The 144179-nt window shown below is 37.6% G+C and overlaps 2 protein-coding genes and 1 long non-coding RNA gene across 19 annotated transcripts in view; all 3 read right to left on the bottom strand.

Moving 5' to 3' along the window:
- Positions 1-2686, bottom strand: part of LOC310638048 — a 19115-nt gene extending 16429 nt beyond the window's left edge. Inside the window, exons 1-3 of the long non-coding RNA XR_014492018.1 lie at positions 1288-2686; positions 983-1071; positions 222-862 (exon numbers count right to left, since the gene is read on the bottom strand). This is a non-coding gene — a long non-coding RNA (uncharacterized lncRNA). The remainder of the gene's footprint in view (positions 1-221; positions 863-982; positions 1072-1287) is intronic.
- A 9562-nt stretch (positions 2687-12248) lies between these two features.
- On the bottom strand, positions 12249-21098 carry ZBTB14 (zinc finger and BTB domain containing 14). Of its 3 annotated transcripts, XM_083360515.1 has the most exons (4): positions 20717-20768; positions 18146-18328; positions 17705-17780; positions 12249-16706 (listed from the first exon to the last, which is right to left on the bottom strand). In XM_083360515.1, exons 2-4 carry the CDS (start codon positions 18283-18285, stop codon positions 15363-15365), a joined length of 1560 nt encoding a protein of 519 aa, XP_083216641.1. In that variant the 5' UTR covers positions 18286-18328; positions 20717-20768; the 3' UTR covers positions 12249-15362. The 3 variants fall into 3 exon arrangements, with proteins under 3 accessions (XP_083216641.1, XP_083216643.1, XP_083216642.1); XM_083360517.1 differs by lacking the exons at positions 18146-18328; positions 20717-20768 and adding an exon at positions 20981-21098; XM_083360516.1 differs by lacking the exon at positions 18146-18328 and having other exon boundaries at positions 20717-20833.
- Positions 21099-33832: 12734 nt separating this feature from the next.
- On the bottom strand, positions 33833-129451 carry EPB41L3 (erythrocyte membrane protein band 4.1 like 3). Of its 15 annotated transcripts, none has more exons than XM_083358737.1 (24): positions 129235-129451; positions 96507-96703; positions 94194-94391; positions 83394-83498; positions 82022-82064; positions 78938-79013; positions 77510-77728; positions 77108-77195; positions 74721-74873; positions 73053-73150; positions 70191-70366; positions 65205-65422; positions 48331-48384; positions 47831-47866; positions 46673-46864; positions 46510-46584; positions 44156-44866; positions 43549-43671; positions 42620-42973; positions 41383-41511; positions 40776-40874; positions 39959-40039; positions 39608-39724; positions 33833-38264 (listed from the first exon to the last, which is right to left on the bottom strand). In XM_083358737.1, the coding sequence occupies exons 2-23, from the start codon at positions 96690-96692 to the stop codon at positions 39614-39616; spliced, it is 3525 nt and encodes a 1174-aa protein (XP_083214863.1). In that variant the 5' UTR covers positions 96693-96703; positions 129235-129451; the 3' UTR covers positions 33833-38264; positions 39608-39613. The 15 variants fall into 15 exon arrangements, with proteins under 15 accessions (XP_083214863.1, XP_083214867.1, XP_083214865.1 ...); XM_083358741.1 differs by lacking the exon at positions 129235-129451 and adding an exon at positions 128854-128881; XM_083358739.1 differs by lacking the exon at positions 129235-129451 and adding an exon at positions 128632-128701.
- Positions 129452-144179: the final 14728 nt, after the last annotated feature.

Below are 144179 nucleotides of genomic sequence, written 5' to 3'. Positions count from 1 at the left end.
TTCTAGAGACATACATAAGATAATTTAGTAATACTGAACTTTCTCTAGATTCTGTTCAATGCTCATTGACATTTTTAAATACAGATTAGCCATGTAGAATTTAAACAAATAACCAAGAAAAAGGCTAAAACTGTGACCTGAACTATATTTAAGCCTACTTCATTTATATAAGGGTCTTTCATAGATTTGTCCCATTTTATTGCAACTCTTCTGTATCTTACCTTCCTTTCTTAAGCCTATGCATAGTTCTGCACTTCAGGGACACAACTTCAAACATACTCTTCAATGTGTCGATATAATAGATTCTTGAGAAACTGGAACCAAACAGATGTCTTCCAGTTGAGTATATACTGATGACATAGACAGAGATACAGTTTAAGGACATCCTGAACACAGGACTTTCATTTAGGATGGTTTTGTTTTTGACACTACTACAGCTGCCATTGCGTTGTTGAGTAATGAATGTTAGAGACACGGCATCAGTGTTAACTATGTTATTTAGTGCTCTTAAAACCCTATTTCTCAGGAAGGACTACTGCAACTGCTTATTTCTATCACTATTGGCTGATTATACTTTTTGTTGCTTGTCTGTGGTGCGGACAACACAACCTGATTCTAAGAAGCTGGAAGGGCTGCCAATTGGATGATCCAAAAGCAACAATGGTAGCTTTTTACTTCTTCTTGTGCTTCTTAGTTAATTGTCCTCTTTCAAACTGCAGACTCACATTGTTGTCTGTGCCTTTTTCCTTTGGGTGGATCTCCTGGGAAAATTGCTGGAGTGCCTGCTGAATGGCTATATGCACAATCAATTTGCTGGCATTCTGCAGTTTTGTTTCTTCCTGTCTGGTTCCAGATTTATCCCCTGTAAGAAAAAAATATTACTTTTAACTGGAAATTATATATAAACACATCAATATCTATTACTTGAAATTATCAGTGCCACTGAGTACCACTCTAAAGTCTTCATTGGCTGGAAACTCACAGACATAGTCATTGATTATTGGTCCAGCTGTCTAGCATTCACCAAGAATAATGCTTTCCTTCTCATTCCTGCTGTTTGTGATCTTTTATCTGGAAATGCAATTGCATGTCTTGGTTATCGATAGTACTGAATTTTCTTAGTCCATCATCACTGTCAGGCTATAGAGCTTTTATTAGAGTACCATGGTGTTTCTCAATCAGTTTAGTCTACTGGTTAAAGCACCAGACTAGAAAGCAAGAGAACATAATCCCTCCTTAGCCATGAAAGCCACCTTGGGCCAGTCCCTCTCTCTCAGCCCAACTCACCTCATAAGATTGTTGTGGGTTAAATAGGAGGAGCAAAGGGTATTGGATACGTCCACAGTTTTGAGTTATTTGTAAAAATAATAAGAGCAGGAAATAATAAAAAAATATCTTTGCTGACTTGGGAATTCTGAGATTTGAAGTCTACACATCTTAGTTTTCGAGGTTGAGACACGTTGCTTTAGAGTAGACCGTGAAGGCCTGTGATGTGGCTCTTGCAGTACAAGTCCTGGCCTACCGCAAGAAAAGATATATTAAATATGGACCCCTATACTCTTAACACATAGGCTGTAAGGCTGTATTGTATGTGCACAAAAATAATAAACTTTACCAAAATGTGTAATTTTTTTTCTCCCCTTGGTTCCAGATAAAGATAATTAAAAAAATCTTCTTGCTTTCCTTTGAAAGACAGAAGGGTAATCAACACATATTAATAAAAAAACCATTTTGCTAATTTGACTTCAACATAATGAAACATTCTTTCTGGAAACATAAACAAAAAAGCTTAATTCAGTCTGTATCTTCTTATGAATAACAGGGTATTCGCAAATATACATATACATAAAACAAAATACTGACTTTATCAATATTCCCACATTTGTGGTCTTCTCAGGACACAGCAAATCAAACATGGATCAATTTTGTTTGCTTTCCACACTAATAGCATTCTGCTGTTTCAGGAACATGATCGGCCTTTGTTGATCCAAAGCTAATCAAAAATGCTCTTGTCTGTCTTTAAATTGGCTGTCCTGAGACAATCATGCTCTAGGCATTTCTAACTATACAGACTTGCCTGAGTTCCTAAAGAGTTTTGGTTTCCTTTTTTTAAATCTTTTCAGAAAAACCTAGGAAGGCTATAATCCTAGAGAAAAGTCACACACGGTTGTAGAAGCATTTTGGCTTAATGAGACACCAAAGGAAAATATTACACATCTTTTCTTATAGGCATTTATAAATCTAAAATGAATTTCTCAAATGCTATAGTGTAAGAACACATGAAAAAGTATCTTTGATTTGTGCCATATTTATTCCATTTTTAATACTCTTTTGTGTTGTTTGGTGGCTCAGAGCATGTCTTACCACTCAGCCCACCATTCACTGTCTACATCAATCCAACTTTAAAACAGATGCCCTTCATCTTCTCTTGTCTTTCAGGAGAAGTCTGTTTTCAGGTTTGAGCTGCCCACTTTTTCATTCTAGTCTCCTTGAACTGGAAGCGGGTCTCCATTTCTTGTCCTTTACTTTATACAGAGAGGACCAAGACAGAAAGAAGCCATAGTGGTGCAGTGGTTGGAATGTGGTATTGCAGGCTAACTCTGCCGACTGCCCGGAGTTCGATCCTGATCAGGTCAAGGTTGATTCAGCTTCCATACTTTACAGGTTGGTAAAATTAAGATCCAGATTGTTGGGGGAAAGATGCTGACTATGTAAACCTCTTAAACAGGGCTGTAAAGCACCATGAAGAGTATATAAGCCTAAGTGCTAAATGCTAAGGAAGTATAACCTTGTATTGATGTTTTAGTACAACTATTTAGAATCTCTTATTTCATGGGTTTTTAATATTACTCCCCTCACAAATTCAATATTCTTTTGACAGCAAAGCTTTATGTAACAAGAGTACTTGAGCTATGGTTATTCTTTATGACTGCCGCCTTTCTATTTCTTTGACCTTGCTGCTGTTCCCAAGAAATCCTGTTTAAGAAAAGGAGATGATTCTTCAGACTCTTTGTCTTCAGACTCTTTCTTTCTTGTTGCCTTTTAGGGCTACATCATTTTTTCAACCTCTTTTAACCACTGTTTGACTATCTTTTTTCCATATTGTTCTCCATTATTAATTGGCTCAGAGAGACTAAAGTAATTGACAGCCTGAGGTAGCATTGAAATGTGCCAATCAAATTCTAACTAAAAGACTTGCTATCTGCACTTTGTATTTTGAATGCATTGGTTAATTATCCCATTTCAATTGTATTTTGCAATTTCCCCAAGAAGCATTGGAATATTTTGTCCTTGGCTGTTTTGGGGGACTGCCTTTAGGTGATCCAGCAGCCCAACTTCATTCCACTTCCAGATTGTACTGACAAAATGTAATGAACAAGTGGTGAATTTTGGTAGCAAGACTTTAGGGCTTATTCAGAGCACTGAATTGTTTTAGGGTAGAAGTGAGAGCAATGTCTCTTTGTCTTTCATTCCTACCCCAACATCTCCAAACCTGGAGGAAAAGTGGGCTTAAAGAATACTTATCTGGTGATGTCAGTATCAGTTGACAGATTCCAGAATCTATCTAGATTAGAAGGCTCAGTTGCTTAATGAATTGGGAACAGTGATAGCCTTTGAGCACTCAATGAACATATATTTAGGACTGGACATTAATGCAGACATTTTTCTTTCAAAGAGTTCTCTATTTTAAAGAGTTCTTATATTTTAAATATAAGCCACATTGGGAAAATCTGATTTTGAAGGGGGAGAGGTATATATATATATATTTCTAAAGTAACAGATTAATATAGACCCTTGAGAAGTAAAGCAAAATGTTTTTAGCAGATTTATTGTATATTTTTCTATTTTGATTCTCCATTTCTAAATGCTTAAAAAAGGAAAATTGTGGAAATGTATTTATTGTATATTATAATGTGTGCAAAGGGCCTGCAAAGAAAGCTATATTGCATTTTAGTACAATTACAACTAAGTGTGCAGAAAGGGCTGTGATGATTCATCTAAATTTCTAAAAATGGGATTATTTTATTAGCAATACCGATTGCTTATGACCTGCAAAGGATTTTAGATATGTAGAGTACTATTGAATTGCATTGCTTCTATAGGTTCTATTCTTTGCTATTGTTATTCTTTGACTAAAAATAAACTTGCACAATGAGATGAATAGATGCTTATAATAATTCACACATAGGTGACTACTGCAAATCAGGGTGATGAAAAACAAATGATTGCAACATCATGAAACACCAGGCTGTTTGTTCTTATGTTCTGAAGTCAGACCCAAGTGTGTATACTAAGAGGCTTGTGTTATGATGTCATGACACGTTTCATCACATGCTTTTCCTTGCTCCTGCACAGATGCTTATGAACTTTGCTAAAGGGCTGAATTGCTCTAAACATTTGTATGTCTTGATCCGTCTGTTATGAATTCCCATTAGAGCTTGTAATTTTTTTTCCTGGCCAAATTTATGCTTGGTTTGTCTGCCAACAAAAAACATACAAAGTGAATTTTCTTTTTTTTTAAAAAAAAGGTCAAATGTATGCATTTTTATCTTTGTAGTTTTTCCACTTTACATTATTTTGACATTATTGACAAAATATTGACATTATTTTAGAAAATTAATGAAAAATATGATTTGTCTATTCATGATAATGAAGTGAATACATACAAGATCATTCCATTTTTTGTGTAAACTTAAACTGACATGCTTGCTAAATCATAATTGGTGGCCCCTCCTGCTTTTTGTACAAACGTGTGTATTTGATTTTGTCACTAAGTACCAAATGGAAAATAGTACCTGTAATTCAGCTCACAGCTGATATTATAAAGACAGATAATATTGTGATTGAAAAATGTGACGTAATTTTGTTCATATTGTTCAGTTTTACAATGAGGTTCAACATTGTTTAAATAGTTCTTGTCTATCTGTGTGATGCCCATACTAAGATTTATGATGTTGGCTAACATTCATAGCTGATCTCTAATTTCAGGGAGAGTCATCTCTATTCATTAAGTAATTCTGAAATGATGTTGGAATAAAAGAATGCATGCTTAAAGATCCTTCTGCAAAGGCAACCTGAACAAGAATGATTACGTTAAGCAAATATTTTACAACAGCTTGAGAGTATGAATGTGAAAACCCTGCTTACTAAGGCAGTTGGAAAAGGCACATTTATTATCAAGGGGTCATTGTTTGTTCCCTTTATACTGGTTATAATCTCTTGCTGCAGTTTTCTAATCTCATGTGTTTGCCCTAAAAAGCCAGTTGTGAACAATGATGCGAACCATCTGCTCTGCTAGATAGAAAGTAATAAAAAAATGGAATGGCTCTGGATTACTACAGAAAATAAACAATTCCTCTAATAAAATAAACTTTTCCATAACAATCGGGTCTATTATGTGCCACTTTGGAATTTTTAATCATTTTTCATTTTTAAAAACTGGATCAGGTTTGGTTGGAATTCAACTCTTCTATTGACTTTTATAATATTCCGTTATGGCTCTCCAACTTGACCTCTGTAATCACATCCTTATTATTCTGAAAATACAATGGTTATCACCAAAACCACAATTGAATCTTCCCTAATTGTTTGACTTTATGTTTTTATTTATCATTGAAAAAGTTGGTTGAGAATTCATTCTCCAAGGGCTTGGTTTTCTAGCGAGAATTGACATACAGAGAACATGTAAGTGGACAATGGCAATAGTTTTGTGTAACTAATTTCCCTAACTCCTAATAGAGAGACAAGGTGCTAAGGCAGGGGTGTCAAACTCAATTTCATTGAGGGCCGCATCAGCAATGCGGTTGCCCTCAGGGGGCCGGATGGGTATGGCCTGGGTGGGCGTGGCCTACTGGGTGGGCATGGCTAGAGTGCATATGGCCTACTGGGTGGGTGTGGCCAGCTCTACATCGTTCACATCAAGGGTGCCTATGGGGGCCTGGGCAGGAGTGGGACAGATCTGAGGGTCTCTGGCCCAGAGACCCAGGGCCAAGGCAGTGGGGGCCGTTCCCTCACTGTTTCCAGGATGGCTTTGCGGGCCACATGAAACCACTTCGCGGGCCGGATCCACCCCTTGGGCCTTGTGTTTGACATGTCTGTGCTAAGGAATGAACAAGATCAGTAAACAGTATTAGAATGGGCCTATAAGTGCTGCCATAGCATTTCAGGGAGTAAATCATAATGCATCATCATGTAGTGCTTTCATGATGAATTAGCAGTATTTTAACTCTTACATTTTTCAACCAGAGCACTACATTTCCAACAGAATCCCATATCATGTGTCACTGAAATACTAACTTCTGTCTCTTGACATTAAAATAGTTAGCATTTGTAACAGGAGATATTACTTAATCCACTTTTTATCCTTTGCATTTCTAGATAAAAGACCACAAACAGCAGGCATGAGAAAGATATCTCATTGATAAAGTAAACCCTAGCAAGTTAAGGGACATAATTCCCAAGAGCTCTTTTGTAAACTCTTAAGTAATTATTATATTACTGCTCAAAAAAATAAAGGGAACAGAAAATAAGACATCCTACTATTAAATACAGTACATTGTGTTATTTAAGTGTTCCCTTTATTTTTTTGAGCAGTATATTTGACAGTTTGTACCACCACCATCATCTCAGATACTCAAAATGTATTTAAAACTGCACTTCCAACAGATATTCCAAAGCAGTGTTTGGATCCAAACTTCATATCTGCTGTCAAAGAACTAATAAAGTTGGAAGGCATAATTTTTTTCCTCCAGTGTTTGAGGAATTAGAGCAGGGGTCTGCAAACTTGACAACTTTAAGACTTGTGGAATTCAGCTCCCACAATTCCTCAGCCAGTATAGCTGAAGTCCACAAGTTGTAAAGTTGCCAAGGTTCCAGACCATGGGTGTCAAACTCACCGCATCACGTGACGTGTCGCGACATATTGTGACCTTTTTGCATTGCCGGAGCTGGGTTGAGTGTGGCAGTCATATGATGCAACCAGCCTGCAGGCCGGCAGTTTGACACCCCTGAATTAAAGGAACCATATCCATCTTCTATGAACCTGAGCCAATTCCAAATAATATTATTTATAATTATTTATATAGTGCTGTTCATCAAATACTTCATAGTGGCATACATGTTAATAATATAGCAAGAAACCCGACAATCCAAGAGAGTGAAACTAAGGTTGCAATCTTATGGTAACTTATCTAGACAACAGCTCCACTAAACTCAGAAGGATATTTCTAGCAAGCCAAATAGAGAATGGTGTTGCAGGTTTATCATCCTATGCAAACTTATTTGAAGTATGCTGATTTAAGACAGACTGGTGGCTTGGTAAACATGAGTGGGAGCTAATTTTTAATAACCTTGTTTTTATCCTATTTGCAGCTTACCTTATTGTTACTACTCCTGAGGCTAATGAGCTCACTTCAGAATTAGCAGTTCAAGGACTCAGAAGGAGTCTGGTAACACCTTTTCCAACTAATGTATTTTATTAAACGGTATAAGCTGCAGCTCACAAAAGCTAATCTCTTTTAATAACATTTATTAATTGAAAAAGGTGCTACTAGGTTCTTGATTATTATTTTTTTGCAGCATAGACTAACAGCTCTCCTCCTATAATGAATCAAAGACTAAGTATAGAAAGAAAGGACCACATAGATTGTGTTTCCATTTAAAAGTGAGCAGGTATAGGATTGCAGCCTAAAATATTTGCTTAAGGATGTTGTTGTAGATAAAGGTTTATCCTGTTCTAATATGATTTAGAGAATGTTCAGACAGAAAAGGGGCTTATGTCTAGACAGTATGACCCTTTTCTGCAGAAATATGACCTTATAACTTCACACACATTAAGTGAAAATGATGGTAAGAGATACTCTGTTGCTCAGTCTGTCAAGCAAAATACAAGGAGAGGAAAAGGGAAAGGGAGAGGGAGGGGGAGGGGGGGAGAGAGCAAGAGAGAGAGCAGATTAATTGCTATAAAATAGTATTTCCCATTTTCAACCTTTTCCTCATTCTACATTCCATCAGTCCAAGTATTGCTCTGTATTCCATCCAAATCTAAGCAAATTCAGTTCTAGATGTAGTTAGCAGTGTTTCTTTCCCGAAAACCAAAAGCCTGCATTTTGGTAGAACAGGATTACAGTGAGCATTTCGATTTTTATGGAGAATCTAAATATGGCCCATCTACAACAATCTGAGAGGGAGAGAGAGAGAGAAAAAAGGTTGAATACTTTACCTGGAGCAAACACCATGGTTCCTTCCTGCCAAGAGAACAATGTAATAAGACACCACAAAATCGTGTGTAAGAAGCAGGAAGTGAGCGGGCGGGCAAAGCAAACAAGCAAATTATAAGGACGAGTTTTGCCCTGACATCAAAGAGTGGTAGCACCTTGGACAGCTACACACACAGAACAACACAGCCAGCCCTAAAATGCTTCCCTGCCAGTTACCTCCAAAATGCACCGCAAGGTTGGGGGGGGGCGGCGAAAGGAGGAGGAAGGAGTTCACGGTTTAGCACATATCCCATGTCTTTGCTCACTGCACACACAGCTAGGCTGAAGCAGCAGGAGAGGGAAGAGGAAAGGTAATAATAGTTGACGCTCTCGGCAGGAGAGTAATTGCTCCCAATTATCTCTCGCCATCTTCTGCACTAGATGCAGCCGAGGTGAAATGAACAGGGTGGTCTTCAAGGCTAAGTTAAAAGCCTCTTGTAAACTGACTGTTCTGAGCCACTGCAACATCTTAATATTCAGGGCTTCCTCATATTAATTATATTTTTTAAAGAAGCAATCAATCTATAAGTTTTGCCAGGCGTTCTCGACATTTCTGTATACTTTGATGCTGCTTTCTTCTTTAACGCTTGCAGTCTATCATCTGGAACTAGTTGAGCTGCAGCTACAGGGGAGAAAAATGTGTGAGTAAAAGGTATCAAGAGTCATACTTTTCATAAAAATCTTTGTTAGTAAATTGTGAATCCTTCCACTGATTATCAGAAACTAAAAGCTGGGGTGGGAGGAGGGTTTTTAAAAATGTCTTTGGCAGTTATTGCTGTGGTTATGAGCCAAAAATGCCACTTTCAGCTGATTGCCCTGTAAAATGAAAACAGAAACTTGCCTCTTTAAAATCAAAATCATTCCTATAAATAATAATTTTTTAAAAAATCATTCTTTTTGTTGAACAGAAACAGTCCTTAAGTGTCCATTTTAAACAGGTTGTATTTACTTTTTCAAGTCCATTATTACTTTCTGACAAAGTAACGACAGAACTTTGGTCACACAGTATGATCTGCCCAACTTAGCACTTTTCATTTAATCAGGAGACTAAATGCAAAGGCTGAAAAACATTATTGATTTCACTCACTAAAATTAGCTGTGTATCAGAGTATCTGAGAATGACAGAGAATAAAAAGTTGCATGTTTGATTGGTTGCTTAATATGTAAATTATATTACAGTTTATGAATCTTGGATAATTTTGCCACCTATTACCCAAAATTCAAACATCTTCAAAAGTCCAAATCATAACAAGTTTAGGATTAAGAGAATTAAGATATCCCACAATAATAACAAGTTTAGGAATTTAAAGTACATTAAAAGGGTCTTACATTCTTAAAAAAATATCTACAATATTTCTGATTTTTGTCAGTAAGCATGAGCAACCTAGTCATTTCTGTTTTAAATTTCAACAGCCTATCAGCTATCCCAGCCAATATCAAAAGCTAGAAGTTTACTTTAAAATATCTGAAAATATATACAGTCATTTTGGAAACTGCTTAAGTGCACAAGAAATGTGCAAAAAAATATTCTCCATCTTCCTGCATATTTGATGTAATATTGGAAAAGAATAAATATGCCCATGTATTTTGCATGTACTGTATACTGAATTCTGTTTGTACATTATTCTCTTTATACATTATATCATAAACATAGAAAAACATTAAGTCATTACATTTCTAATTAATAAATTTGTAGAGAAATCAAACTTATGGCATCTCACAAGTGATGCATTTTATGCATTTACATAGAAATACATGTTTTGAAATAAAATGTTGTTTTTGCTGCAAAAGATTAACAAGATTAACATATAAAATTTCCTTTTCACTTACGGTGGTGTCTTCTGCACAGTAAATTAGCCGTTCCCAGCACTGTACTTTTCTATACTAAGAGCTCTGATATTATTCCTAGGATCTGTTGGAGTTTAGGAGTGACAGACCAAGTGTTCCCACCATCACTGGGACTACTTTGGCTTTTACTGTCTACAGCCTCCCTATTGGTATTTCTTCCTTCAGGCCCTGATATTTCTCCAGCTTCTCATACTGCTTCTCCCTAAAGTTGTTGTCGCTTGGCAGCACCCTATGTGTATTACCACTGCTGTCTCCTGCTCCTTCTCTAGTGCAATTTATATTGTGATTTAATGCCCTGTCACATTATCACAAAAAAAACACCCCTTCACTCAATTAAATTGATTATTGATTATTTCTGAATGATTAAAAGAGCAAATGAACAAGAAGGTTCATTTTAAATAAAAATGGCTAAATTAGAATATTTTCCCTGAATCCATCTTAATTAATAAATTGTTTGGGGGCTGATTTCATTCTGCGTATCTTACCCAGGAATAGAGGCAGCTACTACTGAAGTGAGTGCATTTTGATCTGATCCAGCAAATCTGAATTTTCTCTTACTTTTAAGGAAAATAAATTTTCTGATAAAAGAATCACATGGTTTTAACGGAATACTTGTATAGTGAAATTTTGAACAATGAGCACGGTCCATAAAAAGGTGGGGTTGGGGCATTTCTAATTGTTTTCTTCTAAGAAGCAGTCTGATTCAGGAAAACACTATTTTTCAAATCACCAGAATACACTACACAAGTAGTCCTCAACTTACAATGGTTGTTTAAGCCGTAACAATACAAAGTGGTGAGACTAAGAAAGGGTGCTTTACAACCCTGTAAAGAGCTCCATTCCTGCAGCCCACCAGAGCAACTGTCTACTATGCAAGGAGAGATGAATTTGTCCTCTAAGGTGGAAAAATAGAGCTCAGATCCCGTCCAGCTTTGTTCCTGCAACCCACTGGACCTTTGTCCTGTACATGGAGGGGAACTGAACTTGGCAGGCACCTTTCACTCCATAAACTTAATGAAACAGGAGATTGCTTAATGATCACAACTGGAAATGCTGGGACTGCGGTCGTGGAGCAGAACAGCCAAGTGAGTGTCTCAATTAATTATGGTTTCACTCAACAACTGAAATTCTGGTCCCAATTTTGGTTGCAAGTCAAGGACTACTTGTATTTGGATTCATTTTGAAACATGTTATGTCTTTGAACTAGTTTTTTTGCTTGCAATCGATTGTCGTAGTTCATTGTGATTAAGAAGAAAACACATAGGTATTTAGAACATATTGCATATTGTGATGCCATATGAGGTTGTTCATGAACCAAAATGAATTACTTGCAGATCTGACAATGAAGCAGAAACAGACTTTCCTACGTGCTGGAAAAATCCTATCCACCATTACTTATAAACAATCAGTTAAATTTAGTGTATTTTCTTCAAAGTAAATATGAATAGACAATTCCCAGGATCAAAGTTTCCTGTTTTTGTGAACTAATCATCACAACAGTTCAAGAATTCTTCTTTGTAGAGTTCAATTCCTGTGAAAGAAGAGCTCTTTCTGTGTCCTTCCTCTTCCTGCAGATGCCATTCCTTCTTGAAAAATGTTATGGAAAGTTGGGAATGTTTCTGAAGTAGAAGAGATCCATGGAGAGCTGCAAAATTAATCGCCTCTTTCCATTTCTCCAGTGTAGAGCATCTATTTATTACCCACTGCTATCTGCTTGCAAAATGACTATTATAGATCCAGCCCATTAAGTTTCAATATTTTTGTTATCTATGCAAGTTGCATACCAACATTCCAGCACAGAATGTTCTAATTCCAAAATTGGCTGTTCTAAAGCTAGAATGATCCATGAAAGAACATTTTGCACATTCATATTTTGTTTAAACTGGTGAACCTTCAACTTGCCCACATACTTCTATTTTGCAAGACCTATTTCAGAAATAATTAGATATAAATAATTATTGTCAGTTATTATTTTTACTAATCTGCACTGTGCATATTGTTCTAATGTCTCTTTTTTTAAAAATTAAAATACTGTAAGGCAAAATTGATTTGTATCTAGTAAAATTAATAGGCATTACGAAAACATTCAAAACAGAAAATGAAGTGATGTTCTTAGAAAATGTAAGGCACACAATCTGTATATATTCTAAAATATTCAAGTTTTATTTACAAGATATGTTTCAAACTTTTGGCATTTTAAATATAACTTTAAGTTGCCTATTCAATGAATATTTCACAATGACATTGTAACAAAGACCATAGATATATGCAACATTATTGTTTAAAATGTTAGCTTTATATAGAAATGTAAGAGATGTTTGACTCATATTAATTTATAAATACTTATCTGACTCCTGCCAGAACATATCTCTGTTCAACTTCATTTAAAATGAGTTGTATTAATACATGTAAAACAATTACGTATAAATATGTGGAGAAATGTTTTTCAAGATTTTTAAATGATATGTCCTGTTGCTTCATAGAAAACCTATTCTGTTACAAATGAAACCTGCAAATGAAATAATAAAATTACTTTTATTTTAAATTACACTAGTTAATTAATTTGAAATTGGTAGGCTAAGTAAAAATTTGAACTAACTTCACAGCTACAGTAACCATTTTCTTCTATGGAAAATATCCCATCATCTTTTATTAATTCCTTGGAATAAATACTTCAAGAGATAAGTTCATTCTCTGAAAGATAATCAAAAACAAATATGAATCCTGTCCCCAAAAGCTGGCTGTAATTTTGTGAAGATAAGCAGGATAATTGCTTATAAACCACAGGCATTAAGCTGCAAGCTCAAGCATACTTATTAGTAAGCAGCATGGTTTAGGTCAGTAGGACTTAGTTTCAAATAAGATACTTTCGAATTAAAATATAAATCCCAAAACACACAATTATTTGAATTGTCTTAGGCTGCAATTCTATAACATTATGTTGGGAATAATTATTCTGTGGGACATCCGAGTAAACATGCAGGATTCAGCTATGTTCACTAATGGGATACAAAGTTTTTGAGCAACAAATACAATAGGAAAAAAAGTACATTCAATTTTCTAATTCTAAATTCTTCCACTCAAATGTGGCAACTATATTGTTCTGTGTTGTTTTTTTTCCAAACCATAATCCATTATTCCAATTTTTCAAAGTTCAATGGAAAAGTCATCAAAGGCCTGAGATGACAACATTTGACACTATGCTATTTAAAGTTGTATTTGGGGCTCAGGAATTCCCCTCCATACCGAAAAAGATGTCACGCAATCAAAGCTGGAATCTTTGAATCTGATTTCTCCTGGAAATAATTCAAACCTAATTTTAACTTTTTTGACTTTCTGAACTATCAGCAGCACTATAATTAATTCTTATCAAGTGTTCAGGAGCAGCAAAAATAATTCTTAACAATTTAGTTAATTGGAAATGAATGAAATGAATTTACTGTCAACAATTTTCAAAGTCATGATAGCTTCTCTATCTTTCCTTCATTACACTTAACTGCCTGAACTCCATTCTGCTATCTACACTAGAATATGAACCCTTGATAATTATGCTGCCTCGATAGTGACAATTGTAATTCTTGCTAAATACCCCCAAATCCTGGGATATGATAATCTTAAGCGAGGATTTGCACTTGAATTCTACATTTCTCCCAATTGTATGATGCGAAATGAGTAATAATAAAAATGTTAAGTATTATTAAAGGAATTTGCAGACAATTCAACAAACTTTTCTTTGTCAGGGCAGAGAAAGCAAAAAGCCAGTATCAGATAGGTGTGTATCAATAGATTTGCTAAACCCAAATGCTGATAAGGAAGAGTCAGAATGATTTTGGTTGCAGTTTATGAATCTTAGAGGAAATCTTTATTTCTAATTTAGCCAAGATCTCCCAGTGGATCATGCACAATTTTAAAGCATTCCTGAAAACTTTTGTCCATGGTTCATAATGAACACACACTACATTCCAAGCCTTCAAATAAAAAAGGCATTATATCATATAGAATGCTGTGTATGCTTGCAATGGGCAAGTAATGAAGCTTAGTGTAAATTATGTGTTAGTAAGACTGCAAAGTACAGTGATCAGAAAAGACAAGAGAAACCTCAGGACGTTTTTTAGTCATTATCTAGAGATGGGCAGAGATTTAAGAGTCATCTCCTTCATAAGGAGAGCTTCAAGATGGCGGAATGACAATGGAAGAGGCATGATCAATTTATTAGGTGTTGTGGTTTTTAAAAATACAATTTAAAATAATGGCCTAAAATTCATGGTGTAATGTCAGGCCCGAGATGGGGAAGGGGAAAAAATTCACCCTACTTAAAGTTGGCCATTTTGTTTCTGAAATCTGAAATCATAATCTGTTGATGAGTTCCATGTAGCTCCACTGCCACCCAGTTTAAGGGGGGAGGGGAAAGCACGACAGTTTCTACTGCTCATACACCTTGTATCAACAATGACAATAGATTAAACTGGAGCTACACAATTGCAAAATAATAATAAATACAATATGAAACCTAATCACATTTTCATTACTTTTGATTAGAACATTGGAAATTAATACATTCACTCCCTCAAATTAATTCTTGCACTCAGTCCAACTCATAATTTCCCATTTTTTTAAAAAAACCAACCTGTTATAGCAGACATAATTTATGAAACTGTTTGCTAACAGCACAATTTGTAGGCCAAGAAATCAACAGATTTTGAATTAATCTAATCTTGCTTTACTCAGATGGTACTACTTTCTACTGAAATTCATGAGGTTTAGCTACTTAGTACTTGCAGTGCAACGAATCTCTAACAGGTAGTTATTTTGGACTTGGCAACTCATCCTATAATTTCCTACCATTGCTGACAATTTCTAATTTAGGATCTTCCTAAATCATAAAAAACGTTTAGGTGCCAAGCAACTGGATTCAATGAAACAAAAGTAGCTTAAGTCCAAATACTTAGTCTTTATATTCTCTGAGCATCGGAGTGTAACATCTTCCATTCCACATGCAGTTTATTCCAATGGAGCAAGGCATGCATTGAAACCCAGTACTTTAAAGAGAGAAATAAAACACAGCTAGAGTTTGACTTCTAAAAAAATTTATATCCAACTGGACGGATGCCTTGATTAAGGTCTTATCCATGCTTGATATGAGTTTTTTCTTGCATACTGCAACTATATTTCTACTTTCTAAATCACACTAAAATACTTTGCTCAGTAGTGAGTTTTTTGATCCAAATATTTTCCAGCACATGGCCCCTCCTGTTTTTAGCTACAAGCTATAGTTTCAAGTTGCTGTTCTGCCTCAGCAGCCATGGCAGCTGCCTGTAATTGTTCAGTTTCACTTTGGAGGGCACTGGCTGTGGTTACTTGCTTCCTTTCACTATGCATATTGTTCTCATGTCTCTTTAAATCAGATGCTTTGGCAAATGCTTTAGTACAAGAGCTGCAGACAAAAGGTTTCTCCCCTCTGTGTCTTCTTTCATGATCTTTCAGGTGGGACTTATGCTTAAAAGCTTTGTCACACATGTGACACGCAAATGGTCTTTCATTACTGTGAACCCTCTCGTGCTTTTTAAGGTCTGGTGCACGAATAAAAGACTTTCCACATACTTCACAGCTATATGGCTTGTAGCCTGTGTGGATCTTTAGATGCTCTTTCAGGTGGGCTTGAGTTGTGAAGCCTTTAGTGCACATTTCGCAAACAAAGGGCCTATCCGCCGTATGGAGCTTTTCATGTTTTCTCAATCGTGCTTCATCAGAAAATGTTTTGCCACATGCTGGACATGCAATTTGTTCCCTGTGACCATAAAGCAAATACTCAAATTTCATGTCTCCAGCTGCTGTTGTCCATGCTGGTGTTTGTTCATCCTTTACTTCACTTATGCCATCATTAAATGCTAGAGCCTGAGGAGTCTGTGATCCTAATTCTTTAGTTTCAGCAGACTCTATAGACTCTACTTCTTGACCATAGCAGTTCACTTTTCGAACCTCTTCACTCCCCAGCTCCTTCAGAATTGCTTCCTGAACTCTTAAAGTAGCAGTTGGTGATTTACCATCCTCTTGACTAGGAGGAGTTCCTTCCATTGTCATATCTGATGGACTATCATCATGATCACCAATTTCTTCAACTTCATCATCCTGGTTATCATTAGACTCCCCAATTGGTCTGTTTATTTTAAGACAATACTTATTCTTTGACTGTGAATTGTCTTCTGGGCTTGATACATCCCGTTTTTGAGAACAAAGTTTATCCAAAAATCTAATACCAAGAATCTGACCAGATGACATCATTAAATTGACGTCTTCTTTCTTAACTGAAATCTTGGCTGTGTACATATAATTGAGCACTTCCTCGAATATATCAGATCGAAGGAAATCTATTTCAATTACAGAGGAGCTGTCAACTTCCAGTTTTTTGAAAAGTTTTTTAAAATAGGTACTACAAGCAGCTAGAACACACCTGTGTGCCCTGAATTTTACATCTTCTACAACAATAGCTATGTCACAAAATTCTCCTTCCAATCGTTGCTCATTTAATGTTTTCAGAAACACAGTTTTGTGATCGTCGTCATTATATTTAATGGTTTCAGACATACTGATGAAAAACTCCTAAAAAAAACAAAGTTATTTAAGTTACTCTACGAAAATCAAGATATTATAAAAAATGAATGTATATTAAGCTGATGAACATTTTAAAGTAAATGAAAAACCTTCAAAGGAGCTATGGATGCAAAGTTGATTACCTATTACTGTATACATTTCAAGAGAAAAAGCGTATTTTTCTCTAATGAACTACAGATCTGAATAGAATAGAATAGATAGAATAGAATAACAGCATTGGAAGGGAGGTCTTCTAGTCCAACCTCCTGCTCAGGCAGGAAACCCTACACCATTTCAGACAAATGGTTGTCCAATCTTATAAATAATATAAATATTACAGCCTTTGACCGGAGTTCTCTTTTATCAGAATATATTATTATACCTGCCAGAATATATTATTCCTTCTTTCATCTGAGCTAAAGCAAAAGAAATCCCAAAACAAAACAAAATATATTTGAAAAAGAACTAATACAGAGAGACAAGCTGTATTTCAATCAGGAGATAAAGCAGAAACCATTAAGTAAAAGAAAGCATACACACAAGACCAAGATTCCCCCTTTATTCCTCATAATTATTTATAATAAAAAGGTAAAGGTTCCCCCGCACATGCGTGCTAGTCGTTTCCGACTCTAGGGGCCGGTGCTCATCTCCGTTTCAAAGCCGAAGAGCCAGCGCTTGTCCAAGGACGTCTCCGTGGTCATGTGGCTGGCATGACTAGACGCCAAAGGCGCACGGAACGCTGTTACCTTCCCACCGGAGTGGTCCCTATTTTTCTACTTGGATTTTTACGTGCTTTCGAACTGCTAGGTTGGCAGAAGCTGGGACGAGTAACAGGCGCTCACTCTGTTACGCGGCACTCGGGATTCGACCCGCCAAACTGCCGACCTTCCGATCGACAAGCTCAGCGTCCTAACCCACTGAGCCACCGCGTCCCCTAATTATTTATAATAACTAGAGAATAAAACAGTTTACTGAGACAAAAAAGGAAATGTAAAAAAAGAATATACCATGAACAAGGAAAAATCTTTCCTTAGTATCTGAGCAATGTTTTGGAAGCAGATTCTTATCCTGGGCTCCCTGCACCTGAAAAAGAAAACAATAACAAATCTATGAAAAGAAATTCACCCTCATAAATCCTGTGAGTTATGTTAGATCACTAGCTCAGGGTTACAGAATAAGTTTATGACTGGGAAGATTGGGCAGGAATTAGAATCCCTGGATCCAAAGCCAATTTCCCAAATTTAAGGTATCCCAAATGGTGGAAATGCTCACTTCTGATTCTTTGTACCATTGACACATTTTTCAAAAAGCATTTTAACTGTAAAATCAGTTAAGTTTAACCTTTCTTCTGAAGGATGTGTCTGAGTCCTATAAGTTTTGGTTTTTTACAACAAAATAATAATGGGCAATTACAAGCCTATACATTGTCTGGAAACACAATGACCTACCCAGGAAAAGGACAAAGGTGTAGCAAGAAAGGAAACTTGAAAGACTTGCAACTTTTGTTGCTGGTTATGGTCCACATGATTGTTTTCTGAATGGAACCTCCTCTCCAGATTTCTTGTGGCTTCTCTAAATTTAACACCATCTTTTAGTGATTCTGTAGTGATTCATTTAATGGATGTGGCAAACTGGTAGAAAATACAATAGAAATTATCTTATGTTGAGTCAATACTTTCTGTTATTGTACAACACTTTTATCCTAATTTTACTGATAGCCACCTAACAAAGTTGATGTTTTGCACAGTTAGAAAATAAAAATTAATCACAGCACTTTTGCTAAAGCTGTGGTCTTAGATTCCATTTATTTCAGTTTCAAAGCAAGTTATTTATTTCTCTGTGCTATTGCTAGTTAGTGTCATTAGAACAGGGGTCATCTTGGGTAGATACTTTCCCTCATACTTTGAATGTCTTTTCACTGTATTTTCTCCCAAAATGCAAAATAAACATTTCCCTTACTGCTCCAGGTGATGTTATCTACAGCACTTTAATCTGTTGTGGACGACTGTCAGCAATTGGGAATACCTTTTGAACTAGAAAAATAAGTGCATTTTTAAACTACCAATTAGACACAGGTGCTTGCAATCATGCACACATTTGTCTAAAGCAAGAAACTGATCCAACATGTGATCTCACAAAGCGACTGAAAATTGCTGTTTTTCAACATTTTTTCCCAAACACTTTTTTTATGAATTTAACTGCCTCCAAAGCTTTTTTTCATTTAAGAATTTAGGATTGGCCTATTCATATTAGCACAATAGTTAGCCAATAACCAGGCCTATAAAAGTCATAAAGTAGGATCCTGCTTATTGACAGAAAGCTATATTTGGCACTTTTTGCATCCACATTTTTGCTCTTTCCGACATACTCCAGAATTTCTTATCTAAAACTATTGGTCCTAGTTTATCTGATAATCCAAGTACTATTATTCTAAATTAGGATTTGTAAATCAAGAACCATCCTGGTTCACATATGCAAACATCCTATTCAGACATCCAGTATAAAACAGTGGTTGCTATTATGAGCAAGAAATGACTAAAATTCATGTACAGACATGCAGTTTATTCTATAAATACATCTGGACTATAATAATGGATTGAAAACCAACTGGTTCAATGCTGTATTTTTTTGCTGGGTGGGGGGAGGACCAGTTCTCTGATTTCACTTTTGCTTGGAACAGTGAACAAGCTTCAGAATATGCAAAACAACTGAAGAAAATAAAAGGGCATAGAGTGATATGCCATTTTTCTTTACTGGAAGGCGAGTCAGATAATTTTTTGTGCCTTTAATGCATACAAAAAGGATTCTATGCTCACAGAGATTCATCATGAGAGATAAAATCTTAATTTGGCCTCTAGTCACTCAAGAATTCATGAAGACTGTACAATATGCAGGTCCTTTTATTGTGTATTCTGAATGCCTAGACAGAATGTTACCACTGAATGTTGTGGAAACAGAGAATACCATGCATAACATTTTCTTTAATTTTAGAGGAGATATGAATTCTATCATCCTTTAGCTAACTTCTTGATAAATCTAGAACGTGGTACAAGGGGATTCCCTCAATAATTAATATTTTGTTTTCTAAAACAGTGTTAGGAAATATTATTTTCTAAACTATCTTTCCTGATAACAAACTCACCAAGGTAACAAAATCCAGAGATTTTTTTTTAATTTGTGAAGCCAAAAGAACTACTAAACCAAGAATAGAACAATTCTATGCATATATACATCAAAAGCAAGTCCTAGTAGGACTAAAGCTTATATTGTAAGGTAAAATTGGAATGACGTTTCAAAACTGAATTCCAAAATATTATCTTTTCAGAACACATTAAATATATTCGACTTTACGGATGACTCCTGAAATTTGCTAGTTAGCTTTCGGAAGTATGCATCGAACCCCTTACCGATCTAAGTTAACAGTGATGTTTTTAAGAAGCTTTTCTTGCAACGACTAGTATAAGCACTAATAAAACGAACAAAATCTCTTGACGTAAATGGTCTGAAGTCTTATGGGGAAATCGAAACGGCTACCACGAAAACGACACCGATTTCCAAGTCAGTTTTTCCCCCCCATGCTGAGCCTGTGGCGATCTTTCGCTATATGTAGAAAAGAGCATGCAATTCTAACGTGCACGTTTTGTAGGGGGTGGGGGGAAAGTAACACTGCCGGCTCCGTGCGAGTAACCATGTAAGAAACGTGCACGGTGCACGGTCGGTGCATGCGTGCTAGTGCCCGTGCAAGGCCTTACGACTGTGCCCCGCTGAGACGGGGCTGCAGCTAAGCGAAGTGCACAGATCCCTCACGCGCGACTCCCCCGTCCCCTCCCTTCACCGAGGAGGCGGAGTTCAGGAAGGCCCGCGCGCGCGGGAGCGAAGGAAAGAAAAAAAAAAAAACAACAGCCTTCCATTCCACCCCTCCCCCAGCCGCTAAATCCCGCGGCAGAGCTCGCTCCCTCGCTCGCGCTCCCCAGCATTAACGAACGGGTGGCGCTGCCGGACTGTAAGCGTTCATTTACCACGGAGCGAGCCTTTGCCTGCTGCCGCGCCGCACGGGACTGCGCCATCTCCGGCATCCTCCTGCTCCGGTAAAGGAGACGGCGGCGCTTCCAAGTAGCGCGAGGCAGCCTTCCCAAGGCCCCGAGACCAATGGCGCGCGCAGGAAGAGCAGCAAGGGGCGGCGCGCGACGGAACCTCTCCAAGCGCACCTCCCCGCCTCCCTCCGGTTCTGCTGCAGCAGTAGTCGAGCCTCGAGTGCGCGCGCAGATGCTCGTCCAACTTACCTGCCGGGCTGCGCTTCACGCGGAGAGACTCCGGGAAGCGGGGGGAGGTCGGGTTATGGTGGCGGGAGTGCTTGGTCCGAGGAAGGATTTGGGGATTTGGGGAGGGGGGGGATGTAGGGGGAATGGCGCGCGTCTCCAGCCGTTACCGCCGCTTCCTGCACGAGCATTCAGAGCCCCGCGCGCGCACGCGCGAGGCGCGCCGGAGGCGGGAACGTGCATGCGCGATGCGAGCAGGGCGCGCCCCCCGCGGGGAAAGGGCGGGCACTGCGGGGATCTTTCTAAAGAGGCGAAGGAGCTCGGCGGCGGCGGCGGCGGCGACGTCGGCTGTTGGAAGGGGAGGGGGGAAGGCGCGCCTGCATTGCTCTGCCGCTCTTCCCGGGCTCGCGCGCCCTCGGCTGAGCCGCTTCTGGCTTTTGGTCGCTGTGGTCGGGGCCGCGCGAGATGGAAGCGTCGGCAGGACTGGAGTCCGGAGTAGCTGCTTTCGTTCTGCTGCAGCGGAAGGAGGCATCCATCTCCTTGGCTCGTCTCTTGACGGACGCTTATCCCAATTACCTTATCAGTTACATTTTACGAATAATAAAAACAATGAGAAGGGACAGGTTCGACCTTCCTTCGAGCTGCACGTGCTGTTCCGTGTCATTGCTAATTTTGAAGGACCGGAATATTCCATTTCCACGCTGAGAACAAAAATAATGGTAAATTCGGAGGCTGAAATAGTGACCGTTTTCCCATAAGATCCTTTCTCTCTTCCCCCCCCCGCCCGCCCCAATTCCCTCTCCCGGTTGAGGTAAGAGGTTCTCCGCCAAAGATGGGGCCGGCGCTGAGAAAAGTGAAAAGAGCCATCCATGTTCGGCCAATAGGTTTGCTTGCTGATGGCTAACTTTACTATCTAGGACAGGGGTCGGCAACCTCGGCTCTTTTATGACTCGTGGACTTCAACTCCCAGAATTCCTGAGCCAGCTATGCTGGCTCAGGAATTCTGGGAGTTGAAGTCCACGAGTCATAAAAGAGCCGAGGTTGCCGACCCCTGATCTAGGACAAGGGTCTTCAAACTTGGCCCTTTTATGACTCGTGGACTTCAACTCCCAGAATTCCTCAGCCAGGCATGCTGGCTGAGGAATTCTGGGAGTTGAAGTCCACAAGTCATAAAAGGGCCAAGTTTGAAGACCCTTGATCTAGGATTCTGGCTCTCCGTGACACCCCGATTCATAAACTGATCTTGGGGGGGGGGAATTTTTTTTTCTGATTAAAGGAAAGAAGGCGAGGAACTGTGACCCTTTTCACACAGGCATTGTCACTACTGCCCTGGCTGACACGCTTGAGGTCTTTATGCGTTATTTTTTTAAATATTTGATGTACAGTTGTTTATATTGATTATAGTCACGGTTTATTCAAATAGTTTACATTAAGCCACTCTGGAAAAGTTATTATCCTAGAGGTGATTATAAATAACTAAACATAATGAGTTGATGAATGAAGGCGAATACACTTGTCCCAGGATAATGTTGCAGGATCCAATCTGGGTCGGTCACCGGGACCAGAGATTTTGTCTTCCGAGCTTTTGGACTTGTATTGCAGCCCATCTTCAGGGCACTTATCTCTAGCAGGGTGTGTGCTCTTCTCTGTGTGGTATTTATAGTGCCTGTTGTAAGTGGCTTTTTAGATGTTGATTGGGGGTGTGGATGGCTGGCTTTAAAGTCATTAGCTGCCATTTGCTTCTGCTACCCAGCCCTCGCCTTCTGAGTACTAGATAGTACTAGTAAATCAGTATTCTGGTTGAATGACAAGGGACCTGTTTCCCAGGCTTCAGTCACTTTCCTGGCTGTTTTTGTGTCTGCTCTTCCAACAATCTTAGTAGCTGCAAAAGTAAATGTGTCCTGCAGTGTGAGGCTACAATGAATTCTGGTCGTCTCATCAGACCTCTCGCTTGTGTTCTTGCAAACTGATGATTAGCTCCCTCCCCGTCTGACCTAGTCACAGGGGCAATACATGCAGGGGATTTGGTAGATTACATTGGAAGTATATCTCACCTCAGGGTGATCTTTACAATGCATAATTTGTCTTCATATATTAGTCTCTGGGCAGTGTGCGATGCCTACTTGTAGATCTCCGGAAGCTGCATTCTACAGCTTCTGAAATGTTTTGATGTATGGCAGAGTGTACCATGTGGTTGGTCTTGTACTTTGTTTCTTCCTTTCTTTCCCCACGTGTTGCATGGTGAATAATGAATTGACCACAGAAGTTTGGTTTATCTGATACATTTATGCTAAACTAAACAGTGTTTTGGGGACACGGTGGCTCAGTGGGTTAGGATGGTGAGCTTGTCGATTAGGTCAGCAGTTTAGCTGGTCGAATCCCAAGTGCTGCGTAGCAGAGTGAGCGCCTGTTACACGTCCCAGCTTCTGCCAACCTAGCAGTTCGAAAGCACGTAAAAATGCAAGTAGAAAAATAGAGGCCACTACAGTGGGAAGGTAACAGCGTTCCGTGCACCTTTGGCATCTAGTCATGCCACCCACATGACCACGGAGACGTCCTCTTCGGCTTTGAAACGGAAATGAGCACCGGTCCCTAGAGTTGGAAACGACTAGCACACATGTGCGGGGGAACCTTTACCTTTACCTTAAACTGTGTTTAGTTTGCAGTTCAATATGTCATGCAAAATCTGTTTAAAAAGTTGTGCAAAAATAATTCTATGAAGCTATCTTTAATTAATTTTATGAAGCAAATACATAAAATTGGTAACAGCTGACTGATCAGTCATGGCTTTATTTTTCTGTCAGAGTGATTCTCTTGGACAAAAGAAAAAGTGTAAGTAATATATGAAAGCCGGTGTGGTATAGTGATTAAGGCATTAGGCTAGAAACTGGGGGAACTGTTCTAATCTCTCATAGGCACAAAGCCAGTGGGATGATCATGGACTACCGTATATACTTGAGTATAAGCCGAATTTTTCAGCCCACTTTTTGGGCTGAAAAACTCCACTTCGGCTTATACTCCAGTGAACAAAAAAAAAGAACTGTCCCTTCGTTCGGAACAGGCTGCTGAGAGAAGGGAGCGGCAGAGCCTTGCAGAGCTGGCGGCAGTCCAGCGTTGTTTCTCCCCCTCGTGCGTGCGTGTGTGTGTCAGACCCACGGGAATGGCTGGTAGGGAAGCGGCATTCCGGCATTCCCCCCCTTCCTGTGTGTCGAGCCCACGGGGCTTGACACTCAGAGAAACGCAACTAGCCATTCCTGCGGGTCTGACACACACACACACACACACGCCGCCGGGCTCGGCTCCTCCGCAGGAGGGGCAGCCCCCGCCGCGCCTCCCTCCCCTCCCGGCCCGCAGCGCCGTGCCGCCGCCGCTTCCTCCGGGCAAGTCGGGGGGGCTTGCGGGGCGAAGGCACCGGCCAGGGGGCAGGCAGGCCGGGAGGGCGGCCGCGCAGCTCAGCGCTGCCCCGAAGCCACAGCCAGCTGCCGTTCCCCCCCGCTCGCTCGCTCGCCCGCTGCCTCGCCCGCGCCACCCTGAACTCGCCCCGAACTCACCGCCGCTTCCCCTCCATCGCTCACTCGCCCGCTGCCTCGCCCGCGCCGTTCCGAACTCGGCCCAACTCACCGCCGCCGCCGCTTCCCCCCATCGCTCGCTCGCCCGCTGTCTCGCCCACTGCGTCCCGAACTCGCCCCAACTCACCGCCGCCGCCGCTTCCCCCCCATCGCTCGCTCGCCCGCTGCCTCGCCCGCGCCGTTCCGAACTCGCCCCAACTCACCGCCGCCGCCGCTTCCCCCCATCGCTCGCTCGCCCGCTGCCTCGCCCGCTGCATCCCGAACTCGCCCCAACTCACCGCCGCTGCCGCTTCCCCATCGCTCGCTCGCCCGCTGCATCCCGAACTCGCCCCAACTCACCGCCGCCACCGCTTCCCCCCATCGCTCGCTCGCCCGCTGCCTCGCCCGCTGCATCCCGAACTCGCCCCAACTCACCGCCGCTGCCGCTTCCCCATCGCTCGCTCGCCCGCTGCATCCCGAACTCGCCCCAACTCACCGCCGCCACCGCTTCCCCCCATCGCTCGCTCGCCCGCTGCCTCGCCCGCTGCGTCCCGAACTCACCCCAACTCACCGCCGCTTCCCCCCCATCGCTCGCTCGCCCGCTGCCTCGCCCGCTGCGTCCCGAACTCCCCCCAACTCACCGCCGCCGCTTCCCCCCATCGCTCGCTCGCCCGCTGCCTCGCCCGCGCTGTTCCGAAGTCGCCCCAACTCACCGCCGCCGCCGCTTCCCCCCATTGCTCGCTCGCTCGCTGCCTCGCCCGCTGCGTCCCGAACTCGCCCCAACTCACCGCCGCTTCCCCCCCATCGCTCGCTCGCCCGCTGCCTCGCCCGCTGCGTCCCGAACTCGCCCCAACTCACCGCCGCCGCCGCTTCCCCCCCATCGCTCGCTTGCCCGCTGCCTCGCCCGCTGCGTCCCGAACTCGCCCCAACTCACCGCCGCCACCGCTTCCCCCCCATCGCTCGCTTGCCCGCTGCCTCGCCCGCTGCGTCCCGAACTCGCCCCAACTCACCGCCGCCGCTTCCCCCCATCACTCGCTCACCCGCTGCCTCGCCCGGGACCAGCGGTGGCGCAGCAGCCCAGCCAGCCAGCCCGCCAGCGGGCGGACGGGCGGAGAGAAGACCGGCCCGGAGGGGAGGGGAGGGAGCGGAGTCGCCGGGGGCGCAGCCCGGGGCCCACGTGGAAACAACGCTTTACTGCCACACACACACACACACGCACGAGGAGGGAAACAAGCTTGACTGAGGAGGGAAACAACGCTTGACTGCCACACACACACACACACACACACGCACTAGGAGGGAAACAAGCTTGACTGAGGAGGGAAACAAGCCCCCCCCCACACACACGCACGAGGAGGGAAACAAGCTTGACTGAGGAGGGAAACAACGCTTGACTGCCCCCCCCCACACACACACCCACGAGGAGGGAAACAACGCTTGACTGCCGCCTTCCTAGCAGACCTCCCCATTCCTGTTAGAAATGGAACCCAGTACTTCTAATCCTGCACCAAAACAAAGACGCAGGTCATACGAAGCTGCTTTCAAACTAAAGGTTGTGTCAAGAGCAGAAAAAAGCAATAACAGTATTGCAAGTAGGGAATTTGGTGTTGATGAAAAACAAGTGAGGGAGTGGCGGAAAATGAAAGCTGAGTTGGAAAAGATTCCAAAGGCAAAAAAAGCTCGACGTGGTTTAACAACTCCATATGTGGCTCTAGAGACTGAATTGCATAAATGGGTTATGGAGTGTCGTCAAAATGGTTACTGTGTAACACGCATGGGAATTCGCTTACGTGCCCTTCAAATGGCTAAAGATGACAAATTAAAAGTATCAGGCATTGAAAATTTTGTTGCGTCAGCAGGATGGTGTACTGGCTTCATGAATAGGTATGGCCTATGTTTGCGGCAAAGAACAAAGATTTCACAGAAGTTGCCAAAAGGCCTTGATGAAAAAGTGATGTCATTCCATTCATTCATCATAAAACAAAGAAAGATCCATAACTATGACCTGGGAGATATTGGGAATATGGATGAAACACCTATGACCTTTGATCTTCCAAGCATCAGAACCGTGGCAAGTTTGGGAGACAATACTGTTTTACTCAGAACCACAGGTAATGAGAAAAACCATTTTACAGTTGTTCTGTCATGTTTGGCTAATGGAACTAAGCTGCGGCCTGTCATTATTTTTAAAAGAAAGACCTTGCCTAAAAAGGTCAAATTCCCACCATGAATTACAGTGCGCCCACATGTTAAAGGCTGGATGGATGAAGATGGAACAAAAAAGTGGCTGGAAGAAGTTTGGAATGGACGACCAGGAACAGCCTTAAAGAAAAAACCATCATTGCTAGTTTGGGATATGTTCAGAGCCCACACATCTGATGACATAAAAACATTGGCAAAGTCTTCTCAAGTTACTTTAGCCGTTATTCCAGGTGGGCTTACATCTGTATTACAGCCCTTAGATGTGTGTTTAAATAAACATTTCAAAGACCGTGTGCGAAAGATGTGGTGCGAATGGATGTCATCTGGTCAAGCCCGACTAACAAAAGGTGGAAATATGATGAAGCCTGACATAGAACTGATAGCAAAGTGGGTTCGTGATGCATGGGAAGAGATTCCAGAGGACATGGTGAAGCACGCCTTCAGGAAATGTGGCATAAGTAATGCTATGGATGGCAGTGAAGACACTGCTTTGTATGAGGACAACAACTGTGATAGTGATGACAGCGAACTCTGTGACAATGTATATGATGATAACCTCACACCAGCTACAGCTGAAGCTCTGTTTGCAGATACAGATGAGGAGGAGGAATCCAGTTTTGAAGGATTTTGATGCCTGTGTTTTAGCTTGGTTGCTTATTGAGTTAAGGTTTTTGTACATTTAAAGTTATTGTTAATACTTTAATGTTATATATTGTTTTTGTTGAATATACTGATAATATATTGTTTTTGTTGAATATACTGATAATATATTGTTTTTGTTGAATATACTGATAATATATTGTTTTTGTTGACCCTCTTTTCCACATGCCGCAATTAAAGCAATTTTATTGTTATCTACCTGTATTTTTATTTTTGAAATTTACCGTGAGCTGCTGCATTTCCCAGCCTCGGCTTATACTCGAGTCAATAACTTTTTCCAGTTTTTGGGGTAAAATTAGGGGTCTTGGCTTATACTCGAGTCGGCTTATACTCAAGTATATACGGTAATCACTTTCTCTCACTCATAGGAAACAGGCTATGGCTCTTCTGAAAATTTTTGCAAAAAAAACCTGCAGGACTTCTACGGCATTCTCCCAGAATCACATGATTGAATAGGGGGAAAAAAGATATAGTACCTAAAAATAAGATTAGGTTCTGAGATGTAATATCCTAAGTAAGATTTCTAAACCTAAAATGAAAATGAATTTGTAGGACTCCCTTGCCCATATCAATATGGCTGTCCAGCTTCCTCTTCATTGTATTTGGACAGGATGCATCTAATCCTGGAGATTTAAGTTAATCATGGGCAGCAGGTATTCTTCATGTTTTTCGTATGGCTAAGCTGCAGTCCTACTCCTTTAAGCAGCATGTTATGGTACTGAACAAAAGAATGCAAAAACTAGTTTAATCTTTATTCATTGCTACCCTTCTGCATTTCTCCTGTGCCGTAGCATATATTATTTTCCTCTTTGTTGTTTTTAGCATCCTTTGTTGAACTTTAGTTTTCATGACACCATCTCTCTCCAAATCTAGAGAATCTTGCATTCTTCCTTGGTTACCTATTCCACTTTTCATCTCATTCATATGTTGAGTGTTTCACTTAAGAATTTTGTGTAGCCAGATTAGCTTCTGCTATGTACCATTTTTTCCTCATTGGATAATTTGCCATTGTACTTTTAGTATCATTTTTAAATTAAATCCTACCCATCTTCGATTTCTCTTCCCATTAGCTACCACTGCCATGGAATCACTGCTTTAAATGAAGTCCAAAGTTCAACAGTACTCAGCTTTGGATTTCCTTAGTATCAAGAAATCCAGCTGTATATACACAGCTTCCTCCATAGTTCCCTCTATTTCTGTTTCATCTACTGTCCTTACTGCTTAAAATCAAATTAAGGATAGCTGATGGAGAAAATTCTCAACAAGAAAGGGCAGGAAGTTTATTTAAATTTATTTAAAATTTCTGATCATTACTAACTCCTGTATTTTTGACATATTTGTAGTTTGCTTTTGGAAAACATTCACATCTTTTTTTTTTATCAAAAGCAGATGTTAGCAGTAGTACTACTGTTATTTTAACCCAGATGCTTTCAAAAGCATTATTCTTTGAGTTTCTTCATTTATCTAGATATTGCAATCCATGTTTTCTATTATGTACTTTGGGAATTCTGTTAGATCTTTGTCACCACAGCTGTGACTACAGCTATCAACACTCTGTTGTTGTTGTTAGCTGCGAAGTCGTGTCCGACCCATCGCGACCCTATGGACAACATTCCTCCAGGCCTTCCTGTCCTCTACCATCTTCTGGAGTCCATTTAAGCTCACGCCTACTGCTTCAGTGACTCCATCCAGCCACCTCATTCTCTGTCGTCCCCTTCTTCTATTGCCCTCGATCTTTCCCAGCATTAGGCTCTTCTCCAGTGAGTCCTTCCTTCTCATTAGGTGGCCAAAGTACTTGAGTTTTAGCTTCAGGATCTGGCCTTCTAAAGAGCAGTCAGGATTGATCTCCTCTAGGACTGACCGGTTTGATCGCCTTGCGGTCCAAGGGACTCGCAGGAGTCTTCTCCAGCACCACAGTTCAAAGGCCTCAATTCTTTGGCGCTCAGCCTTTCTTATGGTCCAACTTTCACTGCCATACATTGCAACTGGGAAGACCATAGCCTTGACTATACGCACTTTTGTTGACAGGGTGATGTCTCTGCTTTTTAGTGTGCTGTCTAGATTTGCCATGGCTTTCCTCCCCAGGAGCAAGCGTCTTTTGATTTCTTGGCTACAGTCCCCATCTGCAGTGATCTTGGAGCCCAGAAAAATAAAATCTGTCACTACTTCCATTTCTTCCCCGTCTATTTGCCAGGAATTGAGAGGGCCAGATGCCATGATCTTGGTTTTCTTAATGTTAAGTTTCAACCCAAGTTTTGCACTCTCCTTCTTCACCCGCAACAAGAGGCTCTTTAGTTCTTCTTCACTTTCTGCCATTAGAGTGGTATCATCTGCGTATCTCAGGTTGTTGATATTTCTTCCGGCAATCTTAATTCCAACTTTTGATTCATCTAGCACTGCCTTTCTCATGATGTGCTCTGCATATAAGTTAAATAGGCAGGGCGACAGTATACATCCTTGCCGGACTCCTTTCCCAATTTTGAACCAATCAGTGGTTCCGTGTCCAGTTCTCACTGTTGCTTCTTGACCCGCATATAGGTTTCTCAAGAGACAAATAAGATGGTCTGGTACTCCCATCTCTTTAAGAACTTGCCACAGTTTGTTATGATCCACACAATCAAAGGCTTTAGCATAGTCAATGAAGCAGAAGTAGATGTTTTTCTGGAACTCCCTAGCTTTCTCCATGATCCAGCGTATGTTGGCAATTTGATCTCTAGTTCCTCTGCCTCTTCGAAATCCTGCCTGTACTTCTGGTAGTTCTCGATCCACATACTGCTGAAGTCTAGCTTGTAGGATTTTAAGCATGACTTTACTAGCATGAGAAATGAGTGCAATGGTGCGATAGTTTGAACATTCTTTGGCACTGCCTTTCTTTGGAATTGGAATGTAAACTGATCTTTTCCAATCCTGTGACCATTGTTGAGTTTTCCAAATTTGCTGGCAAATTGAGTGTAGCACTTTTACTGCATTGTCTTTTAAGATTTTGAATAGCTCAGCTGGAATACTGTCACTTCCACTAGCTTTGTTGTTGCTCAGCTTTTCTAAGGCCCACTTCACTTCACATTCTAGGATGTCTGGCTCGAGGTCAGTGACCACCTCATTGTGATTATCAGGGACGTTAAGCTCATTCTTGTATAGTTCTTCTGTGTAATTTTGCCACCTCTTCTTAATCTCTTCTGCCTCTGTTAGGTCCCTGCCATTTTGGTCCTTTATCATGCCCATTTTTGCATTAAACGTTCCCTTCATTTCTCCAATTTTCTTGAAAAGATCTCTGGTCCTCCCTATTCTATTGTTTTCTTCTATTTCTTTGCACTGTTCATTTAAGAAGGCATTCTTATCTCTTCTAGCTATTCTCTGGAATTCTGCATTCAATTGGGCATATCTTTCTTTTTCTCCCTTGCCTTTCGCTTCCCTCCTTTCCTCAGCTATTTGCAAAGCTTCCTCAGACAGCCATTTTGCTTTCTTCATTTCTTTTTCTTTGGGATGGTTTTGGTTGCTACCTCTTGTACAATGTCGCGAACCTCTGTCCATAGTTCTTCAGGCACTCTGTCTATCAGATCTAATTCCTTAAATCTATTTGTCACCTCTACTGTATATTCAACAGGGATATGATTTAATTCATACCTGAGTGGCCTAGTGCTTTTCCCTACTTTCTTCAGTTTAAGCCTAAACTTTGCAAGGAGAAGCTCATGGTCTGAGCCACAGTCAGCTCCTGGTCTTGTTTTTACTGACTGTATAGAGCTTCTCCATCTTTGGCTGCAGAGCATATAGTCAATCTGATTTCTGTGTTGACCATCTGGTGATGTCCATGTGTAGAGCCGTCTCTTGGGTTGTTGAAAAAGAGTGTTTGCTATGACCATCGTATTCTCTTGACAGAATTCTATCAGCCTGTGCCCTGCTTCATTTTGCACTCCAAGGCCAAACTTGCCTGTTATTCCAGTTATCTTTTGGCTTCCTACTTTAGCATTCCAATCCCCCATGATGATAAGAACATCATTTTTTGGTGTTAGTTCCATAAGGTGCTGTAGTGCTTCATAGAACTGGTCAATTTCATCCTCTTCAGCACTGGTGGTTGGGGCATAGACCTGGACTACTGTGATATTGAATGGTTTGCCTTGGATTCGAACTGAGATCATTCTGTCATTTTGAGGATTGTATCCCAGTATTGCTTTTCCTACTCTTTTATTGACTATGAAGGCTACTCCATTTCTTCTGAAGGATTCTTGCCCACAATAGTATACCTGATGGTCATCTGAATTAAATTCACCCATTCCTGTCCATTTTAGTTCACTGATACCTAAGATGTCAATGTTCAGTCTTGTCATCTCTTGTTTGACCACGTCCAGTTTTCCTTGATTCATGGATCTTACATTCCAGGTTCCTATGGAGAAAAAATCTTTACAGCATTGGACTTTCCTTTCACCACCAGACACATCCACAGCTGAGCGTCCTTTCGGCTTTGGCCCAGTCGCTTCATTCTTTCTGGCGCTACTAGTACTAGTCCTCTGCTCTTCCCCAGTAGCATATTGGACGCCTTCCGACCTGAGGGGCTCATCTTCCAGCGTCATATCGTTTTGCCTTTTGGTACTGTCCATAGGGTTTTCATGGCAAAGATACTGGAGTGGGTTGCCATTTCCTTCTCCAGTGGATCACATTTTGTCAGAACTCTCTGCTATGACCTGTCCGTCTTGGGTGGCCCTGCACGGCATAGCTCATAGCTTCATTGAATTACGCAAGCCCCTTCGCCACGACAAGGCAGTAATCCATGAAGGGGATCAACACTCTAGATTATCATAAGTTACTTTACTAGTTTTTACCAAAATATGATCCAGGTATTTGGGATGTAATTGTATCAACTACATGGGTTATTTCTGAGTACTGAGAGTTTTGACAGGAATTCTAGCCACACCAGCAAGACTGTTTCATATTTTCAGATGAACCTACAGGTTTTATTTTAATATCTATATTCTCTCAGAGAAAAAAAAATACAAATTTGAATTCTCAGGGAACACAATCAGGTGATATTGTTGACCTGCTGGAAAATCAACATTCTAGAAGTGCAAATAATTAAGAATGTCTATGGAGATTCTCAGTCATCCAGGTCATGGTTTTCCCAAAGGTGCTTTTCAAAAGGTAACTGGTCTTTCTTGTTTTTTTTTAAACGTTTTGCTACTCAATCAAGAAGCTTCTTCAGTTATGACAGAATGGTGGGGATTGGAAAGATATAAAAGAATATAAAACTTCCCATTCCCCACCAATCAGAACTGAAGAAGCTTCTTGAACGAGAAGAGAAACATCTTTAAGGAAAAAACAAAGTCCAGTTGCCTTTTAAAAAAACATGTTTGGGACGATCTCTGGAAACCTGGTAGAAACCATGTACGAAAACCTTTTTTTTTTTTTGCCAGGGGTGTCAAACTCAATTTCATTGAGGGCGGCATCAGCATTGCAGTTGCCCTCAGGGGGGCGGGTGGGCGTGGCCTGGGTGGGTGTGGCCACTGGGTGGGCGTGGCCAGCTGTACATCATTCCCATCAAGGGTGCCTGGGCAGAAGTGGGACAGATCTGAGGGTCTCTGGGCCAGGGCCAAGGCAGTGGGGGCCGTTCCCTCACTGTTTCCAGGATGGCTTCGCAGGCCGCATGAAACCAGTTCGCGGGCCGGATCTGGCCCCCGGGCCTTGTGTTTGACATGTCTGGTCTAGAGTGCTTGCCAGCAAACAAAAAGGCATTCAGATGTATAATGTGCAACTATACATGGGATTTGTGCAATGAAAACAATTTTTTCTGTAAGGCAAAAATTTTTTCCCCATAGGTTGCTGGGTCTTCCTTGCTATAATATCTATGTGTTTACATATTCAGTAATCCTACCAAATTCCCCCTTAACAATGGCATTGTCATCTTTTTATCTTAATGAAGCACAACTGAAGTTGATGTTTCTGAAATTAGGATTCCTCTATAAATATTACACCCTGTATACTTCTGTGTATAATGACTTCAAACAAGATTGATCTTGTTTTAGTTACTTTGTATGGTGTGGACTCTATACCAACAAAAAACAGACAAAATGCAATTGTTGTCAATAGGCTATAACTTTTTATTTTTTTCTTCCACAGAATTTGCAACCCCTCCAACAAAAAACAACTTCACCAACACTGAATTATCATTGTGCATTTCATGCTTATTCTAGTAGAGAATACCATTTGGTTTTTCTAAACCAGTTAATTTGCTTTTCCTAGCATTCTTATCATGTTCATCCCTTGGAGGAAAGTGTTCCGTACATAGTACAGCAGTTGAACACATTTTAAGTGTTTATGTTCACTACAGCATATTTCTTAAATCATGTGGTTAGAATTGTAGTCTTTCAGTATATCTGTAGCAACACTTAACAGTCATAATACTGTTTCTAGTGTTGCAAAATTACTAATGTAGCTGTAACTTTATTATACAAACCATGATTTCTAGTTTCCGGAAAGACAGATTTGGATATGTAATTTGCTGGTATAGTTTAGCAATTAACTATTCCAGTCACTTCAAGGTATCCTTTCTTCAGCATATTTTAAATTAAATATAGCTTGTTACATGGTTTGAGTGTTCCAGATACAAAACAAATTTCAGGTTTTTGTTCTGAATATGAAACATCCTTGCCTGTTTCAAGCAGTAGCAATAAATCTTCCAACTCCCCCAAGTACTGCAATTGGACTAAAGTTAGGAGTATTTGATTGAACTATTTTTCATCCTTGTTTCAACTTAGCCAGAGTGCATGTGTGCTTCACATCTCGTGGTAACATTATCACTTATATAATCAAAAAACAAAACCAGACCCTTTCATTCTTTAACCTAGCCTTCAACCACTCTTAGGGCCAAGTAAAAATATCAGGAAAGAACAAATTGATGCTACAGAAACTACCCTGAGGTATTCAAGTTTTTTTTAATGAAACTTTTAAGAAATAAATAACTTAGATACTGAATGGAATATTAGATTATTGATCTGTTTCCTACAATTGGCCGATCAAACTAGATTTTATTTACACAAATAGAAAAGACTTCTTTCTGAATATTTTTTTTCAAGTTAATGTGTTCTGTGGGGACTTTCATTATTTTAAAATTGTTTAAAAATTGTAGTGCTTAGGCCTATTTTTTCAATTTGAGTTTTAGCAGTATACAACATGAATTACCACTATTACCGAGGCCCTGAAGAAAGAAATAAGGGACTGCAGCTATATCCAAGTTCCTTGAAATGTTTAAAGTGTTTTTGTTCTTAGAATGGAAGGAATATTTCAACACTCAAACACAAAGCTTCAGGTAGAGCTGCTTTATTCCAAATTCAAAACACAACACCTTTATTATTTGAAAAACACTTTTTTTTCCTCTTTATCAAACTTATTTTATTATGGCAACACTAATAACAAAGATCCTGGTGCATCTTTGGGTACTTTATTTCAATACACTATAAGTGTATTAGGATAAAAATGATTTTAAGAGATTAATTTTTTATTTTTCACTGTGGAAAATAAGATGACTTGTGTTGCAAAGAGCGAACATCATGCACAAATATGAAGCCCAAAGCAAGAAAAAATAAAAAATGATTAGATGAGCATTGAACCCAAAATTATAATAGTATGTCGGGTAGGATAACTTAGCATCTCAAAGAGAAATATTTATGAGTTTATAGCAATAATTTTAATAAACCGCAATCATTTGCTTGTTTACTTACAAGTACAACGAAACCTTAATTTATAATATTTTGACTACATGGGCCTTGGACACAATATAAAGTCCAATACAAATTGTTTAATTTACATAACATCCAAATGACTTATCCTTTGATTCAAAGGATTTTGGGAATAATGGATACTCTCAAATCTACTAAAATGGGCTTCCCTTGTGAATTGTGTTAAGTAGAATTTAATCCTTTGTAAAATGTTTACAATTATGTCATTTAATATATATAGCTAGATCTTTAAAAATGACATATTGAAACTTATGGAGAATGTTCTGAATGAAGTACATTTACTTTTAGATAAGTATCAATTAGTTTTTGTACTAATTTTAAAGACATGAGTAATCAATGTATTATGAAAAATAACTCTATTAAAAGATTAGCATTAGCAATAGCACTTAGGCTAGGTGTCTCCAAACTTGAATTGTGGACTTCAACTCCCACAATTCCTCCGGGATTTGGAGTCCACAAGTCATAAAAGGGCCAAGTTTAAAGACCCCTGACTTAGATTTATATGCTGCCCAATAGTGCTTTACAGCTCTCTCTGGGCCATTTACAGTACCAGCATATTGTCCCCAACAGTCTATGACAGGGGTGTCAAATTCACAACATCAAGTGACACGACTTTTTTCCCATTACCGGCAATGGGGTGGGCGTGGTTTTGGCATGACACATCCGGCCTGCGGGCTGGCAGTTTGACATCCCTGGTCTATGAGTTCTCATTTTACCGTCTTCGGAAGAATGGAAGGCTAAGTCAACCTTGAGCCCTCTGTCAGGATTGAGCTCCAGGCTGTAGGCAGTGTTTGCCTGCAATACTGCATTATAACCACTGCGCCACCGGGGGTCTTGAAAAATACCACATTTAACCAAACCAAAAGTTGTCTGAGGTAAAGTAAATACAAAATAATGCAGAACAAATTCCAATATATTAAGTATCATGAACATGGCCAAAACCACTAACATGCCAAATGGAAGCACATTTTGACTTTGCAAGCTCTATGAAGATATGCCAATTTTCTGAATGGTAAAACAACCACAATGTTCATAACAGTCTGGCCTTTTTAAAACCACTTCTATAGATTATTATAGCAATGCAACTATAGTGGTTACTTTTAAGGCTGAAGCTATTAAGGTAAGCACCTGAGTGGTTCTCTGAGGGGGGGGGACATAATTGTATATCTCCCACTATCAAGGCTAGGAAGAGAATAGTCTCATTTCCATTATTACAAACAGATAGAAGAAAAGGGGCCTAGAATTTAAACTCTGGAGAAAATAGATACTACAATTATGGTTCATTTTTGTGTTCTGCAATGCACTGATCTTTTGACTATACGGCTTCGGTTGTACTTACAATAAAGCAACTTATCTGTCATAATTAAAAGCTTCTAGAGTAAGAATATAGTGTGAATGAAAGGTTATGATTTATTGCTGTGCCTAGAGTAAAACATTTAGCCACTAAAATTCTTTTCATTTGTTTTGTAATAAGAATAATAGGTGGGAGGCACTGAAAATATCAACTGGACATGTGGCTACATACCTGCAAAAGCCTCTATATGTTTTCTCTATAGATTTTCTTTTTTATTTCAAAATACTTATCCTATTCTATCCTAAATAGCCTTGAGCTGGACAATGTGTATACTGTTATTATTGACAAAAATAACATTTTAGATACTCCATTATTTCAAAGCCTATTAAATGAAGTTTATTACATCTTCTCTTCAGTGAAAGATATCATGCCTGAATTGTGAATGAGCAACTAAATTCAACATGAAAGGCACAATACTTCAGCATTTCACTGGTTGATCACAAAACACATATTGAATTCTTCCAATATAGCATTTGGAGCATTCTGGCTAGATTTAGAATATAAAATACAAAACTATCTTTTAAAGCTAATGCTCAAAAATATTTAGTTGATCATGATCCTTATTAAACTTACATGAAACACAGTACATAGATTTATAATACAGAAGAAATCAAAGGGAAGTTGTATGTACAAAATTGAACAGACAGAATTAGTTTTTACAATTTCTTTCAGTTTTCCTTGACCTTCTATTTGTACCTACCTAAACCATACTGAAAGTGTATTAAAGAACATCTCTTTAAAATATTAAATGCTTTTGTTTTTATACAAATAGTAGCAACATTTAAATACTGTATAGCAAAAACATTTTTAGACACAGACCAGTACAAATTTAGGTGCATTTACCACTTTTATTTTACTATGCAGAAACATACATTCGCCATGTATTGTGATGAAACTGACAGCATAAAGAACATTGGATCCCTTTAAATTGATGTGATAATAAAAATGATATAATGCTTTTTAAGTGTTCTGTATGGTTTAAGGCTTAACTCTGACCTAAGTAAGGAACACTGACTAGACTTGCAAAAGAAACTTCTTTTTCTGAGAGTGGACAGGACTTGGTTTTGAAAAATCATGTTTTCAAAAGAACATATCTGAGATGCTGAGGAAAATATACATTTTCTTCAAAATAATCACAATGCAAATTTATAGATTGAGACTTTAGAAAAGTGACGGCAGGATTTCTAACTTTAACAATTCTAAGAATCATTAGCTATTAAGGGTCCCAAATCAGATAAACAAAGCATATTTTATAAGCATTTAAATAAGGTTAGAGATTCACCATTGTTTATAGAACAAGAATAATAAAACCAAATTATAACAAGTATATGATTCAAGTTATTTGTTGAACAAAGTATGTTATTGGCACATCTAATGTAATAAAACATATATATATGATACCTGTACAGCTTCTAGTATTGTAGTGTGATCTTGATTTTCCCTAAACAAAACTCTGCACTCCAAGAAACTGTGTTTAGACTCTCAATAATAGTAAAGGCATGAGCTGTTTTATGTGTAGCATAATACAATTGTTTTAACTGTTGATGAACGTGCCATTTAGATGTAAAGTTGATTTAGGAAAATAAAAATGCTGCTTTTTTGTAATTTGTTGTTTCATGCAATTATTCGATTACTAAAGCTGATTCAAATTGGTGTAACTGGGGGAATTCTGCCACTGTCCTTAATTAGCAATTAAAATCAAAATCTTTCACATTGAAAATTTCTCTGGAGAGATGCAAGTCAGCTGGGTTAGAACCAAGACTCCATATAGGCTCTGATATTCCCAGTGATGAAGTTCATAGAAAGCTACTCTAATCCTGTAGTAGAGAAAGTATAGTTATATTCCATCAATAATAAGTCTAAAATAGTAAATAAAGTCACAGAAAATAATGACAAATATTTCTATACAAAAGAACTCTTTGAGCCTGATGCAATGAGTCATAAAAGTAAGTGGAGTTCAGATCTCTATTTTCTGAAAATCTATATTTATAAACAATGTTCCAGATTCAATTTTTGACATCTGTAATGAAAGGATATCAAGTATATACACTGGAAAGATTTGATATTTGGGATAACTAACAAAATAGTTATTACTGGCCATGTAGAAAAAGCCTTGATTCAATATAAGTTAATAACATATGTAACATGGCATAAAAATAACTGCTATATGTACGCTATATATATACTTGTCATTCCCAAATGTTCTGCTACAAATAATTCCATTAATTTGTTGTTCAGGCTGTTTGTAGACTCATCTTTGTTCCTTCTTCTCTCTTTTCATCTTCCTCACATATTGCTAAAGCTACAGCAACTGATTTTTGAAAATTCTAATGTTTCATGAAGTAACACATAATACACACACACACACACACACACACACACACACACACACACACACACAAGGAAAACTTGTTTGAAATTAAGATTATACTAGAAGTTCAAACCAAGTAAAAGCCATCTCCTTTTTTACACACAATATTCAGCTTTTGTAGACTATGCAACTGTCACTAAATCTTGCAATAGCAGGTTAGTATGCCAAACATTCTAGCACATGCATATAGTAACTGCATTTAACATTCCAATGCTAATTTAGCAAGAATTTGTCAGCATGCCTTTCTTCAATCACAGCAACAAAAAAATTGCATGTCATTGTCTCCTTTTAAGAAACAATCATAAAAAATGCCAGAACATATTAGGAAACTTAGAAAAATGAACAGTTTTAAAAAGGTTATCCACAAACAACTTTGCAGTTGAAACTTAAATACTGGTATTTCAGTTCAACATACTTGCAAGCTTTCTCAGGCAAAACAGTATTTTACAATTAGAGAATATGCTTTTTTGCCCACAAACTATGCATAAGCAATCTTCAAGATTGTCAACTACAGAGCTACTTCATGGAAAATGCTTAGCAACTAGCAAGCAGACACAAGCAAATGGGTTTCTCCTATTTCTCTAACTGGCATTAACATAAAGAAAGAAAATGTTCTACTCTATAAAGTTAATCTAAATAGCCAAATCGTTCTCTCTTTTTTTCCACAAAGCATAGTACAAATGCCAGAAAGAATAAATAGAAAGGAATAATGATGGGTTCAGGGAGAAGGAATGATCTTTGTCACATGCCAGTCTGTGAGTGCCTGGAAAAAAATTCTTGTCATCTTACCTGTAGTCAATCCTCCCCATCTTCTGGTGTAATTTCTGTCTCTTTATGTACCACTACTTTGGTCACTGACATGTCAGGGTGCTGCTCTTTGGCCTCTTTAATTGCCTGAGCCAGCGCCTAGCGTAAGGAAACCACAGAAGGGCAGAAAGGAGAAGGAGGTGGTACGTGCATGATCAGTAGCAAGGTGAAGAGAGATTCATGATTAAATTTACAATTTCCAAATGAGGAAATGTGACTCAAAATAGACATTTTACAATATACTTTAAAGACCTGCTGATACTAAAATAGACTTTTAAGCTTACAGAAAAATAGACTAATTTGGAGCCAATTTTAGAAGCTTACATGTCATACCTGATCATGGTCAATGTCTGCATCACCCGTTATCACAATTCGCTTTTCAATTCTTGTCTCTGAAATGCCTCCTTTCACCGTCTTAAAGGGGGGAAAAAAAGCAACTAAGGCCTCAAGATACTGTCAAAGGATGTTTACTGCTTTTTTCCCCTATGGGAAATTAGAATGTTTTTGCCTCTATGTTCCATGTTTTTCTTTTTAAAGGCAGCTTGCTAAATGCAAAATGGTAGTCCAGATTTAAATAATACACATGGTTGATATGCTGTTTAATTTTCAGAATACCAAATGAGAAAATATGCAATATGCATGTGCAATAGGAACAAGCTTCTGATTTCTCTCTCATAATGTTTTCTCTCATAACGTTAAACAGAAACTGCATCACAACAACACTTTTTGGAATTTATTGGATAGATAATTCACTGGATGTTTAAAAAGTGATATCTATTTATGCTGAAAAGCACATTAATGCATACAATTTGGATATGTGCCCAAGTAATGGTTTAAATGTTCTTAACATAATGGATTTGAAACTTTTCAAGATGTCAGTGTGCTGTTGAATTTTACTCCTAAAATTTGGAATCAGTTTATAAAGAACTTTGGATCAATTTTTAATTTATTCTTTTTGTGTTGCATTTTAAAGTATTAAAATACATTCCTAAAATGAGACTAAGCTATAAAAAGCATACCTAACTACGGCTTCTATTCCATGGTCAACAAATAAATGATTACTTTAGTTCTTTAGCTCAGATATTTATATATTTAATAATAAACCTATCCCTACATTGAATAAAACTACCGTAATTTCTGATACACCTACTTTGGTGATATGTGTAGTAGTTGTAGTACTAGTAGTTTCAGAAGTAATAGTCTGTGCACTCATCAGAACTCCTGGTTCAGAATCAGCACTAGAATCCACCTAAGAAAAAATATGAAATGATTAATGCATTCAAGATTGGAGTTATTTGTATAAAGTTGGCAAACATTCTACTATGTAGTAGAATTTAAATAGTTCATTTCTTTCAATAATCAAGTGCAGATAGAATTGTCAGCTTGTCTAGGACTGAAAACAAGACAGGAAAAAAAATACTAGCAATATTGTATCCATCTTTTATTCAACCTGTCAATTCAATTCATTATGAAGGTATTTTTCATGTATTCAATATTTTAATATTATACCAAAAATGTTTTCAGTCTGTAAAAATGTTTATAAAAACAAAACTTTTTTTGCAACATTACCGATAATCTTTTTTTAATAAAATAAGATTGGAATGGTCTTAATCTATTATTAGAGTGTTCTTAGTCCAAATGAAGTTTAATTTTGTTACATATGTTGCCCTTGTCACCAATCTGTTAGCTTGAGTGCAAATTTTATTGTTCATAGAACGTGCTTATGTTTTTTTAATGTTTTTATTTTAGTACCTTACCTCAGAGGATTCATATGTAATAGTTTTTGTTTCAGTATGGACAACAGGTACTTCTTTCATAGAAATTTCCAATTTCTCTGCACCTGTAGCACTGCCAAAACTGACTGCCTCAGTCTTCACAATGGGTGACTGTTCCAATGAAATGTAAACATGGGACAGATTAAAAGTGCTTGATTTTCTAGTAATCCAGAGTAAAATGTAAATGAATGCCCTTGCCTAACAAGTATCTTAAAAGTACATAAGCTTATAAACAGCATTTTTACCATCATTTAGATCTAAATTGAGAACATATTTAAATAGCATATATATATTTTCATTTAAAGCTTAAATTAATTTTGCTGTAGCCCAAATTTACATAAGCTTATTTTCCTTTAAGTAGTTAAAACAGGGTTGAAATCATGAAAAGATGTCATATATGGGAGTTTACAATCAGAACATTCAAGCTGGAAAGTGTTTACAGATTTGAAAGTAGATAAGATAAAGAAATGGGTAATGATTTTTCCATGAAAGATTATACTTCAGTCTTTGCTCTGATAAAATATGTTCTAGTATCAGCATTAAGCTGTATTACTTAGTCCAAAATGCTTCTTAAAGAGTGCATATGATGCTAAAAAGTAAATTAAAAAAAAGAAAAAAAGAAATGTAAAATGAACATTGCAATAAACTTCCAAGATGCCATGCTTTTGAAGAAGCATTGCGTTGCTTCCTGGTTAATTTTTAAAATGTTCAATGTGATCTGCAGAGAGTCCCAGGAGTTAAAGGGGAAGGCAAACTTTGTTTTAACATCTGCATGTATACCAGTTGAGAGAGATGGAAGAAAATGAAGCAGTAGAAATCACTATGAAAGATAATTCATGCATCCTGCCTTGGATGCACATGCCTTCCAGATGGGCTATGTGCTATTTTATATTAAGTTAGCCATTAAGTCTATATTCACACATCAAGGGAAGCCCTGGCTGTACTCGTAACTACAGTTATTTAGGCTGCTAGCCGTAACCATATAGTAGCCATGTCGCCACATTTAAATCTCATACTAAACCAAACAGTGACAATTCATGAAAAGGACAAATTGAACTTGCAAGCCATACAACAAGTAAAGAACAAATGCATGTGAAGCTGCCTTAAGAAACAAACTGCTCACAGTAACAATGTTAGATGCATTGCATAACTTCCTTAAAGAAGTATACAGTAGTTTATCTTTTTGTTCAGAATCAGCAAATTAGACATGTTTAATTACCTCAAAAAGAGGTTTGCTTTCTTGCGTATTCAAAATATGGGCCGATTTACTTTGCTCCTCTTGTAGATCATGAGAAATAGTAGCAGTTTCTTCCTGTTGGATTGCAGCTTTTTCCTCTTTAGCCCCCTCAGTGATAGCAGAGCCCTCTTTCCCTTTGATGCTAGAAGCCACATGAGATATTGTCTGTGCTGTAGCATCCAGCTGAAGGCCAGCCAACTTAGCAGCATCCTCACTTGCATGCAAACTCATCACATGTTTCTCCTTGACTATTAAAGTTTCCTGCACAACCTTCTTGATGGCCTCCTGCTGTTGCTCCTCTGCTTTCTTTTCCTGATCAGTTTGTGTTTCTGTTCGCTGCAGGAAAGGCAAGTTAATATTAAAAGCTAATGTGTAAAATCTACAATTAAAGACCATCAAACATGACTGAGGGTTTGAAGAGACCTCAGTTTGAAGGGCAAAATGTGATTTGGATTTACACGTGGCATGCTTGAACTATTTGTTAAAATACAAAATGCTTCGGAAGTACCTTAAACCAAATTAGGTCATGTGATCAGGAAAAAGATGCAACTGCCGTAAGGTGTACCTGACATGTACATTCACATTAGCATGTTCCAAATTATATTCTGCCCTTTAAATCTGGATATCTGCATATCGCTAATAAATATGAAGTCCAATTTTATCTTTCATACACTTAAATTCTATCTCAAGAGTAACAAGCTGACTACTACCTCCCATTTCTGAATTTCTTCAAGTTTAAATGTACAGCTTTAGGAAGAAAAAATACTCAGCATGTGCATTAATGTTTTCCATACCGTTCCTAAAGATACTTATGTGCAAAATAATAAAGGTAAACTCAGTGTTACTATAAAATAATACCATAACCCATCAAGGGATAATCATTAAAATCTAAAGATGAATCAGATGGCCACCTGTGCCCAGCTATGTGAAGTAGTTGTAACCCCTCCTATGACCTCAGTTGGTTTTCTTGCAGATTCTATTAATGTGAAGATACCAGAACCATCCAAGGTTTTTTCATCGGAGAGTTGTTTTGTCTAAACAGACAGAGAAATATACAGTCATACGCATATGGACACAGAAAGCGAAAGACACACACACATACAAAGTTTATGTTAACTGACACAAAGACAAAGGAGAGGAGGAAATGTGGCAGGGTTACAAAGAGAAAATAATGGAAAATAAATTAGCAAAAGTCTGTACAGAATCTAAGTAGTAATCTAAACAAGCAAGTGGTTAGGGCTAGGGTTCTGCTGGTCTTGTAAAGCATTATTTTCTCTTCAAAAACAAGCAGTAGCAGCATACTACGTTTCAGTAAGACTGATCTTTAGTTTAAACGCCTAATGTCAGCTTTGTATTGTGTTAATTGATTTAAATCATGGAGAAATAATAAAAAAGCTGGGTTGGCTGTTGTCAAATTAAGGCCAAGCAGCAAAAGGACTAAGAGGCAGGGGTAGTGCAGAAATCGCCTAAAAAAAAGTCATGCTTTAATTCTTAAACCGGGTCAAAGTTGTATGTTACCACTACTTTTGATGCTGATGATTCAGTGACATAGTGAGCAGTGGCAATAGTGAAAGGTGGCTGTCTGCCATGTTTCCTCTCAGGCTTAGTTTTCCAACCAAAAGTCTCTCCTCCTTTCTGTTGTTCCTTCTCAAGCGATTTCTCAGCTTTGGCTGTCTGTACCCGTCCCACCATCTCGGGCAACTGCAAATCTTCATCTGCTTTCAGTATTTTCTTTACATTTTCTTCTTCTGGACTTTGTAGTCTGGAGTCTGCTTCTTTAATTGGTGTCAAGGACTCAGAGACCCTCCTTTTGGCATCAGATAATCTTCTGGCTTTCTCATCAGTTATTGGTTCTAGAATTTCATATTCTGCTACTACAGGAACGACTTTCACAGATTCTGGCATTGCCATCTCTGTGCTTTGAAATGACGGCAGGACCATTTTTTCTCCCTCTTTTACTTTAGTGGTCATGGTTACGATTTTTCCAGAAACAGTATCATAGGATTTTCCTAAGGTATACATTTTCTGTTTATCATCATCTTTTGAAAGCAATTCACCTTCCAAGTCCTCAAAGCTCTGTATGTCAGTGATACTGTGCTTTAAAAGCTCGGGTGGGATGTCACCAGTTTTACTGCTCACAGTCATTAATTTGTATGTCACAATGGTTTTCGATTCACCATCAACTACCTCAATGGGTACTTTGTCTACAATAACCCAATCCTCAGTGCCCTATATTTGAAATATAAAAGCTCAATTAGAACAACTAAGAGGTTACTTCTACTGTATGTCAGGAAGCTAAAATATTACACCTTTTCGGTGGTTACAGTAGCTACCTTAATTAACACATACATTTCTAAAGTCTTTTCATAAGCCAGAATGCAAGTTTTAATATTTCAACTTGTGACAACTAAGTTTAATACATAATACAGCAAAGGGCACCATACTAGCTTAATATTTTTACACATTTTTAAAAAATGCTACCTAGGGGGTGAAAATCATTTAGTTTTTAATTTTCTTCAACACAAAACACTGCTGTTTTAAGTGCAAAATAGAACTGTTTGGAGCAATAAACATTCCCAAAACATCTGAAGATGTAGCTTTATACTCAAAGCCCAGTTCTGTGAAGTTATGTGCTTGAAACAATTTAAAATATTTTACAAATGAAGGTGAATCATTCTGCTTATTAAAATATTAAAATATTTTGTACTCTCTAAAATATTGCAAATGTTACAGAGCACTGTTTATCCAATTGTTCACTACATAATGCATTTTATAACTTTATATAAATAATCAAGACATTATACTCTGAATATTCAATTGCAAGCATATGCTGAACCATCAATTTCATATACTTCCAAGAATATGTATTTAATAGTACTTCCTGAGTGACAGTCCAAAATGTTACTACTAAAAATTCATGGTGCAGCTTGCCGCTTTCCTTAACATTTAGTTAAGAAAAAGAGATAAAAGCAGGTGATTAGAGAGACAGAATTACAAGTGAAAAACAGTAAATACTGGTATCCCCTCTAATATTCCAGATTTGAGATAGAATAATTGAAAATACAGCTTTTCTAAAAGCACCTAAAGATTTTGCTGTTTATATAATCATATGCCTTGTAGAGGTAGTGGTGAACTCTATGTTTTAGCTCATTTCTAATTCAGTACCTCCTCATTTTAAAAATGATTTATAAAAGTTTCTAGGTAGGATTGCCTTACTACATATATGAATGCATATATGGAAATACACTAGACAATCTTGGAAATATTTATTAGCATTTCCAGTCCGCATAATATTTCCATTCAGGCCAAAAATGCATCTTCTGAATTCGATCAAGCTATACAGGAATACATGAAGTGCATTCACCTGCAGGATCCTACCCTACTTCTATATAAACATATTTATGTACAGATTTGATTCTTGCTGTCTTTTGTGAAGATTCTGCCTGCACAATGAAAATTGCACACCTAAGAATGAAGAAGTTCAAGCAGTATTTTGATTAGCATGCTTCTTTACCATAAACACATCTGGAAAATATATTTGCTACAATAGTAGAAGCAAATCGAATTTTTTAAATATATATATATATGCTAAAATGAAAATGGATTCTAAAAGCAGTTGATATTGGTTATTATTTTCACCGAGATGTTTAAACATGTATATATGCAGATGTCCAGAGAATCAATGATGAGATTCTAAGCTCTGAAAACATAAAATGCAAAGAAATCTGGAAACAAATCTAAATCAGAAACCTTTGTGATATATTAACCAAACCTTTAAAAATGCACTGCCAAAAGAAATGTGATGTATTTATCAAATTATCATTTTAAGATGTAGCATCTTTCGATAATAAAATGTAAACTTTCTTCTTTACCTGAGAATCAAGATGTGTCGTGCTTTCCTTCTGTAAAAATATACGTTTTTCAGATTTTTCTTTATCTTCTTTGGTCTAAAGGATAAGATGTCTATCATTAAAATCCACGAGAAAAGTTGTTGGAGTAGACAGAGTCTTGAAAAACAGGCAGATAAGCACTCACCTCGTCAGGCACAAGTGGTTCAATCATAGGGGCTTCTTCATGTCTTGCAGCAAGCCGGACTGGTGACGTTGAAAGTCTCTTTTCCCATTCACTAGTCCCTGAGGTATCTGTAGTGGTTTCTAAGAATGTCCGTTTCAGCTCACTTATATTGGTCTGGTGTTTTATCAGATCTTCCTGGGTTTTATCTAGTTCCTGATTTTAGAAAGGGGAACGCAGCATTATATATATATATATACACATATATATATATATATATATATATATATATATATATATATATATATATATATATATATATATATATATATATATATATATATATATATATATATATATATATATATATATATATTAGCTTCTCTGAGTTAACACAACCGGAAAACAAATAAATTTTCAAAGTTAATCAGCAAAAAAGCCTTGATGAGATTAGCTCTCACAGCACTAACACAACACTCTTGGGAAACTGGTGTTTTAAATGACAGGTGTAGGACACTTCACACATAACAATGTGGCAAGGGCATTTGCTACTAGGTAGGATTCCTGTTAGGGGTTGCCAGCCAATCCAAACTCCCTGCCAACTGAGCCTATATTAATGTGCATTCAGAAGCACCTGTGCTCTGTACATTGCTCTGTATGTGGAAAACATTTCCTGGGCACACTTCAATATGCAATGTGTAAAGTAGTCCTCATTCATGTGAGCATCAAATACTTTTAAGAGAGTCATAGTTCACACACATTCTAGAAACAGACTGTGCAACAGTTCTAAAAAACAGTATAACAGAACATCCTAATCTTACAGGATTAATAATTTGATTTATTTAGCAAGTAAAAAATGCACGTATCATGCATCATATACAAATTCACAGCTTAACCACTATATTTAAAACACGTAGAATACATGCACTAATATATACCCGTACCAACCTCTAACATAAGATTACTATGTTTGATATACACATTTTCACCCTGTATGCGCTTAATCAGACTATTCTGAAAAAACTGGAAAAAAAAGGAAAACATGAGGACCACAATATTCAAAGAATGTAAAAATGTTGTTCTAAGTAATGTTTGCAAATATTGTGGGTATATGAATAAACACAAGAATTTTTAGCTATGGAGAACAACATACACAAAAAAACAAGGCGTTCTTTCACTTGCCTGTGCTTTGAGATCACCATCTTCCTCCTGATCTGACTGTTTAGGTAGGAAAAAAACAGAAAACATTCTTACTAATAAAAATCATTTAATAGCTATAATAATCATCACAATGTTTTTAAACAGTTCATACTGATCAAATGAACAATCTATACAGGAAGTATTGACACTTCTGCTGGCATAAACCTCCACCCAGATGCAACTGTTTTAAAAGCTATCTCAAAATGTTTTGGGAGCAGCCAAAATGTATATATAAAGAGAGATAACTGAAATTAGTGGAAAACGTTTTCATATAGAAACTATTTATGCACTGTCATAGGACATACCCCTACATGGCATAGGGCATGCTTACTTGAGGGAGGGCCAGTCATGCATAGCACCTGCCTGGCCAATTCAGTCCTACAGTGTTTTCATTACTAAACGGTATCAACTATGCTAACATTCAGATTATCTAAGATATATGATATATTCTTTGACAACAAATCCAGAGCAACAGTACACACCTCTGTGGCTGTGGTTTCACCATCTGCTGCAGTGTCAGTTCTTTCACTGTCAGTCTGTGTTATATGACAGGTTCCAAGAAGAAAACAAGAATGAGAAATAAACCCAATTTGTAATTAAACAAAATCACAGGTTGAACGGTCAAATCTACATTTTCATGAACTGCATTATAATCTCTTTTCAGACAAATGATAATTTAAAACAAGCATAATCCAAAACAACAGATCAGACAGCATTAAGATCAAGGCATACTGTATAAAGTAGTGGCTTTTGCATTACGCAAAATCATTAAATTGTGAAGTTTGAAGGAACACAAGGATCACCTAGTACAATACTCTGCAATACGCAGGAACATCAATTAAGCCATCCTTGACACTGGTTAGCCAAACAAAACATAATCAGATTTTTTCTTTATTTTTTCTAAAGAGAGCCATTGACTTAAACAAGCAACAAAATGTGCTAATTGCACTTTTGTAAGTATAATTTAACTGGGGAGAGCCCTGTACAGTACTTTTAATGAGACATCATAAAAATATTGTTCTATAATTTCTTCCTTTAGAGAAGGAAAATCTATATACACATCTATTTTAACAGCCCCTTGATTTTAGCCCCTTATTTGCACAAAGATTTTTTTTCTCACATGGTTTTAAGGCTGTCTGCATTAGTAAAGTTTTAACAAACACACAAACAGAACAAATTTAGCTATATCTTGAACAGAATTAACATTTCTCAATATTTAAATCTGATCTAGCTGTAAGAGAATCTTTTTATGTAAAGCTATATTTTCTATCAGTGTTTATAAAACATAACATTGTATTTTTAAGTAACAGAAAGTAGAAATGATCAAAGTAAACAAAGCACAGCATTATCCATCCATCATTGATACATCCTAATATGTATCATGAACACTTTGTTTTCATTAATACTGTCTCAAAATGAACAACAAAGAGATTTAAAAAATACTTTAAAATAAATGTATAAAATGTTGAATGGGGTTATTATGAAAAAAGTCAGGCTATGAGCTATGACAGTTATACAATGATCCAAGGGACTGAAATATGTTTGAAAATATTCAAGACAGAGCGGTTATTCTGTATAGGTAGGTAGATATATAACATGCAGTCCAAATGTTTTGGATTATAACTACACATTCCCTTGCCATGCTGATTGGGACATAGAGGAATTGAAAATCTACACAACTGGACAGTGTCAGGTCACCTATTTCTACAGTAGTTCAGAACCTCTTCATGGGCAAATGATGTAATATATTAAACATGCAATTGTATTAATTCATATTTTGGGGTTGGAATAACAATCATTAAGTTGACAGAACAATTTACCTACAGGTAGTCCTCGCTTAATGACCATTTATTCAGTGGTTGTTCAAAGTTAAAATGTCACTTACAAATAGCAGTTACGACTGGTCCTCAAAGTTACAGCTGTTGCAGCACACCCATGGTCATTTGGCAGCAGGACATTTGGCAGCCTGCGCACATTTACGACTGCTTCAACCCACCCCACTCACCCATCTCCCCCCATCTCTGCCATTTTGGTTGCCCTGTACTCAACCATCCCTGCTGACCTTTATCATCTTCTTCCTCCCACTGCTAACAAGACACTCATGGCCAAGGAAGCTGCTGGCCCTTCATGCTTCTGTGAGGCCTCCATGAACAGCAGTATTGTTAGTTTAATTCTCTTCTTATTTCAATGCAGGAAAAAGAAGTATCACATTCATTAAGCTTACAGGTAGTCCTAGCTTAATGAGCAGTTGCTTAACAACCATTTGGTTATGACTTCCCATCCTCAAGGTTATGACTGCCACATCCCCCCTTGCAGTTCTATGATTGCATTTCAGGTGTTTGGCAACCAACTTGTATTTATAACTGGTTGCAACGTCTTTTTTATTTTTTTTATTTTAATCCCATTTATATCCCGCCCTTCTCCGAAGACTCAGGGCAGCTTACACTCTAAGCACAAATCAATGTGCTTAGCAATAGCCTTCATTCTATGTATATGCCTGATTATTAGGGCTTTCAGGGGGCCCCAAGCGGCATTATTACAAAGTCAGCTTATTGCCCCCAACAATCTGAGTCCTCATTTTACCTACCTCGGAAGGATGGAAGGCTGAGTCAACCTTGAGCCTGGTGGAACTCGAACCTGCACTAATTGCAGGCAGCTGGTGTTACTTAAGGAGGCATTAGCCCACTGCTCCACCAAGGCTCTTGCTGTCACATGGCTGCAGTCTATGACATTTTTTTTGCTGGTTTCCAGAAAAAAACTTACTTCCAACCCTTTTGTGTTCATGTGGCTTGTCACTAGCAGCATAGGTTCTTACTACATTTATCATTTAGGTATTCACATTTTTTCAATTATTGCAACACCAGTTCTTCCACACCTACTCTGCAAACTGAGTTTCTGTCCAATTCAGATAAACATTTTCTTTACTTTTCTAATGAATTGTGTTAACTGGGATCCATTCAGCCTTTCCCCAGAAGATGAAATGCAGTGAATCATGTTTTTGTAATATATAAATTACAATGATGCCAGTGTGTTACAGCCACACTGATCAAGAAGGCTGATCTGGCTGTGTCTACCCTGCTCATAATACTGTATATGAAAATTGTCCTCTGCCAACCCTATACCGGCGGTGATTTCTTCTTTATCTTTTTAGCATCTCCTGTTTCAGCAACCTGCTTATCCGGTGTTGAATCCTTCCAAGTTCTAAAATAGAATCTAGTCTATCAGGAGCAATTCATCCCCAAAGGATCACTGCTTCCTTATCAATTTCTTCAGATGTTTATCATTTCCAAAGTTGTCCATGCATTAAAGTGCTTTTAAATCTTAATACAGTTCAAATGGCAACCAACGGTATACCAGCTGTCTGTTATATAAAAGAAGATGGATGGAATCTACATTTTTTGTTGCCTTGCTGCTGTAGTTTTACCATTAGCCTGTCTCTATTGCAATTTACCTTGTTCATTCAAGAAATTATTTGATTTGTACACAAAGTAGATTGCATTTGGTTTTATTACAACATCTGTTTAGTGCTGCTGTGCCCAACCAGAGGTTTTTGTATCATCCTAAAATGCTTACTACATCTGCGCAACAGTAGTCTGTCCCAAAATATCCCAGAGAAATACCTTCTTTCAGCCATGGAAAGAATAGTTTCTTCCTTTTCACAAAGCTTGATATCCTTCCTCATCTTTACTCAAGATTTCCTTGTAGCATGAATATGACCCAGAAAGTCATGATTTCGGTTCTTGTTTCCTTTTGTCCAAGATAACCTACAACCTACAATATTCCATTTGACAGGAAATCTCAGGATTTCCATCCAGACATTATACCACTTAGCTGACACTGTAATTCCTACTGGCCTATCATTCTTACTAGAAGGTTTGCTGCTACTACAAACTGCATAGGAGCTCCTCTGTTAGGTCTATATAGTTTTAAATGCTTGCCTGAGTGAAAGCCATTCACATTTGATAAAATTAAGTGAGCTCTGGCTTTTTAGGCAGACAAAATTGTATTATTTTGCTATTCCCTTCTCTTTGTACTCAGCATTGAAAAGGTATCTTCTAATATCTTTTTACCCATTGCATTCAAGATACCAATTTAAAATTATCCAGGCTATTGGTTCTATTGCCAAAATACATTCCACAGAAACAACTACCTCTTTATTTGCTTCTCTTGAGGTATTCCTTTGCTGGATTTGTACGAGGTATCCGCACAATCCCAGACATTTACCTTCACAACGCATCGGTATTTTGGTATTCAAATGCATTAAGGATACATTTTGGGAGATACTTGCACACATTTCATTTTCTTCTTAGCAGAGGTAGGAACCTCACATCAAAGTAAATCTGCTAGTTACCCATACATAGCCAATACACACAAAAAAACCCCTTTTTTACACATGATTATGGATTTTCAGAAGTTCATCAGCGCATTTCTATGAACCTCTTTCATTTCCCTAGCAAAAGTTTGTCCTGACCTTGAGTGCCATGCTGAATTGAGAAGAGACTGGAAGCTGTATCCAGAGGCTTGGCAATATAGGGCTCACCTCTAACAAACGTACTCTTTGGCTACAGAGTTCCTAGTAGTGTCTTTGTTCCAGAGAATCATTCATATGTATAAATATAAAAACTACTACTCAAAGAATCAGAGTTATAATCAAGCCTATTCCTTTTTTATCACCCTGCTTTGGGTTGAACTACTAGGCCTATATTCACATGTATTTGACAAGGAGAAACACTAGTCACTAACACAGTCCTTGCATGATCTGCATTAAACTGACTGTTACAAGACTAGGGTAGCACTGAGACAGCAAGGGATGTGGGAACATTAGTATCTGCAAATTACGTTCTGGGATGCATGTGGAGGGAAAAATTGCCAGTTTATCATTTACTTCTTTTTAATTTTAATTTACAGTATTTTATGACCAGCCAAGTCCAGAATGGATTTCCTAAGCAATTATTTGTGAACAAGCTAAGCTCCCTTTTCAATGGGAGCCATTTTGTGAGATGATCAATGAAATGCTCTCAAATTCAAATGTGCTTGTTGACATGGAATGTTACCTATTTCTGGTGTGTACGGTTAAGCTATAAAACTACAGCATAAATTGCTTTACCAAGAACAGTTGTTAAAGTTGATTTAAACAAAATTTGCTGATATAGTTAGTATGATGATATTTATAACAACCAGTGTATCTATTGGACTAAACTCCCTTAATTCCTATTAACAGGAAGATGCAGTCGAATATATCTATAGCATAAAGAATGAAGGCAACAGTTTCAAATAAATAATATAAAAGAGCTGCTTATGTCACTACAATTTCATTAAAACAACTAAATCAATTTATTTATTTTGGGGCACACAGTTTATTTCCATTCAGTGACTGTATAAAATTAAAATTAATTTTAAAACTAATATGCTGCAGTTATTTGGGAATACGTCCTATTAAATAGAGACATATTGTAGTCAGCAATTACATTGTTAACAATTAAAACATTCAGTCCAGAATAATACTTTCTTGTTAATCATTATGGCAGTTGAAGGTTTACTTTTCTCAGAATAGAATCAGTCATAATTCTACAGGTTACTGTATGAATCCTAAATAAATTGCAAGGAATATATGATATATCTATGCAGTTTATCTCTTTTTCTCTAGGTGCCATCATATCAATATGACCCAGCACTTCATGTCTTGTCTTTTTACTGGCTATAACTCTAAATTGCATCTAGAGTTATAGCTGTTGCTAGCTTGTTGCTACCTTTTAAAATTCTAAATTGCTTGAGCATCCTCTTTTAACCATTTTTACATGAGAGAACATTTTCAAATCCAAAACACTTACTTATTATCTAGCTATAAGTATTTAGAATGCAATTCCTTCTGCTCTTGTAGAGAATTTTATTGCACGGTGCTGTATGTATTTAATCAGAAGTAAATCCTATTCAATTCAATGGGTTGTACTCCCAGGTAAATGGGTTCAAGACATGGAGGTAATGCAGCACTCTAAAGTGAGATTTTAAGCAGTTTTAAGAGACTCCCCCCCCAAGAAAATAATTACTAGATCATTGACCAACTTGAAGTTTGTTGGAACTACTGCTGGAATTTAAAAACAGACATTTTTTTCCTAGCTTGTTATATTAATAACTGCTGTGTTTTGTTTTGCTGATGTAATGTAGACATGCCAAGATTCAAAAGAAAATATCATGCAATATGTCCAAACAAGAGAAGCACCCTGGATTAGGCACAAATCAGTGTAATCTAGTAGACAACTGTTAGTCCTGGTCTAATCACAAGCTTGGTTCATATATAATGACATGAGTTGGTGTTACAATATTCATGCCTTTCAACCCAGGATTGCCAACTAGTTTGCTGATCTGAAACTTGTGTTTTGGCACACACAGAACTGTGTATTGGCACATTATAATTTCTACACAAACAAAATAATTAACTGAATTGGTATAAATAAAATTTAAAGCAAGCACAGGTCTAACCGCATAGTTCCAAATCATGATTTGACACTACATCTGAACCAAGCCAATCTAAAGCAAACAAACTAGAAAACCCGTCCTATCCCATTCCAGCTCAATTTTATTTAGAATAAATCTTATTGATTTCATTTAAGCTTACTGGCAGGCAAGCAAGGTTTGTTTATTTATTTATTTATTTATTTATTTAATTTGTATACCGCCCTTCTCCCGAAGGACTCAGGGCGGTGAACAGGGTTGCTTTGTAATGAATTATAAAATATGCTTACAGATTATTATTTGAGTTGATTGGTAATTCTAATTAAACAATTTGCAAAATGCAAATGTTTCTGTTCAAAAATTTGTAATTTAAAAGACGGTCATAAAGTACTTGCATCTTATATATTTGACACTATTATTCATGGTACAATTGTATGGTACAATTGAGTTTTCAAATTTTATGTTGCGGAAAACAATAGCTTGTGTGTAGGAGACAGTATTTTGTCTTAAATAGGCTTCATTAATCCTGTAAAAGGCTTATTGCTAGACTAGAATAATTTTTTGTTAGACATGCTTAAGCACGTTCTTCACTTTGATTATAGGCCTTATTAAAATAAAATGCTCTAAGCAAATAATTTTGGCAGTAAGGGAAGTACAGTATGTAGCACCTAAGGAATAGAAACACCCTCCAGTTGTGCTCTCTACTCCTGTGCTTGCATCTATGCAATTTTGTGGGCTGAAGTAAATGATAAGACACAATTTCCTGGCTATTCTTCAACAGAAACTAAGAAACTCAGTTTGGATGTATGGTACTCTCATCTTCAATACACTTTTTGACACTAAATCCGTTTTAAGGATGGAAGAGTAATTTGGAACTTCATTTTCCTATTTAGCTAAAGTGTTATAATTTTTGAGCTGGATGCAAGTTCATATAAAAGGAGCAAAAAGCAAGCAGAATGCTTTCTGACTTCACAGCTGAAAACCCACAACTCAGGATTGTATTTGAAATAAACTATTTGCAACGTTCATTACCTAGAAGCAATTTGTAAAAGTCATCATTTTATACACTTTGTGTTGTGCCTAACCCTGGGCTCAAAGCTACACTCCCAACACAACAAAAATTTAAAAAAAAAATCTGAACATATTGGCACAGACAAAAATGAGGTTCTGAAAGGACTACTGGTGCAGCATTCTAACACTGTTTAGGACTGAAACGATGAACACAAAAAAAGTGTGTTCTGTGTCGAGGTACACACCTCTTCCTCTGAACTGTCACTCAGGTCATTTTCAAGTGAAGCACTCAAGGAGGCCGCCTTGGGCTCCAGGTAGCAGAGGCACATAGCCAAGGGAAAGGAGAGAGTGATAGCATAGGGTACTGAGAAAGAAGCAGAAAGCAAAAAGAAAAAGATGAAAAGGAAGCAAGGTACAAGGGAAGGTGAGCGAATGGGAAGGAAATGCTGCACGCTTTGTGGCAGAATGTTTGTTTCAGACAGATTTGGAAAGGATAAGTAGCCATCGTCATCCAGGAGAGAAGGGAATGATTCTGGAAGTTGCAAGGAGAAAGAAAACAATGTTCCACCTTTTCTGGCCTTCTGCTTATAATTAAATGCCATGTCGTGTTCAATAGAATAAGCTCTTCCTTTCCTGCTAAAGTTCAAATCGGTCTCACCCTGCTTTTGACTGGTGTTTTTTAATGATTCACCATCTAATAATATTTTACTATTCTCCTTAAGCCTCCTGCTATGGAGTTTTGTTGAAGATGCAAAGGAACCATTGGGTGAGGATGGCAAGGGGGGTAATGAATCAATGTCAGGCAAAAGTGGCTGATGAAAAAAAAAAGATAGCAAGTGCAAGAGCAAAAGGACAAAAAGAAAATTATAATTGGTTAATTTCCTCTGCATATACAAGTTAATTGCATAAAGTTAAAAGAACAAGCTTAATTGAATTAATTATACCAATTTACATGCTGTATTCTATGAGGGCAGCCAAATACAAAGTCAACTCATCTGTTAATATACATTATTAATTATCTTATTTTAAAAAGTTCAACATACACATTTTGTAATTAATTGCTACATTAAGTTTGCAAACTAGAAATTCTCAAATTGAAAGGCTCAAAATTACCCTACAAAGGAATGAAACTATATGGGCTATATATATGCTTCTTTGGTGTATTAGCATATACACCATTCCCTTTTTAGCTCAAGTTGCTCTAATTGTACCTTCCTCTTTGGCATTCTAAAAATAAAATTTGGTATTTCAAAAAACAAAAAACAAAACACAACAATGCTACATAGTTATTCTCTGAATCCATGATCGTAAATCTGCGGTTCACCACTCATTCTGCCATCATTTTCCCAACTGAATTACCACTGTAAAATGGATAAGGAAACGGAAGAGGACAATGATGCGAACAAGTTAAAGTGGAAGTAATACTTTACCATTTCAAGTTTACTTTCCAAAAAAGGATTTCTTTCTTTATGGCATTCTGAGTCTTTAATTATAATTCCCCATGATTTTTGAAGAACATTTTATATAAAACTTTGTATTACAAATGTCTATAAGATTTTGAACACTGAGGAATGTGTCTATGAAAATACCATATATTGCTGTAATGAAAACAACAGCAACTCCTTCTCTATTAAAAACTTAACTAAGATCTCTTACTAAAATGGAACTAGTAATTACCAAAAAAAAAACAAGCAAAAATTCTTTAGTAATAAAAAAACAAAAACCTAAGGGAGCAAGTCTTCTCCCACAGCCTACTGAAAACCATCCATGTTTACTGTTACAGAATGTTGAATATTAGAGAAAATGGAAGAAATGGAGGTTAAGAATGCAATGTAGTGTCCTAGATAGCTAGCTCAAACAAAAGGACTTAGATCGCAAAGTTCTGTTTTAAAATCCTTTGGTTCTAAACAAGGTCTACCTGAAAAATAATAAGCAATGCCTTATAAAAATGAATTTACATCAAAGTATATCTTATTGCAATAGATCTGCTTCCAGAGAAGTCTGTATAGGAATATGGAATATTTGCTTTTACCTGAATGCCAGAATTTTCTTAATAGGCTGCATTCACCTGTGTCTGAATCTCTCAAATTGAGGCACGTACAGTATCTTACATAAAAATTGTTAATGGAAGATAATATTCACTGCTAGCATAAGCAGTAGAGCAGGAAGTCTATATAAACCCAACAATTTGTGCTTGCTCCTTGAATACGGAGAATTATTTTAATTCTTAATTTATTTTTATGAAACAGCAGAACAAATATCTTCAAAATTTTCATCCATGGAGAATGCTTTTGGTCTAATAATTAAGGCACCAGGCTTAAAATCAGAGACCATGAGTTCTAATCCCACCTTAGTCAAGAAAGCCAGCTGGATGTTCTTGGAATGGTCACCCTAGGTCCACCCCCCCAACCCTGGTTATTGTGGGCAAAATAGGAGGAGGAAGATGTGTTGGACACCTTGAGTCATTTATTCAAAATAATTAGGGTGGGAAATAAATACATAAATACAAAAAATAAAAAAATAAATCTTATGCATTACAGAGAATTTCAAGAGGCCTTCTCAACAAGGACTGTCAATGCTAACCACAAAATCTAGTTGATTAATAAACAGTAGCAAAGACTTTCTGTGTCTTTGTTGCTGTATCATTTAGATTTATTCTCTTGGATTGTGCTTGATTTATGGAGGTTATAAATTAACTTTGTAACTAATTTATAAATGGAATTCAAAGTTTGGGCTAGCAATTTAAAAATTCTAAATGACTTGGGATGTTGCTATTGGGAAAATTATTTTTTGCTAAAAACCTGACAGTCTTTTAGGGTAAGCTGCTCCAGAACCATAATCTTGTAACAATACTGTCTATAACAACACCTTCCCCAAGAAATTAGGTTATTTTGTTCATATGTATATTCCACAAAGTAGAAATTTCGGCAAATGCTTTACTGTATTAGTATTACCAACTGCTAGATTTCCCCACCCCCGGTTTTTGCTGCTTCAAATACTGTGAACATTTGTAATAACTGATTATTGTTGTTAATGGTTTTATATTTTGCAAATCATGAAAGCAATTCCTTTACAAAACACAAAAGTTAGAAATTAAATATTTCAATATTTAAGTAATCCTACACATCCAATACTCCAGAAATAGTGTTATGGAAAGTTAGATATAAATTGATCAAACGGATTTTCAGATTAAATTGTCCACTAGTTGATCTTCTAATTAAGAATCCCTAACATCCCTAGAATAAAATTCTAGAACTCCTATCTATAGAACAAAAACAAACAGTATAAAGAAACAATCTCACTGACTACAATGCATGTAATATTTCACATGAGTGTTATATTTTTTTACTGAAGGAGTTTCAGGTGTGCATCCTGTTACAGAGGAACTGGTGAACTGTGGCTCTCCAGATGTTGCAATTATAGTATATCTCACTATTATGTTACCTAGGCCTGCTAAGAGTTGATTCAACAATATTTGGAAAATAAACATTGTCCATGCCGTTGTAATTGGCATTCCCACTTCTATACTTCTGGATACGTTTCAGAAGGACAGAGGTTGAAACCAGTCAGCAGGTAAGGGTCTTTGTTCAAATGTAAGTTTACATATTTTTTGATACAGTCACACTTGAAGATATTTGCTCCTAAATGCAGCTATATAAAACCAATAGTAGATTGGGTCCTAAAATAGAAGATATACCGTATATACTTGAGTATAAGCCGAATTTTTCAGTCCACTTTTTGGGCTGAAAAATTCCACTTCGGCTTATACTCCAGTCAACAAAAAAAACTTACCGAGGACTTGTGCGCGGCTGAGGCTTTGGTGCTTCCGGGATCGCGCGCACCTCTCCCAAGCCACCGCCATCCGCAGACCTGCCGAAGTTTGGGGAGGTTTGGGGAGGTGCGCACGCACCTCCCCAAACCTCCCCAAATGTCGGCAGGTCTCCGGACCTCCGTGCCCTGCCTGCCTGCTTCTTTCCGCTGCGGAAAGAAGCAGACCTCCGCGCCCTGCTTGCCTGCTTCTTTCCGCTGCGGAAAGAAGCAGACCTCCGTGCCCTGCCTGCCTGCTTCTTTCCGCTGCGGAAAGAAGCAGACCTCCGGAAAGAAGCAGACCTCCGTGCCCTGCCTGCCTGCTTCTTTCCGCTGCGGAAAGAAGCAGACCTTCGGAAAGAAGCAGACCTCCGTGCCCTGCCTGCCTGCTTCTTTCCGCTGCGGAAAGAAGCAGGCAAGCAGGGCACGGAGGTCTGCTTCTTTCCGGAGGTCTGCTTCTTTCCGCAGCGGAAAGAAGCAGGCAAGCAGGGCACGGAGGTCTGCTTCTTTCTGCTGCGGAAAGAAGCAGGCAAGCAGGGCACGGAGGTCTGCTTCTTTCTGCAGCGGAAAGAAGCAGGCAAGCAGGGCGCGGAGGTCTGCTTCTTTCCGCAGCGGAAAGAAGCAGGCAGGCAGGGCGCGGAGGTCTGCTTCTTTCCGCTGCGGAAAGAAGCAGGCAAGCAGGGCGCGGAGGTCTGCTTCTTTCCGCAGCGGAAAGAAGCAGGCAAGCAGGGCACGGAGGTCTGCTTCTTTCCGGAGGTCTGCTTCTTTCCGCAGCGGAAAGAAGCAGGCAAGCAGGGCACGGAGGTCTGCTTCTTTCCGCTGCGGAAAGAAGCAGGCAAGCAGGGCACGGAGGTCTGCTTCTTTCCGGAGGTCTGCTTCTTTCCGCAGCGGAAAGAAGCAGGCAGGCAGGGCACGGAGGTCCGGAGACCTGCCGACGTTTGGGGAGGTTTGGGGAGGTGCGCACGCACCTCCCCAAACCTCCCCAAACTTCGGCAGGTCTCCGGACGGCGGCGGCTTGGGAGAGGTGCGCGCGATCCTGGAAGCACCGAAGCAAGTCCTCGGTAAGCTCCGGGCGGTCACTTGCTTCGTGTCTCCTGAGGGAAGGGGGGGCGACTGGAGGGGGCGTGTTTCCTCGCCTGCTGGGCGCCGCGATTTCCCCGGGGAATGCGCGGGCCCCGAATGGCAGCGTGGAGCGAGGAAGCGGACAGCCAGGGCTTCCCCGAGAGCCGCGGCCACACAGGGTATTCCTGTGTATTCAGGCTTGCAAAATGGCGGATCGAGCCTCTGCTGGCGGCAGAGGCTTGCAGAGCGCGGATCCAGCCTCCGCCGGCGGCGGAGGCTTGCAGAACGGCGGATCGGCTTATACTCGAGTCAACAACTTTTTCCAGTTTTTGGGGGTGAAATTGGGGGTCTCGGCTTATACTTGGGTCGGCTTATACTCAAGTATATACGGGTAAATCCGTATTTATATAGGAAAAATATTTATTTCCTATTTTCTTACTATGTATCTTGGTATATTTTTTCTGAACCTCTTTTCTCGTATCATTTAATCTCTTAATAATAGAGGTATAATTAGTACATTGTGGTATCTATTTATTGCAAAGGGTGAATATATTCCAGTAGGAATTTTAAGTAACGAATAAGAATAAACATCATGGTTGTCAAAAATCTAAATATACATTTGAAGGAACATGGAATCCCTAGAATATGCCATATTTCATGCATATTATCACTTAGTGAACTTTAATTGTCAAATAAAAATTAAAAGTGCATTCAATTGGACATGAAAAGCATTGTTACAGCAAGACAGTTCTTGCAATGTAATCTGCAACTATAAATGTCACTCTTCATTTTTAGCCTTTAATTTAGTGTTTCTTAACTTTGGCAACTTTAAGTTGTCTGGACTTCAACTCCCAGAATTCCCCAACCAGACATCTTAAAATCGCTAATTGAATGACAAATGCAACAATGAATAAAACTGTTTCTGATAATTTTTTATATTTAAGAGGTGAAAAGTCCTTTTATCAACTAAGTTTTTTAAAAGTGTGAATTCATACATTTTGTGAAGTTACTGCAACATCAGCCTTTGTTGTTGTTAGCTGCAAAGTTGTGTCCGACCCATCGCGACCCTATGGACAACGTTCCTTCAGGCCTTCCTGTTCTCTACCATCTTCTGGAGTCCATTTAAGCTCACATCAGCCTATGTACCTTCTAATAAGTAATTACTGTGATAATGTATACCTATACAGCAATCTATCACACCTATAATAATAATAATAATAATAAGTTGGAAAGGACCTTGGAGGTCATCTAGTCCAAACCCTTGCTCAGACAGGAAACCCTATACCATTTCAGGCAAATGGCTGTCCAGTCTCTTCTTAAAAACTTTTGTCGCCCTCGAATACAAAGCTATATAAAAATAATTATGAAAAATTGTGGGGGAAAATTCAAAAAGAATTGGAGAGTTGGCAAAAATTGCAATTGACTTTGTTGGGACGGATTGCAGCAGTGAAAATGAATGTCCTGCCCAAATTTTTATTTTTATTCCAAATGATACCGATTCTTAAGAAAGACTCTAATTTGGAGGAATGGCAGCGTGGTATCAATAAATTTGTGTGGGCAGGGAAAAAGCCACGAGTTAAACTTAAGATTATGCAGGATATTCGTGAGAGAGGTGGCCTTAAATTGCCTAATTTTAAATTATATTATGAAGCTGCTGCATTAGTAGGAATAAGTGATTGGATCAATTTGACGCAATCGAGGTTATTAAATCTTGAGGGCCATGATTTGTTGTTTGGCTGGCATGCATATTTGTTGTATGATAAGAAGGTAGGTACTGTGTTTAGGACGCATATTTTAAGACAGGCATTGCTGAGAGTTTGGAAGAAGTATAGACATAAGCTAAGTTGTAAGATACCATTGTGGGCAATTCCAAAACACGCAATAGAAAATATACATGCTGGTTTCAAACACGATGAGACTACCTACAAGGAAATTTTAAGTTTGGAAAGGAATGTTTGGTGCTTGAAATCATATAGCTTCTTGCGAGAAGAGAAGGTTGTTCAAACATGGTTTCAATATACTCAGTTACGGGCCAGGTGGAAAGAAGACCAGAAAATTGGATTTGCAACGATTGATGAAAATCTGATAAAGCAAATTAGAAATCAGGGACCTGCACACATTAAACGGATATATCTTGCATTGATAGAGATTGATTCAGAAACAGAGCTTGTTAAGGACTGTATGATAAAATGGGCCCAAAATATCCAGGAAGTTATTACAATGGATATGTGGGAGAAGATCTGGGTGAGGAATGTGAAATTTACTCAAGCTCAAAATTTAAGAGAGAATTTTTATAAGATGTTTTATAGATGGCATTTAGATCCTAAAAAGCTTGCAAGTATGTACCCGAATTATCAGCCTAAGTGTTGGAGGTGCGGGGTTGAAGATGCAACATATTTTCACATATGGTGGACATGTAAAAAGGTTAAGGCCTTTTGGATTAAAATTTGGTGGAATATACAGAAGATCTTTAAAAGGAGGATAAAGTTTTGTCCGCAATTTTTTTTGTTGGGAATAATTGTTGATGCTACAGTGGTGGACTCCAAGTTGATGCTGAATTTAGTTACGGCAGCAAGACTTTTGATAGGACAATATTGGAAGAAAGAGGAGCTGCCGACTATAGAAGAATGGACTTTAAAGGTTTCCGACCTGGCAGAGATGGCGAAGATATCGGCTTATTTGAAAGATCACTCGCAAGAACGTTATATTATGGAATGGAGAAAGTGGATTGAGTTTATCCAGAATAAGTATAGGGTTAAGAAGTTTTATCTAGCATTCGAATAAGTCTTCTTTCGTGTTTTTTCTTTTTTTTTTCCCTATTTTTTTTTATATATATTTAATAATGTTAAGTTTTGTTTGTTCTTATATAAGTTAGAGAGTGATGGATTTTAGAATTTATGGTTGTTAGTATATGGTTGCTTATGATTGCTTTTATATATATATACCTTGTATTTAGCTCTGGGAAGTCCGGGGGGGGGAGGGGGGTGGGGGGGAGGGAGGGGAGGGAAGAGGGAGGGGGGAAGGGGGGAGGTAAGGGGGGAGGGAAGAGGTAGGGGGGAGGTAGGGAGGGGAGGGTGGAGGGGGATGGGGGTTTTTAATGGAAAATTGTATTGTAAAACTTTTCAAAAAAAAAAAAAAAAAAAAAAAAACTTCGAGTGTTGGAGCATTCACAGCTTCTGGAGGCAGGTTGTTCCACTGGTTAATTGTTCTGTTAGGAAGTTTCTCCTTAGTTCTAGGTTGCTTCTCTCCTTGACTAGTTTCCATCTGTTGCTTCTTGTCCTGCTTTCAGCTGCTTTGGAGAATAGCTTGACTCCCTCTTCTTTGTGGCAGCCCCTGAGATATTGGAACACTGCTATCATGTCACCCCTCACTCTTCTCTTCGTTAAACTACACATACCCAATTCCGGCAACTGTTCCCTATATGTTTTAGCCTCCAGTCCCCCAATCATCTTTGTTGCTCTTCTCTGTACCCTTTCTAGAGTCTCGACATCTTTTTTACATTGTGGTGACCAACCCTGGATGCAGTATTCCAGGTGTGGCCTTACCAAAGCATTGTAAAGTGGTATTAGTACTTCACTTGATCTTGATTCTATCCCTCTGTTAATGCAGCCTAGCACTATGTGGGCTTTTTTGGCAGCTGCAGCACACTGCTGGCTCATATTGAAGTGATTGTCTACTAGGACTCCGAGATCCCTCTCACAGTTACTACTATTGAGCAAGGTACCACCTATACTATACCTGTGCATTTGATTTTTCCTGCCTAAATGTAGAACCTTACTTTTTTCACCATTGAATTTCATTTTGTTAGATAGCGCCCAGTGTTCGAGTCTGTCCAGATCCTCCTGTATTTTAAGCCTATCTTCTGGAGTATTGGCTATTCCTGCCAGCTTGGTGTCATCTGCAAATTTGATGAATTCCCCATCTATCCCCTCATCCAAATCATTAACGAAGATATTGAAGAGCACTGGGCCCAGAACAGAGCCCTGGGGCACCCCACTACACACTTCCTTCCATGTAGATGCAGTTCCATTGAGGACCACACGCTGAGTACAGCCTGTCAGCCAGCTACAAATCCATCTGGTGGTGATGCTATCTAACCCACCTAGACACTTGAATTTAACTTCTTCAATTCTCAGCTTTTACCTATGGTGATTGGGAATTCTGGGAGTTCCAGTTTGGAAGAACAACATTTTTTGGGGAAGGCTGGCCTACACAGACAAAAGATGCCAATCTAAGCTGAGAGAGTGTATTCCTACTATATCTGGGGTGTGCTGCAAAACTGCTGGAAAACAATGGCCGTGGGAGAAATACGTGACAAGCAGGATTATGGAAAAATACATCTGTATACCTTTATAGAAGCATGTTGAAACACAGTGAGTACTTAACGTCTTAAATTCTTGGACTCAAATGTCTAAACTGGGTGGACTCACATCCCAAACATTGATAAGTGTTGATTTTATTGTACTAAGGGATACAAGTATATTGACTCCTATGCCACTATATGTGTGTCTGTACAATATGTGACATACTATATAGGGATCTGGGACTAAAGCTAGTCTTTCTAGCTGTTCATTCTATACAATATTTTCTGAAGGTCTACCAATAGTCTATTTCTTTAATAGGAGACTTGGAATTAACATGATCTGGAGTTAAAAGTAATTTCAGATTTATTATGACAATAACATAGAAATAAACAATACCAAAATACTGATTCTAAGATCAGGAAAAAAGGCAGTTGTCTTATAATGACAAATAATTTAAAGGCAATTCAAAACAGCAAATAAAATGCAGTAACCCACAAAAAGAGTTATTTACATTGTAGAGCATGTAGCATATTCAAAAGTGAAACATGTTCTCTATATAAAACTAAATTGACAGTGTTCATCTTCAAATTGACAGAAAAAAGCTACTGTACAGAATCACAAATTATTTATTACCAAACACTGGTAATTTGCCAACACTTTATGCTCTGTCACCAAAATTGCTTAGTTGATAGAATTAAATTTAAAATATAAAACTATACCTTAGTATCGTGCCGTATTGCTGAAACTGGAGTGCCTTCCTCTTCTTTCTTTTTTATCTGTTCGTCATCTTTCTCTTCTTCTGCTTTCTTCTCTGGGGTCACAGTAGTTATCAAGTTTGTTTGAGAGATGCCCTTTGTTGTAGTGTACTGGCCAGTACCAACCTCTGCAGCAGACATAGAATCCTTCATGTACATTTCATGGTTTTCATTCACTGATGCTAAAAGTAAATGCAACGTGAAGAGATGAAATCTTAAAACAGATGATTCATTAGGCTAAGTAAAACTATATTCTGGATTAATTCTTTAATTTTGTGCATGCCTACCCAAAAGTAAATCTCATTAAATTCAATGGGATTTATGGCCAGGCCAGTGAGCACAGGTTTGCAGCATTAAGCAGTCTGCCAGTGAAATGAAAGCCTCATGTTTCTAAAACATGCAGAAACATAAATGCTAAATACCTATATAAAACAATACAATTAATATGCATGTATGTGTATGTATATGCATATACAACTATTGTATTAATGTGATATATATTCACATTCATGCAGATACTTTTATATCTAGAATCTTCTTTTCTAAAGTTTGTCCTAGAATAGCTTCAAAATAATGAAATTATCTGACCACACTGCACTATACTTATGTAAAGAACCTAAAGACGATTAATATAGACAACTTGAAAGTACTTTCTTAAAAAAAATAAGTAATTAGCAACCAGAGGCAATTAAACACAGTTAATTCAAACTGCAAGCTACCAATGTGCTTGACATATAGACGCAAAGAAGTATCACTAATTCACTGGAAAGAATTTTTTTTTTGAAGAGTAGGTTAAAAAGTAATTTATAGAAAGAAAAAAAATGGCCATTTCACCACACCTTTATTATACCAACTTGAAACACGCTAAATATTCAAGGCATACATTAGGGCTGTACAAAATAAAGAGATATTTTACAATAGGCAAGAGCAATTATAAAACAGGACCTCTGTATGTCTGCCGAATGTTGCAAATACTTCTTCCAAATGCTTTGCATACAAAAATACAACAGCATTATTTTCTAATCATATACAAGTAGTCTTCAATTATGACCTCAACTGGGAAGAGAATGGTGGTTACTAAACGAGATGGTTCAGTGAAACACAGGCGATTTTATGACCTTTTCCACCACAGCTGTTAAGTGCATGACTGCAGTTAAGTGACTCATGCAGTCATTAAGCGAATCTAGCCTCCCTCATTGACTGCTTATCAAAAACTGGCTGGGAAGGCAGAAACCTAAAATCTACAACAAATATAGTTACCAAGCACCTGAATTTTGATTGTTTGAAAGTCAAAAGTTTCCGACACCATTTTTAATTACTTGATCCGTGAGAACGCTTCCTTCTTAAGATTTTTTATGATGATTAAGGTACCGGGGGCTCCTGACTCTCCTGCCTGATGGTTTGGATCTTCTAGGAAAAGAAAACTTAGCACATCCTTTGGCAATTTGTTTTACTGACCGACAGCTCATAGTCATCCTGAGGTCTAGCCTGGCCTTCCTTTTTTATGATTTTAACCTGGTCTTGCCTTCTGAGAAAACAGACAATAATTGCACTCCCTCTTCTATGTGACAACCTTCAGAGGTTTAAAAGACAACTATCACAATTTCCCTTAAATATCCAGATCCTTTAACCATTCCTCACCGAACTTGTATTAAAAGAGTTCTTATCGTCATCATTTATAAGAAAATAAAGTATGCATGCAAAAGATGAAAATTAGCTCTCTTTAATTATGCAAGACATCTGCTCATACAAGAATGACTTTTCCATTCCCTCTTAATCTTCCAGGATGCTTCCTGAATTTTTCCAGAAGAGTTTTATAAGGTTTTGGAAAAATAAACTGCAATGGGCTGAGAGAATTTGATCTGCCATCAGAAGGATGCTATTTTCAATATTTCACTCTAGATGAGTTCTTTTCTGGTCTATGAAATAGATGCAATTGACTTTAGTACATACAAATCACTTAGGACTTACTTGGAATAAAAAATTTTAAAAAATTGAATTAAGAGATGAAAACTAGCACAAAATACTCTTTGTGCTGTAATTTGTATTATGTAATAAAGTGGAAGCATAATGAATCTGTACTATATGGAAAAATTAAAATGAACAAATGAATAAAAAATATTTTTACATTTAAAAGTAGTGAGATTCATGAATTCAAAACGATTATGAATCAGTACTTTTGCTGAATAAATCCAACTCTGATTATACACAAGTCATTTGGAGTTCACTGGAAAAAAATCAGAATGTAAATAAAACTATGGCGTTGGAAAAAGCCACTTAGATCAATGACTCTAAACTTGTGTTTTGAGTAACAGCCTTTCCCAATCTGTAGGCAGGGTCTTTCCCAATCTGTGACTTGCAGCGGGGTCACATAGCAATAAATGAAGTATTGCTGAAGAGTGCAAATTGTTTCCCAGCAAGTTTATCAGTTTGATGGAAAAAGTATGTTGAATTCAAAGAAAAGCTACAGTTCTACAACCAATAATGAAACCTTAATGTCTTTTTTGTCTTTTTAACACATCTGCCTTTCAAACGAAGAGTACCATGCCTAAAAGGGACATGGTCACTATGCAAAGCTTTGACCCTCAGTCTGCAATACAGTGGAAGAGAGAACTGAAATTGCAAGAATGGGGGGAGGATCTTCTAAGCATCAGGCTGGAAAGAAAAAAGCAGAGGAGCCATCTTGGTGCAGCTACGCTGAGAGAGAATGCCAAAAGCAACTTCTAATCTGCTAGCAGCTTGCAAAATGCAGCTTTTTAACAGTGGAGTGGGAAGGAAAGAATTCACTTTTCTTTCAGTGAGTAAGAGTCGGTATCTTCAAAATAAAACTGAGATTTCAGGAAGTATGCCAAAACAAGTCAGTTCATCCTTTCCCTTTAATACATGGATGATTTCATTGGACTCTTTGCTGCTGATTTCCAAAGTTGTAAGTTCTATCATTGTTTTAATTATTACAATGACTGAAATTTAATTATTAATATGGCATATTTATTTCTGGCTCAACCACATTTTTATTCATGGAAAATGGCATCACATAAATTCAATTTAGGGTGTAATGTAAATGCAGTTGAAAATCTCTTATAGTACAGAAACCCAAATTATTAAATTTAGTCATAAAAAAGACAACTCATTAAAAACTTTCAGGATTATCTGTTCAGTTTCTGCTAAGTCTTTTAACTATTGGCTAAATGTGGTAGCTACTGTTTTTTTACTTGTCATCAGGGCAAGTATACTTATACCAATTTGTAACATAAAGAAACAGATAGTAATTTGGATGGTATGTAATCAACAATAGAACCAGTTTTTTCCCCAATTGTATGGAAGAATGTTAACTACTGGTTTATTATCTTGACCAAAAATATTTTTGAAATGCAGATTAAGAATGGTAACTTTTGGTATTCCTTGACTTGTACTTTTTCCACATGTAGTTTTATATCACCTTTGACAATTTATAACCATTCACATGAAAAATCTGCAGCAATTGAACTATTTCTTCTAAATATATATTTGCCTAATATACATCAACTATTTTCTCTAATGCAATCCCTTTTTAATATTATTCATTCAAATATAGTGATTTATTGAAGTATACAGTATATGTAGCTAAGGGCTGAATCATGGAGTCTTAAGTGCTCTCTGAGCATGGTTGTTTGCTTGCTGATGTCTCATTACCCAACTAGATAACATCATCAGTGCTAGTGAGTATGAGATTTGCTCTCTGTTTATATACAGGTAGTCCGGGACTTACAACCACAAGCGAGCCCAACATTTCTGTTTCTAAGCAAGACAGTTGTTAAATGAGTTGTGTCTCATTTTATAACTTTTTTTTGACACAGCTGCGAATTACTGCAGTTGCTAAGGGACTAATGCAGTCATTAAGTGAATCTGGCTTCCGCCATTGACTTTGCTTGCCAAAAGCTTTCTGGGAAGATTACAAATGGCGATCATATGACCCCAGGACAGTGTAACTGTCATAAACACCAGTTGCCAAATTCTGATCACATGACCATGGGGATGATGCAATGGTTGCTAATTATATCATAATTAAATGGCACATAATTCAATGCTGTTGTAAATTCAAATGGTCACTAAATAAATAGTTGCAAGTCGAGAATTATCCATAGTTTGCCCTGCCAGAGCTGGTGGATGTTTAATTTTCTCCTTGATAGTTTCTTGCTTGTTTCTTTGTCTAGTGTTAATCCCTGTTTATCTGGGTACTGGCTGATGGAAGAGGAAGTGTTCTTGTCTTTTTATTTTCTACTTTTGAATGGTATGTACATGTGGTTGATCTATGTGTCTATTGATGGCTGATTTGTCTGAATGCCAAACTTCCAGTAATACCCTAGGGTTTTTGGATTTTGTACTCATCTGAATAATGAAAACCCCACCAACACCGGCAGGCAAGCTGGATGACGTTACCTAGTCAGGCAGTGGAACATAAGCAAGCAAACATCCAAGCTGAGAGAGCATCAACAACGTCATATAGTGATTTATTTTTGTGAATACTGGAACTATATCATAAAGTTTGTAAAAAAAAAAACAAATACTATAGCATAATGACATTCAATTTGCATATTGTGTCAGTCAACGTTAAAATACAAGCTGAGTGCATTTACCATCCTAGCAATGGTAGCTACAGCGCCCTAAAAAAAGCACAGAAAGGGTAAAAATACAGTAGCAGGAAGAACAGTAGCAGCTAAAGAAACAAATGTGGAGAACTGAAGTTTAAGAACTGCCACACGAATAAGCCAGAAACAGCGAAAGGGCAAATATTCATTTAACGGGCATCTTATAATAAATGACATATCATGCACATACTTACATGTGTAATCCAAAGAAGCTCAGGGGACACGAGATTACAAGAAACTTGAATCTGTCCTCTAATGCAATGTTTTATTTAAAAAGAAAATGAGACAAAGCTCCAAGTAAGGATGATTAAGAATATCTTACCCCCATCTAGGCTGCGAGACATCGTGTAGCGCTTACTTGAGGAACGTTCAAAGTAAGGGGCAGGGCGGTCAATCAGTGCGCTTGCTCTCCTGGTCTGGGCTTGTGTCCTTCCGCTGTAGCGGAACTTTGAACCCAGGGTGAGGAATTTTTTGGGAGGAGCTTCCGGTAGCAAGAGTCTAGAATATATCACACAGGGATAAATATTACAAACGACTGAGTTTCTGAACTGAAATAAAAGATTCCTGTTTTTAAAACTATTTTCTCCCGTCCTTGAATTGAAGGGATGTGATATTTAGTATCACTTTAAGTATTATTAAAAACGCAGTGTATAGTAAAAACTATTGTCAATTACCCATTATAAAATGGTGTCTGAAATATTTCAAGCTATAATGTGTTTGTCAGATGGACCTAGTTCTTCAATGAAGACAGCAATACTTATTTTTTTTAACTACAATGATATATTCTAATCAGTCTGGATTTGTTCCAAACACATATATAAGAAATAACATCAGACATATTCTCAGTGTGAAGGTAAAGGTAATGGAGTCCCCGCAGATTTTTATTCCACTAGTTGTTGCTGATTATAGGAGGCAGTGCTCATCTCCATTTCAAGGCCAGAATAATAATATTCTGAGGGTACTGATAAATGGACCAGCAGTCACAAACTGTAAATTGCATTACCATGCCACTTGCTTAACATGGATTCCAGAGTGAATTGTATCTTCTTACAGCCTAGCTATCTATACTCAAATGGTCTGCATAAATATATTTTTGGTTGATACAAACAGAAACTAACGGTCTATAAAAGATCATGAAATAATAACTAATGAGCTGAACATGTGGGATAAATACAGGAAAAGAATAAGCCCAAATCTCTCTCCTCTTGCTTCACTTTTATTTCAGTGAAGACAAAAACTCTAAAAAAATTCACTCAGTGCAGAATTAATCTTTTGTGTAGTTTGCAAGATTAAATTTATGTAGTACTAAAACTGTCTTTCCTGTAGCCTTTAACTGGGTAAAATAAGGCACCCTTTTGAACCAAGATAGCTCCAAATGGGCTAACTTACAGAATGCGTCCAAAATCTGTGGGATTCAGATTGAGGAAGGGATGAACTAAGACTTCCTTAAATGGTACTGGGAACCAACCCTCCTGCAGCAATGTATTAATGACTGGCTAGACTCACCTGCAAGTCATCCTCCTGGAGGCTTTTACTAATCTAAACAAGAAGCTGCACTAACAGATCCACGATTCTGTCCACTTCAACAGATTCAAACTGCTTCTAGATAACTTGTTAAGTTCCCTCTCCCTGGGCGAGGACCCTGCTCTATGCTTGGATTCCAACTGAAAACAAATTTAAGCAATTTTATCCATCAGATGCTATACAAATTCTTCCACACAGTCCTGTAAATGTTCTTATGAGCCCTCCTTCCCTAGGGAGGGGTTGGGTGACTTCAAACAGAGTTACTAGGCGGCACTCTGCAGATGCAATAAGAGCAGAGAAATACTTGCATTTCACTGTTCTTACCGCCATGAGATAGGCCTTGATGATCTGTGGTCAGACAGGTTTGTTCGTTTTCCCCCAGTGGTTCTCTAGCCATTTCTTAGCCCTTTTTAACACCCTCAATTCCTCCATGAATCACAGAAAGCACTGGAAGTGATGGGCACAGACATGATACTGTCCAGGGTCCTGGCTGCCTTCTGATTCCAAGCTGTGGTCAGAGCCTCCACAAGACCATGTAGAAGATCTCCTGGGACATCCTCCAGCTCCCTCTAGAACCTGAATGCATGTATCAGTCACCAAGGGTGAACCATTCCAATAGATCTGAGTACCCTGTGCAGGAGGGCAGGATTGGAAAATCTTAAGGGCAGCAGGGCATGGTCTGACCATCACAGAGGAGATAATGATAAATCTTCCACCAGATCACATTGCCCCTGCTGCAACTAGAAGATCATATCCATGGTGTGTCTACTTTCCAAGGTCAGGCAACAGATGACCTGGGATAGGCCCATGGCCATCCAATCCATGAATTTGTTATCATATGCTTTTTACTGGAAAGGTTGTTTGATCTCTTCAATGGAAGAGTAGCTCACTAAGTTGTGAGAGTATGCTTCAATGCCTAGAAAAACTTCATTTGGTTCACACTGTAGTGTAACTTGACACATGGATCTGTACCACCTCCAACCTGTGGGAGATATATATATTGTGTGAGCAAAGCGTGATCGGAGCTGCCGTCTCTATAAATATTGGTGGGGGGGTAGGGGATGCTGGCTTTGTTGCTGTAAGCGGGTTGGTTGGCTGTGTTGTTACATCTTGATTGGTTGATGGAGTTATTGTTTGCAGCTTAGTTGGCTGTTTTGTAACATCCTGTGTGGCTGAGGTGTTAGCTGTGTGCCCATTAGTCTTTTGTGTTGTAACGACCTGGATAATGGGCTGTGTGCACAAGCACGAAGCCAAAGACACCAGCCTGAAGATGACAGGTGGGACCTCGTCGAAACGCTGCCAAGACACTCTCAATCTCACATGGGAAAAGACCCGAATACACCAAGACCTACATACCTGTACCTGTGAAAATCTACACACACACACACACACACACACACACACACACACACACACTATTTTAATTTTACTGGGTATCAAAAACAGAACAGATGTTTAGTAACATGGCTTTCAACTATTCTTTTAAGAATTTACTTACATCTTGTGATTAATAGGCATGGTGTCTTTCTATTAGATTTTTAAATGGACAGGCATGATCAGAGGTCAAAAAGAATGTTATATCTGTTTATATAACTTGACCAATTTATTCTTATTTCATTGTGACAGACTTTGAAGAAACTCATTAAAAAGAACTTTGTACCTGAAAAATGTATGATGTTCAACACATACTTTCCATAGACGTTTTGCAGCACGGTGATTTGGTAGTTTAAATCCAATTGTACTTTCAAACTGCTCAAACTAGGAAAGAAAATAAATACCGGTAATTACTTTTTAAATTTCTAATAAAAAATATTTGAATTCTTTACAATGAATTATCTTTATATATTCATACCAATATGAATACATTACTTACAAATGGACTAGGAATTCACAGTCAAGGTTATCCATTAGCACAGGTTAATTACAATAATTTGGGCCATGAATTTTATCTGGCTTTTAACCCCATGTTTTATATCTTACTGGTTCTTTTACGTTACATTCTTATTTTGAACTATCAATTATTATAAAAACACCAATTTAATTTGATCTCATTTAAACAAATAGGTTTCAGGACACTGTATAGTTGTAGTAATCCATGAAAACTTACTTGTTATTTTATATGAGAATAATCTCTGCCCTACATACAGTATGAAAATGTTACAGAAGAAGAGAGAGAGAACAATTAAATATAATGTCATAAAATATCATATACTGGGTTATTAACCAATAATGTTTAAAAAACCCAGTAAGCTCTAGTTTATAATCAAAAGAACTATGAATTAATGCAAGCCAGAATCTACAGAAATGTGTGCAAGACCATGATGGTCATTTCAGGTTTCATAAATCTGATGTAGAAAGCTGGGATGAAACAAATTTACTTACAAATTGTATGCTCAGTAATTAAGCCTATACTATTACCCATTTGTAGATTTTTATAATTTAAAAGTGTTTAAAACATAAAGATACAGACATTATATTCTGCTGTACTTATATAACATCCTCAACCATCATCTCTTGATTGTTAAAGGCTTGACTGGATGTGACATGATTAATGCTGAATGAACACATATCATTTTTTATTATTAAATTTTATTAAGAATTTGATTATAATAGTAAAATCTAATACAGGCTAAACTTAAAGAGAAGAGACAAAACAAAAACGGCAAAGAAAAAGAAAAAAAGTAAGAATAAAGAAAATAAATATATAAAGAAGTTATATTCAACCTTTATCAAAACAAGTACGATTTTATGATTAGGATGCAGTATTTACCTCAGGCATCTTGGGTCACAGTTTGTAACACAATTCATTGATTTTAATCTTTATAACTGCCCTATTGCTACTGTGTGATGGGCAACCATTTAAATTACACACACACACACACACACACACACACACACACACACACACACACACAATATGCTGTCTCTCTAAAGGAAGCTAGAGAGATTTAGCCATTGGGACAAAAAAGGATTGATTGATACTGGTAGTATCTGCAGTTAGGATAGCAATATGGGTTGTAAGCATTGCACTACCACAATAAACAAAAATAATAACCACATTTAAATTAATAACAGACAAACTGACACTAGATAAATAAAGTATAGCATATTGGATACTGTATTACAAATCTCTGTTTTTTTTCCTCCTTGCAAAAAACAGAGGAGTTATAGCAGTAGTACCAAGTAAAAGGGAGAAACTGAAAAGTCAAGTTTCAAAATATTTAAAGGGCAATATATATAAATACATTACAATGCATTAATTTCTAATGTAAAATTCAATATTTAGACATAAGAAACATGATGATCAATTTTATTCAATTTTACTTACTTCCCCTGGTCGAATTTTGATGTAGAAGTTATTCCTCTTATATGAAATTTTGAGAACCTTAGGCCAAGCAAATCTGTTTATTCTGAGTCTGTCTCGATAAATCAAGAGACCACTTGCACAGACACCTAACATAATTTCAACTCCTTCAGAATCCTGAAAAAAGATTGGATATTTATTTTAATCTAGAATCAAGTCCACGGGTTGCTTATCAGCTATGATATTTCGCTTTCACTATATTTTTTCATAATTTTAATAAAGCATATAAAATTATTCCTACAAGCATAGAGTGTTAGAAAAACACAGTTAAAACGTTATACAATTCTTGGTGTTTACGTTCATCAGCTAGATAGAACAAAGTTTTTAATATCCTATGAGACCATGTAAATTAAATATCACATTTTTAGCACATAGCCAAAAAACATACAGAGAATTTCCAGAGGAAACAAAGTTTCTTATGTTTAATGAACAAATCACAATTTGTTTACATACATACATATACAAATGATATGTATGAAACCCCTGTACTAGGAAGAAAGCTAATTATTAAACATATAATAATATATAATAAATATTTAAATTACATAAAATAATCATTGAAGAAACTTGTTTTCCTGCTTCCTCTCAATTGCTACTTCCTTTTGGTTAGTATCTAATAAATTACTGTATACTTTGAAGTGAGGGGACAGATATTGTATTTTAATGTCCCTGCAAAAGAAAACAATTTTCAATATAGTTGTTACCTTTAATCATCTTTAGTTTATTACACAGGCCTCAATGATCTCAATTTTGATATTCATACATTCTTTAGAAAGACGTAATTATATTATTCTTTGAATTTTTTTGATAGCTGGTGTGACCAAGATTTTTGCTGGATATTTATTTGCCCAAAGATGCCTATTTAACTTATATTTGTTAATGACAATTAACAAAAGGTGAAAGTTAAGGTTGTTTTTCATTCTTAATTTATATATTTGCCTGCAAATTGCCTGAAGAGCTTTTGAAATTATGCATCTGGCTCATTTTAGAAAATATTTTATTCAGAATGATACTGGAACATTGATATGATCCAAAACTTTTTAACTTCTTCATCAATTATAAATTGTCAAAAAAGCCAGTTTGGTCTATTAGTTAAGACACCAGGCTAGTAACCCAGGAGACTATGAGTTCTAATCCTGTTAGGCATGAATGTTGACAGTGTGACTTTGAACCAGCTACTCTCTCAGCCCAACTCACCTCACACAGGATTGTGAGGAAAAGAGGAGGAGGAAGGAGCATTAGGTATGTTTGCCACCTTGACTTATATGTAAAAATAATAAAGACGGAATAAAAAAAATCTAAAAAGCTGAATACAACAATTTTACTAAAGCCTTATGAAAATAATCTTTTTTTTGGAGAAAGATAAGTTTAAAAAATAAATATGTTAATATTAAGTAATTTAATTAAATGCATAAAAGAAGATCTATTTTTCTTACTGAAGCTGGTTAGTGAAATCCTTTACAACAATGCTAAGGACTACTTCAATGTAAGGGACATAATTAGCTACAAGGCTAAAACTTAATAACCTGGGATCATTCGTGATTAATAAGGTGACATTAAAATTAAACTGAACCCTGTACACAATCATTTAATTTAATACACCACACAGTAGCACTTGATAAGGTAGCAGGAAAAGGCCTTGGAGAAGATATTCAAAAGCTGTGATTTGTATATATCTACAAAGATCAAAATCACAGGTATAATAGTTTTCCTGAAATATTCTATGGAGATGAAAGCTGAATTTTGAAGAAGCAGGAGTGTGTATTGATTTAACATTGAAGATGACCACAGATAACCAAGAAAACAAATGGATCACAGAATAAAGAGCCACAGTGGCGCAGAGGTTAGAATATAATACTGCCAGCTAACTCTGCCTATTGCCAGGAGTTTGATCCTGACCTGTTCAAGATTGACTCAGCCTTCCATCCTTCTGAGGTTGGTAAAATGAGGACCCAAATTGTTGGGGGCAATATGCTGACTCCGTAAACCACCGAGAGTGTTGTAAAGCACTATGAAGTGGTATATAATTCTAAGTGCTATTGCTATTGCTAAATCAATCATATTTTTCACTCAAGGTATGAAAGACCAGCCTCAATAATACTATTTTTAAGTGCACAATACAATATAATTATTTAGGTAGTGGTTGGTATTGGTAGAAAAATAGAAAAGGGAAGAAAGTGTTACCAAAACTTGTTTTTTATAATTTTTTACTTATATTTTATTAGTAATTATTATTGTTTTGCTTTGTTTATTATATTATTCTTCTTGTTTGAGTTCTATTTAAATAATCTGTCAAACCTCATGGAAGACTCATGAGGTCGAATTTTTAGACTCCTGAATAAAATATGTACCTTGGCATGATGTAGATCTACTCCATACATAGACAGTTTTTTGGCATTTTCCAGAAAGTGCATCTCAGCTTCTGCAGGTGTCATTCCCCTAAAGTTAATCAATATGAAAAACACACACACATAAAAACAAGTGAAAGTGAAGTTGCTTCATAAAAAACAATTTTCTTCAAAATGTAGATTCTCCATGCATGCCTGTGCATATGCCAAAGTCAATGAGTTGGCACTTTTGCTAAAGCTATGCAAAGGGATTTGCTCTAAGTGGAGGTATTAAGGCAGAGATTTTTGGTTTTTAAAGCTAAGGCACCTGAATGACTAGAGTCAAGACAACTTGCACAGCAAAGTAGATCAGGACTTTCCATAGGCCCATTATTTATATACACAGAATCCCACCGCAAGTCTCACCTATGGCTTTTATGAAGCTCTATTACTTTATCTTCCAATTCTTTAGTATGATTTGGTGCAAAGCGGAATTCACTGACATAGTCACTCCCATATTCATCAGGATCATAATCTCCAAGCTCTGACTGAACTGTATAGGAGCCTAATAGTGCAAGTGTGACAAAAGAACATGGCAATCGTCCAGACACAATGTCATCTCGCAGCTGCAAGCAGAGATAATACCTGCAACAAATTTATATTTTAAAAAAGCATATTAGCATTTCTCTAAGAATAAGCATTCTTAAATTTATACTGGTTCACAAGCAAATACACAATTTATATAAAATGCATTGCTGTTTTCAATAGTGGACATAAAAAACAGGAAAAAGTAATACAGGGAGGGGGGAGAAGCACTTCACACTTCATGGATACATACACACAAACTGGAAACTAAAATAATTGCCCTGTATCCCAAAATATGAACAATTGCTGAAATGCTGTTTGCAGCAACAGCTTTATTTGTTATACGAGGCACAGCAAGATCTTAGTAAGTGACAATTTCTATTTTTTTTAGTTATTATTAACTAAATGAATAATTGATTGCAAACAATTTCATCTATTAAAGTCAACAATAATCTATTCTGAATTTATTCAACTGAATCTTGAGAATTTTTGCAATAAAGAGTTCTCCCTTAGAAAAGCTAACGTAACGAAAGGAAGATAGATCAGTTTCTAGTGCCAGGCCAGAAACGAGGAGAATGTGAGTTCTAGCCCTGCTTACGCATGAAACCCAGCCCAATTAAGTCCAGATTATTAGATACGTTCACTGTCTTGAATTATTTATAAAAATAATAAAGGTGGGGATATAAATAAATAAAATAATGAATCTTACAATAAGCTCTTTAACATATCATCCAGTAATGTAAAGTTTTAAAAACAAACAAGCTGGTTTTCCACATACACTAAACATGGAAGCACTCATTGCCAAGAAATCTGGGAATTGTATTTTTTCATTAAATACATAAGGGATTAGAAGGAATAGAAATCTACACTTTAAAAATTGTGTAAAAATTGTGTAATCAATGCCTGAAAAACTGAGCTGAGCGATTCCTGAACTCTGCAATAAGAATAAATTTGAGTGACTCTAAGATAAGCCCCTAGAAGTTAGGCTGAATTTCAACTTCAACCAGGAATGAATGTTAGGGGAAGTAACAACATCCCAGTAAGTATGAACGCTTTTCCATTACTTATTATCAGCTCAATAACAGAATAAGAGAGTTTGAAGGGACCTTCAAGGTTTTCTATTCCAACCACCTGCTCAGGCAGGAAACCCTAGAACTTCGATGATTGAAATCAGCTGATCTTATAGCAACAATTTGTTAGCTAAGTAGATTGTGGTCATAAAATATTTTTTTAGAAATAATTTCTGTTCAGTGATAACGTATAAACTACCTTGTAATATCTTCAGAAAGTTGGGCAGGATCTGGAGGGTAGAATTTAACATTGAACGAGAAATACCAAGCACCACCTAAAATAAAACAAAGTACTGTTGGGACTCTTTGTCTTCTGCACTCATTATAATTCATTTACTGAAGTAGACATTGTTGTTACTTTCAAAACTGATACTTCCTTTAAAATTATTAGAACCATTTTTTTTCTGAGTTTTATTCAGCAACAATTCAATTATCTGAAGTTTCCATAAAACACTATAGGCAAGGATGTTCGGTAATAGTTAAATAATAAAATAAATAAATAAATAAATAAATTATTATTATTATTATTATTATTATTATTATTATTATTATTATTATTATTATTATTTAATTTTTATACCGCCCTTCTCCCGAAGGACTCAGGGCAGTGTACAGGGCAATACAATAAAATACAATATATAAAAATTAAAAGAAATATTAAATACAGTAGCCCAATTAAATAAATTAATACAAAATGTTAAAATACCCCTAAACCCATCAGACCAGGCCGGCTTGTTCAAATAAATATGTTTTTAGGTCACGTCGGAAGGAGCGAAGGTCGGGAGCCATCCGGAGCTCCACCGGTAAACGGTTCCAAAGGTCTGGCGCGCCCACAGAGAATGCCCTCCCCCTGGGGGCCGCCAGTCAACACTCTTTGACCGACAGCACCCTGAGGAGGCCCTCTCTGTGGGAGCGCACTGGACGAAGGGAAGTCGATGCCGGCAGCAGGTGCTCCCGTAAGTAACCCGGACCCATGGATAAGTAGGCATTAGAGCTTCAAAATCTCTATCCATAATCCAGTAAAATGCACAACTCTCTCTATATCTCATTCATTGGAACTTCAGCATAAATGAAATTGTACAGAAAAGGAGGGGATGTTATATCAATATGCTTATTGATGGGAGTTAAGAATGATTTGTGGTTTGAACGTTTACACTTCATGTAGTGCTTTTTAAGAGTTTCATTTTGCAAACTATTTCCTACTTTTTCTTGGTCTGGCCTTTGTTATTTCTGATCTAATGACTTCCAAGTAAGGTTATCACAATGAAGCCTACTCAAAAGCCCCTTGAGGACAGTCCAAAAACTTTGAATGATTTCGAATATGGCTGGAATCCAGTGATTATTTTATAAAGAGCTTTTCTATCTTGGAAGCCCTCAATAGCATAAAATCAGAGCTTCATAAATAATGTTAGCCTCTATGAAGTAAATTCTAAGCTTTTAAAGATTTCTCCTCTGACTCATTAATTTATTCATTCACATGCATACACAAGCTACAAAAATTGAGCCAAATTAGTCACAGTGTCTATAATATGGAATAGACACTAAGTGATGATTTGGTTCCTTCACTGCATTTTAAAAAGCAATAGCCACTTTATTCCAGCAAGACTGCAAAAGTCAAATTTTGTACAAAAGTTACTGCTACTTGTAAGATTTAAAAATATTCCTAGTTGATAGAAATTGACTCAGAAACAGAACTCGTTAAAGACTGTATGATAAAATGGGCTCAGAATATTCAAGAAGTTATTACAATGGACACGTGGGAAAAGATCTGGGTGAGGAACGTAAAATTCACGCAAGCCCAAAACTTAAGAGAGAACTTTTATAAAATGTTTTATAGATGGCATCTAGACCCTAAAAAGCTTGCAAGTATGTATCCGAATTATCAGCCTAAATGTTGGAGGTGTGGAAGCGAAGATGCAACGTATTTTCATATATGGTGGACCTGCAAAAAGGTTAAGGCTTTCTGGATAAAAATTTGGTGGAATATGCAGAAGATTTTTAGGCAAAGGATAAAGTTTTGTCCGCAACTGTTTTTGTTGGGCATAATTACAGAAGCTACTGTAGTGGACGTTAAGTTGATGCTGAACTTAATCACAGCAGCAAGACTTTTAATAGGTCAATATTGGAAAAAGGAGGAATTGCCGACTATAGAAGAATGGACTCTAAAAGTTTCTGACCTGGCGGAAATGGCAAAGATTTCGGCTTACCTGAAAGATCATTCGCAAGAACGTTATATTATGGAGTGGAAAAAGTGGATTGATTATATTCAGAATAAATATGGGATTAAGAAATTTCATTTGAGTAAGTTTCCTTTTCTGTTTTCTTTTCTTTTTATATGTAATATTAATATTGCTTGTAATCATTTTATATGAGCTAGAGGGTGATAGAATTAATAGTTTATTGTTGTTAGCATATGGATGCTTATGTTTGTTCTTTGTTTTTATACCCTGTATTTAGCTCTGGGAAGTCGGGGGGGGAGGGGGGAATGGGTGGGAGGGATAGGGAGGGTTAGGTAGGGGTGGGGGGAGGGGGGGATTGTTAAAGTTAAAATGTACTGTAAAACTTTTCAATAAAAAAATATTCCTAGTTATCTAAATGGCACACGGCTTGGTTATTTATAGGACTTATTGTGTCTATAGTATCTGCCCAACCAATTTGATCCTGTGAAGTTTGTGCAGTCCAGCTCCTTAAATTAAATACTTCCATCTACTGGGACACTGAAAAGATGGCTTCTCTGTAGTGGTGCTGCCTTCCGATGATGATAACTTTATTGTCACTTTGAATGCACACCAATTGGCATACATCAAAATGAAATTTCGTTGCATACAGCTCTCAAAGGGTCACCACCTCCGATATATACTCCTTGTTTGGGGCCCGCTCAAATTTCACATTGTCCATTTTAGTCTCTAGGGAGTGAACGATGGCAAACAGGACAGATGGAAATGGGGCTCCATGTGGATTAGCCCTCAAGTTAGTTTCCGGATCCAAAATAGTTTTCATTCTGCTATTATTTCAAGGAGCTGTGGTGACCTGGCTTTTCTCCCAGACTTTGGCAAAGGGGAATGAGACCCCCCCCTTTTCATTTCCCTTATAATCTTTTATCTTTAACGTTTTATTGATTTATTTTAATGTCTTTGTTGCGAGCCATCTAGAGTTGTTGAGAGTTGGGCAGCATACAAGTTAAATATATCATCACCACTGTCATCATTACTGAATTATTAAATGATGCCTCCCTCTTTAAAAATTTAGAATCTACCTCTGATAAATGACTGATAAAACTTACTTCGTATCTGCTTTTTAATTTCTTTAGCTGGATCCAACCAATTCTGAAAAGAAACATTTTAAATATTTAAATTAGATGTGCAAACACTTCGATAAGTCATGTTAAATAACAAGTGAAATATTAAAATTGAACTAATATGAAACACTTTAAGAACCAATACCAGTATGTTTCAACTGAATGACACTTAATTGTGCTTAATTACTTTGGTCAAACCACTTTAGATTTTAGCAAATCTAAGAACTAACATGTCTCCAATTCATGCTAAGACCTAAGCAAATTCCAAGTTACTTAATTGCAGCTTATATCTATAATCTAGATATAAGGATTAATCTTACAAGATAATTTCATTATATATTTTATTATTATAACTAGTACAAACCAGGTTTAAGGATATATACCAATAATAAAAGTGCATTAACATCTTAAGATAGCAGAAGAGAAGAAAAGGAATTGGAGAAAATAACAAAATATAAATAGCTGAAATATAAGTAGAATGACTGTGGCAAAAACAAACAACAACAGTACTAATAGTAATAGGTACTTTGAGTGCAATTCCAAAACATATGGAACACCACTTGAACACCACTGGCATTGACAAAATCACTATCCATCAATTGCAAAAGGCAGCTTTATTTGGAACAGTTTACATCCTATGACAATCAGACAATGATTGTCTGCATATCCCAGGTCCTTGGAAAAGATTTGATAGATGGATAAACATGTCAAATCCAAAGTCAACCTAGTTTGGACTTTCTGGGCTTAACTAGTAACATTAAAGCAGTTGCATTTTCAATCAAATATTGCTTGCAGGAAGCAATGGTAATCTGTAAATCTATTTCAGGTATTTTTCCTTCTTAAGCTCCCTCATAAATATTTCAACAATAAATATTAGGATTGTCAAAGAATTGTCAAAGTGATGGGGGGATCTTGAAGGAAAAAAGTAAAAAAAAAGATCAATGAGATATGTATTATTTATTTATTTTATTTTATTACATTTATATACCGCCCTTTCCCAGAGGACTCAGGGCGGTTTACAGGGAGTTAAAAATCAGCCATACAAAAGTTAAAAAACCAATTTAAAAAAGATTAAACTGTATTAATGAATAACTGTAAGGCTATACGTTTTTTAAAATTTAATCCATCTTCAAGAACATGTAACAGAACACTATATGCGTGTTCTCTTTAAATCTCAAAAATCAAAATGAGATGTAATAATTCTTTTGAATATTTCAGTGTACATTACCTATCAGGAATTCAGCTATAATTACTGTTAAACAAAGCACTGGTCTCATTCTATAGTTGCTTATTCTTGGATTAAATATATTTTCCCCATGTTATCTCATGATTTTCTGTAATAAATGGTTAATGTTACCTTCTGATTTTCCATATCTCTGTAAGTGAGTCCAAAATAATCTTTTTCCAAGAGGTTCAAGTGCTCACATACTTTGTCAAAAAGAATGTGGCCCTTTGAGCGCTTCTATAGTCAGGGGAGAAAAAAAAATCAGAATGAGTTTCAAGCTATCTTCTCCGTGAACATCCTAATTTTTTAAAAAATAACATTTTATATAGAATATAGAACTCATCAAGCAAAATTAAGCTTAATATATATTTTATTTATTCCAGGGATCAAACTTATTTCTCATTTGGTTGGAAGTATATTTATAATGTAAATCATTTATTCTAGTTATCCTGAATCAAGATGCCGATACACTGCAACAATATCCAACAAAGGGATGAGGACTTAAAAAACAAAAACAGTAATAGCATTAGCAATACCATTTTAGGCTTAAATACCTAACCCCATAGCATTCTCTGGGTGGTTTACAGTGTAGAAGCAATATTGCCCCCAACAGTTTGGGTGCTCATTTTATTGATCTTGAGTCAACCTTGAGCCCCATCAGGATCGAACTCCAGTCTATGGGCAGTTAGCCTGCAATACTGTACTTTAATCCCTGTGCCACCAGTATTACTGACTTCACAACCAGAAAATGCCTACTGATGGCACAAACAGCATTATCAAGCTTCTAACCACAGTTAACAATGAATTGGACACTCAAATAAAAGAGACTTTTATTAAGCTTAACACCCACATACTGCTGCTAAGTCAGTTTAAACAAGCTTATGTAGATACAATTGTGATTCAAAACCAGATAATAGTGGTAGAAAGGTAGATCCTAATTTGGAACCTTAAAAAAAGAGTAATGAGATCTAAGCCTACATCCAAAGCAAGTTCTACCTTCCCAGGAAGCATTGGATAAAACACAAGTAAATAATTACTGCTACTTACAGCCAATTCAATTATTTTATTTATTTATTTGACTTGAATGTTTCCCATCTTGCCTATAGGTGACGCTGGGTGGCTTACAAACATTAAAAGCTGGTAAAATTTTAAAACAATAAATCATAATAATGTACAATTAAAAGATGGAGAAGAAGGGAGCAAGATGCACCTCGGGAGAAGCAGGATGTTTTAATCCATTAGCCACCTCCAGAGTGATGCAGCCCATTTGGGCTCCAGGCCAACTGAAAGAGCCCTTCATGCACTTATGGAAGGTCCAAAGAATGAGTGTGGATCTCACCTCAGGGATTACATCTTCCAAAAGGCAGGATCCATGGCAGAAAAGACTCTTCACCTGGACTCTGCCAGCCAAATTCCTTGACTGACAAGGTCTGTAGCATGTCCCTTCTGCTGGTGTGAGTGAAGGAGGCCGATCACATAGGGGTGAGACAGTTCCTGATAGCCTGGATCCATGTCATGAAAGGGCTTTAAAGGTGATAAACTACACCTTGAATTGTATCTGGAATCAGCAGCCAGTGCAATACACAGAATATCAGTGTAACACGGCCCACATTAGGGGTCCAAAGAACTGCCCGTCCTGCCACATTCTACACCAATTGCAGTTCCAAATACTCTTCAAGGATAGTCCCATGTAAATTGCATTGTAATAGTTCAAATGTGAGTTGACATTAACTGTAAAATACTATTATAATTTAAAGATCCCTTAATAGACTAACAGGCTCCATTCTCTAGAGCAGGGATCCTCAACCCCCAGTCCCTGGACTGGCACCAGTCCACGGCGTGCCAGAAACCGGGCCACATAAACAAGTGAAGCCCCATGCATGGGATGCAGGCGACATACAAAACCATGGGAAAAACTTTTTTCCACAGAACTGGTCCCTGATCCCCCCTCCCCCGCAAGTCTTAAAAATGACTTAACATTCCCCCCCTAAAGTCATTGCCTTAATCTTTTTACTCTTCCCAGAACGGATATTTCAAAATACTTCAGACCTTGTTTTCTGTCTTTTTTTGGAACCTCTGTCCATTTTAATAAGGATTTAATTGGGGAAGGGAAAGCCTCTATTTACCAATAGCAGTGTTGTTCCAAGATTCCTGGAAGTTGTAATATAATTTACGTTTCCTTATTTTATTGGACAAATTGCTCCACTGGGTTGGATTTCGGGTGGCAAGGAAATGCAAAGAGCTGATACCAATCGAAATGTGATTGAGGCACAACAGACAGTATCAGATCTACTCAGTCCCTGCCGTTTTGAGTGCAAAATGGACATTCCCTTCTGGCTGGGCTCAAAGAAACTGTCAGCTGGAAAAGCCAGCAATTAGCTGGGCACAAATGCAGCAAACCCAGCTTTAAGAATAGAGTCTCCCACCCAGAAAGTTGTGGAGCATGGCCCCTGAAGATCAAAAGATATTCCTGGATATCACTACGACCTCTACCTTACCATGAGGCCTTGGCTGGTGCCAGCCATAAAACCCAGCTGGACACATTTCCAGAAAGGAACTCCCTGCTCTGGTGTCAGCCAGGACTTGGTGTTGCACACCAAGATTACCCTACAAATTGAAAAATAGTAAGAGTAAACAGAAGTGAGGATGCAAAACTGCAGCCATTTTCTCCCTCAGTCAGCTTCTATACTGAGAAAGGCAGTGGCTTATTTGCAAAAGGTTGAATGGCTCCCGTGCAGAAGAGACTCTAAACAAATCCTTCTCTCATTGAAACATCCTAATATTGCCAGCATGTTCAAAATGAAGCCTTGTTTTAAGCAATATCTGCAATATATTGGAATAATATATCAGTAGATCACATTCAAAGAGAAATACCTGTCATTTTTGGGTTTCATCAGCCAATCCTGCATGCCAGTAGTGTTAGCAGGAAAAACAAGCAATTTGTTGGGCTTGCTATATCTCCACCCAACTACACTCTAATTGGAAAGGTAAAGTAGAAAAAGCACTATTTATGTGCATAAATACTTAACCTCTCGCCCTTTTCTTCTTTCAGGCACTAATGTTTTAATGTTTTACTTGAAAAAACAACAAGCATTCATTGGTTAAAGCAATTTGATACATCATTAATATTTTGGTACCTGCCCAATGGCTTCCATGTAACATGTACTATCCCATAAGTTTAGCACGATCCTGTTAATGCTTATCTAAATATTTACCATTTACCATTCTAATGAACTTTTGAGCCTAAAAGGTCAAGCAAGATCCTCTTGATTTATTGTTATCTGTTTAACTGCTTACTTATTCCTCCATATCTAAAGATTTTAGGAACTGGAGACAAAGTCTCTGATCTCCTTATATCAGTAGTTCAGAAGAGGAAAGAATAAAGGCAGATTTTTCAGCTAGATGCAGTTCAGTGGTGAGAAAAGTGTGGTCCTGCACAGGAACAGAATACAGTTTTCTCTTATGTCATATGTCATGAAAAATGCAACTCTAAATAAGAACAAACAACCAGACAGAATGTATTATTTTCCTCAACATCTGTCCAGTCCTCCTGATGTGCTCTAAAGTGAGCAAGACTGTACATTTATTGATGTGGGAATTTTCTGAAACATAAGGCTTGGAATTTATATGTTGACATATGATGATTGTTGATTTCTATACTGCAGGTTATTTTTTATTGTACTTTTTTGATATACTTATAATCCTTGTTAAATTCTCACTAAAAAAAGCAACCTTCTTTCTGATCTTCTCTAAAAAACTTTCTCTCATGTCTTTTTCAATGCATGAATGGGCATTAATTATCCCATACACTGAAGTATGGGAAGCTTTTATCTTGTTTGCTGTCAGCCACAGAAAACCTGTTTTCAGTAATCACTTCAAGTGACAACAGAAAAAAGACATATTGTTAGACCTTAACCTGACAATTGAGATTTCATATCACTGATTCTCCCATTCTCCTAGCAGTGTGTATTATACTATTAAACTATTCCTGCAGCCTCTTTCTAACACCATGGTCTTGTGCACTATTCATTCTAAATCTTCTTAACGGCATCCATGCCGTTAACTTAACTAATGAGATACACTTTTGTTAGAAGTTGAATTTTCATTTGTAGTCCATAGTCTTCTAATACTTTTTCTCAAACAGAAGTCTTATTAAAATGTCAAACCACCACTTAAGCAATGTTAAGTAGCATCAAAAATATATCAGTCCAGATTTTTTTTAATAGAGATTACCCTCCTATACATGTTTGTTAAGTTTCCTGAATGCACTCAGCTGGATTGTATAAAAAATATAAGATCTGTCTAGGAGGTACTTCTAATCCATAGAACTTGCATTGTTACTGTTTACAACATAGGTTCTTCATCAATTTCATGTAAACATCTTTTTATCCTAAAGTTCTGCAAACGTTATGAAAACATGAACATATACTTCAATGAAACAATAATCTGACATGTTAACATGCCTACAGTTTTTGCCATTCCTACTGTCTGAAAAACATTTAGTAATTTTAATATTAAGCAACTAATAGCATATTTAGCATTATTTAGTATTATTCCAAATTTTAAAACTGATTACTTAAAAGATAAACAACAATTTCCAATTAATTGGTAACTTCCACAAAGCCAGAAACATTGGGGAACTCTGTGCTAGAATGGATTAGGGGTTATATATCAAAGTGTAGAAAAAGTGAGTTCATTTTCATCACTTAATTTATTTCATAAATCGGGCATTAGTCTGAACTGTAAAATTGTGTATCTCCAAATGGTATGACAATGTCCATAAAATGGTGGTAAATCATACAGAGAAGCATGGATTACATCCAATAGAAGGACAGAACTGTAAGCTTCCTGTATCCCCTCTTAAATAAAAACAGGAATATAGTAAAAACAACAACAACCACCACCTAGAAGTAAGCCTTCCTGAGTAGTGCTATAAGATACTTTTTCCCAGAATAGGTTTTTTTCTTCTCATACTATAACTGTGAATGACATAATTGTGACAGAATGTCTGTCCTCTGGAGGTTTTGGACTTATTTACTTATTTGTAAAATTTATTGGCTACCCATATTATAATCTTAAAAAGGTAAAAACTATACAAAAGCTAAAAAATATAAGATATTGTAGAGATTCCATTAATGCGTCCCAATTAAAAGGTGGGATAGGAGGGAGTAGGATGAGAAGTAATGTGAGATAAGATCTGTTATTAATCTATCAACTACTTCCCATGTGAAACTCTTCCACTGGAGCCTAAGTCAACTGGGAGGAAAAGGTCTTTAAGCTCTTGTGGAAGGTCATGAGGATTGAAACCGACCTCACTGGAGTGGGGGGAGATGTTTCAAAGGCCTGATGCAACAGCAGATGTTGCTCTTTTCCTGGACTCTGCCAGCCAAAATACTCTGGCTGATGGGGCCCACAGCACGCCTTCTCTGTCAGCATCCTGGGGCTGGCCAATCCCAGAGGTATGAGACGGTCCCTCGGGTAGCTTACTATAGAAAACTATCCTTCCGAGGTAGGTAAAATGAGGACCCAGATTGTTGGGGGCAATAAGCTGACTTTGTAAAAATGACGCTGGGGGGGGGGCAAAAGCCCTAATAAGCAGGCATATACATAGAATGAAGGCTATTGCTAAGCACATTGATTTGTGCTTCTTAGATTGTAAGCCGCCCTGAGTCTTCGGAGAAGGGTGGGATATAAATGGGATAAAAAAAACATAATAAAAAGTAAATGCCTATAGCTTACTGTAGGCAAAAAACTGGATAGTAATTTCTATGCAAATAGACATTATTAAATAAATCTGTACAGAAATGATGCAAAACTGAACACTTTCTCCTTTGGATTGCAACAGTTATAATGCCTGTATATTTTACCTTCATTTCTCTGTATCAAGAGCAGCTATACTGTAGTAAGAAATGCATAGCATACAGTAATAGCTTAAGAAGTTGCTTATTATTTCCCATATTCTTTGTGATGGGATCTATGTCATGCTCTGATAAGTTTAGCTGTTAAGAAATAGGTGACTGCAGTGCAAAACAAACAACTCAGCACTTAAGTGGAACAATCATTAAGAAGTGCAACGACTTGTTGGGCTAACAATCTGAAAAAGCCAGTACTAAGCTAAGCAAACAGCCAAACAAACATTCAACAAAGGACAGCCAATTCTTGATAAGACTGTGATTGTGACAAGACTGACTCCGAGATCAGATCAAATTAATTGTTCTAAATGTTCTAATTTTCAGTTTTAATTTTCTGAGTAAAAATAATTCAGATACATAGCTATTAATATGCTTTTAGTGGGAAAAGCAATTGATCACTCTGCAGGTTGTTAGCTTGCTTTTAAGTCAAATAAATTCAAGTGTTGGAATTGAAATGACACTCTGTTTTGGACGTCATCATTTCTATCTAGAAGGCTCTTATTCCAATCTTAAATCAGTCTCCTAGGTCACATCATTCCAATATTACAAAGCACTGCTTCTCTAGCTTCTTTAATGTGGTCTAGTACTGTGATAGCTTTCACTTTTTCATAGTAATTTGACATTTGTGACTGATATAATTTCCAATGAGTTTCTACATCTTTTTCAAGGCATAGTCTTTTATTCTTGTAGCATATAGGGGAAAAGCATAGATGACAAGCAGCTGACAGAGAACTCTAAATGTGTTTATAGGAAGAAGCACAGGATAAGTGAGATAGGAAACAGAACTACATATTCTTTTAAAAAGGTAGAATTAATTGAAATGAACAATTTCTAACATGCATATATAGTTCATTCTCCAAAATGATTTAATGAGATTAGCAATGATAATTGAATGCCAATCCCAGCCTCTATGCGGACACAACCTGGAAAGAACTTTGAAAAAGCTATGTTTAATGTTCAGAACATCAAATGATATATAACCATAAATTCCAGCAACATTCCTTCTATGTGTGCTGATGTTTGTATGTTAATTGCCTTTTTAAGATCACAGCAGTCCATTTAAATACACTTCTAAAAAAATCAAACAAAAACTACTTTCTTTTCAAATGCTCTAAAGAACCTGACAGGGTAACTCTTATCAATACAGAAAATACAATCAAATATTTTTTGTCTCTCTTTATATCTATATATCTATATCTCTCTCTCTCTATATATATATATATATATATCTCTGTCTGTCTGTCTATCTATCTATCTATCTATCTATCTATCTATCTATCTATCTATCTACACACACACATATGTAAATTTTTTGGGTTGCTAACAAAAAAATTTACACAAATATGAGCTGTCACTACTGTGACCACTGCCTGTGGATGGCCTTGGGTTAGGCTGAAACAGGAAATAAAGATTTGTCCCATGTTTGGGGCCTAGCAAGGTAATCTAAATACTTAACAAACATTTAACACATATCTATATATCTAACTATATACATACATACACACACACACATACACACACACACACACTAGTAAAATAATGTTCAAGGTTTGGCAATCCAGATTTCAATTATGTATGGAATGGCACTGTCAAATATATAAACTGGATCTTAAGAGTCAGAAGACCTGAGATCACACTGTTAAAATCTAGTGTTTAATGGAAAAAGTAAGGAATTTCACAAATATTTTGATCCCTGCTTTATTGATTATACAAAGATTGACTGTGTAAACCATTGGTGTAGTGATTAAGGCACCAAACTAGAAATTGGTAGATTGAGTTCTAGTCTCGCCATAGGCATGGAATCAACTGGTGTCTTTGGGCAGTCATTCACTCAGCCCTAGACAAATCTGAAATCTTTCTAAGAGAACTGCAGGAACTTCTCCAGGCAGTCTTTAAGAGTCAACAGTGACTCAAAGGGATATAAACAAAAGAATCATCCTTAAAATATGTCATCTTGTCATCCTATACAGTAATTTGTTTGATTGCCAAAAAGCAACAGATGGAACAGAATACAGCACAGATAAATGATTCAAAACTGAAAAAAAAGAGTATTAAGATTGTAATCTGTCTTCTAATTTATTTAGCTTATATGCAAAATATATAACGAGAAATCCTAGGTTAGAAGAAATAAAAACTGGAATTAAAATTGTTGGGAGAAATATAAACTTCAGCTATGCTTTGTATCCATTGTCAAGGCCATAGTTTCCCAAGTTGTAACATATAACAGGAGAAATGCACCAAAAGACTGAGCAAGGAAAATCTGATGCTGAAAATTGTTGCAAATAGATTATTCATTACCAGATGAAATAAAATTGCTTACTGGAAGCACTGACAATGAAGATAATGCTTCAATTCTTTCGACACATAATGAGAAGGCAAAAGTCACTGGAAAATACTTCCACTTGGAAAAATTGAAAGCAATAAAAAGGCCGATAGGAGGCAAGATGATTAGATACAATCACTGATGATTTAAGCAGGAGTTTGTAAGAACTCAAAGGAGATATTACTGGCAGAAAAATGTAACAAATTTCTATTCATCGTCTCACAGATATGAACTACAGCAAACAAATCTATAATAGTTGCTGGATGTAACAGCAACTTTAGATAAAACAGAAAAGGCCATAATCCCAGCCAATCCAATATCAAGTATTTTTTATTTGGCATCCCAGGTAATCCCAAACATATTAAAAAGAAACTGTGGGTTGCTCCTCCAGTTTACAGACAGAAGTTAAACACCCTCCTTCTCAATACAAAACTCTAAATTACAGTAAGGTCACTTCTCTTCTTCCATAAAAGAAGTGGCCTATTTGCCTGTTGAAAGCTGGACCATAAGAAAGGCTGAGCGCCAAAGAATTGAGGCCTTTGAACTATGGTGCTGGAGAAGACTCCTGCGAGTCCCTTGGACTGCAAGGCGATCAAACCGGTCAGTCCTAGAGGAGATCAACCCTGACTGCTCTTTAGAAGGCCAGATCATGAAGCTAAAACTCAAATACTTTGGCCACCTAATGAGAAGGAAGGACTCACTGGAGAAGAGCCTAATGCTGGGAAAGATTGAGGGCAATAGAAGAAGGGGACAGAGAATGAGGTGGCTGGATGGAGTCACTGAAGCAGTAGGCGTGAGTTTAAATGGACCCCAGAAGATGGTAGAGGACAGGAAGGCCTGGAGGAACATTGTCCATAGGGTCGCGATGGGTCGGACACAACTTCGCAACTAACAACAACAACATGTTGCCTATAATATTGATAAATGTTGCAGTATTATATTTTTCTAAGGTTCTATTCAGCTTCAGATGTAACAAAATGCTGCAGATTTGGCACACTGCTCCATTTCTTTTATATTATATATGCGGATTTCCTTCAGATTGGATCCATCAAAATTACTTCCAAGATCAATGGTGACAGCAAATTTAACAGGAAATGCAGAACTTAAGTTTCAGCTATCTGTCAGCACAAAATCAATGACTTATTTTTTTGAGAACTATTTTCTCATAGTCCTAGATCAGAGTTTAAAGAAAGACTATCTAGAATGGACAAATGAGTAAAGCCATCCACATAAAAGTACAACAATGGAAGTACAATCTCAGATATGTGTGTTCCTTGTTTTTACTGGACAGCTCCCTATTTTGATTATCTCAAATCATGATCTGCTGGACAGCTCCTTAGCTTCTGCGACAAGAAATTGAATCACTTGGTGGAAGTGGGGCACAGTAACCAGCACAACACAATAGAATGATGGGTATAAATCTGGAAGTCTTATGACATTATCACAACTATTGTTGGCTTTGGCCTCCATGACTTTACCTTGTGACAAAAAAATCTCCAAATTAATTATACATTATAACTTTGATTGTTCCAAATCAAGTAACAATTTAACTAATGTTTTATATAAGGATTTATTTATTTAAAAAATATGTTTGCAGTATATCTTGTTTCATAAGCTAAGGAGTTCTGAACAATAATTTTGCTCACAAATAAAATGCTCTAGGTCTTTGATCAATTTATTGCCTTTCCCAGCTCATATAGACTTTTTGAAATAGAATATCCTATCCAAATCTGTAATCAGTGATGGCGAACCTTTTAGAGACTGAGTGCCCAAACACTGACCCCCTGTCCGCCCTGCTCGCCCGCGCAGCCACCCACCACCTCCACGGCCCGCCGCAGATCACCCAGGTGGCCCAGCAGCACCATGACAGCCACATCCTCTGCCCATGTCCCACAGCATCAACTGTATGCGACAGATACAAGGGTGAAGTCTTGTCCCCACTGCTTGGCTGCCATGTCCTTGGCTGCGCTGCTCCACGTGGGCTGTGCTCAGGAGGGGGCTGCTGATGAGGAGCGGGCTGCAAGGGGAGGTGGGTCTGGGGCGATAGCGCACGTGCCCACAGAGAAGGCTCTGAGTGCTGCCTCTGGCACGTGTGCCATAGGTTTGCCACCATTGCTGTATGTGTGTGTGTGTATCTATACACACACACACACACACACACACACACACGTGTATATATTTCCTTATTTAGGGAGTCATTCTCTTTAGATTTTTTTAAAAAGGAAATTTCACTGGAATCACTCAATTGTATGACCCTAAATTACTTAATTTAGGTAATTTAGGACGTGGTGGCTCAGTGGGTTAGGACTCTGAGCTTGTCGATCAGAAGATCGGCAGTTTGGCGGGTCGAATCCCGAGTGCTGCGTAACAGAGTGAGCACCTGTTACTCGTCCCAGCTTCTGCCAACCTAGCAGTTCAAAAGCATGTAAAAATGCAAGTAGAAAAATAGGGACCACTCCGGTGGGAAGGTAACAGCGTTCCGTGTGCCTCTGGCGTCTAGTCATGCCAGCCACATGACCACGAAGACGTCCTCAGACAAGTGCTGGCTCTTTGGCTTTGAAACGGAGATGAGCACCGGCCCTTAGAGTCGGAAACGACTACAACACATGTGCGAGGAAACTTTTACCTTTAAATTACCTAATTTAACATTATGTGCATAAATCTATCCTGTAGAAGTTCCTCTCTTTTCATTTTTACCTCTACGTCACAGCCATATTCAGAGCCATCCAGAAGGATTACTTTGCACTGCATATTTTTTGGTTTTTTCACAATCCTTAAAGGAGATCGGGAGAGTTTGCTTGAGGATGACTTTTGGGAGAGTTTGTCGTCTTCAAACTGCTGATATTCCAGCTGCTTTGCCACTGCAGCAGCAACTTCAAGTTCTTTTTCGGTGGCCTAGAAACAGAGGAAAATTCAATTCTCGTTTCAGAATAAAAATGGGCAATCAAAGCAGGCTTTCAGAATCATGGAGCATAACCAAGCATCTCTTTGTAGAAGTCTGTTCAGAACCCATTTTAAAATAAGCATATAAACTGTATTGTAAAAAAGATAAATCACATTTCATAAACTGTGGAGGCATTTTAGGTTAATGAAACTGCTATTCTGATGTTGTATAGCTTTGTTGATTTTTTTTTAGAAAAGTGCTAAAGGAAACTGCAATATAGTCGCTCATTTAAAAATAAAGTCAAATAACCTGAATAGAAAAGATCCAACACTGCAATGATTGTTAAACAACCATGTTTCATTTCAGAAATCTCAGATGTTGTAATAGTCCAAAAATATGCTCCATACCAAGTGGTTGCTCTTTTCAGTACCAGCAGTATTTTTTAAAATAATGTCTTATATGTGGATGGTTCCTCTACCACTAGCTAACAGACATATTTAAAAGCAGAAGAAATGCAGAAATAATTCAGTTCAAACTTTATGAGTTTGTTTTTAATGATAGTAAAATGAATACCTATTTTGGCCTGAAATGACTTTAAAATAGGCCTGCAACCTACACTACTGATTTCCATCACTAATATTTCTACAAATGCCTCACTTATTGTAACTTGTTTCCATGGGAATAAAATAAATTCAGCAAAAACTTTAATCTGCTTTCAGATGAAAGATCATACAGTGTGTAATACTGTAGAGAAGTGCAGAAATCCACTTAGAATAATACAGCCCATGTAGAGAAGAATTATAGTCCCCTGTTAAAATATATCAAAAATAAGTAAGAAAAAAAACTATTTTTCTATACTGGAAAACATTTAGGTCAAGCATAAACACTAACTTCATTCCTGGGAAAGGAATGGACAGATACTTTTACAAATAGCTAAGCAGGAGAAAATAATTTGGCAATTCCTTCTGTAAATTCTGGGTTCTTAATCCAAAATTAATGTATATATTTTAGCTATAAATTTGAATGTTTAAAGTCTGCTTTTAATATATCAACTATTAACACTGCAGACAGGAGGATACCAATTGCTGAAAACTATGTGTGTGTAGAAAGTGTGTTTTCAGCAATTAGCATCCTACTGTCTGTACATGCATACACACACACACAGAGAGAGAGTATATACTAGCCTACATTTAACATTGTATGAATGATGTCCCCTTCAAGCAAAAAGACCTTTCCTCGTTCCTGATGATGTGCATATGGTCTGCAGGGTACTATGGGAACCCAGGAGTTGTGTGAATTTAGAGCTCTCCAGTAGAGTGACACAGTTGGGACATGCCAATATATTTATTTCAGCTCATGTAGTGGTTAAGTTCAATGCACATCCTTTAGTCTTTAGAAAAAAAATTTTTACAGGCAGTCCTTTGAATTTAGATTTATATCCTGTCCTTTATTCAGAATCTCAATGTAGAATCTCAATGCATCTTCCAGTTCTGACAAGTCACTGACCCTAGTCACTGAGTAAACTTCCATAACTGTAGGGGAACTAAGATCTTACCTTAGTCTCATTGACATTTGTGTGATATATTAATCTGAAAAATAAATTCATACTGACTTCAGTAAATACTTTACTTTAGAGCCAGTGCAGTAAAATGGAACAAAAAATATAAGCAAAATCCAACAACAGATTAAATTATGTTAGATATTGGAGATCCTCTCCTTTTCATAATTTTGGGGGGCAGACAATTGGACTCAAATTACCCCCCAAATATGTGTCTGAAATAAATTTAAAAACTTCTAATATAATTTCCCTACTTTCCACAATAAATGCTTATCATTATAAAATTTTAGTAAAAATAGCCTTAAAAGAAAAAAAGCAACACTGAGCATTTATTTTGTTTTGTTATACTTTCTAAAATCCATTTGGATTTCTGTGAGTAACAATGTGCTGCCTGTCTCCAAATGAGCTGGACTATCATTTCTATAAAATTCTCATGGAAGGCTACTGCTGCTCAAAATGATGCATGCTATAATGTTTTATTTCTAATGCTCGTTACTATAATAATGCTAATCTCTAACACATTAGGTTAGTGCCATATTGAGGAAGGGTGATTTCCTAAATAACTTGCCTGTTCCTTTTTTACAGGAGTGCTATGGGCTGCAACACTGGGAAATTGTTCTAATGCATTCTGGTGCTCTTCCTTCACTTGCTGTGGCTGCTGTTCTTGGGTTGCTTTTTCTTGTTTACCAGATGTTTCTTTCTGCTCTTGATCCTGATCTTTGGATTCAGAGTCTGAACCAGATTCTGTAGTCATAGTTGATTATCCTACAATAAAAGGAAGAATCATGAGATTCAGAATTGTTAACAATCTAAAAAGTATACAAGAAAGGTTGATTTATAAAATATCTCTATATAATACTATTTATACCAATATTGTTACAAATATCACATGTATAGATCACTTGCAGGTGAGGAACAAGGGACTCCTTTCCATGTAGTCACCATGTCCAACTCTACCCTCCTTTCACATGAAGTCAATCTGAGCAAGGCCTGGATAATTTTTTTTGAATGCAGGATGTTCCTAACTCCATTTATTGAAAGTACCAGATAGAAATTAATTTGCTGGGGCCACAATGCTTGTTCAGACTTGCAAAATACAATAAAAACCAGTAAGATAAACAATTCTTTAAGATTATCTTTGATATCTCAGGAAAATCAAATATCCGGTTCTGCAAAGTATTCCTGCTGTTGGAGAATATATCTCTAGCTGCATGAAGCTATCTGCTTGAAGAGGGAAATATATGAATTGGCTAGAGAATCTTCAAATTCCTTTTATTCCAATGTAAGATTTGCAGAGAAGTAGTACTGGCATTAATTTTAAGGTTAATGCAATGGTCTAAACTAGCCAGGGTTTTCCTTTTATACAAGGAGCCATACTCATGATTGCAAATACAGTCTTGCTTCAGACCTCCTGCCTGAAGGAGTGTAGTCTGGGGAGAGGTAGGGCAGTGCTAAAGCACAGCCTTGAGTCTTCAACCTTCTGTGGCACTCAACTGCTGCACACCCACGTTTATAGAGCTTTCTAGATTAGGCAGGATGCAGTACAAGTTGCAGTATTAACATAACATGTATGTGAAAGAAAATATTTAATTCCAATATACAACCATGAGAAAGTGCAGGGTGTGCACTTAGGCAAAGGACTAAGTAACAGAATAGGTGCAACAGGATAGGGGTGAAAACTGCGTAGCTAAATTAAGAGCGAGGGAAAAAGAGAAATGCACATGTGCTATGTTTATCAGCTGCCTGCCGTGGAGTCTTTGTATACCAAAAGGCCAGTCAAAATTTAGAGAAAGACACATGTGGGTGATAGATAACACCAGAGGCAATAGGATGTTTGAGAGGAAGGCTCAGAAGCTGAGATTCCTCTATGTGCACGCATATGCTAGCTTGACTGGGCAGAACAATTGAGAGCTCCGGAGAAAGAAAGAGCAGACAGCAATGCAATGCAATTTCTACACACATAACATATTTACCAGTGGCTATAATTATAAATAATAAGGGACGCGGTGGCTCAGTGGGTTAGGACGCTGAGCTTGTCGATCAGAAGGTTGGCAGTTTGGCGGGTCGAATCCCAAGTGCCGCGTAACAGAGTGAGCGCCTGTTACTCGTCCCAGCTTCTGCCAACCTAGCAGTTCGAAAGCACGTAAAAATGCAAGTAGAAAAATAGGGACCACTACAGTGGGAAGGTAACAGCTTTGAAACGGAGATGAGCACCGGCCCCTAGAGTCAGAAACGACTAGCACGCATGTGCGGGGGAACTTTTACCTTTACCTATAATTATAAATATCCTTCAAGGGAAACCTATGAGGGTTATTTCTATTATGGTGGGCCAGGGTCAATAATAAGAGTACTTGGCCAAGAAGTAAGATACCAAAGTGTCAAAGCAGCTGAAAGATCTACATCTATTTACTTATCACAGGGTTGTTACTGTGGAGAAAAATAAGAGGGAGTTCTAAAAACACTACTTAATGCTCCTAAATCAGAGTTGATATAAGCCTGAAGAATAAATAAACTATACAATCCAAAACATTTCATATAAAATCAATACATCATAGTTTGTATCAAAGTCTATTCAGAAATACAGTAAATAGCTGTGGTTGTGGAAAACATTTGAAGGACTGTTTCAAGACACTTCTCTCCTCAATATTATAGGCATCAGAATCATCCGGGGTGCTTGGCATAGCTGCTTTGAAGACTCTCCCACATTGTCCATATCTAAGTTTACATGCACATGGAAAAGTTTAATAAGTAGTTATTTGTGCTTGTGGAAATACTGTAATCCAGAAAGGCTTTCAAAATAACAGTGAAAGCTGACTCAACATTTTGAAGTGATAATTGATGAAGTGAAGTTGGACAGGAACATACCAAACAATTAGATCAGCAATTCTTCTGTGCTAGAATATTTTGCAAGGAATGGTTGGAATTAATGTATAATTTTTTTGCCAGGGTGTCTTCCTGCCCAGAAAGAAGTTGAAAGGGTTCTGTAACAGACCTAAAACATAAAGCCATCTACTAATCTTTTTCCTTACATTCCTTTCAAAGAAAATACCTATGTCTCCAGGTGAAATGATTGTTGTTCTGAATTCAAGGAATGCTAGGGCTAAGGCTTTACATATAGACAGCAACAATTCTTTACATTATAGCTGAAAAGCTTTTAAATTTTTCTAGATTTCTTTGCTGCTGCCTAGTGGCTATCCAGATGTTTTCCAATCCAGGAGGCTGTTTCTGAACCCCATAGTTTCCATCACCAAAAACATTTAGAACTGTTTTGATGAGAACACAAAACATTAAACTTTCAAATTTTGTTTTACTGATCTGCAGCTAAATTGAAACAGTTGGATGCACTTTGGGGCTTGCAGCATTTTATTTCAAGCTCTACACAAACCAACCAACAAAATACTTTTTGTGCACAACCTTTCCTTGGAAAGCTTTGCATATCTTTGATAATAGTTCAAAATCATTTGGTCTTTTCAACTTAACCATGAACACATGAATCATCTATGGGCGTTTCTGAGTAACACAGAAATGTAAATAATTAAATGGACACAGACAACAGCATTGGACCTCCTAACACTGAGATGTATTCTTTCTTACATCATGGTATTAACATACACTATATCAAAAACTACATTTAAAAATTATTATAGGCAAACAAATGCAGAGGATCGTGTTTTCAGCCATTAATAAAACACAGCAAAAATAAAGCTTTGTTTTCCAAAGCTATCAGGATCTAAAGGTTCTGTCTACTGCAACTGACAGGATGAGGTCAAACTGCAGACACATTTTTTGCAAACATTACAGCAGTTTGATATAATACGGAAAGTCTGTATGTAGTTTTGGTATAGTCAGTATTTCTTCTTTTTTAATTATAAGCTGTCCAAGTCCTTCTTTTCTCCCTAGCTAAGAACAAATTAATGACAACCACTTATGTTCCATCTCTTCTATGTCTTTTAAATCCATCACTAAATCTCAATTTACTATTTTCACAAGCATCAAAGTTTTTCAGGAGTACGGCAACCTGTGCCCTATTATTTTCACATTGCCTTCTTTCCTTTTATAACACGTAGACATAAAGTTGGAGATCAAAGTGGAACTACTAAAACAGCACATCAACCCATGTACCATGGTATGAACATGTTAATTATAAAAATTAAAAATATATAATTTGTATGGTTCTCTGAACTGAAGTTGTTCCTTAATTTCAGAAGGCAATTAATAGATCAGGGAAATGGATTCCCTAACTCTGAAAAAAATAAAATAAATTCCTCACCTGTTCAGATATCTATGCAAATAGATACCACATAGTAACACTACACACAATGCCAATACAGAGAACATATTCATAGATGTGAGGAAAATGGTATGTAACAAAAGTATCAGTTTGTTAAGGGAAAAGCTGACTGCATTTTCCAGCATTTTTGTTCTTATTTTACTACAAGAATTTTGGAGATTCCAAATTCTATAGCCCATATAATGTAACAGCTTTCCATTATATTGTAATATAATATAATGTAATATGCAGTACCATATGTTGCTTAACTCTGCTTAAATAGTATAGATATCAGAAATTCTAGTTTAAAAAAATCAAATTTTGGGGGGAATTTGAGGGGGATGAAAAAGTGATGTGCAATAGAAAATTCTATTTTAATATGGCAAATTATTTCACCAAGTAAGAATGAAACAGCATGCATAAAAATTACATTTTTGCTTTCATAAGATCAACTATGTTGGCAGGGGGGCAGAGGTCAACCTCTAGGCCCCTTAGTTGTGGGGTGCCTCAGGGGTCAGTACTCTCCCCTCTCCTGTTCAACATCTATATGAAGCCGCTGGGAGAGATCATCCGTGGCTTCGGGGTGAGGTATCATCAATATGCTGATGATACCCAGCTTTTCATCTCCACCCCGAACCAACCCAGTGATGCCCTCGATGTGATGTCCCGTTGCCTGGAAGCGGTATAGATTTGGATGGGAAAGAACAGGCTCCGGCTCAACCCGGCCAACACTGAGTGGCTTTACGTACCGGCATCTCGTTTATTTTTTTATTTTTTTTTATTTTAATCCCATTTATATCCCGCCCTTCTCCGAAGACTCAGGGCGGCTTACAATTTAAGCACAAACCAATGTGCTTAGCAATGTGCTTAGTCCAAGAGGTTCCATCTTTGGTTATAGGAGGAGAGATCTTACCTCCCATTGATAGAGGATGCAATCTAGGTGTCCTCCTGGATTCACAACTCAGTTTTGAAGATCATATTGGAGTCGTGGCTAGGGGGGCATTTGCCCAGATTCGCCTGGTATGCCAGTTGCACCCCTTTCTGGACCGAGATGCCCTACGTACAGTCACCCACGCACTTGTTACCTCCCGTATAGATTACTGCAATGCTCTCTACATGGGGCTGCCCTTGAAGACCACCCGGAGGCTTCAGCTGGTGCAGAGTGCGGCTGCACGGGTAGTGATGGGAGCACCCCGATACTCCCATATTACACCCCTCCTGCGTGAGCTGCATTGGTTACCGGTTGCCCTCCGGGTGAAATTTAAGGTGCTGGTACTTACCTTTAAAGCCCTACATGGCTTAGGCCCAGGATACTTGCAGGACCATCTGCTGCCGGGAACGAATTCCCATCGCCCAGTACGCTCACACAGAGAAGGCCTCCTCAGGGTACCGTCGGCTAGACAATGTCGGCTGGCAACCCCCAGGGGGAGGGCCTTCTCTGTGGGAGCGCCAGCCCTATGGAACCAGTTCCCCCCTGAGCTTCGGATGGCCCCAGATCTCCAGTCCTTTCGCCGCGGCCTCAAAACACTCCTTTTCCACCTGGCTGACCTGGACTGACAGGGATTTTAATTATGTTTTTAATTTTTTAACTCTAATTTTTTAATTTATTTTAATTTATTGTACAGGGGCCTTTAATTTTATCTTAACTTCTGTATTTATTGTATGTTATTGTTGTTAGCCACCCTGAGTCCTTCGGGAGATATAAGTCCCAATAATAAATAAACAAACAAACAAACAAACAAACAAACTACCGTACATGTAACTGAAACAGTGTATTTTATGTTTTGTACTAGATTTGATAATGTATTGCATAAATCTGTCTTTTGATTCTTTTGGTAGCACAACAAAACTACCCCCATCTTTTGTGGATTTCAAGAGCTCTTAAGCCATAACGAGAGCTCAGATGTGGGACTGTTAGGTCTATAATTTATTAATATGATAAGAGTAAGCCGATGTCCATTAGAAATTTCTGTATACTAGGAGCTATGCAATCTAATGGTTCTGCTGCAAATAAGTACATTAATAAGAATTACTCAGACTTGTCACTTCTGGCAATATCATGCATGGATATTAATAATTTAGTCAAGGCACAAAAGATATTTTCCAACATAAGAAAAAGCCATAACTTGAAAAATTAATATCATCAGTATTGTCTTTGTGAATAAATGCATATAAAATAAAAATATAACAGCCATGAGTATAAGCAGAGCCTATCATAATCATACTGGGTTTATTCTACGGCTTCGCTTTCTATTGTTATTACTGTCTCTTAATGAAAAAGAGAGCACAACACTGTTTTGTTTTTCCTTTTCTGCTAGCAAGCTTCAGTTATGCTGTTAATATACTGCTATAATATACTCTAGATCAGGGGTAGGCAACCTTGGCTCTTTTGTGACTCGTGGACTTCAACTCCCAGAATTCCTGAGCCAGCCATGCTGAGGAAAAAGGAAGGTTTCCATACTGAGCCATGCTGGCTCAGGAATTCTGGGAGTTGAAGTCCACGTGTCATGAAAGAGCCAAGGTTGACTACACCTGCTCTAGATAGAACTTCAGATAACAGTGAGGACATTTATGCTAAAAAAAGTTTTACTGAGCAGATGTTATATATAAGCAGGATAACTAGCAGTAGCATTTTATTTGTTGTTGTTGTTAGTTGCGAAGTCGTGTCCGACCCATCGCGACCCTATGGACAATGTTCCTCCAGGCCTTCCTGTCCTCTACCATCTTCTGGAGTCCATCTAAGCTCACGCCTACTGCTTCAGTGACTCCATCCAGCCACCTCATTCTCTGTCGTCCCCTTCTTCTATTGCCCTCAATCTTTCCCAGCATTAGGCTCTTATTTTATTACCTAATCTAAATTTTTTTACTGATGTTGAGTGTATGAGAAAATATTCTCACCACATCAAGTATTTCAGTCAATTATTACAAAACAAATCTATTACAAAATAGAAACAGTTCTAATGGATTATCCAAAGTTTGAAATTCATAGATACTATGCAATGTCAAAATTCTTATGTAATTTAAAATATCATTCTAGATTAATTGGCACTAAATCATTCATTTCTTCCATACTTTATAAAGTACTACATATAATTGCCTAAATTTGTTTTCAATATTCAAAATTGGAATTCATTATAGTAATTAATATGAATGACACTCTAGGAAATGGCAAAATAACACAAGATGTTTCAATTAATAAAATAGCCATTTCTTTAAAAAAATCAAGACACAAAATCTCTGATGCCTCCATTGTAATTCTTTCATGTTCCTATATTCATTTCTTACTATAAATTTGCATAACTATCAAATCTTTAGCTATTGCAGTAGGATGTTTTGAAAATTAAGAGTGCTTTATGTAACTATTTTTGTAAACCCGTTACAATTTAATTATAGAATCTATCCCCATGGCTCACTTAAAAGTGTTCTCAATTCTTGAGATTGCAGAAAATTAAACCAACATAAAATATGCTGCCTCTGTGTTAATTCCTATCCTATGTTTTAGGCTGGTTGAGGATGGTGGAGTTTATTTTGTGGGCCAGTGATAAAGTGGCCACCGGTTGCTATGATGTTAAAAAAACATACTACTTTAAAACTGGAACTAACGATAATTTAAAGCTATCACAACTATGATCCGAGCAGAAGATAAAGTCAAAGTCATGAAGCCACAGCAGAATAGTAGGGATGCTAGGAATATCCATATCACAGTCTTTAAATCAAGGATGTCAAACCTGATTGCTTCATGTGACATATCGTGACTTTTTTTTTGCCTTTGCAAAGCTGGGGTGAGCATGGCCTGCACGTGACGCAGCCAACCTGCGTGCTGCCAGTTTGACACTCCTGCTTTAAGCTATAGCAACTTAGCAGGCTTTCAGACAATACTGTGTTAACAAGTACTGGGGTGGCCAGAAGAGGAGAACAATAATTTAAATATATACAAACCCCTTTTCCCACTATTTTGAAGATCTTAATTTTGAGACCAGTAGTTTATCAGCCCAAACCAAACCAAGTAAATTGACAATATGAAAAAGCACACTAAACTGCTAATTAATTTCAATTTTCAGGTCACATTATTTAAGGACATTAAAAGTAAAAAAGGCCTTTTTAGAACAAAGCAGATGCCATAAAAATTGCACCAAAAATAACACTAACACTAAAATACAGAGGTGTAAGTACAATATCTTTTGGGAAAATTACTTTGTATTAAAATCAGATTAATGTTCAGTCTTTGGTATTAATTATTTAAGGGGAAGCCTTTTCTACTATATCATTATTATGTATATCTACGCTAATCTTTTGCAAAAATCCAAAGACCAAATGAAGTCACTTGCTTAGCAGTCAGAATTCAAAACAGCCTCTCCTTCTACCCTAAATTCACTACACAGATCTAACATAATGAAAATGCGGAATCCATGACTCAGGACATTTCATACACTTAGCAAGCTGTAAATTTACGTTTCTTTATACAAGTGGGCCCTTATTAAATCTAACCCTTTCACATTATTTTAGCAGTGTCTCAGCCATCTACAGCAGAGCAGTTGCATCACACCATCTCAAATGTTATATCCTTTAATCCAGGGCTTTTCAACCAGTGGTACGGGTACCACCTGTGGTACATTGGCACCTGGCAGGTAGTACGCGACCATCCTAGAATAGTGGTAGCGGGGGAGGGGAATGACCTGAAACGGTGGCAGCACCAGACAAGCCTGAGCAAGAGATGGCTGGAGCTGCAGGGCTGTCACAGCTCAGCGAAAGCACCAGGCTCCAGCTGGAGCTCGACACTGATCCTAGCGCTTCTGAGACCAGAAGAAGCACCGATGAATGTTGCAGCATATCTCCAGGGTCTTGTGATTTACATTCAGATGCTTGGCAACTGATTCATATTTATGACAGTCGCAGTGTCCCAGGGTCATGTGAAGTGATCAAAACCTGCTGCAACCACTTAGCAGATGGAGGGAATAAAAACCAAACACCCCCCCACCTCACCCCCGCTGGCAATCCTCAACAGAGATGCTCACAAGAATGAAAACCTCGGACAGGAGGAAGAGCGCCGCTGGGCGGGCAGGCAGGTGTCTTCCTCAGCTATGGCTTGAGGGGCACTTTTTCCAGTGCCATTGTAACTTTGAACAGTCACTAAGTGAACTGTTGTAAGTCGAGGACTACCTGTATTTCATCACTTTTTTTCCTTTTTTTTTGGTCATCAGGTTTTTGACACCTTGCTAGGCGACTGGTGGTACTCGGATGTTGCCATATCCTAAAAGTGGTACAATGGGTGAAAAGGTTGAAAAGCCCTGCTTTAATCTGCCCAGAAGAAACAGTTTTTTTTCCTTAAATCCTGTCCTGTTTGGGTACCTTCAGGAGAATCATTTCTTTCTAAAAAAAAAATTCAATTACATTCTGAAATTAGACCATTACAAACAAAATTTCTACAATGACACAATTAGCATATAATTATCATTTTTACTTGGTATATTTGTTTGTATCTTATTGTATTATTGGAAAAGACAGTACTTTAAAATATGTTGGTGTATTCACTAAAAAATACAACAAAGGGCAAAAAGTCAAGGAAGAAGAGAACTGCACTTCTAACAGTAACTGCCTTACTATCTGAAGTCAGATATTTGTAGATTTTGGTAAATTGTAGATTTTGGCCAATTTCTAATATGGCACTCTAATATGTTTCCTTGGGCATTATTACATTACTTTTCTGGTATATGAGAAGTTATCAACCATATTTCAAATTGTAAACATATTTGCAAATAGATTGTAATATACTGTATAAAGGGGCAGCCATATTAATTTTTACAGCAAAGAACTAAAGCCAATAGAATCCTGTGACACCTAAAAACTCACATATTCACTCTGACAGAGTTCCCCAACCTTTGGGGCGCCAGGGACTGGCTCTGTGGAGAGACGTTTTTCCATGTAACAGAGGGTGCGTAGTTTTATGTGCTGCCTGCATCTCACAGATGGGGCTTTGCTTGTTTGTGCAGACCAGTTGCTGGCATGCCACAGTCCGGCACAGGTCCACAGACCGGGGATTGGGGACCTCTGCACTACGAGATTAGCTTGGATGGATTAGAGCCCATTAACCTGTGGCTTCAACTCTGTGGAACAAGCTACCACCAAAGGTGAGAACTTTGCTCACTCTTTTTGCCTCCTAGAGTTACCACTTTTTTGCCTCCTAGAGTTACCAAAGCTTGGCTTTGCCCCATGGGTGGGGCCCCGATAGGGGTGCCCACCACTGAAGATAGCTGACAGAGTAAGAAGACCTCATCTCTGTGCTGTCCATATCCTGGATTTTTTTTCATAGTTTTAAATTACAGTTTTAATTTTTTAAATTTACATAGTTTAAACATTTGAATTACTTTTCTAGTTATACTTTTATGACATATAAACCACTATTACATATAAGCCCTATTAAAGAAACGGGTGGCATATAAATTTAATAAATAAACCAGCAAAAGAAATTTACTCTGAGTGCACTCAAGTGAGGAGTAGAATGAAGCCAAAGAGAAACCAAACGAAGGAGTGGGAATTAAATCCAACCCTAATACAGTCTCCATTTAAATGCTGCTTATTTTAAGAAAAAGCCTAATTATTGATAATAGCACATACTTAATTTTTAAGTACTTCAGCACTTACTTCAGTAATGTATTTTTCATTTTCAGTGATTGCATCTTAAGCATTGATTACATCTGAAGAATCATAACTACATATTTTAAAGGAGGTAATTAAAATAGGTAATATACTGTAGCCAAAACACTAAGTTGTGTGTGAGATTCTCCTACAGGAGCCATGCAAATATCCAATCATTCCTTCTGGTTGAAATGCAAAATGATACACAACAGAGTACGGTAGATAGAAATTGTGTAATTTGCTCTTCAAGAAACTTTGCACCTCTTCCTAGTGCTGAGCAAGCAGTCTTATATCACAAGATGTCTGAATCTGGATTAATTGTACTCTGGGGATTTTTTTTCTATTTTTGATCAGAATGAGCTACTTAACTTTGTAAATATTATATCTTTAACTTTAGTTTTTGTGAAGCAATTTAGATAATGAAAATAAATTGTGTTTATTCTCTATAATGCAATCATTTCCTTAAACTGAGCTCAACATTCATGTAATTTTCTTGGCAGTATTACAAAAATGATTGACTGCCATCTTTCTGGCTTTTTCGAAAACAAACCCTAGTCTCTTAACAGCCCTGGAATTCCCCAGTGCTTTTCCATCTAAGTATTAATGGGGCCTTGCTTGTTTTATCTGGTGGGACTGAAGTCAGCTAGTTGCTGCCACCTACTTAAGCGCAATGCAAATAAATGAAATTATTCTTTAGGTATGCATAAAACAATGCAAGTTACAATATATTTTTATAGGAGTCAGATTATGAGCACTAGTGTGCAATCTTATATTGAATAAAAAGGAAAATTGTTTTATTATAAACAAACGCATTCACATTTTTTATCTGTTGTATACAAATTTAACATCTGGCATTCAAAAGTCTTTGAAGCACATGTTATACATTACACTTTACTCCCCACATAAACAGCTTCTTGGGCCTATGGCAAATACCTGTCATTAATATTCACCCTTTTAACTAATTTCCCTTAATCCCAGCAGGGTTTCCCAACCCTATTATTATTAAACTTTCCAGTTGATGCCAGACTGAATCAGAAAGAATAATTTGTTTAATATTCTCTTTGTGAGTCCATAGGTAGATTCTAAAAAAAACTTTTAAAGTGTCCATGGTTTAATTATGATTTCTGTCATAACCAATTAATGTTATACATAAATGTTATTACTTTCTGAATCTACAAACATATATTTTGATTTACTTATATTCTGACACTATAAGCTCCCAGATAGCCTTTTAGAAAGACCCCTACAAAAGGAATAAAAAATCAACGTGGTAGAAACGTCCCAACTTAAAAAGAACGAGCGCATCCACAAAATTAGTAAGGCAGAAACAGAAGACCCAAATAATAATGAAATAGACATATACTATCTCTTGCTTAAAATTTTTATCTTCACGCATTACAGTCACAAATAATTATGTCAACAAACGTGTACAAAATATCCTTGAAAACCTCTCCCACTATCTACTTTCAGAAGGAAAGGCATCTCATACTTGGAAAGCTAATATCTCTCACTATATGGTAATTCTGAAATGTTCTCTGATATGACAATCTTTTGACTTTTGTTCTTATTGTGCATATTTTTGTTCTATTTTGGTTATGATTATTGTTGCTGTTATTAAATTTGTCACCCATCTATCAGTGCAAGATAAAATATACAAATATCCAACAAGATTAAAATTACAAAAATTAAAACAGACTAAAATACATGGGTCTGGATGGGACAGGTGGGGTTCATCTATCTCTGTTATGTACCAACCACCTTCAGCCAATAGCTTCTCCTTCAGGACCCCATGCCAGATTTTAAGGCTTTTCCTAAAGGCTAATAGAAAGGGAGATCTTACCTTCTATAGTGAGCATAACCCTTCCAAAGCAGGATGTATAATACAGTAATCAATGTTTTTTTTAAAAAAAACAACACAGATTTTTTAGATTTAAATTGGATTTTTTAAAATTTAAATTGGATTTTTTGATTTTTATCAAATTTATTTGAATAAAATGCTTTTGGATAAAAATCTACCTAAAGATAGTTTTCTATTTAAGATACATTATTAATTTAGTTCATTCAGCATGAAATGGAGCTTAGTTATGTAGCATGAGGCTGTATATTCTGCAATATTTACATTTTTGGTAAACTCAATGAATCCAAGCTCTGCAAGCTGAGATAATATGCACTGCACTGATGCATTCACACAATTTCACAGTAACCATGAGCTAAATCATAAAACAAAGTTCAGGTATATTCTTTTATCCCATTGTTTTGCAAATCGATGTACACTACAAACTGTATGATTGTTTGAAGAGAAATGCATCTGTACCAGGCTCTAAGTGTGAGGAGGAAGGGCAAGCAGTAAAAATGAAAATGAAACCTTCTAAGCAGTTTATAAACCTTGTGATCTTTCTGCACATAGCTTGAAGCGCTTTCTTCCTCCCTTGAGGAGCAAAATGGCAGCAGGCCGTAAAAGAGTCCCAGTTTGGGAATATCTTAATGAAGTTCCTCTACCTACAGGTAAAGCAGGTATGCGTGCAAAATGCAACCAACGCAACAAAGAGATGCAAGGCCTGGTGGCCCGAATGAAACAACATCATGAGAAGTGCTGTGATGGAAAGAACACGCTTGAAAAGGCAGGACCTTCAGGTTAGTAAACTGTTTTTGTTTTACCATATTTTTTAGACTGCCATGAGGTATTGTTATGCTAAAGCAATAATATATATCTGCTATTATTACTGCATGGCACTGCATTTTTATACAGTTGCCAAAAACAAAAATAATGAGTTGAAATATGCAACTATTCCTTTTTAGGCTGTACTGTGTGTGAATACAATGAGAAATTCGAAATAAGCACATATGGTTTAAATAATAAAACAACATCATTGACTTTTTTCTTTAGGTGAAACCACCATCAACATAAAAGATTCTGGAAACTATCCACTTTCTAAATCACCATCCTCTTGTTCTAGTTTCAGAGTTATCTCTCCAGGATAGAGCATCAGTCACATCATTTACACATATCCACAATATACCACCTAAAAGAAAGAAACCATCTGGAACCACCACCATAGGTACGTTTGTGATAAAAACCAGCAGATTAGAAAAAGAATGAATTGATGAAAAATTTGCTCAGTTTATTTATGCAACAAACTCTTCTTTCCATCTGCTTGAAAACCCACACTTTGCTAATATGATTCAATCACTAACACTTAGGATACAGTCCACCAAGTAGAATAGATGTTGCAGGGAAACGTTGGATAAAGTATATGATGAAAAAATTGTGCAATGTGCAACAAGTCTAGAAGGTACAATTGTTAACCTAAGTCTTGATGGGTGGAATAATGTCCACAATGATTCTATTATAAGTGCTTGTATAACAACGGAAGAAGGGAATGTATTCCATGCAGAAACAATTGATACTTCAGGACATGCACACACAGCAGCATACTTAGAAGACGTAAGCAGCAAAAGTTTTAACATGTGGGGGGGGAAATCAAATGCCAAGTACCCAGTTTGGTCACAGACAATGCTGCAAATGTGATCCAAAATGAGAAGAAATTTAGAAAAACATGAAGAAACTACCAAGCTAATAACATACGATTGTAGCGCTCATTTGATGCACTTCCTAGCCAAAATTTCTGTCTCCCAGAAATAAAGAGTAATGTTGAAATTGCTAAATACAATTATTTTGAAACATCAGCTCTGAAAATAATGGGTGGAATCAAGCTAACTCTGCCACAAGATGTTAGATGAAACTTTGTAGTGGACTGTTTTGAACAATATTTTAAAAAAACCTGGCCTATTCTGATGACCATTTCTGTGCAAAATCGGGAAAAAATAGATGGCACTATCACAGCCAAAATCCTCAGCATTGGGCTTAAGAGAAATGTTGAACATATGCTGAGCATCCTGAAACCCCTTTCTGAAGCTTCAAATAAAATAAATAAAATCTGAAGCTTCTGAAGCTTCAAATAAAATCCAGAAAAAATAGTTGTTTTATTGCTGATGCTGTTAAAATTTGGAAGGAACTGAGTGAGCATTTAAAAACTACACACTGACAAGCAGTAATTACAAGATTTAAAAAAGCAAATGGGACAAGCACTGTCTCCAGCTCACTTTCTTGCACACATTGTCAATAGGGTCAAACCTTGTGCTGAAGAAGAGGAGTTAGCCATGACATGGGTATCCAGCAATCATCCATCTCTAGTGCCAACTATAATGAACTTCAGAGCTAAGGGGAACCATTCAAGAAATATATGTTTGCTAATGAGGTTTTAAAGAAAGTTTCACCAGTGAAGTGGTGGAAGTCACTTAAGTACTTGGATTCAGAAAGTGTTGAAGTAATGATTTCCCTTTTAACTGCAATGACCTCTTCTGCTGGCATTGAAAGAATATTCTCTTCCTTTGGACTTGTTCACTCTAAATTGAGAAATCGTCTAGGGCCTGATAAAGCAGGAAAGCTTGTTTTTCTTTTCCAGATCAAGAACAAGCAAGAGAATGAAGATGAAAATGAGTGAGCTGCAAAAGACCGTGTTTGACTTTCTTTTTATGTGGACCCAGCTGATATATTCAAGTTCTTTTGTTTGTTTTTTCAAAGATATTTTGTTTATGCACTTCAGTTAATAAACACTGATGTTTAAGCAAATACAAGAATATGTAATATAATGTTATTGTTTTAATTAAATAAAAGAATTTGAGTAGTTCTCCAACTAGGTGTGATTAGCCTGTTAACCTAAAATCGGTTCTGATATTGCTGTTTTAATAACCTAACAGCTTATTATTCTAAATAGGAAACCTTCATTTGGTTTGGAAATAATATTAAAGATTCTAACTACCAGCAAGAATGAGTACTTACATTTAAAGGCACCTGTCATTTCAGATCTATCATGGCAGCCCCTGTTAGCGGGCATCCATTCACCTGTTGCCCGCCACATCTCTCACCTTGTGTCACTGCTGCATCACCAGCCATCCCATTAAAGTGAATGGGAATGTCGGTGAGTCAACAGCGGATCAGAGAAGTTGCTGCAAGACAAAGAAGACAGCTGCTCTTTAAAAATTATGATTTAAATTGAGTTGATTTAAATCAAATCCACCCTGTTCCAAAGTGTGGTGGCCTTGCAGATAAGGCTCTTACTCTGGATCCCACCAGCTGAAATCCCTTGACTGATGGGATCTTCAGCATGCCTCCTCTGCTGGCACAAGTGAAGCAGGCTTGTCCTATTGGAGTGAGAAGGTTCCTCAAGTAACCTGAGCCCATGCTATGAAGGCTTTAAAGGTAATAACCCTGAATTGCATCCAGAAGCAAAACGGTATCTAGTGCAGCTCATGGAACAATGGTAAATATGGGCCACTCTAGTGGTTCCAAATACTACCTGCGCCACTGCACTTTGCACCAATTGAAGCTTTCCAATGTTCTTCAAGGGTAGAGTACATTGAGAGTCCAAGTGTGAAATTGACAGGATTTGAATGACTAAGCACAAAAAATCCTGATCTAGGAAAGGCCACAACTGGCAAACAATCCAAAGTTGTGCAACAACTCTTTTAGCCGTAATGCTACCTGCTCTTGTCCTGTTCTCCCTCATTCAGGCCCCCACAGCCTCCAAGCTCCGTGAAAGAGCAGCAACAGCATCTATCTGGGTCACCATGGGGTGGAGATATAGAGTTGAGTATCAGCAGCAGCATACTGATAATACGTCAACCTCTGGTGATGCATGATCTCACCCAGCAGCTTCACATAGATGTTAAATAGAGTGGAAAGAGTATCAAGACCTGCCACACGCCACAAGTGTGTGGCTGTGGGATGGATCTCTCATATCCCATAACACTGATTGGGACCAGCCTTGAAGAAGGAGCCAAGCCAGTGCAAAACTGTGCTGCTCAGTCACAAACCCCATAAGCTGGCCCACAAGGATACATGGCTGATGGTATCAAAGGCTCCTGAGAGATCAAGGAGAGCAAGGAAGGTTGCACTATCCCCATCATGCCCTCACCAGAAATTATGAGGTGCAAACAAATGCTGTTTCTGTCCCATAACTGGGCCTGAATCCTGACTGGAAGGAGTCCAAATAATTTCATCTAAGACCTTTTTCCTAAAATGGGAAGATAGGAGACTGGACGAAAAATCGTCCAGGCACATGGGATCAAGCAATGGATTTTTAAGAAGGGGGAAGAAAACCAGGATTTCCTTAAAAGGCTCAAAGAACATCCCCTTCTAAAGTGAATTTATCACTGCCTGAACCCACCTGCTCGCCGTTGTCTTGGAGGCTTTCACCAACCAAGAGTGACATGGGCCTAATTGACAGGTGGTTACTCCTGCTGCACTAATGGTGTCAAGGACTGTGTCTACTTTCTCAGGTCCAACAAGATCAAACTATCCCCAAATAACCAAGCAGAACCTTTTCCCAGGCATTTCACATGCACCTGCACCTGCACCATGCATGGGTTCCAACTGGGAATGAATCTGAGCAATTTTGTTAGTCAGGTGTTTGACAAATTATTTTGCACAGCCCTGAAGATGATTATCTGAGTGTTCCTGACTCAGGGGTCAGGACTGCCAAGCAACATTCTGTGGATGCAGCAAGGGCAGAGAAATAATGCTGCACAGGTACAATCCTGTCCAGAGCCTCAGCCACCCTTTGATTCCATGTCATTATCAAGTTTTCAGCAGGGCTGTCCTGAAACTCCCAGAATATCCACTAGTTTTTGATTTCTCATTTTGTATAATCCACCAGAATTAATTCAAAGTATCCAAGGATTTTAACACTTATGTTAGAAACATTGACCATTTTAAAATGAATCCATGCTTGCTCCCTTTCTGAAAGATACTTTCCAATTTAATCAAGGATAAAATATCATTACAAATATTGGATTGTGTTAACAAATCTATTTGTATGTAACGATCAAACCACTGATATGTTTAGCAATGTTTAACTTCAAAACTGGAATTTAGCAAACGATAATTGATCAGATGCTTGCCATGCTTTTCATAAAGCAGTATATAAGATCCACATATGACCAAAGAATGGAGGGTAACTGTTATTCAAAATTGTAAATGGATTATTTTTTCAAGGAAAGTCAAGTACATCTCACAAGAAATTTCAGCATAATATATTCATAAACATGATGTGAAAATTTATTTTGTTAAAAGAAATACTTGATTTAGTAGAGCCTATGGCAGAAATCATGTGTAAATTTATCAAAAGAACATTATATTGTGAGTTGGAAGACACATCTGGCAAATATTGAGAAATCTGGATAATTAATTCAGAATAGAAGTCCAAATGATAGTGCAAACAGCATGAAATGGAATGACTTCAATCAATATGTCAGAATATTTGTGTATATGAAAATTTAGCTATTTTTCTCAACCCAATGTACTCTTATGTGTATATTAATGAGTATTCCAATTTGACAATATTGTATTAAGAGCTATTTATACAAACTCATACCTTAAATGCATATTTACACCTGTGTCTTTATAAAATTGAGAAAGCACAACTATTTCTATTGTTTGGCAGTGACGTTTCTAAGAAAAATAAGACAATAGTGAAGATAACAATTGCTTCACATAAGAGATAATTAAAGAGAAAATAAAAGTAAAACAGATGTTGAAAACAAGGGTGAGCAACATTTCCATATTCACACAACTGCTTCTGATGTAGGAGTTCCCTCAAATTAAAATGCTGTTAATTTAAAGCAGTATACAAATGAATTTTATACAGATATACAAAGACATACTGTATGTACATACTTTGTTGCTCGAAGTTGGGAGATTGATAGTGTATAAATTTAATAAAGAAAATTTTAACTTGTGAGTCCTTTTAAAAATAGGTAGCTGATCCTTCCAACAAAGGATGTATGTGAAAGGAATTACTCTGAATTTTCAAAAACAAGTTTTCAACATGGAAATTTCCACATAATTTCCACCTCCATCCTGCCATCACATGATACTGCTATTTCCTTACGTAATTGCTTGTTTCCCCCATCCCAAATTCATGGGATCCATGCCGACTGAAAAAATATTTTACAATCTAGAATCAGTATAATCATGACAAGGGATTTAGACTGTATAAGCACTGGTAGTGTATTACTGCTGTGATTTTCAAGATCAGGTTCTATTGGGATTGTATAAAGTAATTCAGCTAATACACACAAACTGCAAAAGAGAAATGAAATCTTAACACCGTTTTAGAAACATTTTGGACAAAGGCTAAGAATGGTCATCTGACTTTTACACTAATTTATAAATGAAACTTGTAATGACCATGTTTAATTATGTACTTCCTAGCCCAAATGCCCCAAACAGTGCCTTGAAAGAAATCAGCAGTGGTCCTTTGACTTGTTCACATCCTTTTTTAATCCTTGCGGAGAGAAGAGAAAAACCTTGGAAATAGCGTCTGCAAAAGAAGGCTCAAGAAGATGCATGACAGGAAGGTGAAGAAGACCCAGAAAAATGACTTGATACTAATGAACAGAGAAAACTAAACCAACGAAGTGGAAGTAGTATGAGCATTAACAGAAAGTGACCAAGCAATGCTTGAATGCTTGATTAGAAAGACAAGACTGAAAGATTGGGGGGGGGGGGGAGAGAACTCCCAAAGAAAGGCACTTAGCAAGCTACCTCAGTACCATTCCAAGATGCACAGATCTCTCCATGTAAACGACCGAAAGCTGTAACTAAATCAAATGCAATTTTATACTCTTAAAGACAAGTATAATTGAATATATATTGTGAATTCCAGGATAGTCAAAATTATTTATGACTTTATGCTTTGTTCATTGATCATAAGAGATTACGCATGAACATTGCAATGAAATGATGATCCTTTCTAGAAACTATTGTGTAATTTTATATAAAAAACAAAATATAAGAAACTTTATATTTTTATGTTTTGCTCTCTTCCTTCCCCCCCCATTGTATTCTTTCTTTCATTTTCTGTCCACGTAAGGGTAGATTTTATTCGTCTTTTAAATAGAGTAACAGAGCTATAAAAATGGAAGAGACTGCTTAGGTTAGAAGATCAAATTCATTCTTTTATACAGAAATCCCAATTAAAACATTCACAAAAGGTGGCCATCCAGCCTTTACTTGGAAGGGTAAATGATCCTATGTTTATTTATGATTACTGATCAGCAAACTTAGAAAAGCACCCCCCCCCAATACAATAAATAGAACAATGGTAAAAACGTTGTCCCTTCCTAGCCCTGAGCCTCATTAAGACAAGGAACTTCCTCCAATTCTCCCTACTGCCTCCCGCCCCCCCCCCCCCGTCTCCATATTTGCCCTTTTGGCAACCTTGCATTCTGCCTTACAGAGCAGCAAGCCGCATGGCTCTGGGACTGTTTGCCATGCCCTAGAACAGGGGTCCCCAACCTTCGCATTTAAGACTTGTGGACTTCAACTCCCAGAATTCCTCAGCCAGCAAAGCTGGGAGTTGAAGTCCACAAATCTTAAAGTCGCCAAGGTTGGGCATCCCTGCCCTAGAAAACCTCAACAACCCAAGCAAGCATCACCCTTCTCTTCCAATTCCTGCACCAACCTTTCACCTTTTGCTGTCTCCTTTTCTGACCCAGCTTCTCTGGCAAACATTTTCTACTTTCTTTTTTTCTTTCTTTACAAAGGCAATGTTGTCTTCAAAAAGCTGTGCTATTTTTGGAACACCGTGTGCAGCCTTAGGAAGCAAGGCAGGATGCAAGGTAGCTAAACCAACAGTGTGTGTGTGTGTTTGTGTGTGGAGTGGGGTTGTGAAGCAACTCTTCCACTACTAAATTACGAGAGAAAAGGGTACAGATTTTCATTGCAGGCAGCTCAATATTGTATGAAAGAGTTGGAAGGGAGGGAAATATAGCTCTCAGAATACAACTCACCCGCCAAGTATGTATGTTAACATATGTGTGTATATTTATGTGTGTGTGTGTGTGGGGAGAGATGGAGGCTTGGGGCTGAGAAGGACCAATAGAATGGCTTGTATTGGATGGGTACTGACATAATGACCCACAATTCTCAGTTGACAACTGCAACCTAGGGTACTGAGATTGCCGTCATCTCATTTTATAACCTCATCTATTTATACCAGCAATCCTGTTTCCAACTGTGGCCATGAGTCAAAGATTACCTGTACCATAAGTTTTGTTTCTATTTTGCAAATTAACAACTAGCTTATTCTGTCTTAAGTAATGGATTAAAGAATCTATTAGTCTCGAGTTCAATGGAGGTATGCAAGATGATGGCTGCATTATCCATACAATATGAGAATGTTACATCATACAATTCTAGAAATGTGAAAATTTCAACTAAATATTCTGCCACACACACATACATACACACACATATGTTAACATACATACTTGGCCAGTGAGTTGTATTCTGAGAGCTATATTTCCCTCCCTTCCAACTATTTCATACAATATTGAGCTGCCTGTAATGAAAATCTGTACCCTTTTCTCTCGTAATTTAGTAGTGGAAGAGTTGCTTCACAACCCCTCTCCACCCTCAATATCTCTCAAAAGAATGGAAAGCAACTGTCACAGAGGGAAGGGAGAATAGGAAAGTAAAACAAGGAAATCCACTAATCAGGAATTTTCCAACCAGGATCCCTAGGCAGTCCCATGGCCAATAAGAAGGAAAGGACTGAAGTTCAAAAAAGGAATGATTAAGCTATTTTCATTCATAGTTGATTTATATACAGAAACAGTCAGTTGAACACTGCAGTGTGGACAAGTTCTTAAATAGGTATCAGTTGTGCATCAGGAAAATAAAATTCTAATTGAGTGACATGTTTTTAGGGGGAGTTCCCTCCGTTTCTGGGGAAACTTCAGAGTCAAAGACAAGCTTGAAATGTAATACACTGACATATAAGGCTGGTTTCAATTTATTAATATATTTCTCCACTGAACAATTAACTACAAGAATGTGATCTGCAGTTGAATTCTTCTATTAAATCCACTTGTTCATCTCCAGTTATGTCATTAAGTTCCACTCAATCTTAGAAAACCCAGAATTGGTTCCATGCTTAGCATAGTTTGGTTAAAGGTAAAGGTAAAGGTTCCCCCGCACGTGCATGCTAGTCGTTTCCAACTCTAGGGGTCGGTGCTCATCTCCGTTTCAAAGCCGAAGAGCCAGCGCTTGTCCAAGGACATCTCCGTGGTCATGTGGCCGGCATGACTAGACGCCAAAGGCGCACGGAACGCTGTTACCTTCCCACCGTAGTGGTCCCCATTTTTCTACTTGCATTTTTACGTGCTTTCGAACTGCTAGGTTGGCAGAAGCTGGGACGAGTAACAGGCGCTCACTCTGTTACGCGGCACTCGGGATTCGACCCGCCAAACTGCCGACCTTCTGATCGACAAGCTCAGCGTCCTAACCCACTGAGCCACCGCGTTTGGTTACTACCCTCCGAAAGCTATAGAGTCAATAATTAGCAAGATCTTTGTTATTTTTCTGTATAGCAGTTCCCCAAGTCCTCTGAGCTATGTCATAATTAGTTAACAACAGTGAATAGAGTTTCTAATAGAAGTGCCCACTCTCGTGTTCATTTGTGTAGGACAAAATCACTACTGAGGGCCTTATTCACCTTTAGAGATGTATCAATATAATCATTACTGTCCAGGAAAGTGAGGGCCATATATATTGATAGCTGGGCCATCTCTGTTCAACTCTGTATCAGGATGTACATACAAAACAAAGCAAAGCAAAATAAAGGAAACCAAAACAAATGGTCCTTGCCAGAATTGCTGAAGTTTATTGTGTCACGTCCTGGAGCTGAAGTGCAACGAGCTTCATGTGGGAAGAAGCTAATGAAAAGCAACGGCATAGCCCAGTGTTTTTCAACCTCAGCAACTTTAAGATGTGAAGACTTCACTTCATGTACCCAGAATGCTGGCTGGTGAATCTGGCAGGTGAAGTCTACACGTATTAAAGCTGCTGAAGTTGAGAAGCACTTGTCCAGTTAAAAAAGCATACCGTAACTCCAACATTATTTTTAGAGCAAGAAAGATACAGTTATCTGTTGTAGCAGTATTCTGTTTGTATGTTTTGGCCCCCCTCTTTGAAGTGACAACCTGAAACTTTTTATTTTTATTACTGTTTGTTATTATTAGGTCAAATTCAAAAGATGTGATGACAGATGAAACAAAGCCAACTTTCTGTGCAAAAATAACTTGCCCCCTTATCTGAATTGATGTCAGTCAAAGAAAACAAACTACAAGCCATCTTAAAAAAGCAAGCTGGATAAATGAAGCGTGATGCCTGTTTCTCACTTCAAATCTGCAGTCTTTTTGCAGTCACTCAGTTTTAAGCTTTTAAGTTACCATCTGTCCCCATAAACCCTTCTGAACCAAAATCTCTTTACAGAATCAAAGTTTCCAAATACTTTTTCAATGTAATATTTAATTCATGGTATTTTGAAAGATTCCATACATCTTCCATTCATAACACTCCCAGATTTCCTCACAACTATTTATTTAAAATCAGAGAGTTGCAGAGCAAGAATAGTATACAAAGTTCCTCCAGTGCAACTCTGCAAATTATATTTAAACATAATGTTCTGTATTGTATTATGCAGACAGTCCTCAACTTACAACCCTTCATTTTATGACATTTTTGCCATGGTTGTTAAGCCAATCGCTTTAGTTATTAAGTGAATCATACAGTTATAACTCGGTTTCTCCCATTGAATTTGCTGGTTGAAAGCTAGCTGGAAGAGTTGCAAATAGTGATCACATGACTCTGCTCACTGCAATCATCATAAATACATGCTAAGCACCCAAATTTTGATTACTTTACTGTGGGGATGCTATGATGGTTGTAAGTGTGAGAACGGTCATACATCATTTTTTTCAGTGCCATTATTAAGTTTCAATGGTTGCTAAAAAAATCATTGTAAAATGAGGACTACTTATAAGCGTGAAATAGAACAAATGTTCCATTTTTAAGTTTTAATGAAAAGTTGAGAGTTCTATTATAGAACATAAATTTGTTCCTCATTACAATTTATTGTATTTTTTGGACAACAGAGTTCATTTTAGTTAATTGTTCTTCTAGAGTTTCTAATCTTTCACAATTCAAGCAAAACAAAATGTAAACAGATAAAAAATTGCAGCCACCTGTCTTATCCAATATCTTCTTTAAGTCCTCAGTTCTGACTATCTACTCATCAATTTTATATGTTCTAACCAGTGTTTGGAAAGGTCAACTGGAAATCAACTTGATTTAATTTTTAAGCAATATTTTTGTACTTCTGTTTTAATATGCTGCTGCATTCAAATAAGACCTTTGGCTTAGGAGCTGAGTAAAAACAATAGAAACAAAAACAACCACTATTCTTCTGTGAAAAGTAAAGAACTTGTCTGAAAAGTCTGCGACAGAAACCACTACAACAGAAATGAAGGATGCTGTATTTTCCATGCATCTTCCCCCATACCCAATCTCAACTACAAACGTATTTTCTTTCATCTATCAGTGACAATCTTTTATACAGTGTGTTCAAAAGTACAAAAAGTGCCAGCGGGGTGCAAGGAGTTTAACTGATTGTTAGATATAAATCACAATCCCCCATCATACCAATTGTTTGATATAAATCACACAGTCACTTAGAGATCTCTTGGTGTGTGTTTTTCTCCAGCTTAGAAAAAAAAATCAAGACTTAAACTTTACACAGGTATTAAGGTCTTTTACAATAATTGCTTAAGCTCTAGGTGAAGCAGATATATAGCAATTTATTGTACAATGTGACCCTAACCTCACTGTACATGGTAGAATAGGATATACCCAGGAGAAATGCAATCTTTGTTTCATTTTTAATTGTAACGCGGTGGCTCAGTGGGTTAGGACGCTGAGCTTGTCGATCTGAAGATCGGCAGTTTGGCGGGTCGAATCCCGAGTGCCGCGTAACAGAGTGAGCGCCTGTTACTCGTCCCAGCTTCTGCCAACCTAGCAGTTCGAAAGCACGTAAAAATGCAAGTAGAAAAATAGGGACCACTGCGGTGGGAAGGTAACAGCGTTCCGTGCGCCTTTGGTGTCTAGTCATGCCGGCCACATGACCACAGAGACGTCCTCGGACAAGCGCTGGCTCTTCGGCTTTGAAACGGAGATGAGCACCGGCCCCTAGAGTCGGGAACGACTAGCATGCATGTGCGGGGGAACCTTTACCTTTTTAAAGCAGAACTCAGATACACATTTAACATTGTCAAAGAAATAAACATATTGTATATGTGCAGAATTTTCAGGTGTGTTTCTGTATCCCCCTATGTCTTCCCAACAATATTCCATCTCTTCTTTCCCATACTTGCTGCTACCATTTCTCTTCACCTTCATTCCCTCTACCGGTCCATGAGCCATCAGCAAGGACAGCACGTAAAGTGTTAGTTATTGCACATTACTTTTTTTCCCTGTCATTAACTATTTACTCAAAATGAGCTACCAAATAAGCAGCAGAGGTGACAACCCGAAGCAGAACCAAAAAAAAGCCTCTATTTGACAGCGGCTCAAGACAGGATAAGAAATACATGTGACAATGGCTCAAGAACAGGACAAAGTACCTGTGACAGTGGCTCAAAACCAAGACATAGTAGTCCCATTTGTCCAAGAACTGATGTACCCTATAAGTGATGCAGCCTCCTCACTGCAGTCTTCTTATTACAATCCTACTGATAATCTCAGAAAAGTTAAAGCTGAGAATTGGGTTTTCCTTTTTTCAAGAGCAGTTTACAATACAGAAGGAAGTGGCTACAGGCATTGGTTATGGGGAAGGAATAATTGAGGATCAAGTGACTTATCTTATGTAAGCGGAAGCCCTTTCCAGTGACTTCAATCCTCAGTGTAGAAACAAATCGGCTTGTGGAACAACTGTAAAATAGTGATTAAGGAACAAAATTGGTTCAAATCTGCCCTTAATTACAGTGTTTCATGGATGAATTTAGGTCAATTACTATCCTTCAGTTGTTTTCTCTAGTAGGAATAAAAAAAAAGAGAGAGCCAGGCAGAAGAGAAATTCATCATCACCAGCACCACCAATTTAAATTTTAAGAGGTATTACAATTGAGACATAAAACTATTTTTTTTAAAAAAAAGATCTTGGAAAGAAATGGTGTACAAGTAGTTCTTGACTTACAACCAGTCATATTATGATCATTTCACATTGTGACAGCTATGGAATGAGCAAAGTAAATGGTTGCAAAGCGCCCTCAGGATCATGTCACCATAAGCTGGATAGGTCAGCTTTACAACTCATTATAGCACTCTGCAACACTTTACTGTGATTCACTTAATGACTGCAGTGTTTCTTTAATGATCTTAGCAAAAAAGGACAGAAAATTGCTTCTGGCTGTGTGGGTACCTCAACTTACAACCATAACAACTTACCAAATTTCCAGTCCCAATTATAGTCATAGGTTAAAGACTATTTATACGACTAACTGCTTAATTATCTAAATTAACTTAAAAGATATGATCAAAGGCAGTGATTCCCAAATGGTGGCCTATAAAAAAGTCTACTACATGGTCTGTCACAACTTCTCTGTCTTCACCAGCCAAAGTTTATTTGCTATTTCACCTTACTTTTTTAATGTAAATTTTATTGGTTGTTATAAGGGTGGGGAGGGAAATGAAGGGATACGGTGTGTGGTTGGGATAGCGGGAAAGTTGGGGGAGGGGTTGGGGTTTCCCCCAATTACATTCAATATTTAGCAAATAGCATATTGTCTGGGTTGATATATATCAACAGAAGTAGTAAGAATAATGATTGATGACAACAATAGATATAGCAAATTATAGTAAACAATGTTAAATTTTCAATCTATAATATTTTTCTTAGTAGAATAAAGTCAAAAATAAGTATCACATTCCTTTCTCTCTAATTCGTTTGTCTAGCCATTGATAAAATTTATTCCAGGTTCTATAGTAGACTAAATGCTGTTTTTCTTTAATCTCTAAAGTTAATCTATCCATTTCTGCACAGTCTAATATTTTCTTGATTAGCATTTCTTCAACATTTAGGGCCAGTTAGCTACCAGATCAGACCCATCCCAAATCAGTTCCTGGATGTTCAAAGCAAACCAGCTTTGATATATGCAAGTGATAGAACAGTGATGGAATGCTAACATTAAAAAAATGGCAACTGTGAACAACTTACCAACTGCCAGTCCAAACTGTGATCTCACAGGAACAAACCCAAAGGAAAGTGTGATTTAAAAACTACAGTATAAAGATGAAAATTTAAACATGAGATTTCCCTGAGCAATCTCCCTTAGAATTCAGAAATTTTTATTGAATAACATCTTAATCAACAAGTACTGATAAGATTTATTGTTGTTATTGCAATGGATACATTAAAAATCAAGTGGTAAATACTGGTTTTTAAAAGCTATTTAAAAATAAAGGGAACGAGAAGGCAATGTAAACAGTTATTTTATTCACCTCAGACATTCTTATACTCCTTACTGCTAAAATGTTGTGAGGAGGTCTTTAATTGGATAACTATTTTCCAAAGTTTCATTTGAGAAAAGATTTATTACAGAAAGACAACATATTTGGCTATTATAATTCACATGTAATTTATAGTTATACTGAAGTTTCATTCAAATATAGTAAAGCTATCTCAAATTATTATTAATTTTTAGGGGCTCCTTACACTTCTTGGCAAGTTGCTCCTCCAATATTATTATGACAACTACTGCTAATGGCAAGATTTAGAACAATAAGCCTGCAGGAGAGTGCTGGCTCACATCTGGGTAAGTCATATAATGCCTTCTTGCAGCCCACTTTTCCTCTTTCTATCATATGTCAAAAGTACTAGGAAGCAAGACTTTTGTCATTACATGTCTACTAAAGTCACTTTCAGGTTATCAGGTGATAATAAAATCTATGTAATTAGATGTGCTTTTAAAATGATAAAATTGTGGGATCAAGGTTAAAACCTTTTGCTTTTTCTTTCTGATGAAGAAATAAAATAATCAAATTGTCTTATGTAGCTGATAAAAAGGGAACATTTAAGTTATTTTGCAAATTACCCTATTTCCCCAAGCATGAACAAAAATATTTAGCTACAAAAATATGATCTTAAAATAACTAGTATGTTTTAAATGTTCTGGAAACTAAAGGTAGGAAGCCTAAAATTTAAAGAAAAACAAATGATAGCTGCTTATTATGAAGTTTAATTTTTGCTATTTTTTGTTTGTTTTAAAAAATTCCTCCCAGATACATTTCTTGATGTTTTCTCAGCTTGCGTACTTTTAGTGAAAGCAATTTATCAGTATTTCTGGAGTACTAACACAATCTTGTGGGCTATGTCTTAACACAGATGGAAAATAGAATTTGCACAGTTGTACTTGTAGTGTTTATTTCCATTTGTGTCAAACAGAGTTTAAAGGCTTGGAAAAATATTTTGAAATGCTGACAGATGTACAATCATATGGCATCTTGTTTCACAAGTTCACAATTAACAGTTTTCAAAATTTCTTTCTCCAGTTTCCTTGGACATGAACCCGGTTGAGGGATTGTTTCAGCCCGACTCATTAGATCTGGCAGAGAAGGAATATTATGGGTACCATGGGTTAGGGACCCTACATGTGCCTCCTCTGATGGGAAATCCACTATATGGAACATCCTTCACCTTGAAATTAGATTAGCTTCATAAGTTTCGATATTCCAAAAGACCTTCAAGACTTAGTTATATTATCAGGCCTGGGACTCCAAGGGAATCAACAACTTGCATTTATGGCTCCATTGTTGGGTGCCGTTCTTATCCTCCCTTAATCTAGGTTTTTATCTTTGGTTTTTAATTAATATGGATTTTTATACTAAATACCTGTTGCTTTTACATTTGTTATTTTATCTGATTGTTTGGGGTGGCCCAGAGTCACTTTAGATGAGCTTGGGGAGGGAGATAAATTTGATAGACAAATAATAGTCAGACTTCTGAGTCTACATATAAAATATTATTGAGGCTGAAGTTTATTTGATTGGATTAGACTTGTTAAAACTCTCATAATGAATTCTTGCAATGTAACAAATCTGACTGACATTCTCTGCTGAGAGAACATTTTAATGCTATAAAATAGGCATATACTTATTTGATCCCAAATTATGAATCATATAATCTTGTTCTGTATACTTTGCACCAGCAATTATTAATCTCATACTCTTACTTTTTCTTGTTTTACAAGAGTGCTCAAATTATGATTTATGGAGAAATAAATCCATAAACACATCTCAATAATGTTTTTGATTTTAATACATATTTACACATTTTTTAAAAATAAGCATTTTTAGGTTACAATGAAAAACACATTTACCTAAAAATAAATGCAACTGGGCATGTGGGGTCATTCTTCTTAGTACGCATGCATAGTGCGCACTAACATTGGCACAAATATATTATCAGATAAGTTTATATAACATTATTGGGGACAATTATTGGGGGGAAATGATGCTGAACAGCATAGCATCTGCTTTCTGTCGTTTTATTTCTAAACATATACAGACATGAAAGTCTAAGACAACTGTAATCTTATTTATTGGATTTATTATGATAGCTCAGTCAGTCAGTCTCAGGGCCCCACCCTAATTTTCTTGAGCCAAAGTGATGTCATGTCCAAAACAGCATTAAGACTTCATTGCTACAATTCTAGTTTTTTCTGTAGACTCCACCCTCTTTCTTCATAGCATGACACTACAAAAATAAGAAGGCCATCAGGGACCTTTCTTATGGCAGGCACAAAGGAAGCAATACATTTTACAAACTTTCACTTTCCATAATAAGGAGATGCAATAATTCAGAAACAAATCTAGTCAAAGCAGTTTCAGTAAAAACAAAACAAACTATAAGATTATGGTTCTCTCTGAAACCACATACTGCTGCCTTTACTAACAAAAGTCAGACTAGGTTACTAGGCTGACAATCATGCTATCTAAAGAAAATCAGAATGAAAAAAGCAGCTATTGCAAGTTTATTTCACTAAGAATAGTTTTCTTTTACACTGTCCTTTACCAGTATGTTCTCTTGAACTGTTTGATTGCAACTTCCATCATCCTTATTCATCAGTCATGTTAATGGGAGTTATTAGGAATTATGGCTGAATGCCTCTGTATCAGGTTAGGAAAGGAAATCATATTTCACATTATATATTAATTTTACTTCCACTCTATAGTCCAGATTCTATTAAACAATTTTATTTAAAATAATTAAAGATAACATACTTATTTATCTAGGAGAAAGTGCATTAACTTAGACAGAGCTATATATTTTCAAGGGAAATTCAATGGAAGATGTGGACAGCAGAGTTAGCAAAAGGTTAAGTATTATCTTCCAACTTCTACACTAAGCCAAATACAAGATGACCTAGAATAAAACCCCACTTTTCAATATTATAGATACCAATCAAATAAGATAAATGAAAAGCAAAACCCATATACCCTATCTACTCCAACGCTCCTTTATAAATTGCACTAAGTCCAAACATAATTTAAATACAAGCCCAAGTCCATATAAGTAAATCACCTATAGCCATTTTTACTTTTAGAACAGTATTAACGTCAATGAAATCATTTCATTAGAAGGGTATAGTGAAATACCATTTTTATTTTTAACGTATTGTACAAATAATTATCCTACATATTTAACTTGTTTCATTTATCGACTTACAGTAGTTAATAATAAAACAAATAAAACAAAGCAATAAAAAGCTGCAAATGATACTAAGCATATTTTGCAATGAAATGTCAGTGCAAAATGGCATTAATAACCCTATGTACAATTTTAAAATTCAAACCGACTTTCTCAGAAATGTGCAACAGAATATGTTTAACAGACATTTTAGAATAGATCACACAAAAATGCTAAATAGCTTCATTACTTTTATATGAAATGGACAACTACTTCACATTTAGCATTTCTCTCAAAATATTCGCAGAATTCATTGCGACTTTTGCAATCAAATACTCAGCAGTCATCAACCACTGAGTCACCATTGGTTTTTTTGGGGTTTTTTAAAAAAAAGAAAGTTGAATTTAAAAACCAGAAAAGTAACACTTCCAAACAGGACCACGATTTTAAACACAATGCACCATATGTTGATTCTCAGCTTACAAGTTTGCCTGGTTCTTTGCTTCCCTCGCTTCCTCCCCCCCCCATCCTATACATCTGATTAATACCAGCTGTTTCCCTCGATCTTTCCATTCAAGCCCGCAGGAGCCTTCTTTCTCAACTTTAAACTCCAGTCTGCAGCCGAAATACATACAGCCACAAGGGCCTTGGGATTGGAAATGCAAAAGGGAGGATATAGCGCTTCCACTGCAGAGGTCCAGATCTACAATTTACTATATAACCACACCCACCGCATTGCAGAAGCCACGAGCGGGGGAGAGACGGGGTGGCGGGGGGGGGGCCCAGACTGGAGCCCACGGAGACTGAACACGATGCCACCAACCGAGTTTCAAAAAAAAAAGAATAAGGGGAAAAAAAGCCACGCCAGACGGGTGCAGGCGAATTCTGCAAAAGAGCAGTCAAGTTGAAAAGGAACCCAGGGACGCGAACAATTCTTAAGTTAAACCAGCGCGTCGGAGTAAAAAACCACATGGCATTTAAGGCGGGATGAAGCTACTTTTTCTTCTGCCGCCAAAACTACTTCGCAGCATCCCCACAGAAACTCGAGTCCTTTTTTTTCCCCTTCTTTAAAAAGTATCTACCCACCCCTTTATTTCATTTCTTAGCATAAAAAAGACCCAAGCCAAGATCATCGTCAATAATTAAGAGGGATAATCAGGGACGATGCTCAACGGTCAGCAATTATCACAAGGCAAGGCGCATGCATGGCTGTCGCCAGAAATCAAGAAACATTTGAGAGCGCACAAGGGCCAAAAAGAACGACTAATAGGAACTTGCTACCTTGGAAATGAAATTTCTGTTAAGAACTCGTCCCACTTTACGGGGGAGGGAAAAAGCTCAGGAGAGGAAAGCGAGGTTCTTGAGCAGAACTCCCAAGGGAAGGCAGCAAGGCTGGGACACTGAACCGCGCATTTCGCTCATTTTAGATCCAGAACTCAATGGACTTACTCAAGACAAGCCAAGCCAAGCACTTCGCTGACTTCCCTAATGAAGCAAATCAGGCCACCGGGCGCCTTCACTACCGCCTGAAGGAACCTAGCGCCGCATCATCAACTAAATCACCGTTGGGGCTGCGGGTGTCTTATTGCCAGGGGAGTTCCCCACAGAAAAAAACCAAACAGGGGAATGAAAGGGTTAGGGCTGACAGGCTGGATGCCCCCAGACTCAGTTTCGCGTTCGCCTGCGGTTTCTGCTAAGTGACCCTCTCACCAAATGTATAGAGCAGCGTTTCCCAACCTTAGGAACTTGAAGATGCGTGGACTTCAACTCCCAGAATTCCCCAGCCAGCTATGCTGGCTGGGGAATTCTGGGAGTTGAAGTCCACGCATCTTCAAGTTCCTAAGGTTGGGAAACGCTGGTATAGAGAGGCAAGCGGGTTGCAGGAAGCGCGCCTGGGCAAAAAGTCAACCCTGCCCCCAACTCCGACTCCACAGACTCCTTCCCAATTTCCCCTCGGCCGACGAGCGCTATAAAAGAAATGACGACGCCAACATACCACCTCCCTCCCCCTCCCCGTAACGATGCGACTCTTATTGCCTCGGAATGCTATCCTCTCCAAAGGGAGCCGCTGCAGACCCTAATCTTGCGGGGGTGGGGTGGGTGGGTGACGGGGAAAGAGTCAACTTGCATGTGCGATAATTTACAAAGCAAAGGACCATTTGTCGGGGCCACTCCAGCCAATTCATGCTGCGGTTTACCTCTGCGTTTCCTCGCCGACCCGCGATGCAGACCGTGCCATTCCTCCACCAGCCCTTCAGCATTTATCGCTCCCCTCCCCCACTTACCCCCCCCCCCAAAGCGCCCTCTCTCCCAGCCCCAATTTTCAGGGCACACTGGGAGAATACGTAAATCAGCAGAAAGAACTTAGCCGGGACTAGCAAATAAAGCGCAGTTCGCCATCTAAATCGAGTCATCCGTACCTAGTTTAGCCAAGTCATCCAATGAATTGGCCAGTTGGATCCAGGCCATACATTCCTCTCGTTTTGCGTGCACGTGTGAACGTACAGCGACTTTTTGCCCGAGTCTTTTTTTTTTATTTCCTCCCCCAGGACGCAAATATACATAGCCGCCCATCTCGTGCAATGTCGGCGTTCTGCGGAGCGATCCCGGTCGAAACCTTTCACCGCGAGCGAACTGTTAACTTAAAAATGGCTCCTAGTATATACATCACCAGAGACTTCAATCAGTGCAGAAAAGGAAGGCCTTAGAAGCTTTTCATCTTCTCCATTTCGCCAAATCTACTTTACACAAGAGATCCCCCAAACTGTATGACAAGAAAGGGAGAAGGGAGGTCTGCGTACCTGATCAAAAAAAGCCGCAGCCGCAGAACCCGGACCCGGGATCGAAGTCTGTTCCAGCGCGTCACAAGGACGTGCAGCAGCCGCAGCAGAGCCACGCGTCAGCAGCAGCAGCACAGCCGGGCTCTGCCCAGGACGAGCCCTCCGCAATTTTCAGCAAATCAGAAATGTGCAAGCGCTTCTAAGACCCCCCGACCGACCAAACGAGGCAGGAGCTACATCCGGCCAGCTTTTTTTTTTTTAAAGTAGAAAATCAATTCTATTACTTAGAACCGGATGCTGTAGCATGAACACACTTAATTATCAAAGGCGGACGGCCAGGCTTTCCTGTACATGGCAATACGTTTGCATTTGCGAAACGGCAGTAGCCGCTTCTACTTTGTTTTGAAGGAAAAGCAACCAGTTGAGTAAAACCAACAAGAGTTATTTCTCATCTCTTCATCGGAGACTGGAAAAGAGCGGGGGAGGGGGGAGAGATGCTCCATCCAGAAGATCTCCAGGTTTATCTCTTCCAGCTACTCTTTTATTGTACACTTTGCCACTGCAGCAAATGTGGAAACAAGAAAGTAAGGGCAGCTCTGACACCCTTCTTGTCCTCCTGGTCTGACTGGACCATCTTATTGGCTGGAGAAGGAAAGGAGAAGCATTCTCTTCTGCCTGCAACTCTGGATAGTGCAGCACAGAATTAATAATGAAGAATCACCTAATTTTCTCAACCACTGTACCCTAGTGTGGGGAAATGGGGGATTGACTCAACTACTTCAGTGTTTAATATCATCCACAAGAGGGACAGAGTATGCAGGCAGAGGTAAAAAAAAAATCCTTCTTCCATCTCTGCACCTCCCAGAGGGCGTAGTCCAATAGTCCACTGCTTTATTTTGTATAGCTCCTCTCTGGATAATACAAGTGTCTCTCCTGCAGTGTGCTAAGAAATGGGATGTACAAAGGCCTAGGAAGTCACAGAACAGATTGTAAATGAGGAGCCAGAGATACCACTACCACTTCGTCCAGTCTTGTGCACCTGCAAAAGCAGTTGGCAGCTTTCATTTTCTGTCACACTAAAAAAGACAACATGGATAACGTTGTGCACTTTTGTCAAAGATGGCAGAAGAGAACCTGCATAGAACAAAGAATATGATGTTCGTGTTGGCTAGAAGTCCATTAGTACATCAATACTTCTTTCTTTCAAAGTAGGTTACATGATTTCCCTAAGGTAGCTTCACATTACTGTTCCCAGATGAGGAGGACTGAGAACAAGAACTTAAGCCAGAGCTGAGCTAAAATTCCAAAATTTTAGAGGTTGGTAGTTACAAGATGAGTGTTACATATGACTCAAATGACTTTCCCTAGGCCAAACAAAAAAGAATCATAGTAGCTCTATTCAGATTATGCAAACAGTTGTACAGCAGTTACCAAATATCTTGCACTATTTCTTCATAATTGCTTCTCATATTCCCCAATATAAATTTACATAGTTGATCAATTTTTTTAGTTCTACTACCAGCCTGAATTTTTTGTTTGGGTTACTATATGTGAATAAAATCTGTTACTGTATTAAAGGTTTACCCATGTAGCCATTCTGCCATGCTTTCATCCCTGGCTCCACAATGGGCTTATATTGTCTAGAGGGTAAGGAAGATTACCTTAGATTAGAATCATAGAATCAAAGAATCCTAGTGCTAAAAGTCTTTTAGTCCAAACCCCTGTCCATGGCAGGAGTCCTTATTCCATCCTGGACAAATAGTTGTCCAATCTTTTCTTAAAAACTTTTCAGGGATGGAGCATCCACAATTTTGCAAGCCATGCTGATCCACTAATTGTTCAATCAGGAATTTTTTCCTTAGTTCCAGGTTGGATGCTTCTCTGACGACCTTTCTATCCATTGCTTCTTGTCCTACCTATAGGTGCTTTGCAGAATAAATCAACCCCCTCTTCCTTGTGACAGTATTGGAAGACAGCTATCTTGTCACCCCTAAGCCTTCTCTTTATTAGGCTAAACATACTTAATTCCCTTACCAGTTCATCATATGGTTTAGCCTCCAGGCCCTTATTATCTTTGTTGCTTTTCTATGCACTCTTTCTAGGGCCTCAGCATCTCTTTTGTATTGTGGTGTATCAGAACTGGATGCAGTATTCCAATATACTGTCTCTGTGGATGCTATGGAAGTTTGAATTGAATGTGACACTTGTATCTCCTATCCAGGTTAGAGGGCAAATTATTTGAAATTGCTGAGTGGTATAAATGATTTTTTAACATGTTTTTGGGGACTAACCGAGGGCCATCTGGAGCTAGATATTATTTATTAGCATTGTGTTTTATTTATTGTACTTTATTTTGATCTGCTGAGAGTGCAGTGGTTTTATTATATGCTCCCTTGAGTCAATTATAATTTAGCAAAATATATATTTGATAAATCATTTTATCAAGTAAAACAAAAAATACCATTTAAAAGCTGTTCAGAACATAAAAGTTGAATGAGAAGTAATCAAATTATTAGTAATGGACTGGAATTTGTATGCGACAAAATTAAATATAATGTAAATTAATTTAATTCTAGTGAGAATTCTAATATTTGTGAATGCAGTTCTGCTAACAGAAAATAAATATGCTCAGATTTCTCTTCCTTCTGCAGCCTCTGATCACTTCTGGTTGTTTTCTTGAGCTCTGAATGGAAGTTTTTCTGAGATAGCCTAAGACATGGAAAATTGTAACACATTAGAAAAGTAAGAAAAATTAGATATACTCCTTTTGTGAATTTTCAAAAATGTATTTCAGCTTGAATTAATGTTAACACTCCTTGGATTGGTTACAGCAGTGGTTCTCAATCTATGGCCAGTTGAACCCTTGGGGGGAGCTAAGATGCCGTCAAGAGGGGCTTGAACAAATGTTATGATTTAAATCTTGAATTAAACCTTGGTGATCTATGGCCATGGTCCACAAAAAGCATTTAAAGAGGACCTGTGGTGAAGAAACGGTTACAGTGTTCTTTGACAAATCCTAAAAACAACCACAGTTTGATGGGAATGCTAAGGACGTTCATACACACAGGTCCCAACATTCCTCCCAAAAAGAAAACAGTTTTCAGCTCTTTCTAAATCTGTCACTGTCAGTCTTCCCATGTCAAGAACCTCTCTCCTTTTTGTTCAGACAACACCAAAGGCAGCTAGCAATAAACAATAAAATATAAATAATTGAAATGTGATGAAACAAATTTAAAACACTATTAAACAACTTACAACATTTTCATTATTTCAGTGCAGAGTGAGCATTTTAAATTATATTCAATAAAAAATGTAAAAGTGCTTATAAAAAGAAGTCTTGTTATGGTTTCAAAAAACAGACAGGGTACCTGAACACGTGCCTCACTTCCTTTGCCAGAGATACTTGGCAAGGATCTCTGAAAATGACAATATGCCTGGACTGATACATAAATGATCTGGTATATCTCGAAATACTCCTTCAAAATACTCCTCAATTTATGACCACAATTGAGACTGGAACTTCCTTTGCTAAACAAGGCAATCATTAAATGAGTCACTTCCAATTTTGTGACTTTTTTGCCACAGTCATTAAGTGAATCCAATTTTCCCCATGGACTTTGCTTGTCAGAAATCCCATGGGAAGGTTGTAAGCAACAATCACATGACGCTGGGACACTGCAACCATTGTAAATACATGCTGGTTGCCAAGAGCCCAAATTCAGATCACATGACAGCAGGGGAACATGGGAACATTGCCACGGTTGTAAATGTGAGAACTTTTTTCGCTTTTTTTCAATACTATCATACATTTGAACAGTCATTAAATGAATGATCATAAGGTGAGGACTACCAAATACATTATTTGGCAATATAATATCTTTAGGGCAAGTGGATTAAATATATGGAGGAAAGACTAAAGTGTTCCATAGCTGCTGGAGGTTGAGACTGTAGAAAGACCTTGAGTGAAGAATGATCATATTCTCTTTCCTTTTTTTTCTAAAATTGACAGATTATAAGACATGGAAAATTATCTTCCTACTAATTCCTAGTGTCTGAGACTGGAAAGACACAAGTGTCTGATATTACTGATGGAATAAAAATGATAATTGTGTCCTTTTAGACTGCAATCCTCTATTTACTTAATGGGAAATAAATGCCGCTGAGCTCAGTAGACTTCTGTCTGAGCAGACATAGAGATAGGATTACATTATAAAGGGCAAACAATTTATGAACTAATTACCGGTATTATAAGCAGGATCCATGTTCAGAATAGGATGATCTAATTACAATTTCATATGCCTTTCAAAAGTCAACTTCTAGAAAATAGGGGACCATTTGTAATGAAGCAACCTAGAACTAAGGAGAAACTTCCTGACAGTTAGAACAATTAACCAGTGGAACAACCTGCCTCCAGAAGTGGTGAATGCTCCAACACTGGAAGTTTTTAAGAAGAGACTGGACAGCCATTTGCCTGAAATGGTATAGGGTTTCCTGCCTGAGCAAGGGGTTGGACTAGATAACCTCCAACGTCCCTTCCAACTTACTTATTATTATTAACCTCAGAGACATTAGCAAGATCCAATGCTGTGTAATGCATCAGCACAACACAAGCTTCATCCTTTTTATACTTACACATAATATCACAACACAGAAAACAATGATCACTTCATTGTTTGCTTTCCTTCCACAGATACATCTTGATAATTATATCCAAATCCAGCCAACTCAAAAAGAATAAATCAACTATGCACAAAAGCTCCTCAAAAAGCAGTCAAGTGAAAATCCAGTGGCAGTTAAGGAACAAAAAAGACTCATAGATTGCTGATCTGTTCTTTCAAGGGACAAATGAATCCATGCTAAACATGCTGAACCTCAATCCCAAAGTCCAGTTTCTGTTTTACCTATATTACCTACAGCTTATCTGGATTTCACGTTTTCTCTCATACAGCTCATTATTAGATAAGCATCATTCAAAGGCACCAATTGCTTCCTTGAAATAGATCGAGAGTAACATCTGGAAACCACCAACAAACTGCCCAGAGTTGCTTGGGTGGCACACAAATTTAATAGAGAAATAAACCAAAATTCTATACAACTTCCTGTAGCAGTTTCATGCAGGTAGACGTTAAATGGCATAAGGGACTAGATGGAACTCTCCTGGAACCCATAGATTAACTGCTAAGGTGTGTTTTTCAATGATGGCAACTTTAAAATGTTTAGATTTCCAACTCCCAGAATTTCTCAGCCACCAAGGTTGAAAAACACTGAGCTAAAATGTTGAATATTTGTCCCCAATACCATCTTCCGGATACAGAACAATAGAAAATAACCAGCCCAGTCTTAGCAGGCATTTCAGAAGGATTCCATGATAAGTGGAACCAAGACCATTGAAAAGTCCAGAATCCAGCAGAATTGCTTGCCCCATCTTGTGTTAAAGAAGTATCCTGAAAAAAGTTAACTTCTTCTGCGTGCCCTAGTATATTTAGTTACCAGGAAGTTGATTTGTGTTGTGCCAGCCACTTCAAGATTTAACATGTTTAAATGATGCAATATCAACTTGGGCCCCCACATTTGTTGTTGTTAGCTGCGAAGTCGTGTCCGACCCATCGCAACCCTATGGACAATGTTCCCTCAGGCCTTCCTGTCCTCTACCAACTTCTGGAGTCCATTTAAGCTCATGCCTACTGCTTCAGTGACTCCATCCAGCCACCTCATTCTCTGTCATCCCCTTCTTCTATTGCCCTCAATCTTTCCCAGCATTAGGCTCTTCTCCAGTGAGTCCTTCCTTCTCATTAGGTGGCCAAAGTATTTGAGTTTTAGCTTCAGGATCTGGCCTTCTAAAGAGCAGTCAGGGTTGATCTCCTCTAGGACTGACCGGTTTGATCGCCTTGCAGTCCAAGGGACTCGCAGGAGTCTTCTCTAGCGCCATAGTTCAAAGGCCTCAATTCTTTGGCACTCAGTCTTTTTTATGGTCCAGCTTTCACTGCCATACATTGCAACTGGGAAAACCATAGCCTTGGCTATACTCTAATTCGCACTTTTGTTGACAGGGTGATGTCTCTGCTTATTAGTGTGCTGTCTAGATTTGCCATGGCTTTCCTCCCGAGGAACAAGCGTCTTTTAATTTCTTGGCTACAGTCCCCATCTGCAGTGATCTTGGAGCCCAGGAAAATAAAATCTGTCACTACCTCCATTTCTTCCCCATCTATTTGCCAGGAATTGAGAGGGCCGGATGCCATGATCTTGGTTTTCTTAATGTTAAGTTTCAACCCAAGTTTTGCACTCTCCTTCTTCACCCGTAACAAGAGGCTCTTTAGTTCTTCTTCACTTTCTGCCATTAGAGTGGTATCTGCATATCTCCCCCACATTAATGACCCTTTATTTGAAACTTTTTTTGGCCTTCAGATCTGATGGGACAGGGATTGGTTGGAGAAACCATACTGAGAGATAACTTTTGAAAGTTGCGCAGCCCAAGTGTGACGAGACATATTATGCAACTGCTTTTCAAAACAAAGTTTGGGTAATCTGTATGGCTCCATAGATAACATCTTCAACTAATAGTTGAATACTCTAATTAGCAGATGTATATCAAATATATTAACGTATATCAAATTCTGCTCATACTACTGTAGTTATGTAGATTTATCTACCCTCAAGAAGCATTTCAAGAAAATGGCCTATACCTGTTCCAATAAGGAGGCATTTATATATCCCCACAAATATGTGCCATATGTACTCATTGGGACTGTTTTGCTGTTATATACCTTTATGACTGGAATTAGAGAACCTGGATCACTGTGATTGGGACAAATTGTAACACTTAAATAACTGCTTTTAAAATGTGGGAACCAGGACTTGTTTCTATAAAAACAAGTCCTAAATATGTATAAGCCTGATCAATACGTTCCCTATCCAGGCTCCAGCTATTGTAAAACTAGCCCATCTTTTCTGTAAACAACTACCTTGACCTAGGTCTTATTCATGTTCAGTTCGTTGAGTGCACAATATGAACTAAACCTGTTCAACAGTCTTCTCATCCCTACTAGGGTGTATAACATCAATACCATACCATGTGCGTAAAGAAGAATATTCCTACACGTTTTCAGAATATATCTTTAATGATCCAAGTAGTTTGCATGAACTTGGCAAGATTTCTGTCTATAGGTGAGGAACTTAAGGGAAACTGCTTAGAAGAAAGTCAGCATGTCTTGGTTTTTGGAGCCTGACAAGACATAAATCCAGTTTGCTCTTCAAGCTGCTTTCAGTTACCCAGTCCTCAATCTTATATAAAAGATATTTGGCATTTAATTTTGCCATGGTGTCAATTAGACTAATCAGTCTATAATTGGAGGGTTCACTCTAACTGCCCTTTTGTAAATGGGGATCACAATAAAGAGAACCCAGCCTACTGGAATTTATCAGGAATTATGCATATGAGTACATAAACCAGCAAGTAAGGGGCCCCACCAATTAATGGTATAATGTTTTATAAAATAAACAATTGTTTTAATCAATTTTAATAAATTAAAATCAATTTTTAATTTGCAGTTATTTGCCATTTCCATATTACTGTTATAAGAAATGTAACCAAAAACCATGACCAAAAATGCATAATCACTATATACTTCAATTCAAGTGGCCTTGCTGAATTAAGTGTTTATTTAGAGTACCAATCTGGAGCAAAAAAACAACACAAGGTTTTTAATTTGAAATCTATTAAGTGTGTAATACAGTTCATTATAAACCATGTCTAGCATCTCAATATTCTGTATCATGTAATACAGAACTGTGTTATTAATATACCTCATAGATATAAGTTGAAATTGTAATATAGAAGTCTTTTTTAGTCTTTCCTTTAAGATCTCTGCTAAAATTTTGCCCAAACATTTCTATAGAAAACATTTTGGTTTGGAACTAGGGTTTCTTCCTGCAATAGAAACTTCTGTCCTCTGAAGGCTTCTTATCCACAGTGTGAATCCTGCAGCTAAGGGAATGGATGAGGATTTAGTTTTTAGAGATTCCCTATCAGTTTCAGTTTATATGATCTCTCCCAAGATCTGCTCTGAAGAACTGGGAGAACTTTCCAGTGAGAAACTGCAGGACCTAAAGAAAATATATTTTTATTTATGCATTTATATATAATATTTCAGGGACGCGGTGGCTCAGTGGGTTAGGACGCTGAGCTTGTTGATCAGGTCGGCAGTTTGGCGGGTCAAATCCCAAGTGCCGCGTAACAGAGTGAGCGCCTGTTACTCGTCCCAGCTTCTGCCAACCTAGCAGTTCGAAAGCACGTAAAAAATGCAAGTAGAAAAATAGGGACCACTATGGTGGGAAGGTAACAGCGTTCCTTGCGCTTTTGGCATCTAGTCATGCCGGCCACATGACCACGGAGATGTCCTCAGACAAGCGCTGGCTCTTCGGCTTTGAAACGGAGATGAGCACCGGCCCCTAGAGTCGGAAACGACTAGCACGCATGTGCGGGGGAACCTTTACCTTTACCTATATAATATTTCTAGGCAATTCTGCATTAGATACTGTCATAACTTACAAATAAAACAATAATGTGCAAACAAAGGGAGACAAGAAATAAATGCATAAATCCATCCCCTAACTTACTCATCAAACAAAAACAAAGTGAAGTCTAAGCTGGCCTCAAAATATACCTTATCAAACCTCCAAATCACCCCCAACTAGTTAGATGGTATCTCTGTTCAACTCTAGTTTTGGACTCCAGGGACATTTTGAAGCATTGGGAACTACTGGTAGAAACAGAAAAATGACAATGGATTTGTTATTCATAGATGTGGAACATTTCAAATATAGTTTAAATACACATATACAGCTTATCCCATAGAGATGGCTAGCAAAGGAAGCCGCCTAATCTACAAGTTCGCCCTCTTTCACTAAAGTTAAAAATGTCTGATATAAAATGCCTGATTTTTGAGACTGTGAACCTTGTATAGATGACAATTTTACAAAAACTAGAAATAGTACATGAAGATTTGTATCTGTACACAGGCTGCACAAATTTTGATTCACAAATTTGATGCAGATTCTGTTTTGATAATTGCCTGGTCATAGTTTTCTTGTGTTCAAGAAGTATAGTAATAATAATTAGATAGTACAACAATAATAGGCACAATCCTAAAACAATTGGAGTACTACGTGAATTGACAAATTCACCACCAGTCAGTTGCAAAAGGCAGCTTTACTTTCAACAGCTTACATCCTGCAATCATATCCTTAGCACCATCAACAACACCTGCATATCTAAGGTTCTTGGGAAGGACTCAGTATGTGGATAAAAATGCCAAATCCAGTCTATCTTAGCCTATATAATTCATTACATATAAAGATTACATTCTGCACCAAAGTCAGCAATGAATTAGATGTTATTTTAAATATGTAAGAATGTATTTAGAAAATGCTATAACACATTATAAGCTCACAAAATTTAATAAATCACAAAATAAACTGTATTTTCTTGTGTTATCTATTTTCTGTTCATTAATTGATTTTTAGTCTTTATAAGCTTTCTGGAACTTTCATTAAAAAAAGCAAATGCTGTTTATTTATTTATACAGTGAAGATTTGTTCACTGCAGTCTTATCAGAGTAAGTACTTCATGCTGAATACCTTTTAAAATTATTTTTTAAAACTGAACACTACTGGCATTCTTCAATATATTGATCAATTCTCCAAAAACCCTAATTGCAATTGCCAATTATATATTCACAGAACTAAATACAGAACTGGGGATATTTGAAAATACACATTCATTCTCAGTATGATAAGAAGAAACATGGCCATAGTCAACTGATAACTAGTTTATGAGTTTATGAATAAGTATTTCCTATATTTTATGAACTGGATTTATATGTACCAATTCAAGAGTTTAAGCATACACATTATAAAGTCCTTTAAGTCCTGAAAAATTAGTCAATCAAAAATATTTTCAGACCATGATGGTTTTAATAAATGAGATCCAAACCTACTGCATTTCTGCAATACATAACTGCAGAAATTAAGACTAACAACTAAGTTAAACAGGAATCATTTCAAAATTCAAATGATAAATATGCTTTGATAATTTGATTGCCAACTTCTGGGAGTTCGTTAATTTTACATTTATATACCAAACAATATATTTGAAGATTGTAGTTTTAATTTGCAATAACAAAATGTTTTATTTGCAAGATTCTTTTATGTGGCCTTATAATAAAGTAGAATTAGCTCCTCTGGGTCTTTTTTCCTTTCTGGCATACCGGGGAAGGTTGACATCAGTCTTGAAAGTCTATTAGTACAACAGCCTGAGAGGTTAGGTGGAGTCCCTTCTTTCTTTCTCCGCCAATTATGCATTTGCAAACTATGCCTTTTTTATCTGACTGATCCCTAGGCAGTGTTTCACAATCTTTCTCACATTATATTCAATATATGTGCATGTACATACATACATTAATGCCATTTTATTTGTTTTATATGGAATTTTCTAATTAGTGTGAACCTACTTCATTCCATTTGTAGACTGCCTACATGGATAGGCTGCAAACTGTTCAACATGGCAAAAGCATTATAAAAAATGTTTAACTGCTGCTACGAACAGCATCCTCAACTCCTTCTGTCTATTGCAATCTATAGTATGGTAATCAGGCCTCCTCAATTATATCTTCTATGAAATTAGGCTGACAGCTCTCTCTGCAAGTCATCTATTTAGGATTCTGTTTTTCCTAAATAAGTCTAGAGTGAAGAAGAAAGATCTAGACCAGAGGTGTCAAACTGCTGGCCTGCGGGCCGGTTGCATCATGCAGAGGCCGCGCCCACCCCAGCTCCGGCAATGTGAAAAAAGTCATGATACGTCACAACACGTCATGTGACGTGGTGAGTTTCACACCTGTAATCAAGACTGAAACTGGGTTGTCCTACCTATTACTGGCTTTCTCCAAATAATTATTCCCTCAGCAGGAAAACAAAGATTTTACCAATAAGCTTTGACTTTCAATGCACCAAAAAGGGCCAAAAAGGTTGTCTACCATTCCTCAAAGTTGCCAACTTTAACTTGTTTCTTTAACTTCATTCCACAAGAGCAATACAGCCATTCGTACATTTTGTTTGAATGCCAAAGTATCTGAATTGCACTAATCTAAAGTTTCTGTATCATATATTATGTGGGAAAATTATTGGGTGCATCAAAACAGACCACAATGTGATAGATAGGATACTCTCCCATGCAGGAGTAGATGAATATTCCACATGACCTCAAAACACAATGTTAATTGTATCAAATGTGTGTCATCTGTAAGTGAAAACAGGTTCTGATTTAAGGTTAGTCTATGAATCCTGAATTGTTTGGGATACTAGATCTACACATCACATAAATCTCTTATCTGTGAGGTCCTAGCTGCTCTGTGAGATTGGCTGTTTTCTTGCGGTGCACTGATGTTACCTAGTGTGGAAAACGAAAATATTGGGTATTGTTTTTCTATGCAAGGTTTAGGCCCAGGTGAACTAAATCAAACCTCATGGAAAAAGTATTGAACCAAAGTCTGTGCTATGCTTAATTTTGCAGTTTGCAATTGTACTTTTCTTAGTATGATTTTGCTAAGCTTGCTTGTTTCAAATATATTTAGAACATAAGGATTGGAAAAGTAAGAAATAGGGAACTGAAAGTAGCTTATGGATGTAGGTTCCAACGTACATGGGTATATGTGGAAAGTTATGTTCAGCAGAAGGTCAGCAGGAAGTCACTAGAAAGTCAGCAGAAAGTCACTAGAAAGTCAGCAGACTGACTACAGTTTTAGAACAGGAAAGGATATAAAGAGTTGGGTCTGGACCTGACTGATTTGCCATTGGCCTATAGCTGATCGGAACTGCTATGCCATTGGACCTAGTTGCAATGGGTTTTTAACGTAAGTGATGTTATGTTATTATGTTTGCTATGCTCCAAATTATTAGCAAAATAAACCTCTGAATCTTAAAGTAAGAATTATTGTTTTGTGTTGCTGTCTCTTGTCTTTTTCATTTGTTTTTTTCCACGACACTAGTTTGGTAATGAAACCAAACTCAGAGAGCACCACGAACCCCACAGTTCACCCTGAGAGATTCTTTCAAATATCTTATCTTGGCAGTATAGCTACCACCTTGTGTATTACTCATTTCATAGTTTATTTAATCACAATTTATGGGATATTTTTTTCATTTAAAATTATGTACAAGCATGGCTATGAGATTGCCCTTATGCAGTTTGTTGCTATAGTTCATTGTTATAAGACAAACTTTCTGCCACTCGAATGGCAGAAAGTGAAGAACTAAAGAGCCTCTTTTTACAGGTGAAGAAGGAGATTGCAAAAGTTGGGTTGAAACTTAACATTAAGAAAACCAAGATCACAGCATCTCGCCCTCTCAATTCCTGGCAAATAGATGGGGAAGAAATGGAGGTAGTGACAGATTTTATTTTCTTGGGCTCCAAGATCACTGCAGATGAGGACTGTAGCCAAGAAATTAAAAGACGTTTGTTCCTGGGGAGGAAAGCACACTAAAAAGCAGAGACATCACTCTGTCAACAAAAGTGCATATAGTCAAGGCTATGGTCTTCCCAGCTGCAATGTATGGCAGTGAAAGTTGGAACATAAGAAAGGCTGAGTGCCAAAGAATTGAGACCTTTGAACTATGGTGCTGGAGAAGACTCCTGCGAGTCCCTTGGACTGCAAGGCGATCAAACCGGTCAGTCCTAGAAGAGATCAACCCTGACTGCTCTTTAGAAGGCCAGATCCTGAAGTTGAAGCTCAAATACTTTGGCCACCTAATGAGAAGGAAGGACTAACTGGAGAAGAGCCTAATGCTGGGAAAGATTGAGGGTAATAGAAGAAGGGGACGACAGAGAATGAGGTGGCTGGATGGAGTCATTGAAGCAGTAGGTGTGAGCTTAAATGGACTCCAGAAGATGGTAGAGGAAGGCCTGGAGGAACGTTGTGCAGGGGGTCACGATGGGTCGGACACGACTTCGCAGCTAACAACAACAACAACATAAGACAAACACAAACATATGCACACACACACACACACACAAAATAAGGATATAAAAATAACAAAATTCTTCCCAAATTATTTCAAGTCTGAAGTTTTTTTATAAGATTAGAAAGAAAATGATTAATTTATATAGAAGACAATAGCCAATCAGGTTATTCGCAAATATTGAGGTTAAATAGAAATAAAAAATAAAAACATAATTTTGCATGTAATGGGAATTAGATGCAATAGAGGGACTGATATTAGCATATATATTTTAATGATCATCAGCAACAGGCAATAACAGGCAATCCTCAATTAGATTCAAAAATTCATTTCTGCCTATGGCATCAGGAGATCTTACAAGTCAACAAATGTTTCATAAAAATTATACATTTGACATAGAGTATGTACAAAGTGGTCCTAAATAGTAGTTTGAACTGTTTGAAAACCATATGTTGTTTTCCAGATGCTTCATTTCCCAGTACTTATTCTTTGGTTGAACAATAGAGCTTTTTACATAAAATTTAATCATTATTATAATGAGACAATTGATTCTATAATTTGAGGATGACTTCCTCTTACACCTTTTAGACTATATTGCTATTCCAGAAATATGGTACTATTTTAGTTTAATATGATGTGATGATGATGTTACCTAGTTGAGTAATGAAACATTTGCAAGAAACAGCCAAGCTCAGAGTGCACCAAAGAATCCACAATTCAACCTTAGCTACAAATATTCTATTCTTGGTAAATTAAGCATTGTTAATATGAATAAATACATCTAACAATTATTTTTTTAAAAAATTTTGACTATGGAATACGCTTGGGCAGATTGCATAGGGGAGAATTAGGGTTGGGCTTAAAAAAGTAGGAAGTTTTACCTATCTTCTGGCCATCATCCACAGTTGGATAAAAAAACCCTGAGAGATCAAATGGTACTAGTAAGACAATTGCCCTGATCTTTTTCCAGGTTAACTTGTGATAACTTTGGTCATGCCTCTCTTCAAATGTCATCATTATATAACTGCCTTTGACACTTAGCACCTATATCTACATTTCAGTACTTGCACAAGTCAAACCTATGTCTTTTGTCTGCTGCTGTAAATCGTAAGAAAGAAACATGGAGATTTCCCCCCCCCAAGCAAAATGGAGGAGGATTGATCACAACTGAGGAAATTTGCAGACAGAAAAGCAGAAGAGCTGGATTTTCCCATCATCCTACTGTCTGATGTAAAGAAATGTTTGTGTGTGTGTATGTGGGTGAGTGAATGAGTGAGGATGGTGATGAAGGGGGTGAACAGATGGAAAACTCCAGAATCAGGGAAACCTCTTTGACTTCAGCCAAAGAAGTAATGGAAATTCTTCTGCTCAGAAATCCTCAGGAAGGAAAGGGAGAGGGGGATAAAAATATCTGCAAGGGGCCATGTTTATGATTTCTTACAGATGGAAAAAGAGAGGAGCACAATGCCTTCCAATTTCTCATGAAGACAGATGATGCTGGGACATCCTGGTTCAAGGAGAAAGGAAAGATGAAAATGGAGTCAAGTGGTACAAGCGCTGAGTTCCCCAAAACCCTGCTGTTAGGTAGCCACAGGGAAGGGAGGGTTAATGTCCAAGAATCTGAACTTTTGAATTAAATCATGACTATATGACATCTCAGAGGAGGCCTGTTGGGCTGGTTTATTCAAAGGAAACCTAGCCTAACATGTTCCTTCATTAAGCAAATATAGGTAATATGTTGCCATAGGAACAAAACTCTCAGGCAACTGCTTTCTGACAGAGGACAATTTTGAATGTTCTGAACTGATACAACTATCACTAGAAATGTCAAACAGCATCCTGACCCTAAAATGTTATAGTGTTTTTTGAAATCACACCAAACCTACCTGAGTTGGGAGAGCCTTAGAACAATAACATACGTAAGCTTTCATCTTGCGCACATATGCTGTCTTTGA

This window comes from Vipera ursinii (assembly GCF_947247035.1).
Source record: "Vipera ursinii genome assembly, chromosome: 3".
Classification (NCBI taxonomy): Eukaryota; Metazoa; Chordata; class Lepidosauria; order Squamata; family Viperidae; genus Vipera; species Vipera ursinii.
Note: the sequence above shows the minus strand (reverse complement) of the source record. Positions and strands in the feature narration are given on the sequence as shown.

What these genes read in the sequence shown, in the direction of transcription:
- ZBTB14 (XM_083360515.1), bottom strand. Translation starts at nt 18,285, where the DNA reads ATGGTGTTAAATTTAGAGAAGCCACAAGAAATCTGGAGAGGAGGTTCC. An exon ending in CACCTTTGTCCTTTTCCTGG is followed by an intron (nt 17,781 to 18,145) that starts GTAGGTCATTGT and finishes TTTCTTTTTCAG; the next exon opens with GTGCAGGGAGCCCAGGATAA. An exon ending in AAGATTTTTCCTTGTTCATG is followed by an intron (nt 16,707 to 17,704) that starts GTATATTCTTTT and finishes TGTTTTTTTTAG; the next exon opens with GAGTTTTTCATCAGTATGTC.
- EPB41L3 (XM_083358737.1), bottom strand. Translation starts at nt 96,692, where the DNA reads ATGACTACAGAATCTGGTTCAGACTCTGAATCCAAAGATCAGGATCAA. An exon ending in AATATGGCTGTGACGTAGAG is followed by an intron (nt 83,499 to 94,193) that starts GTAAAAATGAAA and finishes CCCTGACTATAG; the next exon opens with AAGCGCTCAAAGGGCCACAT. An exon ending in CTTCACATAGCTGGGCACAG is followed by an intron (nt 42,974 to 43,548) that starts GTGGCCATCTGA and finishes CCTTTCCTGCAG; the next exon opens with CGAACAGAAACACAAACTGA.